The 144,179-nt window shown below is 36.1% G+C and overlaps 3 protein-coding genes across 3 annotated transcripts; all 3 read right to left on the reverse strand.

Annotated features, from left to right (window-relative positions):
• Positions 1-1,489: 1,489 nt before the first annotated feature.
• On the reverse strand, positions 1,490-22,845 carry shtd (anaphase promoting complex subunit 1). The gene is made up of 25 exons (XM_073092488.1): positions 22,649-22,845; positions 21,816-22,017; positions 21,079-21,393; positions 19,402-20,747; positions 18,717-18,903; positions 18,210-18,370; positions 17,340-18,074; positions 16,672-16,825; positions 15,951-16,142; positions 15,479-15,635; positions 15,089-15,241; positions 14,463-14,694; positions 13,797-13,959; positions 12,426-12,605; positions 11,770-11,946; positions 11,202-11,420; positions 9,834-9,957; positions 9,347-9,542; positions 8,481-8,591; positions 7,837-7,970; positions 7,332-7,437; positions 6,154-6,296; positions 5,269-5,692; positions 4,091-4,341; positions 1,490-1,760 (listed from the first exon to the last, which is right to left on the reverse strand). Exons 1-25 carry the CDS (start codon positions 22,670-22,672, stop codon positions 1,592-1,594), a joined length of 6,255 nt encoding a protein of 2,084 aa, XP_072948589.1. The 5' UTR covers positions 22,673-22,845; the 3' UTR covers positions 1,490-1,591.
• Positions 22,846-24,495: 1,650 nt separating this feature from the next.
• bbx (bobby sox) lies at positions 24,496-57,336 on the reverse strand. Its single transcript, XM_073092643.1, has 4 exons — positions 57,074-57,336; positions 29,790-29,924; positions 28,845-28,926; positions 24,496-28,769 (listed from the first exon to the last, which is right to left on the reverse strand). The coding sequence occupies exons 2-4, from the start codon at positions 29,912-29,914 to the stop codon at positions 27,348-27,350; spliced, it is 1,629 nt and encodes a 542-aa protein (XP_072948744.1). The 5' UTR covers positions 29,915-29,924; positions 57,074-57,336; the 3' UTR covers positions 24,496-27,347.
• A 6,888-nt stretch (positions 57,337-64,224) lies between these two features.
• LOC140757625 (dopamine D2-like receptor) lies at positions 64,225-112,736 on the reverse strand. Its single transcript, XM_073093472.1, has 8 exons — positions 112,217-112,736; positions 88,578-88,687; positions 84,842-85,094; positions 74,340-74,524; positions 73,531-73,617; positions 72,582-72,755; positions 65,195-65,373; positions 64,225-64,649 (listed from the first exon to the last, which is right to left on the reverse strand). Exons 1-8 carry the CDS (start codon positions 112,661-112,663, stop codon positions 64,435-64,437), a joined length of 1,650 nt encoding a protein of 549 aa, XP_072949573.1. The 5' UTR covers positions 112,664-112,736; the 3' UTR covers positions 64,225-64,434.
• Between the last annotated feature and the right edge of the window lie 31,443 nt (positions 112,737-144,179).

The following is a 144,179-nucleotide window of genomic DNA, read 5'->3' on the forward strand; positions in this document are numbered from 1 at the left end:
TTATAATATTAGTTAGGGTTTCACCATGTAGGCTAAAATACTATTTAGGGTTGATAGTAGTATCCATGGGTGGCAGTAACCATTTACCATCAACCAAACCTCCAACCATCAATCATCATCATCATCAACCCATTACTGTCCCACTGCTGGGCACGGGTCTCCTCGCAGAATGAGAAGGATAAGGCCATAGTCCCCCTCTCTGGCCAAGTGCATATTGGTAGACTTCACATACGTTTGAGATTTTTTTTATAAATCTCTCAGGTTACGTTGTTTTCCTTGACCGCTTAAGCAAGTGATAAATACTTTCTAATACGCACATATTTTTAAAAATTACAGGTGCGTGCCTGGGATTTGAACCTCGGACCCCTCGATCGAGAGGCCGAATTTCTTAACCACTAGGCTATCACTGCAAGCCATCAATCATTGACTATCTTCCGTCAACTGACGAAGGCATGGGGCATAATCCACCACGCTGCTCCATTACAGACATGAAAATCCTACATAAAATCGCTAAATTACAAAAGAAAGGCGGTTCCTTTATATGTAATACAAAAGGCACATTATATCAAATCAAACACATTTTAGAATAATGTAGTCATTTAATAATAAGGCAATTATTATATTTACAATGTATTCAATAGAAAACAAACGGTAAAGAGTAACTTACAGTAATACAATATTTAATTAATACTTAGTTTTTTTTTTTTATTTTTTACAAAGATGCCTTATCAATTTATTTATTGATGTCTCTTACTGAGATTAATATTTTTCAGGCGTATAATGTGTATTGTCTCATTATTTGAAACGCAGAAGTGCTTTACGCTTAACATGTGTATGGTATTTCTATTTTTGAAAATTCTGATGATAAAAATGATATCCTTCTTTTTTCTTGAATATAGCGAGCATGTAGTCCATTTCAGTCCATGCAATAATCACTAGATTGATTTAACGTTTGATCACAGGTTCGTTGCTACGCCTGAGGATTTCGTCCGAACGAATAAGTATATAATTTCTTACCGCATCCTTTAAAGCTGTAAACATAGATGTGACGGTGGTGCCTCTACAGTGGAATTACGAAGGGTTCTACCCAGGTATGACCCCCTATGACCTCGCGACCCAGGGGCCTCGCGTCTCTAGCGGTCAACGAAACACAAAAGAACGGAATGAACCCATCACTGAAATACGCATTTGTCGAACAAGTTTATGTAACACTATCTATGCCCCGCGGTTTCAACCGCGTTAAAAAGACACGCGGGGCACAGCTAGTTCTAAAATATAAGTAGTCTAAGTTACTCCTTGTCACGTCGGCTACCTGCCAATAAAATTCCCGTCAAAAACGGTTTAGCCATTTCAGAGATTAGCTAGTACAAACAGACATACAGACAAAACATTTTATAAATGTTATTTTGGTGTATGTGTATTCATATGCATGGAGTAAAAAGCGGTTATTTCGATGTTATTTATAATCTATACAAGATTTGTAATTTTTTGTAAAATTGATAACTTTTTAGACGAGGGGCTTCCATTCCACGTTTCGCCGCGGGTCTCCGACGAGCTTACTGCCACTGGTTCTCAAAGTTCAAAGTTCGTGTTATCGTGTAACAGCGGCGATAGCAGCGGCCCGCGCTCTCAAGCTGCTGGTAAGCGCCGCGGCGGCGACGTCGCCCGAAGCATCCTTCAGCGCACCGCGCGGCAACTCGTTGTATATCACGAACGCCGCTAGCATCCGCTTCAGGTCGTCATCCGCTGAACTTATTTTCCTGCAAACACAATCAAATCAGTCAAAGTCAAATCAAATCAAATAACGGTTCTTTGCAAGTAAAAATGGCAATTTTCCAGGAGAGCCAGTTTAAAATTAAACAATGTTTTTGTTTCGAAATATTTTATTTAAATGAGAATTAAAAATGATAAATACAATTATAAATAGTTATGTATATAACCACAGTACTGTTAGGACACATTAAAATAGGAAATATTTGGGATTAAATTGTATCTTTAACAGAAAAATGAATTTTGAGTTGTATCATTCTTCTTGCAATGAAGCGATATATTTTATTCTTTTTATTTATAATATAGGAGTAGCAGACAAGCGTGCTGACCATCTGATTGTAAATGGCTACTGCACATGGACACCTGTAATCAACTCAAGATAGGATTAGATATTCCTGGCTGAGGTCGGCCACAGAGGCACCACTACCCCTGAGGACTAAGCTAAAACGCCTCGGAAAAGTATGTCTCCCTTACCTCACCCTTCAAAACAGAACACAGCAACTCTTAACACTGCTGTTATGAGGCAGAAATAGGTGTGGCGGTGGTGCCGCCGGAGTCGTACCACAAAGAGTTCTACCACCTTCAAAGTAACTTGAAGGTAGGAATATCTCAGGTAGGAATATCTAATCCTATCTGGGGTTGATTACAAATGTCCATGGGCGGCAGTAGCCACTTACCATCAGGTGGACTGCGTGCTCGTCTGCTACTCCTATATTATAAAAAGAAAAAAAAAACTGTACAAAACTCATTTCGAACGTCAATAAATTTTAATAATAACTAGCTGGCCCGGCAAACGTAGTGTTGCCATGTAAATAAAAAAATGTTAAGGGTGTACAACCCTTATCACTTAGGGATATGAAAAATAGATAGCCGATTCTCAGACGTACCGAATATGCATATAAAATTTGGTGAAAATCGGTAAAGCCGTTTCGGAGGAGTACGGTAACTAACATTGTGACACGAGAATTTTATATATAAGATAGATCTATCCAATGTTTTATCAACCAAACATCGTAACCAAATTATGGATAATTGAATATTAATATAGACTTAATTTTTCGGAATAGCACCGTATCGTTGTCGACTTCAGATAGGAATCTAATCTTATCTGGAATTGATTACAGATGTCTGTGAGCGTCAGTGGTCACTTAACATCAAGTGGACATACAAGGTTTCCTACTTCATTAATTAAAAAAGCATTTAATGATTCATTACTAAACATTATTCATATTAATATAGTTAAATATAACTAAATATTTTAAAACATAAATCACAATAAATTTATCTCTATTAAAATTAATTCCATTTTTGTCCACATTATTATGTCAATAACTTGAATATGTTAATTATATTAAAAACCTTACTATTATATAGATTTAGGTAAAAGCAATGGTATGTAATTCTGTTTCATGGTCGAAGGATCCGAGATTCAAATCCTAGGCACGCATCACTAATTTTCCAAAGTTATATGCGTATTACAAATTAACTATCATTTGCTTAAACGGTGAAGGAAAATGTCATGAGGAAACCTGAACACTTGTGAAATCTAAAAAAAAATATACAAAGATATATGAAGTATTGGTAGACAATACGCACTTAGCCGATTGCGATGGACTATGGCCTAATCCTTCTCATTCAGAGAGGAGACCCGTACTCAGCAGTGAAACAGTAATGGGTTGATGACGATTGTTAACGATATTAGAGTCCGCGCCAAACTTCTAGTCCGCTCTGAACATAGAAACAAGTCGCGTCGCAACAGCAAATTGTAGATATTAGCGGGACGAAGACAGCGCGGTACCCCCCGGCACCCCCCGCTGCCCGCTCTCGCCCGCGGGGACACCGCAGTTAGTGTGCCCTTACGCTGCTACGGAGTATATGCTTGTAGTTGTGTTCGACCGCATTGGCTCTCTGACTACATATGCGCGCAACAACTACATAGCGGACTAGAAGTTTGGCGCGGACCATACCTCTGCGTCTATCATTTGTCATAACATCACAAGCATGTAAAGGTGGTAGAACACTTTGTGGTTCGACTTCGGCGGCACCACCGCCACACCTATTTCTGCCCCGTAACAGGAGTGTTAAGCGCTGCTGACTTTGGTTTTGAAGGGTGTGGTAAGAGAGACATACTTTTCCGAGGCGTTTCAGCTTAGTCCTCAGGGGTAGCGGCGCATCTGTAGCCGACCTCAGGTAGGAATATCTAATCCTATCTGATTACAGATGTCTATGCGCGGCAGTAGCCACTTACCATCAGGTCTGCATGCTCGTCTGCTACTCATAGGAGTATAGGAATAGTCTTATATTATAAAAAAAATCATACCTAGCCCCCGTCACTCCGAGATACCGCTTCAAGTACGGCATGATGTTCGTCGCCCAGCCGTCGAACACCGCGGCCACACGTTGGTTGACGGCGAGCGCGAACTCAGTGGACAGCAGCGGCTCGGGCGGCGAGTCACCGTCCACACGCATGGCGGACCGCGCGCGGAGCTCGCGGGCTTCGGTGTGCGCGAGGAGGAGGCGGGTTTGCCACGCGTGATACGATGTTGGTGTACGGGACATTGTTTTTATTATCTGGAATAAAATTTAAAAGTAGAACCAGTATAATTCGACCGATATGTAAAGTCTACAATTTCCACTTGACCAGTGCCGTTTATGGCCTAAGCCCTAAGTTTTAGGCCTAACATTCTGAGATGAGACCCGTGCCCTGCAGTGGGAGAGTAATGGGTTGATGATGATGATGATGATGAAGATAATGATGAATACAAAAATCCAATAGCTCGCACTATGATTAAATTATTTATAATTTCTTTTTTATATATTACAATAATAGTTACAATGCTATATGTTTAAACAATGTCAAATGTTTAATTTACTGCGTGGTCGAGATACATTTAAATCAAATCAAATCAAATAACTTTAGTGTGGAACATAGTTTTAAAAACAGGTGTGGATTGGGTTATTGTCCACCATATTCCGGCCTCATGGGCATACAATATTATTATTATATATTATACTAACATTATTACAGAAAATTATAACTATTATTAATATTAACATTAAACATTACCGGACTCACTCATTTAAAGTCAATATGTATATTAATTAATCATTTATCAGTAATTTTATCATTCAAAAATTCGTCAATTATATAATAGCATTTATCTACAAGAAACTTATGAAGTGTATTTTTGAAAAAGTTTATATCAGTAATGGTACGTATCGATCTAGGCAAACTATTGTATATGATTGGAGCTTTTCCGACAACGCTTTGTTTGAATAGATGGGTTTTGCATGCTACAGTATAGAGTTTATCTTCATGCCGAGCTCTAGTATGGAATTCAAATAACTCTTTATTCAACATTTAATCTACATTTCATTCGGTTAAGACCAAGACTTATTTACAAAATATATTTATTTTAAGAAATCTAAATCCTTGCGCCACCTAATTGATGTGGCAGAACTAACAAAACAAGCTAGTAATTTTGTAAAATAACTCACATTCAAAAATGAGGTCCAAATGGGCAACGCGCACAATATATCCTTAACCACACATTCGTACGTGACCATACTCAAGCTCTGCACATATTCTTGCTCCTCCTTACTATATCGCCTACACACGCAGGTCTTCGGCACCAAAACTTCGTTCTTCACACCTTTCCGCTTCTTCGATATGTGTAGACAGTCCGCGCAAATGTTTGGACCAACATTTGTGTCGATGGCCAAGTAATGTTTGACGAAGTTTTTCACTTTGTCGTCGTTAGTGAATAGCTGGATGTTTTCTGGGGTGACGGACCAAATGTTGGCCTTGTCGAGAGTCAATGTTTGAGCCAATATTGTGAGGAAGCCCAACGGGTCATCGAGGTAAGATAGGCAGCCAGCGCGTTGCTTTATGTCGATGCACCAAGTGTAATCCAGGAATGTTCTGAAAATTGGAAAGATATCAGTATACTTAAGTTTCAATTTTATGTATTAAGACTGAAAATGACAAGGTGTGTACAATCTACAAATTCACGAGTTGAGTTGAGTTGATTAGCAGTAAAGCAAAACTAGAGACAGACTGGCAAGCTCATGTTGGTAGATAAAACCCCTTATGGTTCATCAACTTCTGCCTTACAATGGCAGTGCTAGGGAACTGATTTGGGGTGCGTTATAGCCGAAGACAATTGTACAAATTAAAACCAGATTTCTATTTTTTTTTTATAATATACGAGTAGCACACGCGTATGCAATCCACTCATGGTATGTGTCTACTGCCGCTCATAGACACCTGTTACTTACTTCAGGTAGGAGTCCAATTTTATTAAATATCGATTACATATCCATAAACGACAAGACCACCAAACTACTTCATTTCTATAAAAAATGTATTATATATTGACTGACTTGAGTTGATCCCAGTTGTGGTCCCGATGGAAGGTGATGGGCCAATAACGTGGATCGGCGATGCGCACCTCGCGCAGCGTGCTCAGCTCCGGGATCATACAGGGCGCCTTTAGCTCCTTCACTACGCCAGACAGGTCGATCACCTAGAATATTCAATGAAATGAAAAAAAAATTAACAAAAAATACAACCGACTTCTATGTCACTACAAAGTAAACAATAATTCAAATAAATGTTGGTTTAGTACATATTTCTGAAGTCGGCGCCCAATATATTTCGTTGGATAACGGTGTAAACATCGTGTCTGATCCTCATCATATTTACATGGGACAACTTGTAGCAACTGTCCACACACGAAATTAAAGGCATTAGAATAGGTTCGTAAACGGCGAAGTTATGGCTGTTATATTTACATGGGTGGAGGAGTTGCCCTCATTTTCTCCAGAACCCATCGATGGATCCTAACCATATTTAAGTGGGACCAACTTCCAGCTTGTATCTACACAATAAGAAAGAATTATTAAAATCGGTACACTAACGGCGGAGTAATTCGTGTACATACATAAAAAAAAAGATACCGGCCGAATTGATAACCACCTCCTTTTTGAAGTCGGTTAATGAAATATATTTTTTTTTTGTATAGGCCAACGGCGGCACTTACTTACAAATTGTCAGTTACATAATTTTTCTCAAACTACTACCGGATCGGAACGAATTAACATCGTTTCCAAAAGGTTTATTATCCGCAATTTTATCTTTCAGCTAGTAAGTAGTACACGGGTAGTTTAATTACACTTTTCTTACTAGTTATTAATTAGTTGTTTAGAACTTTAGTTATCAGTAATAACACAGGAGATAATAACCTTTAAAAAAAACCAAGTATCATCCAAATGTAGTGTGCGTAAGACTCATACTTATAAGTTAGGTTAAGTTCGATATTAAACAGTAATAATAAAGACATCAAACTATAAACACGCCTCTTCAATACCACTCGAGCTTGCCTTCACTACACAAATTGGCTCAGTAGTTTATGAGAAAATCACGGACATAAAAGCTAACATACATATCGGTCGAATACAGAACCTCCTTTTTGAAGTCGGTTAAAAAGAAATACCCGTGTGATCCAGGATTAACATGATTATAAATACAGACAGGCAACACACACAATATTTTTAAGTACCTGAATATGAGCGTAGCACAATTTCCCCGTATCCAAGTCTCGTGGCAAAATAAGTCTGGATTCAACAGCAAGAACATACAAATGCCGGAACGCTTGCAGGTGATATCTGTAAGGGGAATAATGATATGAAAGGTTATACAAAAGATAACAGGTTATGTCTACTTTTACTGAAATTAACATGAAATGTATAGATGGCGCTTTAGTTTATAAATATATACATAATATTATGTACTTATATGACTTTAGACTAATACTCTAGTGGAATTGTAAAATTTTAATATGCAACGTGTATTCACGATAGGCAGTTTTAATTTCTTTACTATTGTAAGGTAAGCGCGATGTCGCCATAGCTTCGACCGAAAAGTGATTATATGATATTTCGCTAAAATAAACTAAATTACTTCACCAAATTTAATTGTTATAGCGTCATCTAGTTTAAAGTCTATAACAAAATTCCATTCAATTATACTTTTCGTATGTCAGCTGTTTCGTATATAAATGTTACCTATTATCTTCGCTATGAGTAGGGAACTTTGGGAAGAATGCCGCGAGTAGGGCTGCCACCGCTGTTGGAGTGGAAGCTAACGTGGATCGACCTCCTCCGAGGAACAACAGCCCTATTGTGCAGTGGACCGCCATCTTTAATAGTTTAATAAGTAAACATGAGTAATATATTCATTTCTAGGGTATCTTTGTGAATTATTTTTACCTTGTGTAAATGAAAAAAACTATGTATTGTGTGTGAATTTTACTAATTGCACTAGGTTGCTGTGCCAGCATAGCATGCTCACAATTAATGCGAGCGATGCCTAAATAGAGATGCACTCCATTCAAACTGCTTTCGATTCTTTATTCTGGAATATTCATTGAATCAAATTGCACATTTTTTATTTAAATATATCATCCTAAATGAGAGTAGTGTGACCTCTAAAATATGTAAAGGGATTATAAATTCTTTAAGAAAATGCTTTCTACACTCACATTCCCACACTAGGATTCTCTGTATCGTGGGTGTCATGTACACACACACAGACAAATACAGAAACACAAAACTTAAATTAGTCATTTAGAATTTTATCTGGCCGGGATCGAACCCGGGACCCTCTGCGCATCAGTTTTGTATTGGTGACCGTTAATATTAAACGTTACCTGTCCGCCGTGCGTGAGCGCGGGCGGCGACGAGCGCGGCGGCGTGGGGATGCGCGCGCGCAGCCGCCTGCATATCCGCATCACCGACACATCACCGCGACCCGCCATTATCTGAAACATTTACGATTTCTCCTTACATATTGTATAATAAGAAGTTAAGTAAATGTATATATGTAAAGAATATTAAATAAATCTAAACGGCGTATTAATTAATGTCATTTTTATTTTAATATCAGTGGACACACCCCAACATTTACATTACATATGGGGATCCCTTATGAAGTTTTTGATTGTGTTTGTATTTCTCCGTAGTTGACGATCCTTGCCAAGCGTATGTGAATGTGTGTGTGTGTGTGTGTGTGTGAGTGTCTCTATATGACAGAAAAAGTGTGATTGCTCTTATGCGTACATACGTATCAGCGTTCTCGGATACAAGCTTGCTCGTGTATTTTTCTACATATGTACTAGTGCAATGTATAGATAGACCCACCATGCCGGCAGCCAGCAAACACACGCCCAGACACGTCTCCAAAGTAGCCCCACCAGCCAACTCCGCTAGCGCTCACCTCGTCAGCAATAATCGCACGAAATGTAGCGCCACGTCGCGAACGTCCTCGTCCCCGAAGCCGACGATGCTTGCTGAGCTTTTGTGAATATTTGTGTGTGTGTGTAAGTGTGTGTAAGACAGAGTGAGTGTATGTGAAAGAAAGAGAACATGTGTGTAAGTGCTCGTACGCATGCATACATATGTGCGTGATTACGTGCAAGCGTGCTCATATAAGTATATTATATACTTATTTATATGGGTTACACAGTAAAATAGTAAATAGGTTATTAATCAATAGTCTTTTTATTAATATACTCACCATACCGGCAGCGAGCAGACACACGCACAAACACGTCTCGAGCGTAGCCCCACCAGCTAACTCCGCGAGCGCTCGCCTCGTCAGCAATAAGCGCACGAAGTGTAGCGCCGCGTCGCGAGCGTCTTCGTCGCCGGAGCCCGCGAACCGGAGCCCTAAGGCGAACGTCGCGCCCGCTATTATGTTGCAATACGCCTGGCTGGAGAGAAAAGGGGAGAGTTATTTGCGAATTTGAACTACGATTAATTAACAGAAGACCAGATTCATTACAGTACGAAAATATTTTCTTATTTTTACATAAACGTACTTGCTTTTAGGTAAACGCTTTATGAAGGCATGTCCTTTTTTAGATGCTTCATGGATTTTTACACATAAGGTGTTATTGGATCTGTCTTAACCGTTGGAGAAGCTATAATTTTTCTTTAATAAAGCAGACGGATTTTTTCCTTTATAATAATTAAAAGTGATATAATATTCCTTATGTACTTACTTCATAGCTTCGTAATCAATATTATCTTCTGTCGGTTTAACGAAACAATAAGGTTTTATCGTGTCAGGCACTTGATCTTCGATCCATTCTTCACTCGCCTCTATACTGTCCCATAACACTAGCCCTGAAAATAAAATGATATAATAAATATTTAAATGCTTTAACGAGACTGTAGAAAACACCGTAACAGAATTGAAACTGCTAATATTTTCTCATAACGTTTTCAAAGGTATCTGAAAGGTGACTGCAACATATGTTTAATTTTTCTTGTTTGGCACTGGTCTCTCACTTTGGCACTGGCACGTCAGTCCCCGTTCAGTCAGCATGTGCCCAACACATGCGGCTGCGGCGCATGCGGCAAGGGTGGGGCGTGACGTCACGTACCTCGCGCGATGATCCGCAGCATGAGCAGGTCGGGGCGCACGAAGTCCAGCAGGTAGGCGGTGCGCGGCGTGACGTCACGTACCTCGCGCGATGATCCGCAGCATGAGCAGGTCGGGGCGCACGAAGTCCAGCAGGTAGGCGGTGCGCGGCGTGACGTCACGTACCTCGCGCGATGATCCGCAGCATGAGCAGGTCGGGGCGCACGAAGTCCAGCAGGTAGGCGGTGCGCGGCGTGACGTCACGTACCTCGCGCGATGATCCGCAGCATGAGCAGGTCGGGGCGCACGAAGTCCAGCAGGTAGGCGGTGCGCGGCGTGACGTCACGTACCTCGCGCGATGATCCGCAGCATGAGCAGGTCGGGGCGCACGAAGTCCAGCAGGTAGGCGGTGCGCGGCGTGACGTCACGTACCTCGCGCGATGATCCGCAGCATGAGCAGGTCGGGGCGCACGAAGTCCAGCAGGTAGGCGGTGCGCGGCGTGACGTCACGTACCTCGCGCGATGATCCGCAGCATGAGCAGGTCGGGGCGCACGAAGTCCAGCAGGTAGGCGGTGCGCGGCGTGACGTCACGTACCTCGCGCGATGATCCGCAGCATGAGCAGGTCGGGGCGCACGAAGTCCAGCAGGTAGGCGGTGCGCGGCGTGACGTCACGTACCTCGCGCGATGATCCGCAGCATGAGCAGGTCGGGGCGCACGAAGTCCAGCAGGTAGGCGGTGCGCGGCGTGACGTCACGTACCTCGCGCGATGATCCGCAGCATGAGCAGGTCGGGGCGCACGAAGTCCAGCAGGTAGGCGGTGCGCGGCGTGACGTCACGTACCTCGCGCGATGATCCGCAGCATGAGCAGGTCGGGGCGCACGAAGTCCAGCAGGTAGGCGGTGCGCGGCGTGACGTCACGTACCTCGCGCGATGATCCGCAGCATGAGCAGGTCGGGGCGCACGAAGTCCAGCAGGTAGGCGGTGCGCGGCGTGACGTCACGTACCTCGCGCGATGATCCGCAGCATGAGCAGGTCGGGGCGCACGAAGTCCAGCAGGTAGGCGGTGCGCGGCGGCTGCAGCCAGTCGGCGAGCGCGGCGCTGTTGGAGCGCATGTAGATGAGGCCGAGCGCGACGGTGGCGCCCGGTGACGTCACGTCCAGGTTCACGGTGGCGCCCTCGCGGATCGCGAACGAGCCCTGCTTGTACTTCTCCTTCTGGCTACCTGTTGAGTCACAAATCAAAACATTTTCCTGTTAAATCCCGTAAGCGGTCCTGTCTTCTATTGTCCCTCTAGGCATTTCTGATTTTTTTTCAAACACTATTTGTAAATATATTAAATTTGTTTTTTAAGAAGCGTCCCAGTACTTATATAACATTTAAGAAAGTTTATCCATCCAAATAAATTATAACAGAGACCAAATAAAATATGTATTACATCCGCTCGTAACTTCGTCGCACGCTATAAGAACACACAAATCTGTTTTAGGAAAAAGTGTAAGTTCAATAAGCCGCAACCTTACGTAACACATATCTGTTTTAAAATACAACTCCAATGAACTCTCCCAACGTACCGGTAAGTCCCCTACGGTCGCCCCCCAGCATGTAGGTGCGCAGACGGGGCGCCAGGTGCTCCAGGTGCGGCGTGCCGGGCTCCGTGCGCAGGCACACCATGCCCAGCGCCAGCCCCGCCGCTAGGGCGTAGCCCTCGCGCTCCACGCAGTTCTCCATCTCCGGACCGGGGGGCTTGCCTGACGACAGAGGAAATTATGGGTATTATGTTATTAGTTCGTCGTCAAATTATTACTGTGCCACTATTGGACACGGGTGTCCTCTCAATGTGAAAGACGAGAGTAGCGCCCATTTTGGAATTGGAAGATATTTTTTTAGGACTCTCCAAAATTTTCAAAAGGACAATTACAGAGCAATCGGGTAGGAATAAGATGGAAAGTAAATAATAGCGTTAAGAAAGTAAATTTATAAAACTAGAAAAACCCAGATCAGGCATTATCCCTCAAACGGCTTTTGCACAAATTTTCGCGGGGCACTTTACAACCCACTACGAGAAAGACTAATAGTACTATAAGCAAGTCAAAAAATTAGAAATCATTTCATTTTTTACATATACTTTGATACATCGGCACGCACAACTTCCTGTCTACACTTAAAACACTGATCTGTATCTCTAAACATCCCTAAAAATATAATTTCAGTCAATCATAATTCTCACCGATCTCATTGAGCAACACCTGCGCATAGTGCGCGTGTCCGGTGCCCTGGTAGAGCAGGCCCAGCGCCAGCAGCGCCGCCACGAGGATGCCTTGCTGGATGTCCAGCTCGATGGACGTGGGCGGCAGCAGCGGCTCCAGGTGGATGCTCATTATCTTCGTCGCTTGCACGTCCATTGTGCCTGGATTACAAGATTAAGTTTATCTTTGATTAGTAATTAATTATCACTTGCTTATTCGGTGAAGAAAGACATCATGAAAAAACCTGAATACCTGAGAAATCTTAAAAAAAAATTCAGAGGTACGTGAAGTCTAACAATTCGTACTTGGTCAGCGCGGTGGACTATGACCTAATCCTTCTCATTCTGAGAGGAGATACGTGTCCAACAGTCGGACAGTATTGAGTTGATGATGATTTATCTTTGAATTTTAAAATTAAGATACATCCAATCCTCATGTAGTATAGATGGAATCACATACACGTAGTTCCAAATTACGTAGGGTGAATTTTTCAATTGGGTGGTGAAAAGCTAAATTGATACGTATAAAAAGTAGCGAAAATTCCGAAAGAAACAAAAGAGATTTCAATAATAATTATTCATACAACACAATAATATAAAAAAAGACTACCCAGGAATCAAACCAATGAAAAAACACATCCTAAGAGATCACATAAAAAAAATTTTTAACAAAAAATACAACCGACTTCTATGTCACTATAAAGTAAAAAAATAATTGAAATAAATGTTGGTTTAGTACATATTTGTGAAGTCGGCGCTTAATATATTTAGTTGGATAACGATGTAAACAGCGTGTCTAATATGAGCGCCGACTTCAGAAATATATTAGAACCCACTCTGATCCTCATCATATTTAAATGGGACCAACTGGTAGCAATTGTCCACACACGAAATTAAAGGCATTAAAATAGGTTCATAAACGGCGAAGTTATGGCTGTTATATTTACATGGGTGGAGGAGTTCCCCTCATTTTCTCCAGAACCCATCGATGGATTCTAACCATATTTAAATGGGACCAATTTCCAGCTCATCCCTACACAATAAAAAAAGAATTATTAAAATCGGTCCACTAACGGCGGAGTAATTCGTGTACATACATAAAAAAAAGAAGATACCGGCCGAATTGATAACCACCTCCTTTTTGAAGTCGGTTAATAAAATATAAGGATCAAGTTCTCGAAAAAAGTGACAAATGCAATTTATAGGAAAACGCAAAATTTTAGAAAAATACAATTTCCTTCCTTAAATTAACATATTAGGCCTTAACTAACCAATTTATCTACTGTGTATTCATTTAAAACTAATGGATAGATGGACGTACGGAGTAATATGACCGTAATTGTCAATACTTACCTCTATAAGCCGCAGCGAGCCCTAACAACAGTCCTACGCTGATCATCTCATTACACTTGACGAGGTACTCGTACATATTCATGAAAGGCATGTCACGTAAGTGCCCGTTGAGGCCCAGCGCCAGCAGGAACCCGGCGTGCTCCGTCGACATGTCTTGAGTACCCTGGGGTAAGGGTTATGTGTTACATCTCTTTGTTTATTTAATTGAAATAGTTAACAAATATGTAGTGTATCTGATAGTTTGTAGTCCTAGCCAGGTAAGATATCTTAGGTTTATGTAATTAGCGAACAAAAATGCAGTAGACCAAATGCTAAGTGACCACCCATGCTTGTATTCAACTCAGATGTGATTACAATTTTGCCGAATCATCACGGATGCGTTCCTACTCATTTAGACAAATTTGACGCCATTTTAAAGTATCGCTCTTCCAAAATATAGCACTTACATTTATTTAGCATTGAACTTTTTAGGCAAAAAATAGGTGTGACAGTGGTATCACCAAAGTGGAACCAAAACGGGTTCTACTACCTTAATAAATGCTATCGAAGCATGAATAATGAATTTTCCTTTAACACACCTCAAAGCAGAACACATTTAAGGCTCTTGTTATAAAGCAGAACTATAAAATATTGTAATAAACCAAAGTGGTTGTACCCTCAACATACCCTAGGCTTGTTATATATAATCCAGCTGGAATCAATACTCCCTCCGGTCATGGGCACGAGCGCGAGCCCCGCCGCCACGCCGCAGTGGAAGCTCGGCCACTGCAGGCAGTGGGCATCTCCCAATGCGATGCTACTACAGCGGGGCGGCGGCCCGCGGCCCGCTACGCACAGCTTGGCCAGCTGCAGCGGCTCCGTGGGGGAGCAGGGGAGGCTGCGGAGTGTCACCATGCCCCTGGAAACAAATTGATGTATGTTATTGAAGGGAAAGCTCTGGATTTTTTTACGAGAAACAAAAGCTCCAAGGACATCCACTATGGATAAAGGTTTAGAAAACCAGCGTTTTAGTAAAACAAATAGATGAACACAGTCATCCCTTCTAGAATCAAAAATTACATCCTATTGATATATTAAAAAAATCATGTAGCTAAAATGCAGGATTCGAAAAATTGAGAATTTCATTATGTCTTTACTTCTCTAATGTGTCTACTTACATACATGTCTGAAATATCTTCTCTTAAATTATCACTTACATAATTTAGTAACACTTCATTATAAGTTCTTAACCAATAAAAATGTAACTCATAAAAGTAAAGAAACGTCATTCAAATGTATAGACAATTACTAACCTTGCTACAGGCAACGCCATTGTCCTAGTGCTGATAGCGTACAGATGCTTCTCCTGCTCCTCAATGAAGTCGTGGTCAGACACTTCTGGTCGTTGTGTTAGGTTGATAGTCACCGGTATTGATGACTGGAGAAGGTTGAACACCTCTGTCATTCTGTCACATAAAAAAAACATTTTTTCGTCACCAGTTAATGTTACGGTTGTCATGTTTTAGAGACCCTGAAATCAGCTCCAAAAATATTTTTTTGAGTTCAAGATGTTCAAAAAAATTATCAAAAAATAATACATTCTTAAACTATTTCTTTGTCATTTTATCATTTTTCAGATTAAAAAAACAACTAAAAATTCAAACAAATTTTATAATTTTCAATGTTAAAGAAATTTAAGTCACCTATGATCCCTTGGATAGAGTAGCCGGAGTAACTTGGTCTTAAGATGCTCCATCCCGGTATGGGCTTCTCCATCCTCATTCTTCTGAGTGGGGTCAGCTAGCGGCTTATTGACCAACGTGTAGACTGTCTCTTTCTCTAATACTTCTAATGCTAATGCTGGAAGATGAAATTTTGTTTATTGTTAGCTTGGAAACAAAACCGCAAGAATGTCTTCAGGATCTAAACCTATCACGAAGGTATATGAGAAAAACGGGCTGAGGAGATAAATTGTTAAGCCCGCTCCACATTCTCGCGAGAATGCGAAAAAAGCACGAGAAACGAGAAGGTGGAGCCGATATAAATCGGGTTTAGGCGGCAGAAAAGAATGACTATGAATACTAAATTCTTATTTTATAATTAAAACATCGCCCTAAATATTGCTGCAGGTCCAGCTTGCAATAGCATCTGGTGAAGAAAAAAAAAATCACTCACACTCCATATACTCCGAGGTGGTTTTGATCTTGTCCGCGGTATCCGCCTGCAACGCCAGGTCCTCGCGCATCGCTAGAGCGTAGGCCTCGCGGGGCCACCGCGGCGGGGGCTCCGCTTTGCACCGCGCGAACACTGTTAGCAGCGCGAGGCCGAGCGCGGGAGGGAGTTGCTCGATGTCGCGGGGAGTTATACCTGGTAAGTTGAGAAGTTTTTATTGAGGTCGTGTTCTGATCAGGAAAAGAAGATGATATTGGTAATTGTGAGAAAATGATTTTAAAGACATGTTAAATGTGTCAAATTTCAAAAATATTGGTGTTATAAAGCAAAAATTGTAACGAGTTGTACTAGATCCTTTAAATTGGCTTTATTTATAACTTACTCAAACAATTTTGCAGCAGATGCGTTGCTACCCCCAAGGACTAAGCTGGAACGCCTGAGAAAAGTATGTCTCCCTTACCACACCCTTCAAACCAGAACACAGTAGCTCTGAACACTGTTGTTAATTACACGGATATTGATGTTGCGGTGGCGTCTTTTAATTCGAGCTACAGTGGCTAATACCGTCATTAAATATTTTCAAACCTTATTAGGTTCTTAAGGTTTATAAGGGTGACTTTTATTTATTATTTTGATTTTCTTTAGCTCCTTACAATACCGGGATTATCGCGGAATCCCGGTATTACGAGAGAACCGGGATTACATTTTCCTAGTTGCAGCGTACCTCTCTCGCAGGCGGTGAGCACGGCCTGCGCGGCCAGGGCGGGCGCGTGCGGGCGCGGCGCGGGCCGGGCGCGCGGCGTGCTGGCCGCCAGCGCGTCCCGCCCGCTGATCGTCTGCACGCCCGCCGACACACCGAAACCCGCCGTTGTCAGGATCTGGGGACGAGTGCGTTTTTGTAAATAGAGCCACGACAAAGTGCCTTATAGGTCCCAAAACACTATTGTGACGTGGATTCGTCGGAGAAAGTATAAGTGAAAACACGTACTCGTATTCTAATATTTTATCTTAAAGACTCATGCACTTAAGGGTGAGAGGGGATCTAGTTAAAATCTAAAATTTATCAGCAAAGAAAAAAACAGTACTCCTAATTAATAATTATTTCATATTTCTTTGCTGTGCAAATATTGTATACTATACAATATATACTAATAATATAATATTTATCTAAAAAAAAACCATCCCCATGTAATACAACTTACAGAAGAAATATGCCCAAGAAATATTTTAATTCAATCTGTAGACAAAAAGGGATAACACTTCAACAACTAACTATTCATACAGAACTTCTATTGTATAAGAAACTGAAAACAGATGTAGATTGATTCAAGAGGACTGCACAATCATTCGTTCCTTCAATACATGCCTTATTTATATAAATAAAACACATACCTCGATAATATCCCGCGACATAGTATTCACATCAGACAAATACGGATAGAAGCCGACATCGACATCCATCAACACCGAGTTCAAGTAACTGAACACATTCGGTGGTTCCGCACAGAAGTAGTTCGGTTGTACCAACTTCTTCAGCACATTCTCCGACATCTGAGAATCTTCCTCGTCGAACTCTAACGCGTACTCCGTAGGGAAGTCCAGCCAGTAGTGGTTGACATACTTCTCCAAACGCAAGTCCTTCGCTATTTGATACAAAAATGAGGAAAGAGGCTTTGAGTCTGTGTGTAAAAGTGTGTTAAGTTTTATGTCTTCGTATACTAGATGGAAGGAGTAGAACACTTGTAAGGTGTATGGGAATAGTAGTGCATTGGTGTTGAATTGTACTGGCTTTTCTACGTCATCAGAGTCAATAGTCTTCCCCGTCCTACAAGTTTTGGACTCAGATGGGATCGGATTCAAATTCAACATATTCGCAAGAGAATTCCCGATAGTTTTATGCAGTTTTGAGTTCAGCAAGTATTCCCAATCGTCCGGAGTCCCATCGCTTGATGCTCTCTGTTTCTTCGTGACAACTTCTCCGTGTTCCTCGTCCGTGATCTGATTCAGTTTCTCCAGGTCGTAGCCGAGTAGGGAAAGGAGTAGATTGGAGAACATCGACCACTCTTGCTCAGGTGTTAAGTCTTGTGTACCTGGCGCGTTGCGGACTCCGTACCATTTTATGATCACCTAAAATGTGAAGAAAAATAAAGACATAGTATAAAGAAACGTTGATGTTTTTGCTTTTGTTCGAGTCATAGTATTTATCCAAAACTAACAGTGATCTTAAAAGGGTTGTTTGTAACATTTAATTCTCTTTCTTACCTGCATTGTAACATCTTTGGGTAATGTGGCTCCGAGGGCGGAGCAGCATCGATTTATAAGCGATGAGCATGTGACTGTTGGAAGCTCTATACGGTAGAGCTGACCAGCTTCAAAAGAAAGAGTCATTCGGTTGCCAGTCGCATCGCAGAGACCACGCAAACCTAAAAATAATAAAATTCGGTGTTAATTATTGATACCGTGAAATTTAATAAAAAATATTTTTTTTAAAATAGGTGCAGTTTATTACTCGTGGGGCGCGTACGGTGACGCTAGGAATCGCCCCAGCACGCCGCCGTGCACTAAGTGTATGTGGACAGTGCCGATTGTATCGTATACTCACACTAGCCGTCCCGGCCGAGCGTCCTCGCGTGGGTATAACGGGGTACGGGCACCAATAGATGCAGAGTGGGTTCGCCGGGCGCCTACAGCGACGCCCGCAGTCGCGCCTGCATACCACTTACATCGACTACGTGCGGGGATATCGTGCCGGTCGCCCTGTGCACTCACCCAGGCTGTCCCGGTCGGGCGCGCGCGCGGGGGGATGGTGCGGCACGGGGGACAGCAGGTGCAGCGCGGGGTCGTCGGGCGCGTCGCGGCGCGCGGGCAGCAGCGAGCTGCGCCGCGGGAAGGGCGAGGGGAAGGCGCGCGCGTACGGCGACGCCAGCAGCCGCGCCAGCACGCCGCCCACGTGCACCTGGGGGCATGTGGTGTAACTTGGGCTCACTGCAGTACTTTTAGTTATAGTCCGCGCCAGAGTGCTAGTCTCCTCTGAATATAGAAATGAATCGCGTCGACACATCAAACTGTATGACTACATCTGCTAGCAACAACTTCAGAGCAGACTAGCAGTATGGCGGGGACTATACTTAATTTATTAAAAAAAAAAAATAACATACAAATTAAATTATGAACTTTTTCCTGACAGAATTATAGTGGCAAACGGGCATACAGTCAACCAGTTGATAAGCAGCTATTACTCATGGATATCTATAATCAACCTCAGATTTAATTGGAATCCTAATCAAGATCTGCCAATGATGTCTTGCAAGCCCTTATGTTGGTCTGGTTAGAAAAGTATGCTAACCACATCTTTCAAACCAGAACAGCAGTGCTTACCTCTGATGTACAGAAATATGTGAGAATGGTGCCCCAAAAGTAAAATCACAAATGGGTACATATGGGTAAACCTTACCTTACCAACCACAGAGTTCCCAGACTGCAAAATAATGTTCCCAGATTCATCAATCAAGGCAATCATTTTCAAATGATCCAATACCACCGCGTCTTTCGCTAACACTGTCGAAACTGAACCCACAATCAAATTGGTTTTTGTAGACTGTCCATGAGCGTGTGACTTCTGCAGTCTCATAATCTGTAGCTTATTCACACCAGCTACTTTCACCATGAAGCACAGAAAATCGTGTCCCACTAAGTCTGTATGTAGAAACGTCTTCATTTCATTTGGACTTTCTAGAGGATCTCGCCGAATAACTTGGCTGTCGGTCCAGATGTGATCCAAGCATATATCTGGGTAAAGAGGGAGTGATGGTGGCGCTGCAACCGTCGTGTTACCCATCATTGAGGTAGAAGACGTTTGTCCTATCGACGCGTGAGGAGATAACCCTTGTTGATGGAATATATTCGCCATTGGACTGTTTTGTCGTGACCGAGTCGGTGTTGAGAGACCCTTTTTGGACTGTAAAGGACTGCCTCCGATCCAACTTGTCGCGTTTCTGCCAGCACTGTGCATTGGACTGCCTACAAAGTCATAGGATTGGCTGAACATTGTGGAACAGTTGTTCATATTAGGGCACATGGTTAGACACTCATCTCGAACCGCTTTACGGATTTTCCATAACGAATGTGTACCCAGCTTCCAGTCGTAAATTAATATTATGCTAGGGTCAGTGCTAACGAAAATTATTTGGAGGTCACCGTCATTGTAGTATTGCAAGCCTTGAGCGGACGATTTCATTAAAATGGGCGTGACTTCGTCTAATGGATGTGACAAGGAGAAGCACGTTGGCAGCGGGCATTCTTGGTCATATCCATACAAAGATTCCGCTCGTAACTTCGCGCTCATGTTTGCAGGGAAAGTTCTGGACTTTGAAAAAGTACTATTATGAGATTCATTCAGCTTATGAAAGGATGTTGGGAAGACCGAATTGTGAAAGGCAGGTGTTGCATCTTTTTCCAAAAATACACCATATTTCATCGGCCATACTTTCTTCACTTGAAAGGGTATATTTGTTATGTACTCTCTGCCGTCAGTAGCAAACACTCTCATGCACTTGTTATCAATTAGGATTATCGATGGCATTACTTTACTCTCTATATGTTCTGTAGTATCTTCGATTTTGATATTTTTCTTGACATCGCCTATTTGTGAGTTTAGGGCATCAATAAGCATGGTGTTGTTAATGGAGACATGGAAGTCTGCAAAGGCTGCATGTTTGATGGGATTTTCGATAGTATAACAAGCAATAGTTTCCCTATGCTCTGCACCTGACAATTTTGTAGCTGGTGTTGAAATCAGACCTGGAAATAAGCCATAAGTAAAATGTTATTGACTTTTAAAGTATCACGCATACAAAAGAAGCCAATTTCAATTTGAAAAGATTTTCTCAAGAATTTTCAGAATCAAAAAATTTTATGAGTATGGCAATAATACAAAATATGTAATAACAATGAGTTTACGAATATAATTAATATTGACCTATATAAAAATGTATAGTTCATAAAGAATATTCAATTTCTATTTCTATTGCTCAAGTATATATTACTAATTCTTTACTGAATGTTATGGCTGTCTGAAAAGATCTGTAATACCCTTAATCACACCTAAAGTACGTTTGCTTAAATTTCTCACCTTTTGACCAAACAGCAGTACATCCCTTCACATACAGCTCCTCTTCATACGAACAGTCTGTTTTTGGATTCAACGGTTTCGTCTTCGAACCTTTACTCTGTGCCGAGGACAAGTTAAACTTCTTAGACATATTGCTGGAACTGTTAGCACTACCACCCTGGGAGGTACCGGCTGACCCTGGGTCATCTTTCTTGCTACCCATGAGCTCTGACTTAATGGATATGTTGAAGTCGTTCTTCAAACGGCTTGGTGGTCTGAAGGAGTCGCAGTACTCAAACTTTGACTCTTTTGGAGATTCAGGTCGGTCGGTGACATCTAAAAGAATACATAAATGTTTTATGCATATTGTAATAATTAACTTTAAGGAACATTAGTAATAAATAATTTTCTTTTCTTTTTATTTAGATGGCATAGGTGACAAAGACTATTTCTTAAAAAGTTTAACACTTGCTTGCATGGTACATGGTTACACAGGCTTCACTTACAAGAGAGAGTAGGTGTGCATGTTTGCGCTAAGTATTATAAGCTATTATTGTAAACAAAGTTTTAAGGATGTAAGAAGATGGAACCATTTTTTTTCCCATAAACAACCTCAGATAGAACTCTTATTTTGGATTAATTATAGATGGCCATGGGCAGTAGCTACTTACAATCAGGTGAACTGGATGCTCATTTGTAAGTTTAATATTACGAAGAAAAGAAGTTTTATACTGATACTAAAGACAAATTAATCATACCATCGCTCCTGTAATACACCTCCCGGATGCACCACCACTCTGCCTCATCACTCTCCTTGGTCTCCAAGAGGCTCTCGTCCTTGATGGCGAAGTTGGTCAGCTTGTAGAGCAAGGAGTTCTCTGAGGCAGACGTGTTGTGCCCCTTGCTGTAGATCTGACCCGGATGCTTAGCCAACACTGTCCTGCCGTGAGGCACAAACTCCTGGAAAGTCAGTACTTTATATTTAGATTTTTTATTAGGTACGAGCAACTAACTTGGAGTCCCTCTGATGGCCAACTGGTTAGTACCGCTCAGGGACTGTATCTAGGATGTATAAGCAACTTCAGGTGGTATTACACTATTACTTGAAGTTGATTAAAGAATTCTGCTGTACAATAGTCATTGAAATAGGAAATTGATGTTTGAAGATCTATAGTTGGTAGAACCCTTGGTGATTTTACTTCAGTGGCAACTACTAATCCTATTTCTGCCTTATATCAACAGTGTTGAGCATTATTATGTTCTAGTTTAAAAGTGGTCATAAGAAAACACAAACAACATTCCAACTTAGTCCTCGTGTACAAACGCATCTGAGATTTATCTCAGACTGGGTTCCAATTTTGTTTCTGTTTAATTGCAGATATTCATGAGGCAGTGACCATTAACCACAAGGTGATTTGTTAACTCAATTGGTAGATTTATTAACTCAACTTCATAAGATATAAAATCTTGACAATGCAACTATTGAACTGTTGTGGTAACAAAACAGGTAAATTTCAAGTTTTAAATGTTGTATTGCATCCAATAAACACAGACGTGAGTATAAGACATAATAAACAAAACGTTTGTTTACCAAAGGTTCAGAGGCGGCGATCATTGTTTCTTCATCCAGATTTGAAGCTATATATTATCAACGTCCAATCATAAGCATATAAAAGTGTTGTATAGTAAAATGTTGGTGAAATCTGCTTAAAATAAAATAAGAAGAGCTTCGCGGAGAAACAGAAAATTCAAACGCCGTTTCCCGCACTGACAATCAGTGTCATTCAGTGTCATGTCATTGTAATCGCATTTGACAATTGCTACATGAAGATGGTTTTTAGTTTTTGTGCTACTTGATGATATCTTTACACAGCCATGTAATATTATATAAATACAAAACTTTAATATTGTTGCCAAAAATAATATTTAAATTGCAATAATTGAAGTTAAATAAAATTAAAATAATTTATATAATTAATAATGATTATGATTATATTTATTAAACTACTGTCAATACTTAGTACTAGGGGAAATCCCATAATCCATAACTTATTACTTAATGACTAATGTGTACTATGGAAACTTCTGTTACACCTAATCTAAACACTAAAGTAGCATATTGCATAAGTATATCGCGATATGCAAACAATAATATGATATAGTAAACTGTGTATTAGTTTTGGTAGTTCCCCGTTGGACACAATACACATAGCTTTTTAGTAAAATATTGTAATAAGTATTTATAATTAGTACCTACTGTTATCGTCGTTAATAAGAAGCTTGGATATTAACGATATCACATTTTTATAACGTTACATTAAAGTAATAAGTGACACATTTGATACTACAGTTTAAAAACAGATGCGGGTAGGTGAAGTGGAGACGACTCCTTGGCGGCGCTCGAATTAACAGAGAGCGACATTCTGGTTGGAGACTTCAGCAAGAGCAGTCGAATAACGGAGATATTTGTGTAGTTATAATACTTCTAATCACTAATGTGAACTTACTTACGTATAATTGTTATATCGTTACTCTGTACCGTTTATGTGACTATATTATTACATGATTTCAAGACCTTCAAGATGACTTTGATTTCACTACCTATTGATTTCAAACCGTTTGCCCCTCCGTTTTTGATTTTCGCTTCTTTCTGCTTTATAATACTGCAGTTGTTGTATGAACAATTAAAAAACACGAAACTTTTTAATTTAGTCCTCGTGGGTGTTTCTACACACCTGAGATCGACCTCAAGTAGTAGCTCAACAATTCTATTCGGGGTTAATTAATGCTCAATACTTGAATTAGGTAGGTACTTAAAAAATAACCAATAAGCAGCCAGGCAATTACGTCATATTTATTATCAGACAAGTAGGTATGTTGAATATTAATAGAGATTGCCTTATCAAAACTATTTATACTATGCTCTTCACAAAGTAATTATAGTAACTAATTATTAGTAATGGGAAAAATTAATTGCATGATATACATAAGTAGGCAGTGTAAGTACCAAATTTTTATAGAGCTGCCTGTTATAATATACTATCGTACCAATATAATGTTGTCTATAATAGTTATATATACATACTATATAATTAAACCGCCAGGGATTATACTCATATTTAGAAGTATTGTGCAATTTGATGAAATCTTAAATCCTATGTAATTAATATTCTTAGATCGATATGCTGAATTAATGATCGAACTTAACATATTTCATCATTTTCTTTATCCATAGGTACAAATAAAATTCAAGTACTGATTTTATTTTCTGTATTCTTCAATTCTAATGAATAGAACAATGAAATGACTAGATATTATTAATGTTAATAAATCAGATTTTTTTTTAGTAAGGAGCTCATTAAATAAATACTAGCACATAAAGAACCTTCCATTTTTGGAATTTACGTCATTAAGGTAAAACACAATAAAACCACGAAATCGTTAATATGAATAAACTTTATTACTACAATAAAAGGATAATAGATCAACCGCGCTGATACAACAAAACATTCAACAAATACTTTGGAGCCAAGTAAACGCTTTGGGTGCCGACTTATTATGCCCTAATTAACAATAAGACCAGTGTTTCTCAAACCAATAGGTATAATTTATCCACACCCTCTATATAAAAACGACATAGTTCTGCAAACAATACCTTTACATAACATCTGCATGAAGCTATCTATTTCAAAACATTAAAAAACAATTCGTTGTATACAAACATATAGGCTATCATGGATTAAAAAAAAAAACAACAAAAATTGTTTGCAGAACTAAAATAATCGCTGTTAATTCGTGCTGTAAAATTTTATTTTATGATTTAGCAACAAAAAAACGGAAAACAATTCATAAATTTGTGTAAAATGTATTGAAAAACTACTGTTTACAGCACAAAGTTACATGCGAAAGCTTAAAATTATTGATAAATATTTACGATAACTTGACTATCACTTCCGACGTTCCGCCATTGCACGGTAGGAGTAGATGCAATGGCCGACGACACTTAGAGTAACTTAATACAGATCTGCCAGCACCATTATTTATATAAAACCGCACTCTACAGGTTTATTGAGATATACTTTATTTTTTATAAATATATTATATATATATAAGCTCACCACAAATTTTATTCCTTTAAAGTACCGTTTAATGTACATAAGTACGTGTAAATGATAGTATACGCTCGATATAATTTATTTATTTATTTATTTATATATCCTGAAATCCTGTAATCCTTCTGCGCATACTGGCCCCATGTTTAAATTTACCTTATTACTAATTTCAAAATAGAACAAGGCTGCTATACACAAGGCAAAACAATTATTTATTCATAAGATGATCGGTAAACTATGTTTATTATATATATGTATATGTTGTTTAACTGTTTGCAACTTACCGAAAATCTCATCAAGGAACCATCATTTAGCTCATCGCTATCGATAACGTAACATTTGATAAAACTTTATACAAAAAACAACAACTAAATTTAAAAGCTCATTCATAAAACAAAAATGCAAAAATCTACAGTATGTATAAATAACAAATTCCATAATTCCGACATTCTGGAATGCCATAATATTTATTAAACCAGTTATTAAAATATATTTATAATATATATAACTTTATATATATATATCACTTATATGTTACATACAATAATATACAATACATCTACAGCCTAGCTTCTATATACTAAATACATTTGGTCTTTGGATGAGCATGTCACATTATGGCTTGTGTCATTGTTTTGTAACGTTAAATAATATAAGTGCACTTTTCGAATTTAGTAATTGATTATTTCAATAAAAATACTATTCTAGACTAGACCATCTAAATTTTCTATCATAAATCTTGCACCTTGGATTCATGGTTTACTTTAAAAAATGTAAATATAAGAGATAGAATAAAATCACAGAAGCCCTTTTAAAAAAACTTTACAAAATAAAACATGAACAAAATTTGAGAAACACTGTTCCACAAAATTAACAACTAAATGACGAATAGTGCGTGAAAGTAATCTTAATTGTTAAAAGTAGCTTAAATAAAAAGATGAAATGTTAATTCTTATAGTGAAATTCATGAAAATTTTCGATAATTTTCAGGTACCTAATTGGGACAAGATTACCATCATATTTAAATGACGAGTAATTACGATTTTTATATACTTTTAAGTTACTTTGACACATAATAACGAGTGATAGATTGCATAAAAAGATAAATAAAACGAAAAACGTAGATTTTTCAACTACAACTCTGTAACTCTATAATATATGTATAACATTTATCACAAGGTACTAATTTTCTGCGAGTTACACTCGCTAAACAAAACGATGATTTCTATATCACTGCAGACAAAATGTTGTTTTTTGACTCGCAAAATAAATTATTTACCCCGTTTAATATCATGACATGACACAATCAACCTACTATAGGGTATAATATTTTTTATACTTCTTTTTTACAAATTCATATAAGGACGAAATTTAAAATTCTAATGATAGAACATCTACCCCAAAGGATTGGTCAGGGCTAGTATATACAGGTGCGATTTACGCAAAGTTATTTTTTTTTTATTCCATTTTGGATATTTCATTTTTTTGACCTAGAAAACCACACAAGTGTCATATATCGCGAATATACAAAATATGTATAAATATATATATTGCACGTATGCAACGCTAAAAACAAAAACAATCACCTTAAAAATGCGATGCAGTCTATGCACGTGGTGTCTTACATTTGATTTAAAGTCTAGTATTAAGGCGATTTCCAGTAACCTAACTTTATACATAATGAGGTTAAACATTTTATAATTATGTATGACTTATTTTTGGCATTTTTTAAGTTAAATTGTGATGTATGACTCAAATACACATGACAGCATGGGTCTATATTAACTGATTTCCTTCACAGGAAATAGTTTAAGTCATCCTGCTTTCCCTTAATAATGTATCAAGAATTTATTTTGTATATTTAAACGTACACGTAAACATTATGCCTTCATTTTATTCTGTGATATTTATTACTCTAACTATCTATCACCTCATAGTTTTATATCTAAAAAGCGGATTCACGATTCGCATCCTACACGTCGAAACCAACCTAAGTATACATATAGTTCTCTATTCCATTATAAATAAATCTATAGCTACATTATAAAAACTACCATTAAAAGTATACAATAATATTAATCTTTATGCGTACAATGTAAAGTAGATCTATATAAATATTATCTGATTATAATGTAAATAATATTTGGAATATTTTTTAAGGCTAGTTGTGTTGGTATCTTATACCTTGGAAGCGTACTCCTCGTTCGCTTTGGCGGTCAGGTCGTCCGTGGTGTCTTCGATCTTGGATGTGTTGGACGCCACCTCGGCCAGCGTCGCGAGCGCTAGAAGGTCCACGTTGCCGTGGGGCGTCGGGTTGCAGATCTCCATGTTTTGGACGACTGTGCATGGCGCTTCGGTTGCGATTTTAATTTCTGGGCTGGTCTTATGCCCACCGTTCACTTCCATGCTGGATACCAGACTGTTGATCTCGAGTCTCGTTATGCTTATTTTCCTCGGTTTCCGTTTTTGACTTCCGATCACGGTCTCTCGCCAGCTCTCAGCCATGTCGTGTCTGTCGTCCAGAATGGGCCTCGGAACGGAATTTACAATTTGAGGAGTTTCCAATGCTTTGGGCTTCAGGTTGATCGTCTTCTTTTTCCGCTTATTTTCGCGTTTCTTCTGTTGGAACTTCTCTAGACTGAGTGAAGGTAAAGCTTTTATTTTAGCGTCTAAATCGAAGTCGGCAGCCTTGAATGTTTTGTTTGCATTATTGTCAGGTTCGGACGCGTCTACTGGTTCGGGTTTCATCTCGTTTTCGGCCGATGTGTCGTTCAAGGAGCTTTGTTTGGATTCGTCGGTGACTATGGATTCTTCATGCGAACTACCGAGATCCCAGCTACAGGAAGCGCTGTAGCTCTCGTCTGGCATTCTGTCGGTATAGTCTCTCCTCTGCCTCTTATTCACTATCAGTCCCCCAACAGCCATGAACTCCTGGTACCTCTTCCCTTTGCACGATCTCCCAGATCTCGAATTTTTTTCATCGTCTGACCAATTCCTCTGGTACCCATCATCGTCTTTAGAGTACCTCTTATCGACTATTTGGTCTATCACATCTTGATTAGTGAACTGGTCATTTGGCACACCGTAGCGGTACACTTGCCCCTTCTCGTCGAAGTCTTCTTCGAATAACCTTTTGGTTTCAGATAGAGCATTTTGAAGTTCACGTATGTTTTCTTCTCGGGAGCCTTTCATGGCCATCCGTTCTATGTTATGAGATCTGTATTCGATTGGGGTTGAGATCGCGTTGAACTTATAAGAAGGGGGTGAGTAATAAGGATTTGGAGTTTGTATTTCAGTCTTGGTAGCCAGGAGGCTGCTGAGGCCTCCCATTTGAGCTTCGTCTGCCAGTTTTCCCGGAGTGAACATTGACAGAGATTTGGTATCGCTCTCGAAAGCATGGTCATTGGGCTTTTTATTGAAGTCAACTTTCGTGGAATTGTTGTTAGTTTTCTCTAGTTCAGACTCATGGTATTCGCTCGTGGGGGACTCGCTTTGCTTGTCGATAGATTCCCGAGGCCTAGAGGAGAGGGTGCGGAGCGGCGGGGCGGGCAACTTGTACCATTTAAAGTCAGGGTTAGCGCTGAAGAATGCGTCTTTGTACTAAAAATAGAAAAAGGCAAGGTCAGTCAGGAATTTTTATCGCGAATGCAGTTCGAAGTATGCAAATCATATTACCTGTTTGGCAAGACCAGTGTAGCAAGCTTTCTCTTCTTTGTCCAAGTTTGCCCACCACTCGCCTAGAATCTTAGTTATGGATCTGTAATTAAACAATAAGTAAATCAGACATGAATTATTATTTCTTGGCTTCCAGTGCACCGGTGAGATATCGTATCAAAAATGAAAGTCACTTTAAGTTAAGATTAGATAAAACAGGAAACATTACATAGAATTAATAAAGTGCAGATAAACAAGATGCTACTGAATAATATCAGAAGGCAATTCGTCATGTTCAAGTCGGCCTGTTGACGTATTAAAGAGGATTCCTTTTGATAAATAGTAAAGGGCACTAACTGCTCACCAATGTTATATCAGTTAAGAAAAAAATGTTAAGACGTTTGAAAGTTTCTTGGATCGTGTTCAATGTTATCAGATAACAGTAGGTACATCCCATTATCAAACGAACATACTTAAGCATACTTCATAACAGGAGTACAATATCTTTTCTTGAAACAAGGTTCAACAAGGTATTGATTTCCCATAGAATGCGAACTAAGGTTTGTTCTAGTGAATTGTTGTTTTATGAGTTACAAGTTACAATGCAGACGAGTTAATGTTAAATGAAAGAAAGCTAATCCAGTCGATGTGATCAAAACTGCATTAGTTTCGAGTACCTAGTTCTAAAATTAATAACAGCTGCTTGAACATTAACTAGCTATCACTACTATTGGGTAAAGTGTTCAGATAGAGACCAACTTAAATGTTCATCGTGACAGAAAACATTGCCAGGAAGGAGGTGGGTGAAGTCTACCAATTCGCATTTGATCGGCGTGGTGGAGTATGGCTTAGTCTTTTACTGACTCTTTCACGCCCGGCGGCGCAACATTGGTTGCAGCCTAAACCGCATTAGGGAAGTATCACTAGCATATACACAAATCGGTGACAGAAATATGAAATGCAAACCTGTTCTCAAGGTTCGGGTACTTGTCGCGTACGACGCTGCGGTGTCGTTTGCAGAATATCAGGAAGGCGTTCATGGGCCGGCGCGCGTGGTGCGCCGGCTCGCCGTCGCCGTCCTGCTCGTGCATGCTTGTCTACCTGTTGGCAAGAGAGAGACAGGTGATAATTGGATTGCAATTTAATAAAAATATTAGTCAGAAAGACGCATCGTTCTATCTATTATCTATTAACAATGAATGTCAGTTCCTAATACCTAAGAATTTAACTAACGTACCTATGTCAATCGGTTGTCTAGCCTAGACTCTGTCTGCCTAGACCAAAATAAAAAAATATATATCACTCATAATAATAATTATTAATCATACACAATTCCCTCTTCTAGGTTCTATTTCCAACACCTAGCACAAATTATCCTTGTAAATTAGATATCTACTGGGAATTGAACCCGAAAGTGCGTGACTTGTCGTCATAATACTTAGACTACTGTGTGACCTAAAATAAATTGATGTAAATTTATTACCACTGAATTAATGTCATACTCGCATAATAATTATAACATATGATCTTTAAAAGCTTTATATAATGAGCCTATGTTGTAATAATAACCAAGCAAAAATATTTAAGATAATGTGAGAAAAGGTTTAGAAACGCTGTATATTTTTACAAAGTTTAGTTTTTACTGAGTTTATTAATTTACGTGTATTTTCGACTAACCATGATAAATTTCTGTATTATATTGACTTCAAAATCATAATATTATTACGGTTCATTTACATGTACAGAAAGACCATGTCAGACACCTGTCGTGGCAGACAAAATAGAATATCACAATGTGTGTCATATTTATATTTACCACATAGATATAGGATGTTATTAGGGCCGGATTTAGAGGTCTAGAGGCCTTGGGGCAACAAAGGAGTGGAGGCCCCTGGCCCCAAATTATTTTCCGAATAAAATAAACATTTTTTTCAGTTGAGTTTTGCAATAAATATTTTATTGTGAAACGCAGGTAGATTCTTTTAGTATTCATGTTTGTACAAAGTACTGTAGATAAAGGTAAAACAGCTAAAAAAAATATCGAAGGAAAAGATATATATATATTTTTACTAGTGTTTACTAGTCGGAATTAAATTAAAAAAATCCGACGTCTACTGTGGGGGCCCCTCTTTTGTGGAGGCCCCGGGGCTGCCGCCCCGGTTGCCCTCACTTAAATCCGGCCCTGGATGTCATAGAGAAAAAAATCTATGTCTATGGTCTACCATAACACAGCTGCGTACACAACTGACAAAATAATGTAAAGAAACTATAATTTTGTCTGTCTCGGGCCGTGTCTGACACGTCCAATGTCTGTCGGTATAGATATAGGATTATTAATAATCAATCTATCCAATTTTGGCCTACCATAGATCAAATTGACAATTACTTCATACAAGACATTGTCGAATTTAGATTTTTGGTAAGTAAAAAAATTGACAAATTGACAAAAATTGACGTTTTGTTAATGGCCAATAAACGGGATCCTAATTGGACTATTGTGTATTTAATGAATATATGACAATATTTAAATTTTGAGTGACAAATACCAATATTTATATTCATGAAACCCCGTATACAACTTAAATAGGTACATTATCACGTATAGAGAAACGAAATGAATTATGTTATTTCGTATTGCGCAATTTGAATGCAATAAGCTCTGCCCTTTGGTAATAATAAATGCAACATGTACATAGATAAGGGTATTCGAAATGTTTCCACACGCCACACAATCAATGTTGCTAAATATGTTTAAAAATAGAATATGTGTGGCGCCGTTAATTGGTAGTAGGTACTTCATATTATTCCTATTTTGAAGAGTATATTATATTTTTTGTAAAATTTAAGTGTTGCAAGGCGTCGCGCTGATGGTAAGAGGATACTGCTGTCACTGAACACTTAAATCTTGTCTTGTCTTTGGTCGTAGAACGTAGGTATAAATGTGATAGAATCGTTTGTGGTTTGATCCCGGCGGCACCACCGATACACCAATTTCTTATTAATAACAGCAGTGTTAAGCGCGACCGTGCCTTGGTTTGAAAGGTATGGTAAGGAAGACATATTTTTCGAGGCGTTCTAACTTAGTCCTCAGGGGTAGCAAGTAGCAACACATATGGTAGACCTCAGGTTTTATAACCATGGGCTTAGGTGGACTGCATGCCCGTTTGCCATTTCTATATTATAAAAAATGGATCACCGCCGCGTGACGGGCATTAAGTGGAATTTACGAATTTATTCTTTCAGTCTACGTGCACCTTTCAAACCAAAATGCATCTTTAAGTTGTAATATTAATTAGGCACTATTAATATATAAGTAATTATGAGTTTGGCTAAACAATAAATCATTATCTATTCTATTTAAACATATGAGAATGTCGGTTACTAAACAATTAGTTTTAAAATACCACGTTACGTTTAAAACTGCGTTTGTACTTACGTACTTAATTATTAATTAATATAATATCGCAAAATAAAATATTACGTACTAATGACTTTTATATAATTTGCTATTGTATTTCATGCTAACATTCAAAACAATAAGTATTTAGATTGTTAATCGTATAGATTTTATTATTTCACACCCACGAATATAGGCGAGGAGTTAAAACATTTCAATCAATAACACACGTCGTTTACTTACGTGGATTAGTTTGGCAAACATTTGAGAGTATTTGGACCAATAGCGAGAGATTATGACGAATTCTCAGGCACGTAGGTTTCACGATGTTTTAGAAAGTGCTCTCAGTCCAAAAAATCTTAGCCACTCGAACTAAATATAGCAGTATACCAAAATCTGTCGAATGCAATACGCGAATCACTCACACATAAAAATAGTTGATTGAGTTCCATACAAATAAATTCGGATGATTCGTCGCCCGATATCGAATGTTTGAAAAACTAATTAAAATGTCATAGTGTCCAGTTATTAAGTTTTGTAAATTTAATTGGATATGAAGTTATCAAGAAATGCGCTTCATTGCAATTTTCCATTTTTGATTTAATAAAGTGATAAGTTGATACATGATAACAAAATTGATCTTCGTCATCTTGTATTTACATTCAACGTGTTTATACAGTGAAACTATGACTGGAATCTTAAAAGATTTAATTTTTGTCACTTTTAGTAGGCAGAAATTGTTAAAACTGGGTTTTGGGTAGGCAAAACATTGTACAGATAATCAATAACGGGCTTAACCCAGTTTCCAAAATCGGCAAGTTAGAAATAGCAGGTTAAGACACCCACCCTACATAGAGGTTTTCTTACATACCACACCTTACTATAAAATAAATATGTATCGAATGTCATACAATATTTTCGTAGATATAAAAATCTATGACCCGCTTCATAACAAAACGCGATAGCAATCAGAGCTCAAGTTGTTAGTTACAATATGAACGACGAGTCATCGACCTCTCTTATCAGCGGTTATCACGTGACGAAAAGTTGCTCTTGGCAAAGAAATTTGCTATCATATTTCATAGATAACGCTTATGATGACAATGATAATACATACATACTTTTAGAATTTAGTATAATTATATGTTATCTATCCTTTGCCGCTATTGATGTTTGTCTATGGCCTTGAATTAATAATATATATAGACAATCATAGATAATAAAATAAGATCCATTCTACTTTGTTTTTGTTGATGGTTAGAACGCTGAGGATCAAAATTGCAATCTACCTATAGTTAAAATGTTTTACTAGAAATTTTGAAAAATATAACAAAGACCAAATTATCATTATTATCTATTGATAGATTGATTGATGGAAATTGATAGGATAGTGTATTAACTATCCTCAATTAATGAAGAAAATGTCAATGTAAATCCTAAAATTAATTAATTTTTTCGTCTTCTATTGAGCTATACTGTTAATTTTGAATAATTTATCAAAATTTATATGCAAATTCTAATAACAAGTGTTTGTTAACTTTCTTCACAAATATGTGAGACTGAATCTACAAATGGTAATTTCAAAATTAGAAATAAATGTGTTGAGGTGTAATTAATTTCTTATTTGACGTTTTCTATCAAATTCGTTTCTGAGATTACTGGGCGCACTTCTAAAGTATAATTAATGTGAACATGATTAATTACTAATAAATTAATGTCTCTGCTAGTGTAAAAAAAAGTTAATAATTACTAATTGGAAACGAGGCTAATTATTAATTAGCCTCATTTCCCAAAATGTTCAGTAGACAATTATATCATTTTTCATTCATGAAACGACCAATAACTTAAGTATTATATTAATTTATAAAATATTGAAATGGGAGGTATTTAACCTCATTTCTCATACAATTTTGGATTTTTGCTATTTATATTAATGTGTGTCGAAATAAAAAAAACATATTTCCTATTGCGGCGCGCCAACAATGGCAGGGTTTGGTGGACATTGTCGTGTTTTCGGCAAAGCAGGAAACATTGCTTTCATTCCCTGTTTATTATTAGACTGTAAAAATGCTCGCATTTGTAGTTTTTGGAACGTAGCTCATGTTGCTGAAGTATTTGAAGCTTATTATAAGAACATTAAGTGCGGGTTATTCACCCAAAAATTTTTTTTTCCTAATGTTTTCGAACGTATTCTTTCTTCTTAACATAACAGTTATATTTTTTAAGAAATAAATTTAAGAAGCACAGAGTGCGTTACCAAATTCTGGAAACGCACGCTGTAATGTATACAATTTTACGTGATGTTCTACAGTGTCCTGTACCTATGTATTTCTTATAATATACCATAACCAACCCTTTTCGTATATTGCCGACGTATAAGCCATTAGCAAAATTGCTTATTTTTATGAGACCGATAAACAGAATCTTCTCAGTGAATTTACCTAATACTGGCACAGATGGTGTGTAGTTTAGTCCTATGGGTGTAGATTTCTAGAAGCAAGAAATTTTGCATAGGGGTTCAAATAACGTAGAAGAGTCTTATTAAAGGATTTTTGGAAATTGACTTTGTAAACTTACAGGCTAAACAGGCCTTATGGTCTGTGTAGATTTCCCCATATGACTATACCAGTTTTTCCCTCACTATGAAATATCAATGCAGTAATATCTTGCAGGCATCGGTCTGCTATACAATGAGAACAGCTTAGACTATAGATACCAGCCGAGCGTGTGTCATTGGTACACTTGCCACACATTAATGGAAATTGCTATCAAGAATTTTCAGACACATATCTATCTATCTTTCCATACGATGTTTAATGTTCATTGACTGTTAAAGCAAGTGACAATAAATTCTAATAGCCACACTATCTTTCTTTTTATAATAGGAATAGCAGACGAACATGCAGTCTACCTGATGGTAGGATCACCTGAGGACTAAGCTGGAATGCCTCGGATAAGTATGTCTCCCTTACCACACCCATCAAACCAGAACACAGCAGCGCTTAACACTGAGGTAGAAATAGGTGTAGCGGTGTTGCCACCGGAGTCGAACCACAAAGGGTTCTGCACCTTCAATCTGGTAAACCGAAATTGAAAATCAACCTTCTTATTCGGTACACCTTTAACAATAAAAAGTGCCACAGTAAACCAACAAACAGGTGCCAATCAACCAGTACTGCTCCACAAACCGGTGTCCGCCTAACGAAAGCTCCGCGGCGGTGCCGGTGCGCGCGAGTTTTCACTTTCGCCGGCCGATGCCCGCTCGGCCAGCCTCGGCACACTTCGGCTGTGGGTCAAGGTCGTTGGGAAAGGTGGATTCCAATTTTGAAATGGAGATGGCGAATTCTTGTTGGCCATCACGTTTTTACACGTATTTTATTTATAAAGGAAGAATGGAGGTTAAGTTTTTAAATTCGATTTTGACATCGAATATGTTGCTGCAAATGTATGGATTTGATTGTTACTGATTTGTAACGCGAGACGCAGTCAGGAGTTGGATGGGTGAGCGCTCATGACAATTTTCATGCGCGCTTCCGTTCTACGGATCGTTGTCAGCTGCTTGCTTATGGAGTGCCTAAAATAAAGCTTAGCAATTAAGCTGTCTAAGCAAGTTGTTATCATTGAATGGCAGTCGTTTGGCCAGAGGTAGAGATTGTCCAATTTCTTTAGGTAACATTGAATAGATCGATTTTATTAATAAGGAGCTATTGTCGAAGGTTTTGAGGACGATTTGTAATCTATCGGGAGATAATCCTTCTCCAGTTACCTTAATTTTCTCAAGTTTCATTCGTTTTCCTAATTTATTTAGTGCATCATAGAATACGTTCTAGGGCTCAACCAAATATGCCATGCCCACAAGTGGGACACAAAAATTGTAGTCAGCCAACTCCCTTGGCATACTTAACTACTAGGTTAAGGTCATTTAGCATTTGGTATGCTACCATGACATAATAAGCTTATATTTCACATAAGGATATATTCCAGTCATACAAAGTAATTGAAATAATAAGTAAATAGCCAAAACCGATTATATTCACCTTCGGTCACCGTCAAAGTCGTTATGACTGTGACCGTGAATTTTAACACTGACCTTATAATCTATTCTATAAAATTATGACTCATGTCTATTTGGAATTATATTAATTATTATTAAAATATATTTAAATGTTGGTTAAATGCTTCGATCACTAATAAGAACTAGATACACAATCAGCGACAAAAAAATGGCGCGACGAAAAGAGCACCCAAATAGACATTTGGGTGCGCTTTTAGGTTAGTAGTGTTTGAACGTTCGGAGAATAAACATGCCTCAGTGCTCGTTCAAAACTGCAAAAATCACACGTCTAGTACGCTAACAAATGATGGAATATCGTATTTTCGGTAAGTATTATTATTATAAGTAGGTAATTGCTATCACTCAATTATAAATACTGCTATTTCGTTCGTAAATAATTTATTTTTAAGTTTTAAAAATTATCAACAAAAATCAACAGAATGTATAAACCATTTAAATTGTAAAGTCTGTTACTAAACGTACAATTCTTACTATGGCAAGCCCACTTGATTTGTTCGGGTTACACGGTGACTCTGTTCTAACTTGAATGGAGACGCTATTGTTTTATATTTTTTTCTTTAATTTAATTTTTTTTTCTTTTTTTTGTTATATAAAAATATTTGTTTTGTATAATAATTAAACATAGGCAATGAGTAAATAGTAAATGAGTGAAATGAAATTATTAAGTAAATTATTATTTAATATATTTTATGATGTCTTTTCATCCAACTGCCGCGACAATAGTCATAGAATTATTATAATAAAGTCTATTGTCGAAAGATACACTAAAATAAGATTGCTTAACATAGCCAAAAAAGATACGGAAAAAAAATAAAAATCCATCGAAAAGACTGTTTTCCAATAAACTCACTTTATTCAAGGGAATTAATGGCATCCTGTTGATTCCATATTTTTATTTTTACTCGACTGCCAAGGAAGGGTTATGTTTTTTGCACGTATCTTGTATGTATCTTTATAAGCGGACTTTAGCTGCACTGCATTTTATTCCCTCGGATCTAACATACGGCTGGGTGAATTTCGACAGTTAAGGTGTCATTATATTCGTCTCAAATATCCAAATGTCCTTAGATAGGTGTTGGAAAAAACTCTAAATTTAAGAAGAAATATACAACGGATTTCTGTCACTACAAAGTAAGCAAGTAATTTAATTAAAATAATCAAAAACCCGACTGCACTATAAAGGCTGAAGTAGAATTTTCAAAAACAGTGAAATAGGCGTTTCATCATTTTTTAGCAAGAAAGCCAAAAAAAGTTTTATAATAGGTATCTGCTTCAAAAACAAAAGATGTTCAAACAATATTATCCTATTTTATCTTCGTAGGATCGTAGGGCTCATTTACGCTATATAAAGAACCTATGTGTAAAATTCCAGCACGCTAAAGATCCGCGGTTTCCCTTTACGTTGGTGTCTGGCGCAGCAACTTACGCATTTAGTCAGACAGTCACCTCGATGTGTTATACACATGTATATATCATATAATATGTGTGTAATCACCTTTTAATTTCCTTTATTTTGATACCCCACTCCATAGTTTTGTTTTGAAAAACATCCACCATTTACGATTTATAGAATATATAACTTCAGTAATTCAAAGTTCTAGTAATTATTTTATATCGTTAGGGGTAGAATTTCATTATTTTTATCCAACAAGCCAGATACAAAATTTCATAGTGTTTGCGTCAAAATTGACGGTTGTTCAAATTAACTTTTAACCCTTATTTTGCCCTCTATGGGGTTGATTTTTCGGAAAGGGATAAATAGGTGTGTCTTTATTCCTATCCAGAAAGCCAAATATTAAATTTTACAGTAGTTGCTTCAAAATTAAAGGATTTGAAAAAAACTGTCATCCCCTGTTTTACCCTCTTAGGGGTAGAATTTCCAAAAGGCCTTTCTTAGTACTTATTTACGCTATATAGCGAACCCATGTGCAAAATTTCAGAACTCTAAATTAAGCGGTTTTGGCTGTACGTTGATTTCTGAAAAATGAAAAAATCATTTAGTCAGTCAATCAGTCAGTCACCTTGCTATTTTATATATATACAAATTATATGTTTTTATAATCTCCGTTTAATTTCCTTTCATTTGATATCATACTCGATAGGTTCGGTTAACTTTTTTTGAAATATTACTATTTCGCGCCAAAAATCCGCCATCTTGATTTTTTTTTTCTAACACCTAAGGACACTCGGGTCATTGAGACGAATATAATGACACCTTAATTGTCGACATTCATCCAGCCGTTTGTTAGATCCGATCAAATAAATAAAGACAAACATACAAGATACGCGCGAAAAACATAACCCTTCCTTGGCAGTCAGGTAAAAATAATTGAAATAAATGTTGGTTTACTACATATTTATTTAGTCGTGGGCAATATATTTCGTTGGATAACGGCGTAAACAGCTTGTTGAATTTTAAATTAAATTACTTGTATTTGGTTATATTTTAATTTTAAACTTATTATATTTTTATTATAATAAATTGTGACTGCATATTACTTACTTTCATTGATAAATTATTAATTACTTCGACCTAATAAAAATATTAAAAGTAATGACAGTTCGTCTCCACTAATTCCTTGTCCAAGTGACAAACCACGGTCGTCAATTTTTTTTTTCTTTGTTTTTAGCGTCAATTTGACGCCACTTTTTAAGTTCATTTTTGTATGGGATTGTGTATCTAGTTCTTATTAGTGATCGAAGGTTAAATGTAATAAAATGTTTACCTTTAAAATTATTAAAATATAATTTAAAACCTAAGTATCTTTGAAAATTAAAATAAAAAAGGAATTACGGTTTCTACGCTCTTAGCTTCACTTAAATTTTCTGTGACGTGGGTGCCATATAAAAAGAACGCAAACACTATACACAAACTATTTGTGCAATTTATTTGTGCAATATTTGGCCAGGAATCGAATCCGAAACACTTTTCATGTCAGACCAACATAGTGGACCATAAGTCCTCGTGGCCTGCGGTATTACTTAATTATTGAAACCAGCCACTTTGTACGTGTATAACATGCTTCCCTACAGATGGTTATCAAAAATAGCGACATATACCTACATATTATGCTCACACTCATTACGTGTAGAAATGGAGCGACAAATGTTTATTAACACACGTTATATACATATTATCATATCTCCAAATCAAAAACAAAAATAGGGAGCAGCACCTATTGTAATAAAAATAAATTAACACACCGAAGCAATAATTATTTATATATTAATACATTTGTTACAATTACATTCAAGCAATACAATTGTCACGATCTACATAATCTATGTAGGTGTATGACCGGTGTCTGTTAACCTCGAAACAGTCCTAGTTCAAGGTAAATGTCATGAGCCCGTAAACCGAAGATCATGGCAGCCGTCCAGAATGTGTTGAACCGAAGGGCGTGCACACCGCACAACAATAAGTTCAGTTGCGGAAGGTCAATTAGGTCGGTCGTTTGTTTGACTTGTTTGCCACGAAGCGATGGTTTTCGCATTGATCGCGGACATACATAAGTAATTGATGGTTGCGAGCGTGCGTGGGTTAGTGTGTGTGTTGTAAGTACGTCATCTTGACATCATCATTCATCATACAATGATACATGACACAACGTCACGAAAAACCGGTTTTCCGAAGCTATAAACGACGTCTATTTGATTTTGAGGAGTCATCGCCACCCACGGACTTTGGCATCCCTCCCAAATAGGACAGGAACCCTCCGTAAGGTTGAATGAAACATTTATACGATTCCTGATTTGTTACTCTGGCACTATGCAACATAAATAGGAGTTGGCATATTGGCGCGGCATTCGAAAAGCTTTCCTTATATTTGTGCTTTAAAAAACTTATCAAAAATAATGTTACAGGCATGTATATACTAATAATAAGCTTCTTCGTTAATAAATAAACGGTATTTTAATTATATCAATCTCCAAAATCTCCGAGTAACGAAACAGGTAACGAAGGTGTCTTTTGTGGTTGCTACCCTAGTAGGTACCTAATTACCTATCCATTTTCTAGATGTAATCCCTCATATTTCTTCGCGAGACTCAAGGAAAAGGAAGGAACCCTTTTTTATACAGATAATGTACCGTAAAATTTATCAATGAAAGCTAAGATAGGTTAATTGATTTCTCCTTTAAAGATGTGGTAAGTAAGACTTAGCATAAAACTGCCCAAAGTGAGGAAGAATACAAGAAGTTGCGTTGCAACGCTTACTGGGTCAACCTCGGCACACATTGGCTTCAGGCCAAGGCCTTTTGGGGTCAAGCTCAACAAAAGGTCATAAATATTTTCACATTACTAGTGTAATGATAACGTGATTTCTTGGCAAGGTCAAAAATAAAAATTAAAGAATTCTAAAAAGCTTTTAACTAAAGTGTGGAAGATGTATTGTAAATAAATGTTAAAGTAGATGTTTTTATTAACTACAGCAATGAGGTCCTTTTGTATATTAACAGATATTGTCCCACCGGGTCCTGGCCTCCTCTCAGAGTGAGAGGGGCTTAGGCCATAGTCCACCGCGCTAGCCTAGACTTCACAGAGTTGTGAAAGCTTTTTTAAAGAATGTCTAAGCACATAAATTTGAAAAAATTGAGGCGGCTGGAGAGAATTTCAATTTCAATCCCACTAGACTATCACTTCTGCTCTTTTATTTACCTGCGACCAAATTTTTACCCACATTGCTAAGATTTAAGCTCAAAGGTCCGTCATATTAATTTGGATCAAAGTTAAATAATTTTGATCATTCTTCTACATGATCCAGACTAATTTTGTAATGTGTGTAGGTCATTCGTCATCGGGTAGTATAGTCAATAGTGATGTACAGGTAATGCTGTAATAAATTAGTGGTCAATTGACACAGTGACATTAATGCCTACGCTTGTCATCCCGGGCATTAGTTACATTCATGTTCGGAATGAAATAGATCAGTTAATAAGGATTACGGATTAGGAGCGGAATTACTTTGCAAATACACAATATACATAATATACACGTTAACACTCCTTGAGGAAGTTTTAATTTTGATTTTAGCGCACCTGTGGCATACTTGAGGTCGGTTTCAGATGCGCCGCTACCCCTGAGGACATAGCTGGCAACACACAAAAATCATGTAAGGCATTCCAATAGTAGAATAGAATTCGTCTTGCAATTGGAAAACCTTTCGTAGAATTCGAGTCTTATTCGTGATTAGGTTGTCAGATCGTGATTGACGTCTGATCGTGAGATGTCTTTGCTTGAAGAGAAATGTTTAGTAAACAGGAGGTATTTCCCCGTTTTACCTCTTCTATCTTGTATACTAGTTTGTTAGAAACGTGGCCTTTTTCCTAAAAGATCAAGGTCCAGACAAACCGTTACCGCTGAAGGATGTCAGCTGTAACCAATTTTATTTAGAACAGAATCACCCCATTCAATGAATTTGATAAGACAGACTTTCATTTTCATTTTAACAACCTTGCATTGAAAGAAATGGTGATGTTATTGCAGTTGAACTATGTTATTTTACGGCTTTTAAAACATACGCACTTAGTGTGGTAAGGGAGACACACTTTTATAAAAGGCATTCCAGCAACTATGTAAAGTATCATTCATCATACAATGATATGAAAGTATCATTCATCACACAACTGCTATGAGGATTACCTCAGGGATAGCGGCGTGTCTGTGGCCGACCTCGGTTACGTATATAATTTGTTACGAGTTGATTACAGATGTCCATGCTCAACAGTAGTCACTCTTATCATCAGGTGCAGTGGATGCTTGTTTACAACTCGTATATTTTACATTAAAATAAACAAAGGTTAAAGGAGAAAAAAAGATTGCAACAGTGGAAGATTATGTACCTCTGATCATTAAACCAAATAGGATTAAATTGGTCAATTACTGCACAGTCAAGGTTACTGTACGGTCAAGGTTGTTGCAGGTGTTCATACGGGCTTCCGTTTGCGATTGCCATCAAATATACCGTATGGTATCAGCTCCATGCAAAATCTACTAATAGTTTCCTGTCTTTAAGATATTGCAGCAAGCAGGAAGAGATTTAAAGCAAAACGTTTCGCAGCCTTTGCCGCTAAGTTATCCATCTACTTCGGATATTGATGTCAGTCCATATAATGTACATATACAAAACTTTAGGTAATCCTTTTAACAATAATAATCTTATCTGAACATCCGATATTTCCTACAAACAGTAAAGAGAGTCTAGTTATTATAATTACATTATAACCGGAATCATCCCTTTGTAATAACAGTCCAGGGATCAGGAATAGGTACTTAAACCTTCCTTTTACTAACTCCCCAGGCATTACTAATTAAAATAAGATATAAGGATTAACACGAATATTCAGTTACGCCAATTCTATTTTATTTTGCACTACGTCTTACTTAAGAAATCTAACAATATTTGACTGACAATCCACAGCTTACATTCGTGATTGATAATCGATCTATCGATTTTTCCAGCCAAGAAAATATGAAAATTTTACTATGTTTAGTATAAAGAACGTGTCAAATGTAGATTTTGAACAGGCATATTAGAAATATTGATTATTATTAATAATAGACGTTAAAGTCTGGATGTCTGATGGATACAATTTTGATCAGAATAGCCATAATTAAGTGTATAATTAATCGGTAAATTTATTATCAAAATTAATATATTCTAAGATTAGTTACACAAATAGTTACCAAAATACGACCATATTGCCGACGACGTACGACCATATACAGAGTCTACATGTAGAACATGTCTGAAAAAATCTCAGGTGAATTTCCTAAACGGGATCGAACCCAGGACAGGTCCTTACCTGTCAAGAGCTACCACTGCGCCAACTGCCCTCATAGGCCTTTCATATGCACCTATTTGCATATAACGTTCAATCTACACCCGCTAAAAACAGTATTCAAGTACGTACCGCCGTTAAATAGTAAATTGATAAATGCCTAGCGCATCCGACGTGTATGGTCATTAACGTTGCTTGCTACAATGGGAATGGATGCAACTGCGCACATGAAATGGACCCGATTACTATTATCTAATCTGTGTTCATTTTGCTTGCCCTGGGTTTTAGAATTCGAGGGTGTGGGCTTTAGAATTTGTGGGTAACACTGCCATCACACCATCCTTTGCGGTATGAGAGCAGTTATTTAAATTATTGTTTTTCACTCTAGAAATCCAAGGTTTAAGTCCCAACTGTGATTTTTGTAAGTAATATGCGTATTATAAAGCAACTTAATTATTACTTTCTAAAACAGCAAAGGTTGTTAGGAAATCTACATGCCTGCGTTCTGAAAAAAAGTTCTGTCAGATATGTGTAATTTTGTTTAAAACATGAGCTACAAATTATATTTAATCTGCCACGCAGATTCCCGATTCGATCTTCGCCTAAGCAAATCTACATTTTGCCTACACAGTACCATGTAACCATTACAGAGTATTCTAGTCTGAGACTATGAGTGTAAAATCGTTATTATGAGAAAAAAAGTTCTGTCAGATATGTGTAATTTTGTTTAAAACATGAGCTACAAATTATATTTAATCTGCCACGCAGATTCCCGATTCGATCTTCGCCTAAGCAAATCTACATTTTGCCTACACAGTACCATGTAACCATTACAGAGTATTCTAGTCTGAGACTATGAGTGTAAAATCGTTATTATGAGAAAAAAAGTTCTGTCAGATATGTGTAATTTTGTTTAAAACATGAGCTACAAATTATATTTAATCTGCCACGCAGATTCCCGATTCGATCTTCGCCTAAGCAAATCTACATTTTGCCTACACAGTACCATGTAACCATTACAGAGTATTCTAGTCTGAGACTATGAGTGTAAAATCGTTATTATGAATACGTACACAATACGGCCTGGCTCCTGATAAGCATCCAACCGGCTTCCTCTATGATTCTGATAAGGTAAGAGGAAAAAAATCGTTGCCACAATAATAATATACTAACGGTTTAACCAAATTTTTAATAATAAATTGCCAATTCATGTAACTGTGACCAGTAGGTACGATTATAGAAATATAATTAATTTCGTGAACGAATATTATTATGTACGTACCAAAGAGAGCAGTTTTACACGCTTTTAAAATTTGTTCGCACGACCCCTTGATATTTTAGGGTACAAAGATTCCTTTGAAAACCAAACAGCTAGATATTCAAAATAAATGTATAAATATTTATTTTTATCAAGCTTGTTCGCATAGGGATGAAGTGCAGATAGTACTGGTGTAAAGTAAAGTAAACTGGGTCCCAATTGTTGTCCTTGGATAGCAGTTATTAAATCTTGCTGGAGGTCTTATCGCGAATCTTATAGCGAATTGAAAATATTTAACAAAAATTGGTCACTGATTCAAATGAGAATAGCTCTGTAAAAATGCTTCACTTTAAAGCCCACTTAAGTTGTGGTGAGGCGCGCCGCAGTACAGCTGTAGCAGAGACACAATCAAAATTCTTGCAGAGTTCGAACAAGTGGATTGCAGATTTGCAGTTCAAAAACTAGTGTTAAATACAATAAATAATCAACTGTTGCTTCACATTGTCACTGTGCAGGTGGAATCGATATTGATCGGTGAAACAGTTCAGATGAATCCCGGCCATACGCTTAGGTGCCTCAGTTTCGCGGAAACGCACCGAAGAAATTAGGTCATGCTATTCACTGTACCACCTATATATACGTTTACTACAGGCTTCTTTGTGATCCACTGATTTGTTGCCACTTTGTGATAAATAGAGCATAGGTGTGATGATGAGAGGATAAAGTTAGAAGTCATACGTTCAATGAACAGTTTGACCCACTGATAAAAGTAATTAAATCAAGATATTCAATCAAGGCAATGAAGAAAGAGTAAATCATAATAATTGTAAAGAAAAGATAAGAATGAACAATGAGAAATGCTAGCGGTATAAAAGATAGTCTTAAGAATAGAATGCTTTCAAACGTTCAATAAAGGTTAAGAGGATCAGAAGCAAGTTACTATTCAATGATCGGAACCTCTGAAGTAGTAATATAATCATCAAAAGGATCAGTCTTGAGCTAATAGAAATCTTAATAAAGAATCTTTGCAATAGAACGATGAGAATTCCATTTTATTTTGAAGAAGTATTTAAAAATACTGTTTATCGAGTAACAAAATACCTTAAGTCAATATGAATAATTTACAGATCATAAAAGAAGACGAAATGAAAGTGGATGGATCATAATTGTTTCAAAAATACTCTTCCGTCCAACTGCGCCAATATTGGACCAATGGCAAGTGCCCAATATTGGGGCAAATAACCAATACAATAATGATGTCCGAGACAATACGAGAAGTCTTGTTTACAACAACATGTTACTAGACAGGATGTTGTTTTTCACACAATCTCGTGAGATCTCGTGCTGCGTTATAATTAGAGTTATCGACGTTTTGACGAAAGATGCACTTTTGGATGTGGCTGGTGGATTTCTACATTATGTAACAGTATAAAATTTGGAATTTTATTAAACTTTTCCATAGATTTGTAATATATGCTATTTGCATAGTTGTTTGTAGATCATAAAAATTGGATCGTGAATTACCTTACTAAGGAAGAACATCAAAGTTATATGCGTCTTAGAAATTAATTGTCACTTGATATAAAGGTGAGGGAAAAAGTTGTTAGGAAACCTATATGCCTGAGGGTTCTTAAGAAAAAAAGTTCTTAAAGGTGTGTGTAGTCTACCCATTTGCACTTGGTTAGCGTGGTGAAGGACTATCACAAACTGAGAGGAGACCCAGCAGCTCAGCAGTGAGACCATAATGGCTTGAAATATCAATAATGAAATGACAAGGAAAAATGTTATTTTTAGTAAATATCTGCAACAGACTGAGACACCGACATCGACACTAATTAAAAAGTTATAGGTGCCTATACCTATAATTTTTAATTTTGCCACATTTTACGATCGTTTTCGATGTGTTTACAAGATGCGGAGGCTCGAAAAAAACATGACCGGTTGAAGGTGAAGAAAATAATAAGCGAAACGTGATTTCGTTTATTACATCGAGCATAATAGCCGATATCTATTTGTGTTGAATTATAAGAAACGAATGGTGATAATGGCCTAAAAAATATGATGTTTATAATGCAATGTTTCTCATTTTATCCATTTACCTTTCGTTGAAATGTATGGATAACTATATTATTTGGATTTTTTTTTATTTTTTATAATATAAGAGTAGCAGACGAGCATGCAGTCCACCTGATGGTAAGTGGTTACTGCCACCCATGGACATCTGTAATCAGCCCCAGATAAGATAAGATATTCCTACCTGAGGTCGGCCACAGATGCGCCGCTACCCCTGAGGACTAAGCTGGAACGCCTCGGAAAAGTCTGTCTCCCTTACCACACCCTTCAAAACGGAACACAGCAGCGCCAAACACTGCTGTTATTAGGTAGAAATAGGTGCGGCGGTGGTGCCGCCGGAGTCAAACCACAAAGGGTTCTACCACCTTCAAAAACTTGGATAGTGAAAGTTAGTAAATGAAAAGTACTCACTTATTCTTCGGTGACTTTGTGGTATTCGTTTCCAACCGCCCACATTACTAAGGTTCAATTTAAGGTCGATGATTCGAGTTCATGAACTACTGTAGGTGTTAGTAAACTACGAAACGACGTTTAGATGCTCCCATTGCTGTTTTATGACACGGTTCTAGATTCAAGAACGGCATCCGTCTGGTGTTTCACTGAGATAATACATATTTATTTAAATCTCTCCAAATATATTATTGCCGGATCACCGGCTTAAAAATCATTATTCCACACTTAAATATCTGATACAGATGTTGAACTACACAAACAAAATAACTGAAATATTACAGTAACTAAAGAGTAAACTACAGACAACATCATAAAAAAGCTTTTGCGATTGCGTCCCTACAAATAAACAAATACATCTGATTACAGCCTTTGTGATACAAACAAGAATAACACGTCACATTTGCTCGGTGCAAATAAAAGAGGTCGACGCGAAAGCAAGTAATTGGACGTGAAAAGAGTATCGGGCGACGCATCCTCTCGGTTCACGCGTACAAGCTGATCATTATGTGTGACGTTGATACCCTTCGTATACTTAATATAATAATGTATGTACGTAAACATTTTATATAAAGGAGGATGAAACCGTAAGGGAATATTTTAGAAGGACGATGTGATATAATGTTGAATTTGGTGTAGTAAGAGGAAAATAAGAAAATAAATCTATTGGAGACACTGAGTGATGGTTTATAAGTAAGACATACGAGAAGCTTACAAAAAAAGTATAGAAATGAGAAATATGAGGTTCTTATCGAGTGACGTAACCTTTCATTATTTGCATTAATGTTATTAAATATCTATACTAATATTATAAAAAGGGAAACCTTTGTCTGTTTGTTTGATTGTAATGAATAGGCTCAAAAACTACTGGACCGATTTAAAAAATTCTTTCACCATTTGAAAGCTATATTATCCACGAGTAACGTAGGCTATATTTTATATGAAATATATTTGATAAATAGATTTTGAGGCGGTACAAAGTTTGCCGGGTCAGCTAGTAGGAAATAAACAAGATCGTTATTCTAACAATTAAAGCATTAGCCATGTGTACCCTATCAGTGTTCACCTAAACATTTCATAAAAAGTGAAACAGAATTATTATAAAAGCAGAGTTTAATAAACCCTTCGGGCATAATATTTTTGTAGCTATAAGATTAAGCATTTATTTGTACTGACACAAGTAGAATTAAGTTCTAAAGTAACTTATTCTCATCCAATTTTTTAGTTCGTATAGAAGATGTCATTTATATTTTGTGATTTACCTAATTTAAAATGTGTATTATATCATACAGCTATCTACATATTCAGATTTAAACTTGATTACTCCTCTTATAGCGGTAGGATTCGGATCAAGCTGCCCATGACTAGGTCAATCCCTTTAACTCGTACAATAATATGCCATAACCTTCCTCAAGTTTAACCATTTAGTTAGGAAAAGTACAATCATAGTGACTGGATGAGCGGCATGACTTGCAGACTTCCATTTCATGAATAAGCTTCTTTTGTTGATATTGCTACATATGGGAAAACGTAATTCACAATAGGAAAATGAGCTTCTAATACTATGACTATAAATTCATAACGGTGGTTTTTACATGTTTCTCTTTTTAAACTATAGAGAGCAAGTAAGATATATACGAGTATGTTATCTATACTAATATTATAAAGAGGAAAACTTTGTTTGTTTTATTGTAATGAATAGGCTCAAAAACTACTGGACCGATTTTATTCTTTCACCATTCGAAAACTACATTATCCACGAGTAACATAGGCTATATTTTATATGAAATTATTTGATAAATAGATTTTGAGGCGGTACAAAGTTTGCGAGCTAGTTAAAAATAAATTTAAATTAAAATAAGTTGTATTTACTTATATTTTTGGTATTGCATAACGATTGATTCCTGATGGATAAACGTTAAAGCAAAGTTTTCTTGCGGTAAAAGCGATACCACGAGAGACGTAGTTTATAAGAGCAGTCTTTCTTTGCACTTACTGGATCCAGAAAAAACTTTTATATAGTTTATAAGCTTGTGTTGTGGCTTTAGTCGTCTACTTGGTTTATCAATAACGGTAAGAGAAATCTATAGATCTTCCGAGGAAGTATCTTATGACACTCTCCACATATCCTTTCCTTTTGCATGAAATTCAGGCCCATCAAAATGTACATAGTCCCAAGCTTACTCGTAGACTCAAATTTCCAATTTAATAGACATCAACGTTTGAAATGGGTTTTTTAAATTAGAAAATTTTAGCATCCGAGTTCCTTTAGGGACAACTTGCGAAAAGTGCCCCGATTTTGAAATCAAAGAGTCAAACGCATCAATTGTGTACATAAATGTTAACTTTGCTTCATTCATCACATGCATTAGAATATTACTACGGTAATAATTAATATTAATTCGTAACATGGTAATATTGCACATTGACTTCTTATTTACACAACCGTGCTTATTGGACAAGTAAGGACAATAAGCCTTAATTTACAGATGCGGGTACGATCGGCAGAATATATATTTTTTTATAAATGTTATGACCATGTTATGACGTATGTATTTAATTTTCAATATTTCTATTCCTTGCCCGTAAAATTAAACGAAGAAGTCATTGAAAATTTGAGAAATTGTTAGTAATATGTATTTCAAAATTTGAGGTTGCATTGATTTTGATAAAATTTGTGCTGAGATGAAAGATGGTATTTAGAAGAGTGAAATTGAATCATTTTTAAGAAACATATAAATTCCTGTTTAACAAATAAAAAAGTGTGCGCGCCGATTCGTGTATGTTTATATGTTTTTTAAAGATTTATTCTATAAACAGAAGTAAAGAAGTGGTCTCTTTCTTTAGCATTTCCAAGGGAACTGCCTTTTCTACCTTTGTCAAGGAATTTCCTTAGCCCACATAAACATGACACAAGCAAAGGAGCAATATTAAGAACTGAAATTAACACAGAGGTTATAAAACATGCCACAAAATGGCGGAAGAGCACGCAATGCGGCACTCTGTTATTTCTTATTGATGATTAATGCCTCAGTGTTTATTTTAAGAGGAGTGTAATCTATTAGTAATGAAAGTTTAGTGGTGTGAACTTCACCTTATGTACTCTAATGTTTACGTAATTGAATACTTAAGGTACGTGCCGCGAGGAATCCTCTAGAAACTTCCAGTGTTAAAGGTAATGTGAAGTCGATTTTAGCATTTAGCGTGATGGTTCAGGCTTAAATCCATCACAGTTTGATAGAAACTTATGCCACCTAGCTGGGTAATAAGAGGTAGATGATAATTCTTTTATGGCGATTGAAAGAACGAGTGTTCATGACTTTAGATTCAACAGAATTACACCCTTTATAAATTAAGAAGCAAGTGTGGCGATGATGCCGCTGGAACCATAAATAGTTCGATTCCTTCTGTATTTGTATGTTACACAGAAATACACACTCACTCACAAATAAGCACGTAAAAAGGCACACGCACGCGAGCATGCATGCAAACACCTACAGTAATATGTCGGACGATCGATACATAGAAGTCTTCAAAGGAAGAGGATCTTTCGAATAATAAACAAATTAATGGATAACAAAATAATAGAAATTGAAGTGGCAATCTGTAATCTGTAATCCGTAATCTGTTATCAGCCCTGATTAGGATTGTTGTCCTGTTTGAGATTGACATAGATGTACTGCTACCCTTGAGGACTTACTCGTACTTCAGACATATCTATCAACGAACATACTGCAGAACGATGATTATCAAGCTTGTTTACCGTCCAAATATTAAGACAGACCTTTTATTGTATACATATATGTAGACAAAAAACAATTAAATACGTGAAAACCGACAACGACGGGACTACAGTACAAGTATGTGATGGGACTATCCTTATTCGCTTCACGAGACATTTTGCATACTAATACCATTACAAACTTTTTCCAATTATTCTCTTTGTGGACTGAATAAGGCCGTGAAACAATTTCACAACGTTTTTGGCCTTTCTTCAAGATTTTCTTTATAAAGCAAGCGTTTCCGCTTGCGACCCACTTTCTGAGTTATGAAAATGGAGTAGCTATGCATGAGCATTGGAACCTAACCGTATAATGTCATGAGCGTCGAAGCTTGATAACGATTGACAATTATAGTAGTCACAAAAATGTGACCAATGACTTACATATATACACTTGAAGGTGGTAGAACCCTTTGTGGTTCGACTCCGGCGGCACCACCGCCACACCTATTTCTACCTAATAACAGCAGTGTTAGGAGCTGCTGTGTTCCGGTTTGAAGGATGTGGTAAGGGAGACAGACTTTCCCGAGACGTTCCAGCTTAGTCCTCAGGGGTAGCGGCGCATCTGTGGCTGACTTCAGGTAGGAATATCTAATCCTATCTGGGGTAGATTACAGATGTTCATGGGCAGCAGTAGCCACTTACCATTAGGTGGACTGCATGCCCGTCTGCTACTCTTACATTATAAAAAAAATACAAAGCTATCATCTTAATCTTTAGGGGTTACGTGTATATGGTTGGCTTCAGTTCGAACCCCTGTTCTATATAAAGCTGGTTGCATGTGTTATTTTAGGCTAATATCTTCGCAGAATTGAAACATTTTACATATGTAACGGTTACTGATGTCCATGGGTGGTTAACTTCATTTGTTATAACTCCATATAAGATAATAAGAATAGATAGATTCTTGTATACAAAAAATACCTATAGTAGGGGATATTGTTTTTTTACGTTTACATAACATGTTTAAATTGAATTATTACGTTACATTTAAATGGTCATTATGGTTTTAACACTTTTATGCTTAAACATGGAATTACAAACATTTTATTGATTAATCTTATATTAGCTCTTATATTTAGCTTAGGATATAATATTTTAGTTTTAATTTTTATACAGCATTTTCACTCACAGCGTTGAAAGTTAAATAGATATTTAAAATGACATAAATAAAATCTTATGTGAGTAGGAAGATTATTATTAAAGTACGTATTTTTAATTTCATAATGATTAGTTTAGTATTTGCAGGTATAATTGCAGGCAGGTAAAAATAAATGGTAATTTCAATAAATTATAATTGCACACTACAAATAATAATCACCATCATAAATGTCATAACTCATAAGTATGTTTATTTTAATGAAATAAATGGCTTTTGTTTATAAAAAAGACAAACTACGAAACACGTGTCATTGATAAGATATCAGATAATGTACTGAAATATGTATGGCATGTAAATGAAAGTTTATGAAATAAAAATGTTTTATTTATGAAATAATAAACTGCCAAATAGTCTATTTTCCTAACTTAGTACGGTTCACAGTAATTCATCGATTTTTGGTTGCAGACAGTTGTTCTCAATTGGAAAAGACCAAGGCTACCTTTGTGGTCTGGATTTAGAAGCAATACTGTGTATTTCTTTTTAGAACTGATCTATTATTGAAAGCCGAGCCCACGTCTCGGCAATAGGAGTACAGGACGCCCCCCGACCAGGTGGACTGATGACCTGAAGCGGACGGTGGGTAACCGTTGGATTCAGACGGCTCAACACCGGTCGAAGTGGCGCAGATTAGGGAAGGCCTATGTCCAGCAGCGGACTCGTAAAGGATGACTATTGAAGGTGATAGTACCCTCTGTGGGTCGACTCCGTCGGCACCACAGTCACATGTTATTCTGCCTAATAACACCAGTGTTTAGCGCTGCTCCCAAAGGTCTTTAGGATACCTCAATTTGGCTACACTGTATACTTGAATGGGCTATCAATTTAGACATGACCAGCACAGTGACCTATTGCCCAAAGCCCTTTCACTTTGAGAGGAGACCCATGACTAGCGGTAACAACAACAATGAGTTGATGCCTATTAATATGCTGTATAATTGAGCTTTAACCTGGGGTATTAACACACATCGGTATCGATCTTCATGGAACGCTAAGTTGTTATTGTTATCTTGTGAGATAATAGTGCGGGTAAAACTAATTGCAAAATGACTAACTAAAGTAAACATCTTGGGTACGACGCGTCTTCCATGATGAAGGTCCGAGAACTTATTTTTACTCGACTGCGAAGGGTAATATTTATTGAGTGTATGAATATGTCTTATACGAGTGGCAAGTCCAGTAGTGCGAACGGCTTGACGGACATATGAGGTGTCGTTCGATTCGTCTAAAATATGGGAGTGACAGTTTAGAGGGTCGATATCTAACGGTAGATGCGGAAATTGAAATTCTTCAAACAGAAGGACCTTTTTTGTTTTTCGCCGACTTTCACAGAATATTTTATCACAGCATAGGTTGGTTTTCGTCATAATCGTCTTCGACTGCGCCACTGATTTTGAACTTCTGAAGATAACTGTATCTACGCCCGTGTATGGAAATGTATCTACCTAAAAATACCTAAGTACTACATAACATACAGCTTCTGGGGACTGAGAGAAAACGTGTTTCATGATAAATCTGTAAAATGTGATGATGATAATGCAACGGATAAGTGATAAGGATCAGAATACATTAAGATACATATATAATACAAAAGATATTTGAATTTTATCTGTTTGAGCACACATCATATAAAAGTTACTAAGTACGTATACTAGATCACTTGTGATAAATATTTATTTACCTGAGTAAACCATATTTAAAAGTAGCTTTTATTTAACATACACATTTTTATAAATACTGTCACTTTTGTTACACCTTTTTTACTATATGGTAATAGCAGACGAGCATGTCACCACAGATGAATCCATCTAATGGTAAGTGGCTACTGCCGCCTGTGGGCCTATACCTGAAGTCACAGATGAGTTGCTACCCTTGAGGACAAGTTAGAACGTCTCGGATAAATGTGTATGCCTCACCACAAGTTTCAAACCAGAACACCACTTAAAACACATTTAAACTTCCTACATACTCGTATGTCACATAAAAATAATTAACTTTAATGTTTGCTAAAAAATTGGATCCTTGATATTTCGTGAATCTTTACAATCTTTTGACTAGATACAATATTTTCTTTTAAAAGCCTCTTAGCTTATTGATAAGCCCGGAAGGAAGTCAAGTCGGATTTCCTCCACCCCTCGAGTTCTTATCCGTATATAAGTATCTTCCAGGTTAACAGGAAGATTTTATATTTATTAATTTTTGTATCTGCTTATTCTATAAATTAAGACGTTGGTTAATAAATATTCACTACATTCGCCGTTCGACACTTGTTCAATAATCATCGCAGCATATTACGGGATTCCCTCACGATAAGGATAAACACAAAATACATACACATCAGGAAAGCGCCCAGCAAAGCCGTTTTCAAAAAACTTGTCCGAGTGCATCTGAGCACCTCATCTGACAAATATAGCTTCTTTTTTTTCGTATCACTTATATGTATATTTATTTACTGTATTTTAAACATATTTATTTTACATCTCCATTCACCAGGGGTTGACTGGTAGAGAATGCCATTAGGCATTAAGTCTGCCCTGTTGTAATATAACTTAGCGTTACTGTTACAATAAATATATAAATAAAAAAATACACTAGCACCCAGACCCATAACAGGAATCTAAATTAATAATTTACATCTCAGCTTATTTATTACCGTTTTCCCACCCGAGAATTCGATTTTTTTGTAATGTTAAGCATTATAAGTTCTGATTTTAGAAATTACAAATAAATACATGTACAGTATTCTAATTTGTACATATCAGGTGTCCTACAAGTGTTGCCCAGCAGTGGGACGGCAATGCTTTATGCAAATGTCGATAACAATGATTGCGTTACTTCATAAATTCATTGCGCAATTGTTAGAGGATTAACCATAACCTTGTTCACTTATTTAGTAATCTCGTTGGCGAAACTCGTCATATAAAAACCCATGAGATCTTGACATACATACGGGTTTATTCGATCAAAATATTGTATGAAAGATAATAGTCGTTTCTGAACTAAAGGTGGTAGACATTTTGATCTCAACTCCGGTAGCACTAGCACTACATTTTTGCCCTATAACAGCAGTTTCTGGTGATGATGTGTTCTGATTTAAAGGGTTACACCCTTCAAGGGAGAGACATATAGGCATTCCAAAATAGTCGTCAAGAATAGCGACAACTATGGCTAATTTAACGTAGAAATTCAGTCATCTTTGGAGGTGGATTACAGAAGTCTTCTTATATGCAGTAGTGATTTTTTTTATTTAAATAGAAAAAAAGCCGGATAAATCCTGGCATAATACTTTATGGTGTTTACCATAAAGCTGTTGTCAATTGAGGCTTTGTGAATGTATACATGCTGGACTTTAAGTTAAAGGGATATTGCATAAGGTTATGAAGTTGCTGTTGCTGTTTTTGAAGCTGATGGAGACTTACTATAAGGTCTCCTAGCCCTCAAATCTCATATAATTTAATATCCTCTAAAGATTGTGCAATTTAAAAAGATATTCCTAAATGGGAAGGTTTGATTTTTCCTACAAGCCGATCTCTCTAGCAACCAATCAATTAATGTGTGAACTATCCGCTTTCGTGACTCAATGGTCACGAAAATCAATTTTAATTAATCAACGATCAAAAATCTGTTAGCATTTATGTAGGTACCTTTTTGTAATATAGAAGTGGTAAATGAGCACGCAGTTCACTTGTTAAGTGTCACTTTCGATTATGGACATCTATAATCAGCGACAGACAAGGTTAGAGTCCTATCTGAGGTCGGCCGCAGAAGCGTCGTTATCCCTTATGACTAAACTGGAACGTCTCGGATAAGTATGTCTCCCTAACCACACACTCCAAACCAGAACGCAGCAGCGCTAAACACTGCTGTTATTAGGCATAAATAAGTGTGGCACTACCACCTTAAGCTTACATAATACTTACCTAACTTATTTCGTACACAGTAAGAATAGGTACCTGCTTACAAAAATTCTAATTGGATTTCCCGTAACGACTCCATAAGCGATAAACGTTAAATTTCCATTACAGTATAGCTAATTTGGTTATTCGTGTTTTGAGCACGTTATCTACCTTCGACTCCGTTAATAGATTAACTATTAAATAAAATAAGCATAACAGTGTTGAGTAACACCGTTCAATCGAACACGGAATTATTGGTCAAAGTGTACTCTCGGCTTCCACAAGGGCGATAATTGCGTGAATAATATCGATAGACACTCAGAGCACCGCGTTTAGCAGCCATTTTAGAGCACGTGACCAATAACAAAAAAAGTAAAATGTTATAGGTGAGTACATTCAGCCAGCTAAATTAAATAGATGCAGAAACAGATTATAAGTAGATGATAGAATGGAATAAAAAAGCAAAAACTGTATCGCCCGTGTATAGATATTTTGTAAAACGAGTTTAATTATCGTTTACGTCTTTAGTAGACGAACAAAGAACTAATTAGGCACCCAACAATCAACAAGACATCGTTAACTCACGTAAAAATATGTATTAAGGTCACCGTTCATTTGTTGTAGTTATAATCTGTGATAGGAAGCTGAATTTATTAGGAACTTGTTTACATTGCAATAAAGGACGCCGTATAATTTTATAAGCGTATGTCAACGCAAATTCCGCCCACAAATAGACACACAACACAAGTGAACCGTATCGGCATATCATTAGCATCATTGGCCAGAAAACGAATAAAAACATCGTTCGTATTTTAAATCTATGTAACTGTGCCGATGCAGGAGCGTAAGCGTATGCGATCGGGCCCGACAAACATTCGGTTCGAAAGTTGATTATAAATTGTGCTACAAATAATACACGTAATACGCTTCGTGTATCTTCAGCGGCCATTTTCAGCAGCCGAGCAGTGCAAATATTAACACATTCATAAACCACTTTTAATGTTTCACACAGAACAATACTTTCTATGACTCGAGATCGTTCCATTTTTAGTGAAGTGCGCGCCTTCGTTTTTAATCGGTTGCCAAGCGAATTATGTGCAAGTATTTACGAACGGCCGACGGCTCGGGACCCATTGACTGAGTAGAAAGTGATGGTACTTCCTCAATCAGTCAATCGGCCAAGCGACTATGTGATTTTTGCTGCATAATTTTCAAGGGCACTGTAAACTGCCAACTTCTATACCAGTATGGACAGCTCGTACGCTCCGTAAGCGTTTTCCACATGAATCATGAATGAAACCCGCACTCACAAAATGGAAAAGAACTCTAATCGAGCATACGTTTATTAAAATTAATAGAGGAATAAAATCAAAATACTTACGAACTCGCCAGCAATACGTGTATCACACACATGACGTCATTTGACGCAACACAAACCCGAATTATTGAGCAAAATGTATAGTAACCGCCACGAAAACCGCACACAAATTAACTATACACTGTACTTTATTAGATACAGAGATATCGTTATGTCATTACGACCGATTTAGGACATTTTACAATATTTATTTGTTGTCACTGACTCCAGTTTTGACAAGATGGTCGCGCACCGACTGTTTTGCTTTGGTTGTCAGCTGATACGAACGAAACTCCTATGTGTTTCAAGCGGAACAGAAATATCTATTCGCTCGTTCTATTGCAGCGGTTTGACGTTATTGTAAGAAAGAGACAAATAGTGAACTCTCGTAATTAAAAAGATTAAACATAACAAACGTCATATTTTTGTTGCAATAACATTGCGAAGGTAAAAAGTCGCAAATATAAGTTTTTATCGAATGTGATGAATTGAAAACACTACGGGAATGATTGAAAATACCTTTCTATTTCAGAATATCGCGTAATCATGAGACAATTAGTTATATTTGGGCGTGACAGTATATACACGACCTCTACTTACAACGCCATCTATTATTGAGTAGTCAATTTACTTTGTGTACTGCTTTAGCATGTAGTTTGTTGTATTTACGACGGCGCTGATGGCTATATAAGGAAAGTATTATTTTTAAATACAGTTTGGGCTAATATTTCAGTTTAATTTACTTACAAATGAGTGGATAAAATTAGGTAATGTGTATGAAAAGAATCCATAGTTATTTTGATAAGCTATTACGGTAATTAATACGTATGTATCATTATTCATTTAATACGCACTATTTAATGTTACTCACAGATGGCGTTACAAGTCACAAATTTTAAACTGGGTTCAAATTGTAATTTAAATCAAATTATTAATGCTTTTGTGTTAAAATTAATTCATGTTTATTTTATTTTCTTTTAATTTTAGTGAATAGGTACCTACCTATTCATTATTAAGTTATCTGCGATATCCGGATAGGGAATTTATCTTTGTATAAGCTTGGCCTGAGACCGAACCCGAAACCTTCTTGGTGTCAGACCAGAACTCTGAGTGCTGCGCAACTTGTGTCAGGAAATATGTAGCCTATTTAAATAATATTAAAAGTCTTACTTTTTTATAATCTATCAAAATTTCACATCGCATCATCATCAACCCATTATTGTCCCACTGCTGGCCACGGGTCTCCTCTCAGAATGAGAAGGATTAGGCCATAGTCCACCGCGCTGGCCAAGTGCGTATTGGTAGACTTCACATACCTTTGAAATTTTTTTTTTTAAGAATTCTAAGGTATGCAGGTTTCCTCACGATGTTTTCCTTCACCGTTTTAGCAAGTGATAATTAACTTCATAATCACATCGCATAGTTCCTGTAAATTCATAGTGACCTATTTAATGTTCCGATAACAGTTCACTAAAGCGGCTTAACTATGGAGTTAAGGCTAAATGAAGCTCCGTTTCGTTCGAAATTGGATTTAAATCTGGTAACGTTGTAAACGTTCGACGATAGACCAATCTAGTTCCTGCAAAAAGTTTCCAACGCTCTCTTATTGGACAATAAGTCGCTCCGGAATGCACCCATTGTTAAAGTACCTCCTTTATAACTCCCTAACAATGGGAATGAATGGGAATTAAAACAAACTGCCCCCGCTTTGATTCCGTTCGGAATTGGATTAAACTGGAACGGATATCGAGCGCTTTGAGGATAGGCTCCGTTAAATGAGGACGTTAATTTGAAAGTTGGTCGTTTCGTTATAGAATTTTGATTTTTAACCAATTTCCCAAACAGAGGTTATTTATTCGTCGCATAGATAAGTATAGATGTCTCAACGCCTTGCAATTGAAGGAAGCCATTAAATGGCTTAAACGGCTGACAATACTGTCAGCCATTTAATGGCTGTCATGGTGTAGGTAAGTTACTCGGAACAATGCCGACATGCGCAGCTAAGACACGAAATCGAAGAAATGGTGCGGAGAAATATCGTTTTATTTCAAACACGAAAATAGATGACAGTGACAATTTCAATTGTCAAAACTAGTGACATGTTCTTGTTAGGAGTGAGTAATCTTTACTAATCTATGATTCGTCGCATGTTCGTCGCGTACATAATTTTTTAAATCTCATGTTGGACAGAAACTAATTTGAAATTTAAAACAAGTCTGTTAGGTACGAGTATATGCAACCCAAATAGCATTTATTATTAAAATATTAGGCGTTTCATTCATATGTTTATATAAAAAAATACCTTTTTACTTCAACATCCATTTAATTGTATTTCATCTAAACATTTATTCACATTATGTACACATCTGTTGATATTTATCAATAAATACATAATTTTCGCACATAATCAATATTATGCGTTTAATATACAACTAAATAGTTATAATTAAATATATTTAATTACAGTAATTTATAAGTACTTATGTTAACTGACATCCAGTTAAATTACTTATGTATGTATTATTTTACAAACTTACTATGATGATATTTTAGAAAAATAATACATCCCTACCTTAATATAGGTACATTTTATAGTCTAATAAAAATAGAATGCGATTCGGTGGGAAATGGAAGTGAGTGTCAGAAAAATGTATATATAGGATACAGTAAAGCGATGCATTTCAATGTATTAATAAACAATACAAGATTAATAAGACTGTAATAATAATATGATAATACTTTAATAAAATAGGAATTTTAATTTAAGATAAATAATAATTTGTACTAAAGCAGTTTACTACAAAATATGAGGTTTCTGAGATTCCGGACTTTATATTTTTTACATAACATTTTACTTAAATTCACTAAAGATCAAGAAATTTAGCACATTGCTTCATAATGCAGGACAACAATTGCCGCAATTTCACCAGTCGAGTTATAATTGCTGCAATTTTTTCTAGCTCCATGTGGTACTTGATTTCTGACTAGGAGTAATATTAGCTGGCCGTGTATAATAAATATTGCCAGGTAATATTATATACTTGCTGCAATCTTGTTCGGCTGTCCTAGAAAATTTAATTTAGCTAGAATATTGTGAAGGTGATTTGCCCGCCGCTTTACTTTTTTAATTTTTATGAAGGGATATTAAATGTGCTTGGATTAAAAAGACTTGGTAGTCCAGAAAATATTATATTTAAATCAGTGTAGAAGTTTTCACGATGTGCGCTTTGCAAAACGTGAAAAATATTTTAAAAGCTCCTGTTTCTCTTGTACCAATTGTACCCATGAATAAGAAAATACCTAAAGACTAAGTTGGAATGCCTCGAATCTGAACCATTACGTGTAATAAAAATAAAATTGAATTTAAAAGTAATATTAGAATCAGTAATTTAATTTTTACATAATGTACATTCAAAATAGAATGAAAATTATTTCAGCATAATTAAGTATCAAAAAGAAACTTACAATCAATTCACTTTCTTTTTCCAAAAAGAAAACAAAAAATGAAAGATACAAGTTAGATTGAAATACTTCTCCAACACCTGTATCTCCATGCATTTTATATAAGCATCTATTTCGTATGCATGCCCTTTCGCAGGGAAGGTGCTTTGAGTCCCTTGTCCCTCAATAAGATTGGATGAGATGCAGTCCTGCTTCTGAATAAATGAAGAGTTTTTGAAATTCTTTTGTCTTCGTATACTCGTAAACTGGATACTCTGCATTTGTTTCTTGCAAGTGTTTGTAAGGAGAATTTTAGGTTAGTATAGATGTGTACGATCTTAACCATGGACGGTCTTAAATATCTAGGTACGAAACCAAAACCCAACTGTTGTAGGTATATAAAGTATGTAAAATTTGGTATATAGGTGCTTGTTAACCCATTATTGTCTTTCTACAGTTCAAGAGTCCTACCACCATCTTTTAAAAACGTTCATAGTTCAGGAAACTTTTATTTCAATATTGAATCAACATTAATTTGTTTCGTAACAAACTTAAACCCTTATTCATTTTTCGCTTATCCATTGTATAAAACCAACTGAAAAATCAGATTTTGCTTGAAAAGTTAAATTTCCTGCAAAAAAAGAATGAATAATTTCGACCGACATAATACAAAACTGCTTATTGTAATGTTATAAAAACAATTTTACTTTAACGAGGTCGTGGTACGAAATTTCAATGTATGATTAAAATAATAATGTCTTAAGAGATGGTAGTAACCTGGCGTCACAGCCATCCGCATTGGTTATGTGCGGATTAATAAACTTCACGCAACTTTGAGAACTTTATTTTAAAGAACTCTCATGTAGGTTTCGTCACGATGTTTTCGTGCACCGTAGAACATGGAATAAGTATATTATATTAATTCATAATATATTTGAAAAATCAGTGGTGCCTGAGAATTAAACCAAGGACCTCCAGGTGAAAGAGTCGAGTTTCTATCACTGCCTTTTAAAGTAAATACATTTTCTAAAGTGTATTAAATTAGTTTACTAAATTACAGAGTTTTTTTCCCGTAAAGGTTTCCGATAAGAAAAGGTTATCCCTCAAACTGTATGTCGTGTTCAATAAAGCCTTCATATTTTCAACAATACGTTCCGGTTCCGGGTTGCGCCAATCTACAAATTGGTTAAGCGATAAACCATTAATAATATTATGGATCCATTGGTTATTTATAGAATGTGGATAAAAGTTGTTTTATAGCTGTAAGCCCTTGATATTCTTTGGCAAGGTTCTCCGTTTTCCATAACTGAGAAAGAGCTCTGGAGCATGCTTCACCACGTTGCTCCAATGCGAATTTATGATGTTATTATGAGTATATTATAATCGGTTAAAAAAAAACAAGTTTAAACATTTATAATGACCTTAAAATTTTGGATTATTGGTCGAACTACTATATATCTACACAGCTCAGTTTTTTTTGTTGGGTAGCTAATGATAAGCTTTCAATAAAAAAGTTCTCAAAATTTCTATAAAACTTATGGTAGACCTTAGAGCAACGGGCGAAAACTAGAATGCATTATTATTTACTTAGATGAATTTGCTTCTACCGTTTCAAAATGTTAATTCGTTTCCATTTTATAACTTCCATTAAAACGCAGGAGCTGCATTGTAGCCAGCTACTCAGCTAGCCAATCATAAAATAACCTTGAAACTAAAGCAATTCCTGGATTGAGCGTAATTTTAAGGTGTTTTGATCCCCTATGTATATATATAGTACCCCATGAATTTCTACCTTCTTTCCCTGAACCTGATAATTTATTTAACCTGACTACAACATTAATGTCATCCTAAAATTGGGTATACGCTAACAGTTTTTCATTGTTCCCTAGGGACCTGTTCAATTATACGGGATCAAGGTACCGTTCGTCTCCATGACACTGACATGTTGGCAATTTAATCGGTCGATTCGCTGGAAACACGAAACAAAGTGATACCTATTTTTGTATATAAGTACCTGCATATTTACAGTGTATATAAGTATCTATGGATTACGAAACCATTGATCAGTATTTACAAAAATATATGTATAATATTCGGTTATTAAATATCTTCTTTAAGTCTGTAGAGCCAGTATGGTTCGATGGGGGAAGTATAGTCCGCGCCAAACTGCTAGTCCGCTCTGAAGTTGTTGCGAGCAGGTGTAGTCATACAATTTGCTATGGCGACGCGATTCATTTCTATATTCAGAGCGGACTAGCAATTTTACGCGGACTATACCTACTTATAATGTTAAGCAGTTTTGCGTTTCGCTGGAAGGCGCGTGGATGCTGGCTGACTTATTTGGCAACCATCTTAGTTTTCAGGCTTGACAACGCAACTATTATCGGCTCAAGTTAGAACCTACTTCATGTAAAGTTGATGACAGATTGTATGCCCATTAAAATATTCTTGTTGGTAATTTAAAGACAATATTTTAATATGGTAATCTCCACACGTATTTTCTAATTTAACGAGGGACAGGGTACGCCATTTTTTGAAATTCGTTCATTTTGATTAGGTTAGTATGAACTGACTACTTGATCTTAAATTTCGCCTGGTTTAGCTATTTCCATAATTAGCTTGTGCATACAGAAATACAAACAAAGAACAACAAACAGTTATTCAGTATCGTGCATATACCTTTACACATTAAAATACACATAGATTTTGTCTGTTTATCTAGAATTACTATAATATTTTACTAAATTACACAAAACATAGTTGTATTATTGCTTCAATACACTTAAGGGGTTCACAACCACAAGGGAATTCTATAATACCCATAGATTAGTAAAGATTACTCACTCCTAATAAGAATATGTACCCAGTTTTGAGAATTGAAATAGTTGCGTAAAAAAGTTTTCCCACGTCTCCGCGCTAAAATGTCCCTAAAATAGTTGAAATTATTATTATAAATTATTTATTTATTATGTAAATTACGCAGTATTAGTTATTTATTCGTAAATTTTCTCTAAAAATGTTTTTATTTGTCAAGAATTCAAAAAAAGAACTTACTATAATAAGCTATTTACGGCTTCATTCAATTTCAAGGCGGCGAAGTATCTTTACTAATCTATGATAATACCTAAATAAATTATTTATAAAGCTTTTACAAAAGATAAGATTATACTATACATTATTCATAAATATTTCTATCATACATTAATTTGTTATGTGTGCTTAGTAATTACATTAATATTACAAATTAAATTATTTTACACATGGAATGACTATTAAAGTAAAGACTAATAAATAGTTAATAATTAAAGACAAAGTACATATTTAAAATAATATGAGGAACCATCGTAACTTAAAATTATGTAGTTAACAGATATAGGAACTTTTTGTATTTAGATTCAATTTCGAAATCAGGCAGAAATTGAGAAAACGTTGCATATTATATCAGGTAACAAATCATATTTACTTTTGATTATACTTTTGGTTAATTCTTTGGTATTTTATTATTCTAAAAATAAATAGTTTGCAGTAGTTTGTATACACTTAATTATGGTTCAGATCAAAAACAATATTGATTTATTGCAATCGTGTGCTTATAAACAAATTTTACTACGAATGGGTAAAAGAGGGCCTCGTGGGGGACTATATAATCGGGAGTTCCCCATTACATTATTTTATTTATACTATCAAGAATGTGTGAAATCTATCATTTTTTGCACGAGATCAATCAAATTTAAAACAAAGGATCAATTAGGGATCTATTCATAGGGTTATGTGCGCTTCAGTAAACATATACTAAGTATTCAATTAATCTAGGACAGATCTACGTATAGTACTTTAGTAAGTAGAAAAGTCTTAGGATCGTAAACAGTCTGTAGGAGCCACAAAGGAATAGGACACAACACCATGACTCGTAATCTAAGTAAACACTAAGTATAGTCGATGGGCTAAGAGCCACAATGGAGTATTTTTCGAAACGCCTTCCTGAACTCAGGGTTGAAGATCGTGTAGATGACAGGGTTGAGGAAGGAGTTGATGTACCCCAGCCAGGTGGTGAGGATGAAGACGGTGACCCCCGGGGAGTAGTCCCAGCCGAACTTCGTGCAGAATGCGTCCAGCACGGAGCATGTGAAGAACGGCGCCCAGCAGAAGAGGAACACACCTGTAACAAGTATAAGCATATAGAAAATGTATACAGTAAAATATATTTTAGTGTATAATTAATTAAAATGAGTAGAGACTTAGAATGAACATAAATATGAATGCGGCAGCGGTAAATAGCGGTCTTATCCCTAAACTAGCGAATTCTTCCAAACAAGCATCTTACAACATACTAATAATAAATAAAATAATAAATAATAAAATAAAATTGGTGGCTCGTAATAAGCTTGGTGTGCGTGTGTGTATCAATTAATTAATTTAAATGTGCTAGAACCTACTGTGATTCGACTTCGCGGCACCACCGCATCGCCTAATATCATCTATCAGTCGTCTCCTATTCCTATACTATACAAAAGAAACTTTTCTGCTATTGTTTTTTTTATGAAATTTAGTAGTATAGCTATTCTCATGTGTAATCAATCATAATTGAAGGTTCTCTGAAAATATTCTAACCTCACCGACAGGACCATTACTTTGTCTGTTTCGTGGCTTGCTTGCTTGTATTTTATGTTTAAGTCGTAATCCCAACTTGGCTTTACACCTTACCTAGCACTATAGCGAGTGTCTGCGTGGCCTTCTTCTCTTTCTTCGCAAAGGACTTGGCCCGCAGCTTGCCGGCGCGGTTCGCCCTGAAGATGGTGAACCGTGCCGCTGACGCTGCTGTCCGGAACCGTCTCCGGGGGGTCGAGATCATGGAGCTGTTGCTCAGTCGACTTAGCTTCTTTCTGTTGGAGAATACGAGACTTAAGTATAGACCGCGCCAAACTGCTAGTCCGCTTTGAAGTTGTTGCGAGCAGGTGTAGTCATACAATTTGCTACGGCGACGTGATTCATTTCAATATTCAGAGCGGACTAGCAGTTTTATGCAGACTATAATAAAATAAAACTATTTCTTGATCCAATTTACAACTTTTATTATTCCCGCGCAAAATACAAGTCAAATATCAAGAGCGGTCTTTTTCTTTATTTATGCTAATGCATACAATCGTGTAACGCACACAGCCAGTGACTATATAAATGTGCACTTATTATTATAAAAATAACACATCATGAAAATAACACAACATAATTAATTAAAATAATACTATAATTAAATAATTTGAATATATTAATAAATAGTTATGACGTAAATATGGCGCAATTTTTAAATATTCCGTACTTAAACACTTGTTGATTTTTGTTAATGAGATTTCTTCTTCCTGAGAACAATTACAGAATTCATTTTGCTGGTCAAAATCATAATATTTTATTCAAAGTTGTTTTTATACAGAATGCGTTCTGATTCTCAACCTACCATCGTTTTGTAAGTTTCCTTTACAGACAAGAAGGGGTGGCTCTATTTAGTAATAAAATGTGGTACAATATGCGGACTTAATGCTAAGTAGCATCAATAATGTTAAGTACCTATTACTATTTTCTGCATAAAAGTATCGTTTATAATATTAATGGTAGTGGTTACCATACCGGTCTGACGCGCAAAGGTTGCCGGGTTCGATCCCCCGCCAAACGATGCATTTGGATATCTTTGTGTGTGTCCATGGCACGCGCATGGGAACCCTAGTTTATGGCTGTGAGTGTAGAAAGATTTTTCTTTTCGTTCAATTAATGAGGTACTTACTTTATAATACGCTTTTTACCCATTTTGCCTGAAGAAGATGAGAATTTCTCGTTCTAATTTCTTTACATATCAAGACGATCGTTCGCCCGCGGCGCCTTCTGTGTTCATAGTTAATTGAATCTGTCGATTCGATGCGTCCAATTTCTAGATTTTACGCAGAAACCCTTGTCAGGTCGAACTAGGTTATTCAAATAGACTTACAAATTTAAAAGACGGGTCTGTCTTTTACTGGCTTGTGATTACGTGAGGTAAGATATTTTATGAAATTCTATAGATTTATTGCTAGGTATGTAAAAAAAAACCATTTTAAGACAACACAATATTGATTTCCTTACGTTCCCTATTTCTGTCTCATAATTGCATGCAAGTACTGTCCGATCTGTTTCGAAGCGTACGATAAGGGAGATACAAAGCGCTCTCTCTAACTGTACAACGTATTTGTCGCTGACCTAATATAGGAAGTTTTTGTTATTTTGTTTTCATTATACGGAGTCCATTGAAATAGTGGCTAACTAATAACTATAGTACATGATTTGATATATCCCGAGAATCTTGGAAAAACACAAGAGATTAGTAAAAGACAAAATAATTTCTTGACCCAACATAACTATTACCCAGAACAAAGGAATCCGAGATCGCTTCTGACACGTAAGAAAGAGGACAAAAAGTTTCTGTAATAAATGTTGTGATAAATCACGAGCTATCGTACATTATCCTAATGTAAAAAACTAAAAACTAATTATGTGTGATGAGAAGATGTGATAAATTTATTTCGTAACAGACCGCTTCCAACACAAATGGCTGTTTGTGTTGGAAGCGGTGTGTTTTTTTTATCCCTTTTAAGGTGATAAAACCCACTGTGGTTTTATCCCCTCCTAATAATTATAGTTTTAAGAGCTGTGTTTTGTTTGGACGGGTATGGTAGGGGAGACATATAGACATTATCTAAGGAGTGGCAACTATGGCCGACTTCAGGTAGGACTAATCTTTTGTGGGTTTCATATTTATTTATCTGTTTTCCAAATTGTAAATAATGTTTGCAAAACATTTAGAAAATATTTTGGTTATTTTCAAATTATCACTTGAATTTTATTTATTTGCATGAGTGTTTTCAAAATTGTCTGCGGGATTTTCATTTCGGTCAGCCCTTGTACAATATTGAATTCAATGTGCTTAATTGCGTGAAGTATTGATACAATTACGTACTTTGCATTTAATTTTATAAAATTGGGAATAATTGTTGAAACTTGACCACTTTTTATTTATTTTCATCGATAAATGTTAAAGTTATCATCCCTAAAAGGGTTATGATCCTGCGTGAGGTGAACCGTGGATATGTTGCTACTCATAGAAATGTCAATATGACAAGGTACATTCTCTACATAAGATCATGTTGTCTTATGTTATACCAAAAACACGTGTTGCATTAAAATTTAAATGTTATCTGTGAAAATTGTGGCATTATCTTTATAGATCAAGTAGCGATCGAACACGCAGTCCACATGATCGAAGTGGTGACTACCGCTCATGTAAATACATCTGAAACATCAATTCCATAGAACAGGGCTCTACCTAAAGTCGATACAGATGCATTGCCACTCGTGAGGCATAAATCCCTAATATAACCTTTATATGTACACTCTTCCATCGAAACGCAGAAAGCTACACGCTAGAAATATGTAGGTGCGGTGGCACCTCTACGAATCATATAAGTTCTATCATCCTCAAATCGGTATCCTCAGTATTTGGAATTTCGTGTAAATGTATTTGCAGTGTTCGGGCCAAACAGAGCAGTAAATTGGCCTCGGCGTTTTGTTGGCAAATAGTGCCTAGGGTTATGCGTGAATGGCTACACAAAGGGATTCGTAATTGATAAATTTTAGTCCATAATTGTAATTTTTTGTGGTTAAGGACACGGACTGAACAATTGCTCACTTGAGAATTAAATTTCGTGAGCATTTAAAGGACTTCTGCACTTTTTACAATGGAAACCTAGCAATCTATATATTTCTTATACTAGAATTTCTTATATTAGAATTTTATATATATATAAAATTCTCGTGTCACAATGTTACTTACCGTACTCCTCCGAAACGGCTTTACCGATTTTCACCAAATTTTATATGCATATTCTAGGTCTGAGAATCGGCTACTATCTATTTTTCACATCCTGAAGTGATAAGGGTTGTTCACCCTTTACATTTTTTTTATTTATATGGCAACACAACGTTTGCCCGGTCAGCAGTATTCATATAAAATACATTTGTCATTTATCGGTTAAGCCATGATGTCCAATTAATGGATAACCGTAAACCGATAATACTGACGGCTGTCAAAAACGTCGCGTGATCGCATTTGTATGACAGTTTTCGTAACATAATAATTTTGAGTGGTCAACAGTTTTAAATACTCGCTTAACGTTTTCATTTACGCTGAAGTATCGATTATATACTCGCGTCTTCTCGTCTGTACTCGGCAAATATGTAAACCTGTCGTTAAGATTATTGCCACCACGTCTCATTTCGTTCCAAAACGTTATCATTTTATTGTACTATATTTTTTCCATTTTGAAGAGCATTGACACGATTGTTTATTATAAATGGACACCAAAAATTTGAATCACGAATACACGAATTGATTTTGTAAACTGATGTACTTTGAAAGCGTACGGATAACAGCGTTAATTCCAATAAAAATACCTTTCGATTAGGGCGCAGAAAGGATAGGTGTTCAATGAGTTCGGGGTAGCATCAAATTCGGGAAATTTCTAAATACGGGCAAATTTGCTGCGAAATTTCGTCGACTTTATGCACGAGTTGCCATATAAAGGGTTCGGTTAATTTGTGAACGGTAGCGATTTCTGACGACGTACCAATTACGTTCAAATTTTGCACGAAATCATTCGTTTTGGGCGAGCAATTTGCATGCGTTCCCCTTACTTTGATATTAAATTCAAGCCTTTCGTCTGTATTTAAATTTTCATGCGCGATTACAATTGGTTTTTGGAAATCGTTTGATGTAGCGCAAAAAATTGGGTTATTTTTTTTATCTAATTCTTACAAAGAATAAGGATTCTACGAAAGGTCGGATTTATTGGAAAAGAATATAAGGGTAACCCAGTAAAATTGTGTTATTTCTTGTATATGGAAAGAAGAATTACTAATTACAACATACTTTAAAAGTGTTGAAAATTACTTGTTGTACCTACTATTTCTAGCGTGAATCCGTTTGTGTTTTGATGAAAGGTTGTGGTTGCGGGCTGATTTACATATGAGGCGACTTTCTAGTTCTCAGGAATGACAACGCACCTGTGATCAATCCAGGTAAAACTCCTATTATATATGGAGTTGGTTACAGATGTCCTTAGGCGGTAGTAACTAGGTACTTACCATCATATGGACTGCATGCTCCTACAATCGCATAAAAAGTAGTTACAAAAATTAACCCACTAACAGCAACTTACCTAATTAGAAGTGTGCTTTTAATTATACATTAAATATGAACAAAGCAGATATAATAGTAAACTCTAATATTGATTTGTTCATCACCCTAATGAAGGTAGATGAAAATAGGTCACATTGCGATCGCAGTCGTGATGCTCCCGATGTGGTTCTATTGTTCGATGAAATTTGAATTTAAATATACACGGAATGAAGCTATGGAGTCCTGTTTGAATTGTAATGGGAAATTAATAATAAACATGATGCGTTAATGGAAAAGCGCTTTGTTATTTGCCTAGTAGCAATTGCACGTCAAGCTCAGGATAAATTCACGAAAAATAAGTGCTAGTCGCATATTAGATAGTAAAAATATTTTTAAAATAGTGTTTTTACTAAAATAGTGCAATCTACTTACATGCATTGTAAACATTTTAAAGTGCCTGTTACAAATCACAAATTTATTTATTTATTTGAAAAATACTGATATCTTATTAAGATTGAAACATACGAGTAGATGTATAATTGAATTTAAATAAATATGCACTATTATATAAAAATGAAAAGCTGATTACAAGTTTTCACATACGGGTCACAAAAATACCGGTCTCTTTCATGAGGCCACGAAGTCTCTTACATAGTAACTAATATATACTCTGTAAAAATGTCAAGTGTCTGTCTTTTACGGTTCAAGAGATAGAGTCATGTGACAGTCGGAAGAGGGACGGACAGGCAGCAGGGCTTAGTTATATGGCCCGTTTTTATTTACCCTTTGGGTAATCCTAAAAATCCGAAAAATATTTTTTCGAAACAGGAGGTTGCTTGGCAACTCAACTGTTGTTAGACATCGCCCCACTAATGGGTATGGGTCTTTTCTCATAACTGGGAAAGGCCTGGAACGTACTCTACCACATTGCTCCAATTTGAAGCTATACGCTCTCCATTTCTATTAACAAGAAACAAATTTAAATAATTCCTCAATACTGTTATATACAAAAGTGAACATGAGAATAGAATTTCTAAGAATTTCTAGTTCTGCTTATTTAAAGATATTTATTTGGGATATATCTCGCATGCTTAAAGAGGTATTCTGTTGGGTGGGAAATTTATATCCTTAAAAGACGATACATTTGTGTAACGAGCGCATTTAGCATCTTGTAGATTTGTAGCGCACATATTTGTAGTAATGCGAGATATTGCGCATTTGTAGCAACTTGACAAATTAGAGAGGTTCGTGATTTAGATAAATTATTTATTTTAATAAAATTGTATTACACTTAGTAGTCTTGCTCTATAAATTAGAAAAACTAAAATGTTTGTTCCCGTTTGATCGACATAAATATAAATGAATATATAAAGATTTAATAAAATTTTAGTTCAATAAACTCTATTATTATTATTGAAGGGACAACTTCGGTATGAGATATTTATATGATAGCGTGCACGCCACAGACCTGTATTTGTTTTGTACCCAAGTGCGCGCATAAATATTACTAATACACCTCTGTCTTTAATTCATTATTGTCCCACTGTTAGGCATGTGTCTCGTCCCACATTGGGAGAAATTTAGGCCATAGTACACATCCCTGGCCAACTACGAATTGGTAGACTTCAAACCTTTGACAACTTTTTTTATAAAGAAGTCTTAAGCGTGTAGGTATTGTTATGTTGTTTATTTTCGCCGTAAATACCCAAATAACTTCGAAAAATCAGAGGTGCGTGCCTAGGATTTGAATCTCAAATCTAAAATTGATAGTCGACATTCTCGACAATCTCGAATCTCAAATTGACATAAAAAAGTTAATGTTGATAAGTTAGAAGCCTTCTTTGTAATACGAGTAACTATAAAAACATACTTCACTTTGTGCTGTGTGCACAGTGTCAGTACCTTAAACTGCACGTTTAATTTACTATGACAGAACATTTCTATATAACTTTTCAACGGAAAATGTTAGAGAGATGACTTCATTGTTCTCAAAGTTTATGGATATGAGTTTTGCTGTTTCATAATGAGTCTGACAAGTCGAGGAACTACGAAGAATGAGTATGAAGCGAAGATAGTTCTTTCGTATAATGAGTGTAACTTGCTATTGAGTTTAGTATGACTTTTATGTTGAAACATGAAATAAATATGGGTTATAACTTGTCTTGCTTCTCCTAATATACCATGATATATTAAACAATAGACGAACTCTTTGTTTTATAATTTGAGGATGTCTGGTTTGTTCAAATGATTATTGTAGGTATGTATTATGAAAATAGGTTGTCGGACCAAGTTTTAGTATTAGTAAGTATTAGTACTTGGTTACGATGGTCTATGAGAATACCTTTGTTTTCGTTTACTATAATTTTACAGCCAGACGAAATCGTTTTTTATCCGACTGTGTGTGATGAGATTTGTTGAGGATTGCACAGTACACTTTTTAGTAGGTCTCATTCATTAGGGGTCGTTGGAATTGTCAAAAGTGGGATTGACATATATTTTCAAGCAGTTGAAATTTTTGGTTTTGTAGTAATTCTCTCAATTTTATAATTGAGTGATAAGTGTGGCATTTTATAACAATTTGTATACCTCATATTTTGGAGTTATTGACACACGAAGAAAACACAAACTTCGACATGTGGAACAGAAACCTTAACCCGGTATTTACCTAAATGTTTGTTTGTTCTGAGATTGCATCCGAAACCTTTTGTACGTCAATCGGTACATAAATCAGTATTTTGTATTTGTATTTTATTTTGACGACGATCAAAAGATCAGATTCTGGGTCTGGGTGTTTGAGTATTTGTTTATGTGTGTGTCCATGGCACCCACGACACAGGGAATTCTAGTGTAGAGCTGTGAGTCAAGAAAGCATATATCACTAGTCCTACTTACTTTAATTCAGGTTTCCTCGGCAGTTCCTTCTCTGCTTTCCTCAACTCTATGGTCTTGGGCGAGGGTGGTGGACTGTGGTCCTTGTCGACGTCCATGTTGGAGGGTACGTACCCCGAGTCGTTGTTCGTGTTGGGGTCCATCATCGGGATGGGTGACGCCAGGTTCGCCATGATTCTGTTGAAATGTAAAGTCATTGTAATGGGTATATAAAACAATTATTTTTCAGCATTGCGACTGCATATTACTGGCAGCAAAATTAAAATGGGCAGAATATTATTATTTCTCGCTATAGAAGATCTGACAAATTATATCCAGCAGTTTCTACATTAGATGATATGGATAGATATAAAAAAAAAATATTTCGTTTCGTATAATATATTTCGTTGAATAACGATGTCTAATATGAGCGCTGACTTCAGAAATATGTACTAAACCAACATTTATTTGAATATTTTTTTACTTTGTAGAAACACAAGTCGGTTGTATTTTTTTGTTAAAAAAATTTTTTCACCCTTTTTAGTAATGACATATTAACTCCTTTTTGAAGTCGGTTAAAAAGTTAAAGGAATTGGTTATGTGGTATATGGGGTTATGTGGTATAAGGGGTTATGTTACAAATAGATTATGAGCTATGAGCTATGAGATTCAAGAGCAGTTGGTTGGACAACTTGCATTAATATGCTGATGCCCATTATCCAATACTGTCCCACTGCTTGGCACGGGTCTCCCCTCATAGTGAAAGGAGACCACTTCGCCCATTTGCCATTTGCCCAGTGTAAATTCGTAGACTTCACACGCCTTTGAGATTATTGGTTTAGGTGCGTGCAGATTTCCTCGCGATGTTTTTTTTACCGTCATAGGCAGAGATAATTAATCTTAAATTTATTTCCTAGTCGTCTTTTACGACAAGAGTGTGGTAGACAAACGTTTTGTTTTTTTTCATACTTACAGACCAGTCTCCTCAACGACAGCAGCGAGCATGAACCGAGCGGACCTCGTGTTGGCCAGCTCCTCAGCATACGCGCCCATTTCTGTTCTATCAAAGTTAGGTTATAAAGACAATAGAGTTCTTCGTTCTTTAAGAACATCTTTGGTATATAAGATCGGAACAAACAAAGGTTACAAAGGTAAAGTAAGAACTTTTATTAGATTGTTTTTTACGAACGTTTAATAAAACGTATTCTGTGTAGCTACACTAAAATCCTGATGGGATTGTGGACAAAATAAAAGGACAAACATACCCAGACTCATAAATGTTGTGTTTTATCCGTAATGAAGTTTTTATCAAAGTTCCATAACATTTCTAAATATTTTTGAAATCATGGCAAAGTTTTTTGTTTTTTTTTGTGCCGAGCAGTGAAACAGTATCTTGGTTGTTAATGTTTTCGATGTTGCAAATATCCATTAATTGCGCAAAAGTGTCTAAAAATTTCAATGTATCTGATTGAATGGCTAGGACTGATATGAGGCAGTTACCTGGTAAATATTTAATAATGAATACTTAAATCTGCTACTTAATTATGAATTGAAGTCCGGTCTTGTTAAGTGTCCGGTCTAGGAAAGTGGCAATCGTGATTGCTAACTAATTTACATTAGAGGCTATCTTTGTTTTCGGGAATGGCAACGCACCTGTCATAGTGTTCCTGTCATATGGAGTACCTTGTCCAATGGTAGCAATGACATTTGTTTGTCAGATGGACTGCATATTAAAAAGGTGCACATATATGTCATCAATTACAGGTCAAGATGACCACTTACTTTTCATCGTCTTCATCCTCGTTGCTCCCAGACGCTGTGTTCGTCGGCTCCTGGGCTTCAGGGAATCGGTTAGTGTTCGCCATGTTCTCTATAACCACCGCTGCAGTCCCGCTGGAGACAGCTGAGCTGACGGCTGAGGAAGTCTTCTTCGCGACACGTTGCTTCTTGGCTCTTTGACGGATTGCCTATTCGAAAATGAAAATTAGAGTTTATTTTATGAACTGTTTTATTTTTCTTAAGTGCAAAAGTCTTTCAAAATGTGTGTACATTGAAGGAAATAGTTAAGTATGTAAATAGTTAAGTAACGTCGCCGCTGTTAGAATTTGGATTGAACCGCTAGGGGCCAACATATATTTTTCAATTTAAGCTGTCAGTCCTGGTTGTTAAGTATCATTGGATATGATGTTATAATGTGGACTTTCTCCAAAAAATCTGGATTGAAATAAAAAAGTCTTATGCTCGTGTCAAGTGGCGGTAGATGTATTGACATGCAAAAAGTGCTCTGAAAAATGATTTGATTTGCTTCGGGAATATCTGCTACTATCAGATTCTATATTGTTTCTATTAACTAAAGGCACAACCATATAGTAAATTTTAATTTAGACACCTAATTAAACTTAATCGTACCAAATGTATAAAACGCGTAATTTTCCGAGTGCTCTGACACGTCACGCGCCACGTCACGTCACGTCTGACAAATATAAATCCGCCTTAAGATAAACAAACAAAACAATGTTTGCCAAAACCGCCGAGGTGCCGCGTTCAATTTCTGGGTAGCAAAAGCGATTTGCGGTTTCACTAATTATAAGTCTCTTTGAAATTCGGTAATTAACCAACTTTCCTTACACGACGCGAGGGCGAAATATTAAAAATTCATGTGGGTTTTGCTCATATTCATATTAAATGAACTTTTCAAAGGAAAATGGTAATGTCTTTTAGAACAGGTGGCATTAGGTAAATGAGTTATGTAGAATATGTTTCTGTAATTATATTATAATCGTTGGTATTCCTGTTAATTATCGTCTTACTTATTACGCTTTCAGCGATTAAGGTCGTATTTAATGTAATTATAAATTATATTTACAAGGCTTCGACGATTATTCGAAAAATACAAACAAATTCTTTAGATTCTTCTGTCTGTTTCTCTGGTTGCCTACTGCCTGCAGTCTATTTCATGGTAAGTTATTGCCGTCCATGGACATCTTTAATCAACTTCAGATAAGATCAAAGTCCTACCTGAAGTCGGATGCCTTGTTATCCCTTAACACTAAGCTGGAGCGTTTTGGAAAGGTATACCTCCCATATTTTACCCTTCAAGTCAGAACACGGTAGCGCTTAACACTGCTGTTATCCTTACTAATATTATAAATCCGAAAGTAACTCTGTCTGTCTGTCTGTCTGTCTGGTCTTTGCTTCACGCCTAAACCACTGAACCGATTTCAATGAAATTTTGTATAAAGATAGTCTAAAACCCGAGAAAGGACATAGGATAGTTTTTATCCCGGAAATTCCACGGGAACTAGTGATGGCGATCTAAAGTTGATTATTCGGAGAAGCGATCTTTTGGACCAAAAAGTCGATTATTTTAATCGATATTAGTAAGGATTGAATCGTAAACTATGCATTTGACCAAGTGATGATCTTTAGCAAAGTTGTTGTCCATGAGCCCACGAAGGTTTCAGAGTTGGTACGACCAATTTTCGCCAGATGGCGCCACTGTCATTCCAATGAAGGTACGAATTTTCAGTTTTATGTATGTTAGTATGTCATATTATTTTCTTTTCTTCAAAAACTAGTTAGAAATAAATAGGTGCACAGTGGTGTCACTGGAGTCGAACCACAAATAATTCTATTACCTTGTTCTACCTAAAATACTTTGTAACAGAGAACGTAGAGAAGTAATACTTACATTAGGGATGTAAAAGTGTATATTTTGACCATTTAACCATTCGAACAGCGATTAAAAATTAATTTCGGTTGCAGCAAGCAATTATTCCAAACAGTGCACATTAGCCAGTGAGAACAATACACAGTAAATGTATAGCTGAATTAAGCTTAACGACTCCATTGTCCTCTGTGTTTAGTTTGTAGTATTCTATACAATTTAACAAGATTCTACGCTAGAATTACGTTTGCTAATCGTGTAATTATTGTTTTGAAATGATTGATCCTTCCTATACAAATCTACATAAATAATGGGACATAAAACCTCATTAGAGCTCCATTAATCATGGGTGTCTCGAGTGACTACTAGAAGAACAACGTTCATATTTTTTGATTCACATAATGCCGATTTTCAAACTTGATTGATAACTAAAGAGGGTTATCCTCTTTCTAGAATTTAAGACTAAAGCACAACAGCTTCATACCGCTTTTATAAGGTAATACTGGTGTATTGCCTTATAAAAAGGCTCGACTTCATCAGAAGTGTCTAAACATCTACTGACAAAAAATCCACAAAGATGTCCTTAAATGGTTTTAAAGACACTTCTGATGAAGTCGAGCCTTAGAGTTCTGTGTTTGGTCTTTGTTTTGAGTCTGAAATGTAAATGTCCTTTGACAATAAACGGGCTCTCTCAATTTATTTTACACTTAGTGGATCATCATCCTCATCATCATCAGCTTAGTCATCATTAACCACCATACCGGTCTGACGCGCAAAGGGTCCCGGGTTCGATCCCCGGCCAGACAGAAATCTAAATGATGAATTTAGATTTCTGTTTCTGGGTCTGGGTGTTTGTGTATTTGTCTATGTGTGTGTCCATGGCACCCACGACACAGGGAATCCTAGTGTGGGGCTGTGAGTGTAGAAAGCGTTTTAAAGCGTTTATATATACTACTATTATATATACTATGCCCTTAAGTAATTGAAAATGAATTCGAACCTCGGACCTCACTATTAGTGGCCGCTTTTTCATAAAAATAGTCAGCTGCACTAGGATTTATCAACTAATCTAAACCGTCTAGACTTCCAAATTAATGTCATTATTCCTAAGTCTACGACATTGAAACTAATCTAATGTCTAGATAATTAGTCCTTTATTTGTAACTTGAAATCTTACTAGAATCAAAATTTGCTATTTTCTCTCTATTTAAAGATCTCTTCTTTATAATTGTATTTAAAAACCCATTTGGATGCATTGGATAGTCAGATAACTAGCCATGAAAACAAAGAACTCCAGTGCTTAAATATAGCCTATATTTAACCTCATACATATGTTAATATTCATATAGTAATTTGGGCTGTTGGGCGTACCAAATAAATAGACATACAAACATACATTGATGCTCTCCAAAAACGTAATTCTCCGCAGACGGCCAATAATTGGCCAAGTGAAAATCAAATTCGCACCCCACTTATTTTCAACTTTTTTTTAATATTTATTATTTGTTGTTATAGCGACCACCCTTGATTTTTTACAGAGTATGTATAAACATACTCTGTAAAAAATCAAGTATCTACCTATTATGGTTCAGGAAATAGAGCTCTGTGACAAACGGACAGACAGCGAAGTCTTGGTAATAGGGTTCCGTTCTTACTCTTTGGGTACGGCTAATCTCCTTTATACCCAAAATCATAAAATGGATAAATGTTTGTTAAGCCGAATATTGACCATAATCGTCACTCTTAGTGCTCGTACACAAAACTGCGATGCGACGTCGCATCGTAAAAATCTGCAAGCTCCCTCGACGCATCGCAAGAACTTGCGAATTAATTCGCATCTCACATTCCTGCGATGTTTCGTCACACTTGTTGACGCCATTTTTAGTTCGTTCTGAGACAGCGTGTGGGGAAGACCTGTATTTGTTGGGTGGGAAGACGTATACTTTAATGTAAAACTTTTTTATATTACTGATTGAGGAGCGCCCTGTTCTTTGGGAAACTAAATATAAAATAAATTATATATTATAAATGGATGAACTTTGTTACTCTTTCCTGTATCTCTTAAGCAATAACAAAAGTGCACCCTTCTTTTTACGATCCATGTCACGACCTAATTTTCAAAATACCGTTCCGTACGTTTGACGGTTGTCGAAAGAATGGTCACCCTGGAAGACGCTACATCGCACGATATCGCATCGCAGTAATTCGTGTCGCAATTTTTTGCGTTGCGAATTCCCATCGCGTCGCATCGCAGTTTTGTGTATGAGCCCTTATGTAGAGCTATTAGATGCGAGGTTCACAACTTAACGCATTTGTATGCGTGTCGACGGCCATTTATTGTATTAATGGACCTTTTCGATCACTATATTTATCGGAAAATAATATCTGAGCTCGATATTATTATCGTATCTTTAAGACGAAGGGCCGATAAAATGGGAAAAATCTCATTTTCTCTGTGTCTGTCTGTACATTTCTGTATAATCTATTTTCTTCAACATTAACGTACAAATTGCCTAAAGGTCATCAATTTAAGAACATTAAAAACTAAAAATATAACTTTTAATTATAATAGTAGTAGTCGCCTTTCTACAGGCAGTCCTTTAACCTTTAAACTAGCCCAAAGCCATTCGCGTATAACAAAACCTACTAATTCCTGCTATACTACCAATCCTTTGTTCTCTAGTAGGCGATCCCACCCGAATTTCGTACAAACTCGTTTGAAATACGCGGCGTGTGAACGAGACATCAATTGCCTCGTGTGTACACAGCCTTAGAAGTAACCCGCTAACCTCCGGCCGAGTGGAGCGATAGAACACGAACTGTATCGGTTAAGTGCTGCCATTTGTCTGTCTTGAATATTTCATATTTCTGCGTTAAAACATGTAGGTAGTTAATTGTAGTCTTGTGTCATGTCATTCATGGACTACTAACAGAAATAAAGCAAGAGTTTTATCTGAAGTGTATTAAAGACATGTTGTTACTTCTTAGGACTAAATCTAGTCCGTCTTAACAAAGTTACTTATTGCTAAGAGTTGTACAAGCCTATTTAATAGTAATTTGCACAGATGCAAACTAAGAGACGCGATAATTTCAAAGGCACTTTAACTTTTATATAGATAAGTGCGATGTCAACCAAATCGCATTTGACTAACTTGGTGGACTTCGATCTGATCTTTCTGAAAGGAGATTTGAGCCCAGCGGTGAGACTGCAATAAGGACGAAATGGCGATTCATTTACTAGATACCTAACACTAGGAATATATTCTCTGTTTGTATTCTATAGCGCTGACAAAAAATCCATAAAGACGTCTTTCTTCCATGAAAGTTCTGCAAAACTAAATTGATATGGAAGAAATGCATCTAGACAGCTGGATTAAGTTCCAGCTTAAGCAACCCAAACACGTAAGTTCTGAGAAACGACTAAACACCTGAACAAGACAGTAACGAATAGCGAGATTGGAACTTGATCGCACAGTGGGTAGCAGGAAGCAAAATGACTTAACCAAGATTTTATTTTTTTTGGTTTTAGTTATTTTTTACTCAATGACATTATATGTCTATTAAGTCGAAGTCGCAGAACTTTTTATTATATAAAAAATCGAAAGAGCTTGCAATCCATCTGGTCAATTTAATGGTAATTTACATGGTCACCAATAGTCGTGTATATCTGTATAGTTGTTGTTTACAGATACAATTGAAGTTATATTTGACATGGGCTACTCATGCGATCTTAGCACTAAGAAATAAGTTGAAAAACCTTTTTTAATTGTTTTTCCATTATCACCTGCTTTAAACAGCAAACACGGTAACAAACAAGTAACCAGGTAGCAAATACTTGTGTGGTTGAAACAATGAAATCCAATATTCTACACCATCTAGTTATCGATATTAATTATTATTTAACTCATTGCCAATTAGGAAGCACAGAGAAATTATCAATTACCGTATGATTTATTCTAATACAAAGTATTAAATGTTTAGTTACTTCATTATAAAATTACATTCATGGTAATATTATGGTATCATATCTACGTCTCTAAGTATTCGATAGCGATTTATATGCAACACGCACGCCGAATGATACTTATATTTCATATCGCGTGATATTTACGATATTTACTTATTCCCTATTTTTATTCGTCCCCATTCCTGGAGTTGCGTGTCAAAACTATTAATACGCGTCTCCTTTTCAAAACTTACTTTTTCTTCCCCTTTGTTCAACTTTTGTGGAAGTTTCGTCATGCGTCACGCTTGAACTATTAAGGAAAGTTATGGTTGACATTATGATGTCAGATAATTCCACCTCGATAGTTCTTTGATTTGTGACAAATAAATTTTCCTTAAATCACTTCCGAGGTATACGTAATACACGAGTATTATTTAGGAATTTCAAATAATATTCTGAGTAAACAATATTATATGCTAGGGTATTAATAGGTACGTAAAAATACAAGAAAGTCCAATAATTTTATCCTACAACATTATTGTCACTGTCACATATATTTTTTTCCTACTTACTTTGTATATGTCTCGTAAATGTATGAGTTAAAATATATATATATATATTAGTAATAAACGAGTTGATAATAATTATCACAATTTATTAATGTTGTATTACAATTATTACATGTGTAATATTGGAAACTGAAATGTAAAAATTATATTTACTTATTTTCAGTACTTAAATGTATTTTCATTTTTTACACTTGCGTGCTTTTTCTTTTGTCGTACTCAGGGAATATCTCGTCACGCGCCACCGTCATCTATATTATCGGAAAGTCCATTGTCCGTATTTATCTGCGTGGAATGAAACGAAAAATATTTAACATCATATTTAAATAATCATACTCGTAACGCACAAACATGTTGACGGCGTAATTAAATTTAGATTTGAAAAAGTAACATCCTGAATAAATTTGCTATCTGTAATTTGGTGTGTAAATTGTATTTTAATATATTTTGTAATAAGCGTAATATTAAAAAAATGTTTATACAGAATAATATTGACAAGGAACCCCAATTGAATAACATAGGATGTGAAATTGCTAAATAAAATATTTTTAGATTCGTTTAACAAAATATATTATAATTTTTATTTACTTGTGTAAGACTTATTCTGACTGATTCATTATCGCAAAACCTAATCTATTGTAGATAGAAGTACGAAATTTGGATAGTTGGTTACTATTATGATATAAGCTAGGAAGAATTGTTGATATTCCAGCCTTGAAGGTGTTGAAAGATTGTTTCAAAATCCACGTATTTGAAGCAAGTTCAATGAAATTTCAAGAAAAGTATTTGGTTTGGCTTTCTGCCTAGGAATAAACAAACGCCACTTTCACTGTTTTTGGAAATTCAACCCTAAGGATCTAAAATAGTGATTAAAACTTTACATTATGTTATGATTTACGCGTACAAAGTCACTGAGAAAAGCTAGTTATTAATGATTTTCCAATCCATTGATTTCCCGTTTTATAAGTTACGTGCCTTTTCTTTCGTCGCGTTCGGTGGGAATTTCGTCACGCGCCTGTCGAAGTATATACCTGGAAAGTTTTATTGTCGGCATTTATCTGCGCGGAATGGGAAAATATCAGATATTATATCCGCCTTGAAGCATAAATATAAGAAGGAGAATCGACTATCATGTAGCTTCCCGTGGGGAAATTCAATTCTTATGTTGTTTGTAAGGGATATGTAGCTGTAAGTGGATATTGGGAAGTGTAACTTCTATGTTAAGTGCTCGATTAATAGTAAAATATAATATTGTTATTAGCTGTTTAGCCTCTGAGATGACGAGTTGATTGAAGGTGAATTAGATGAACTTACAAACACTTAGATCCATACAATTCCATACATATATTTGAGCGGGAATCGAACGTGGAATCATCTCTTTAATATGGTGAACGCTATGTCACACTAGTCAAATTATATTTATTGTTTGTTGGTCTAATTCGTTTTTAGTGAGATTCTTACTTCTTTGTGTTAATTTTTCGTGTAAATATACGTAAAATTCAAAAATATTACGCACCCTTTTATACATAGTAAATTAGTTTACTTTCTAAATATTAAAAAAAAATCAGATATTTTAAAACATGTTTCTAGCCCATTCTAATTTTTAAAACCTTCTGCATAATGAATACGGCACTAACATTGTATAACGTTTGTCTAGTAAGAACATAGTTATAACCATAACTTTAGGTCTGTTGCTCCTAAAACTTATTGTCCACCTCCAGAGTTTCTCAGAAGCAAACTCCGAGATAATTACCGTCAAAGTTTCAGATAAACTAGTTTGTTGTTGAAACCGGTTTCTAAATCAATTTCAGCTATTAGTTAAACAAAAGAAGCTTATTTAGATTAATGTAAAGGTTCATTAAGGTAAGTAGTTGCTACGGAAAATGAAATAAGTATTTTTTAAAGTAAAAGATAGATTAGTAAAGATTAGTCACTCCTAACAAAAAATGTAACTAGAGAATTGAAATAGTTGCGGAAAAAGTGTTGCCACGTCTCCGTGCTACAATGTCCCTAAAATATTTGAAATACTTATTTATTTATTGTGTAAATAACGCAGTATTAGTTATTTATTCGTAAATTTTAGGTAAATTACAGGAGTAAATTGAGAAGGTGGTAGAACTCTTTGTGGTTCGACTCCGGTGGCACCACCGCCACACCTATTTCTGCCTAATAACAGCAATGTTACGCGCTGCTGTGTTCCGTTTTGAAGGGTGTGGTAAGGGAGACATACTTTTCCGAGGCGTTCAAGCTTAGTCCTCAGGAGGAGCGGCGCATCTATAGCCGACCTCTTATAAAATATGAAAAGATGTGGGGAAGGAGCTTTCAGACTCGAACCATGAAACGATGAAACGAATGGTAAATTACAGGAGTTGATAAGATGGTATATCTTACTAACTCTCTCAATTTGCCATTATTATAAACAATGATTACCCCTTATCGTCAGGCGCGATTTGTGGGTTTTATAAAGGAATCTGTTAGTCCTCACCATCTGTTACACGAATGCAAATAGATTCTTAAAGTTATGGCAAGACATTTATTTGGAGCGCTTGTTACAACATCAATTTTATGGAGGTTTTAAGTGTACTCAGCAGGTATCTTTTGCATTGCTCCATTATGCATTATATAGAGTATATAATAAGTTTATGTTGTACTTTGGGTAGGAGAATATTATAAAGTTCTCGCTTGAAACTTTATACCATAGCTTATTAGTACTTTTCTAGGGTTCCGTTCCCAAAGGGTAAAAAAGGGAACTCTATTATAAACGTCTGTCCGTCTGTTCGTCTGTCGGTATGTCACAGAGCTCTATCACTCGAATCGTAATAGATAGACAATTGCAATTTTTACAGATAACTAGCTGACCCGACAAACGTCGTGTTGCCATATAAATAAAAAAAATGTTAAGGGTGAACATCCCTTATCACTTAGGGGGATGAAAAATAGATGTTGGCCGATTCTCATAGATACTGGATAAGCACAAAAATTTTCATCAAAATCGGTCAAGCCGTTTCGGAGGAGTATGGCAACGAAAACTGTGACACGAGAATTTTATATATTAGAGAATGTATAACGGTGGCCGCTATAAGAACAAACACTAAAAATAAAAAGAAGTTGAATATAAAAGGGGATTCCCATACCACAAACCAGTAGTTTTCGGCACTTTTTAATATTTTTGGTTTATTTCAATTTATTTATACAATATCAAAAGCTTTCTTCATGTATATTCCTATAACTGTATTCAAAGCGTTGTGAATGCCACACACATACCTCAATATAAAAATAAAATATCAAAATTAATTACATACTTCGGTTATTGCACAACTTGGAATTGAACCCGAGACCGTCGTGTTAATCATGGCCCGCGGATCTGTTAATTTTTTTATGAAAATAAGTTAAATTTAGGGAAGTATTGTGATAATTTTCAGCCCCTTTGTGTATTCTAGTATTCTATAGTAAATGTTTATGAAGAGGGACGACTTGGCCTAATTAAACAATGGAGTTACGCGAAACGGAAAGGTTTTCTTTACATAAAATGGAAATACAAACTCAAGTAAAAAAACAATTTTTTCTTCATTAATGTAAAATTACACATTTTAAAACGAATTTCTTAAATAAATTGGCTAAAATAATCAGGACCCTCGACTAAACGTAACTTCTGAAGTACGGAAGTCTGTACCATTTCATAGTATGCCACTGGCATAGATAAGAGCAGTAGCTTTTGCTAGCATCTCTACCAGTGGGCCTCATTTACCACGGTAAAGGGTATCCTATATTTTTATCCAGGTTTTTTTTTTTTTTTTTATTTTTTTATTTGTTACTTAATTAAAATGAATAAATGGTTTTAAACTGTTTGTGTTTCAAAATTTTTAAATTTCCGATCTATAGATCTTGCGTGAAAAAATAACAAATTTACATCTGTCCGCAAATTGTCACAAATTTTGGCGGTTATAATATTAGTAAAATTAAGAAGTAATAATAGCAGTCAACCATCCAAATTTTGACTATTAATGGGATATACTGGTTTATTTTCTGTTGAAACATTTGACCTGCATATACTAAATAGGGATGCAAAGTAAATGTTTTTCAGAAGAATTAATCAAACACATACCTTGAATATATTATAGTAGAGGAACATCATGATGATGCAGGGTATGTAGAAGGAGGCTAGCGAGGAGAAGATGACGTAATCAGTGCTGTTAAAGAGGCAATGGTCGGGGCTCCGGTCCGGGGTGTTGTTGAGGCCCAGGACCACTGGAGAGCCGATGGCGCCGGAGACCAGCCACGCCACCGCTATCATCAGCCAGACTCGCGCGTTGCTTTTGTGCTTCGCGTATTTGATTGGCTGCGTCACTGCTATGTACCTGTTCGAGCAATGTGGAATTTGCATTAGAAGTTAATTCAACGTGGTAGTATTTTTTTTTCATATAGAATAGAATCAGTCCACCTGATAGTAAGTGGCTACCGCCGTCCATGTACTGTAATCAACCTCAGATAGGATTACATATGCCTGAGGTCGGCCACAGATGCGCCGCTATCCCTGAGAACTAAGTTGGAACGCCTCGGAAAAGTATATCTACCTTACCACACCCTTCAATCCAGAACACAGAACCGATGACCACTGCTGTTATCAGGCAGAAATAGGTGTGGCCTTAAATCTTACGTGCGTCCAGTTATATTGAGGCGCAAATTATTGCCGAAAATGTCGTATGAGACGTTTCAGAGCTGCCGCATGTCTAGATGACTTATATACCTAATATGTCTACTGTAATATAACCAAAATATCTAGATATTGTCTGTCACAACCAGTGTCTGACACTGTATATACATATAAACGCGATTATTAAGCTAACGGAAATGATTAATGGGGGTCACATGGTCCTAAAAAAAAGAACTTCCTTCGAAAATTTTCTTAGGATCTGTATACACTATACAGATGGGGTTATACAAAAACTACATAATAGTATTATTCGCAAGATAAGAGAAATAAAATAGAAGGTATTAAATCAGATAGGTATGAATACCTCTCAATAAGACGCCCGTCACTAATTTATCGAAAGAGGAAATCGTGCGTAAGGGCCCGGTTTTATATCGAGAGTACTTGTCGTAAATACAATATAAGGGAGGCTACACACTATATTGGATATCTAATCCATTGTAAGAATTCTTATTTTTTTTTAACAGCCATCAATACCCAAATTTTATTTTGTTTTTTACTTTAAACCACATTTTGTTAATTTTATTAAAAAGTATAATCTATGTTCGAAAACGTGAAGTCTACCAAGTCTTTTTTGTTCTTAGTGGTGCCTACTGGGTAATATAATATTAATAGTATTCATGATTAGAGTATGCTTATGTCTCGTATGTACGCTTAGGTAAGTCTAATTTGTGAACCATTATCAATTTTAAGGCTAACTGCCCATTGGCTGTTATCGTCTGAACAACTCATAGACTTAGCTACTAAGTAGCCTAGCGTCTAGGTAATATCTTAACAGTTGCTCGGCCTTTACGTAATAGGTTAGTCATATCGCATTGTTCATAAGTCACTTATAAATAAAGTCGACGTAGCTTAAGCATCTGATTGTAGCTTAAATGAAAAATGTAGCCAATGTGAATATCACGCGATGGGCGGCTAGCTTAATGAAAATAAACCGAAACAGTAAAGTGTGAGCCTACCTCAAAGTTCTGTATCGGGCGCACGGATTGAAGGATTTAATGAACCGTGCAGCGAACCACGCCGGCCCGCTGAGTCTCGCGACTGAACAGGATTCTACGTGGATTGAAATTGATATAGCTTTGATTGATATGTGTTTGGGGTATACTCGTGTTTATCTGTGGTATAGTATTGCCAAAGTGGACTCGTTATCAGGTTAGCTGGGCTTTTTATATAATATAGGAGAACGAGCATGCAGTTCACCTGACGGTAAGTGGCTACTGCCACATAATCAACCCCACATAAGATTAGATTCCTACCTGAGGACGGCCACATATGCGCCGCTACCTAGGCTAGGCTAGGCCGGAACACCTCGAAAAAGTATGTCTCCATTACCACATCCTTCAAACCAGAACACAGCAGCACTTAACAGTGCTGTTATGAGGTTGAAAAAGGTGTGGCGATGGTGCTGTTGGAGTCGAAGAACAAAGGGTTTTACCACCTTCAACTTTTTTAGGTTTCTCCGAGCGCTATGTTGTGGGCCTCTTAAAAAAAGGTGCAAAAAAAAGTCTTTTTTAACCCTATATTTGACATTGTGCACTTAAATGCACATTCTCATCAGATTTTTTTTTCTGAAAAACGAAACATCGAATCTTTTTAATAATAACTCAAAGCGACTTAGCAAACGTTTCCTTACGTCAGAAAATGAAATGTATATGTGTCTCGTTCACACATTGTCAGTGGTAAACAAAATAGTGAGCCGTCGGTCAGCGCCTGCGCAACGCTCTAAAAGTATCTAATTTTATCCGAATGAAATTAAGTTATATGTATGAAATTTATATAATTTTACTTTCTGCAAGCTTTATGCAATTTTTCCGTGATATTATTTTTGACATATAATGTTTTGAATATATAGTAATTCATGACTTTTGTTATGTGTGCATTAAAGTGCACACTGCCAACGACATACACTATTACTGTTTGTGAATATTGTGTCTTTAAATGCACATTGCCAACTTTGCTACTATATACTAAGGTTCTGCACCCAAGGTAGGGTAGGGTGAATAAGGTTCAGACAGACTTTTTTTTTATAATTCATAACTGCAATTCACATTTTCCCCCTTCCTCTAAATTCCCAGTCCTTAGCTTGCAATTTTTTTCTTTCATATGACTGGAGGCTGAAAAATTTTAGCTTTGGTGTGTAAATTGCGTAATTAAATCTGACGTAGAATCCAGCAAATCTTAGAAAGATGAATTCCAGATGTGTAGGTCTCATCAAGACGTCTCTGAACTCAAGTCCTGTCCAATCAATAGCGTCTTCTGTCAAAAATGTAAACATCTCCGATCATGATGATTCGAGAACATCTGCAGTATCAATCCCAGATAAGACCAAATTCCCACTTGAGGTCGGTCATAGATGCGCCACTAGCCCTGAAGACAAAGCTAGAATGCCTCAGAAAAGTATACCTGCTTACCACAACCTTCAAACAAGTGGAATAAGGTCCAGTCATATGCTCAAATTTAATACAGCATTGTAACGGAAACAAAGATTAAGGTTTAAACAGACAAGTCGCTTTATACCGTACAGATGTGATAAGCCATCGTTAGTATTGTCTTCACAGAATTTGGACATCTTTGTCTGTAATGCCTGGTTGCTGTTTCGCCATGAGAACAGTAGTAAACAAAAATTATTGCCACTCACAAAGTTTCGAGTCGCTTTATTTGGGAAACTGCGTTTTTTGGGAGGAAGTCTTCTAATGTCTCAACTCAACTAAAATATCTCAAAACTTGTCGATATGTCATAACTTCCCAGACTTTTATCTTTAGTATTTTCAAAATATATGATATTGTTTATGTTTTTTAATTATTTCTTAGTTTACTGAGTACTTGGCGGTGTGCATTTAAAGACACATTTTTTTTCTTCTGAACCTGGCAGTGTGCACTAAAATGCACATACTATATCCTGAAAACTGAATTTCAGAGATTTATTATTTTATTTTTCCTAATATCCTTATAACCCAATTAACGCAAGGAAGTAGCAAAAATATATATTTTTTAGGGTAAAATTCTCTGCCAAGTATAGGGTTAAAAAAGGCGATGCATTGCCGACTCCTCTGATGTTACAAATGTCTATAGGCAACAGTGACTACTTTCCATCAAGTCCTATATGGAGCAGCAATAAACGTGATGTTACCTGTCAACAGATATAGCGACAAGGTTGAAGATGCTGGAGGTGGAGCAGGTGACGTCCATGGCGATGTAACAGTCGCACACAACCGCTGGTAGACCCCAAACACCGTTTACCTGCAACACAAGATCAATATTACTAAAATGACAATTTTACAAAGGGTCCCGGTTTCGATCCCCGGCCAGATATACCCCTCAATGATGAATTTGGATATCTATTCGGGGCCTGGGTGTTTGTGTCTTCATCTTTGTCCATGGCACCGAAGACACTGGGAATCCTAGAATGCGTCTGTGAGCGTTGCAAACATTTTTTGAACAAAAATAAGTAGGGAAACACTGTTGCACAAGTTACTAGTAAGTATTAATCAAAAACTGCAGCCGAACAAAGTGTTCTTCATTTAATTAGACTTTAGATAACTACAATTTACCATAACTTTCAAAGGATCCACTAGCATTTATTTTTATACATATAATTTCAATATTCCTTATGCTAAAAAAACAATTATTTGATGTAGCGAAGCTTTAGTTGATACTTTGTGACTTTGTAGTTATATTGTAGGTAAATGTCACCATTATACTTTTCTTGAATTTGAAGCAAGATTTATAATTATACCGAAAAAATATGTTGTCGTTTTTTCCTCTCTTCAATTCTATTGTAAAAGCAATTACTTTCTCGAGAATGTCTTGAATCATTTCGAGTACCGCAGATGTTATTACGTTTTTATTTTTAAAACGAATATTCCATTAAGTTTCTTTTCTTCGAGGAATTAGAATTCATAACCGATGACATCTCAGCTAAGCCACGATTAATTAATTATTTCTGTATAATAGATTAGGATCCTACGGACTTTGTTGTTAGTTGTAACGTTGTATAAATGGTTCTTTTTAATCATATTATTTACACATGATCCTTATCGTTACTAATATTATAAATCCGAAAGTAACTCTGTCTGTCTGTCTGGTTGTCTCTTCTTCACGCCCAAACCACTGAACCGATTTTAAAGAAATTTTGCATAATGATAGTTTGAGACCCGAGAAAGGACATTGGATAGTTTTTATCCCGGAAATCCCACGGGAACTATGGATGGCGATCTAAGATCGATTAATCGGAGAATCGATCTTTTGGACCCAAAACATCGATTATTTTAATCGATATTAGTAAGGATTGAATCGTAAACTATGCATTTGATCAAGTGATGATCTTTAGCTAAGTTGAAGGTACGAATTTTCAGTTTTATGTATGTTAGTATGTTATATTATTTTCTTTTAAACGCGGGCGAAACCGCGGGCTAAAACTATATATATGTACATATGTTGGTGTGTTGTACTTGTATTTTGGATGTGTTGATGGCCTTCGCAAGAGGGAGGGCGGTGCTTACGTACACATGAATTGTTATGGGTGCGGAAGAAAAGGGCTCAGTGCTTTTCGTCCGCCTTTTGGAAAGATAACTATATTTACATTTTTTTTTATTTTACGCGTGAAAAAACGCCAAAACAAAACATATTATACGGCTTGCGCACGTGGCGGCGAAAGATAATGCTCTGTGCGTTCCGAGCCAATGTATCGTCATACTTGTCGAGTGTGCATTATTGTGAAGAACTCTTAACTTTACCTCAATTCTGAAGCTGTTATGTTCTGATGTATATTTTTTATTCAGGCAAAGTAATACCAGACGTGCCAACTTAGTCTCAGGGGTAGCAACTCATCTGCCGTTGTTGTGAATAACTAGAGCACAGCGGCTCTTAACACTGCTATTGTTAGGCAGAAGTAGGTGTGGCGGTGGTGCCCTGTTGTTGTGTTTTTGGATAGGATTCCAACTATTCGGGCTTGAGTTTCATTATCCATGAACCGCGGCAACTTACCATCGTTTTAGCATGAATGCCACATAAACTACATAACACAACGATTCCATAACACCTGATAAAGTTAACCAATTAAACTGTTTAATTTTAACACTAGCAACGCAATGTTTGCGATTTATTCGCGAGATAAACAACGTGCCATCTGCTGGGATGCCGTAAATCAGGCCTGTGGTTGGTGCAGCTGGCGGGGACAGAAATAAAATGGTAATAACAAACATTGCTTACGTTAAATGACTCCAATATAATTATGTTCTCTGAAGAACCATTTTTGGAATTTATTTGTTGTGTTTTTAAAAAAGGAAGCTGACAAATGAATTATTTCTCTTAAAATGGTGGTAGAACCCTTTGTGGTTCGACTCCGGCGGCACCACCGCCACACCTATTTCTACCTCATAACAGCAGTGTTAGGCGCTGCTGTGTTCCGTTTTGAAGGGTGTGGTAAGGGAGACAGATTTTTCCGAGGCGTTCCAGCTTTGTCCTCAGGAGTAGCGGCGCATCTGTGGCCGATCTCAGGTAGGAATATCTAATCCTATCTGGGGTTGATTACAGATGTCCATGGGCGGCAGTTGCGATTTGCCATCAGGTGGACTGCATGTTCGTCTGCTACTCCTATATTATAAAAAAAAAGCTAAAGGGAAGTGTATGTGTTTACTCCCGTGCGTGGAATCCAATTTTAATGCTGGAATTTAGTTTTTTCCAAATTATTAATAACGCGAGAGTTCTATCAAAATTGGTTCACTAGTTTTTCATGTTGGTTAATTTATATAAAACTTCGAATGGCAGAAAAATAAATAGTCGGAACAGACAGTTATAGACAAAGAAATGGAGAGATACGTAAAAAAATATAGAAACAGACATAAAGACAAACAGATAAATAGGCAAATTATGAACCGGTTAAAACTGGCTACAACACAAACTTAATCGTCCCGTATCAACAACAACAATACACTCCCTAGCTTAAATTAACTTTCGTTAAAACCCCAATATTTCGCCGTTAATACCCCTTTCACATGAGAAAGTATGTTAATTAGCCAAACCTTTGAGGTGTAAATGGAAATGCGTTTCCCATACCCGGGAAAGCCGTTTTCACATGACGCGGCATAACTCCGGCCTAACCAATATGGACACATTGGTACGCATTTACATATTTTTCATCAACGCTACAGCACATGTTGCATATTTGTTTTTGTGTAACAGAAGCTGAAAATGGGGACTATGCGTCCACTTTGACTAGTGAACTTAATTTATTTATGGACATGGTCCTTTTTGCAGGCAAGCAAATACCTGCAAAAAGGTCCATGTCCATAAAATAAATAATGGTTTGTATGGGTAGCTACCACCCTGGCCAAGTGCGTATTGGTAGACTTCACATATCTCTAAGATTTTTTAAATAAATCTCTCAGATGTGCAGCTTTCCTTTCGATGTATTCCTTTACCATTTAAGCAAATGATAATTCATTTCTAATACGCACTTAGCTTTGAAAAGTCAGAAGTGCGAGCCAGGTATTTGAACCTCGACCCCTCGATCGAGAGGCTGAGTTTCTTAACCACTATCACTGCTTAATGTTATTTGTACATAAATTAGCACCACCGAATATCCCCATATTTGGAAGCTTACAAATTGTTTTCCAATGCCGCCCTGTTACTCTCCGTGTGGCTAGGAGCACTTTAGACAGACACTAATTGTATTTTGTTATAAACTGAGCTCAGGTACACGGATCCTAGGCTATTAATTTGCATATGTTTCCCTTATTTACAACAATAAATTCAGATTGAGGCTATGTCATTTACATATTTTGTTGAAATTGAAATAGCAAAGCTACGTGCTTTGAACATTGCTACATTGCTACATGGTAAGTGGTACCGCCGATTACACATAGAATTTGTGTCATTGAATAAAAATTAAGATATTTAATGTCTTCAGTCAATCAAAAATTGCTGTATTATCCGAGATCAGTTGAAGATGCGTCAGTAGAGTCGAAGTTGGAATGCCTAGAATAAGTTATCTAGTCTATCTCCTTTCTACCACGCTGTAAACCAAAGTGCAGCGGTTGTTAACACTACTGTTTAAAAAATAGGTCGCAAATATTATTAGTAAAGTTCAAATTGAAATTATAAATAGGCGTCTCAATTTCATTTACAAGCTTAGAACATAGGAAGGTAATTAAGAAGAATTAATAATATGCCTAGTCAATAAATATCATACTATCGGAACTCGGATAAAAAATATAGACTAGTATAATAGTATCCTTTTGAACAAAACTTTAAACCATGAAAATGCCTTTGGATTTGCTTAGTTGCGTAGAATTAACAAATTATATCGATTTGCGATTATACATGAATCACACATATACAATGCAAACGTAACACTTGCGTTAAATAAATAAAAAATGATCGAATTGTTACTTCGTATGATACTCAATGCTTTAAACATATTTATGTTAATCTCAAATTACCTTATTACATTAAAACTTACAAAGACCATCACGTACACACATATACGATTCGTAGTCTTCATTTTTTGGTCCGAGTACAAGCCTCATAAAATTTTCGTAGCATTTTCCTACAAACACAATTCGTATTTTGTAAGGTAATTTATACCTTTTAGTGTACCACAAAGATACATTTGTCCCATAGGAAAACATTGTTTATGTTATCTTAGTTTACGTAGGAACGTGTTTAATAAGCATAAGTTTGGGGGAATTTATTACCTGCTACTAAATTATGTTACTTGTCTCATTGCTTCTAACGGAGTTGGAGTTTTCTATTTTAAAAAAAAAATGTAAGTATCAAGAAAAATAATTTGTAGATTTATGGTCGAATACCGCATCTGGTATTGTATCGAGGGTATTGGATTCGATTCTCTGTAATTATATTTTAAGTCAAAGTTTCGTTCGTTAGGTCGTTGGTGCGTTAAATTTTATTTGAAATTCGTTGAAAATTTACCACTATTGTATTCTGCAATAATACCTCCAAACTAAAAACGATTGTTTAGGAGGCCTCATCGGGGATAGAACCCAGAACTATCCGCAAGTGTCTTTACATGCCGTTCCATCAAAGTTGACATCCTTTTACTTGCCAAATCGTTTCAAACCCACTCGGACTAAATGCAATGGGTGTAAACTCGTTTCGATTACAGATCCTTAACTTGTACCACATAAACACTTAATTAATTTATGAAAGTTATCTGACAATATCACACATTCATCATACTAAAAGGACCGGCACGGTTTGATCAAATGTGTTAGTAGATATTTGGTTTACAGCGGTGACCATTATTGGTTTAAAAATAAAACTTGAAAACACTGTTGCATTTTCGTAATTAACAATTTTAAACAACTCTAATACATTAAATTTAGGAGATAAAATACTATTATACATAAACTACATTTTATTATCACCCCAGTTTTACCTTTGGTGTATTCAACCCCTGATTTTCCTGAAATCTTGTTTGGCTCGGAACCGATTCAGCAACACAATATCCCTGCTTCCTTGTAGTAAAATATGAAGGAAGTTATTTGGAGATTGCCAGTAACCCGTACGAAGGGAGTATAAATTCATAACATTACTCTGTAATATGGTTAAATTTCCACATAAATAATCTTTTACACCACGCCACCAGGCCTCACTTGACTGGCATATATTTTTTACGCGGTTTTGTATATAGAATATTTGTTATTATTATTATTTTTTAAGTCTTATTTTCCTGATGTTTTTGCGTAATCATTTCAGTTAGGACAGTTATTTTAAATTTTTTATAAGTTTATTTTTCCAATTATTTTTTTTCGTTTTTTGAAATTTATATAACCCTTCACACCACTGGTTACTTACTTATTAAAATTAATCTGCTCCTAAAATACACCGTGATAAAACATTGGTAAACAAAAAATCAATTCAAATTTGAACATATTAAAAATATCAATAAAACACCATTTTAAAAATATCAATATAACACCATTCCCGTCAAATATAGGTTTCATAAAAAACGGCGTTAAAATAAATGGAAGCGATATATTCGGCCATTTAAATATAGAAATGCATACAAGATAGAAATCCATATTGATATTGCCCGAACCCATCGTGCCGTGCGTTTTATCAACGCAATATCGCGCCGTTCACACGTATGTACCATGTCGTATATTTCAGTATGCACGTTCGGTATGTGCATATTGAAAGGATCAATCAAACTTTTAATCAATGTGCCTTGTTGTGAGCCCAAATTAGACATTGAGTTCAAAAATAGTTTTTCAGTCACAGTTTTTGAAGTTATATTTTAGTTAGAAAGATAGAAAAATAAAAAATAACCAACAAAATACGGAACTTGCTTAGTGGATAACCTACTGTTAAAGTCTTCTTTTAAAGAACTAATTTATGAAAAGAAAATTAAAAATTATATTTTTATTATAAAAATATTACTAAGAAAATTAGTACCATGTCAATATAACAAATACGGACAACTTCGAAAAGTACGTGCAACATATTTCATTAATTATCGCTCAAAATATATAAAAGCTTGTAACATATTCATAAGGGAGTGGTTTTAGGATAAGCAGTGAATATTTATAGCAACAAGTACTGTGATAGATTGAATAAGTAAATGAGGAACATCGTGGCAACATCGCTTCAAGCCACGCGGAGAATAATGGGGCGTCATCGGAAAACGCTTTGCATGCAATACTCGGATATGGTGCACGTGTCAATTTATGTGTCTAGAAATGGGGCAATTTTCAGTTTACGCGATATGGATATGAACAATTTCATTTTATACAGTGAAAATTGTGTTGAGGTCGTCACTTTTATCGTATGTTTTCATTATCGTTATTGTTAACAAGTTTTTGTTATGGCTCTCGTGTCCGTTTTTATATATACAGAATATACAAAGATGCAAGAAATATTTGTAATTGGTCTCAATAGAAATTGTAATGAAAGTCGATGCATTTCTATGACTTTTTGGATGTTTTTTAAATAGCTTTTTTGAAAACAATATTTTCAAGTTACATTTGATATCCGCTTTCATACAAACAGACAGAAACATTTTTAACAATACAGAATAAATTGAAACCAATATGTTTTATTATAGTTAAAGCAACACGTGCTGAATACTTGATTTGATATGTAAATGTTCTTTGTTCACAACATTTCTAGTCGCGTGGAGAATAATGGGGCGTCATCGGAAAACGCTTTGCATTCAATTCTCGGGTATGGGGCATAATTTATGTTTTTAGGAAAACCAATTTTCAGTTTAACCGATATGGGCGTATGTATGTGTCGTTTATCATTTTAGGTTTATAATTAAATTTTTGGTTTGGGAGTACATCAAAGTAATATTCCCTTATCGATGTTTATGTTAATATTTTAACTGAATAAATTAATATTCTTCAGTACATTCTTTTTGGTCGAGGATGGAACCTAAAATCTTGCTTAATAGGCTGATATGGTGACAAAATCTTTTATTAGCGTTAAGAAGACCAAACTCATAATGAATGATTACGGATCTAAGATCGATCACAGATGCGTTGCTACTAGAGAACTAAGAGAACTAACTTGAAATGCATCGTGTCGCCTTAGCTCACTCTTTAAGACAAAAGTAACATTAACACGATGTATTTTTACGGCAATTCATAAGATAGGTATAATTTATAATAGCAGTCTAAAGCGCTGCTCCTATCAACACATTTCTCTTCCCAGTTGGGGTTCGTCTTTCAGAGTGAAAATGGTTCAGGCAGAGTATAAAGTCTGTAAGCAAACCGTTAATATGCAGCAGTTAACAAACGGTATCGTACAATAGGACACGATCGGAAAACACTTTGCCATCGGCACTGGCATTCGCAATACCGTGATGGAAGACGCACGATATGCAATGTGGATGCTTGTTTTCGCATTTTAATTGGCTTGTTATTGGCGTCTGGTGAGTTTTAGAATTGTGTTGGTATTTGTAGAGGTTTTTCGTTTGTACATTGTTTTATCGCGATTTTAAGTATATTGAAGGTGGGTAAATCTAAAACGGTAGATTCATAAATTGACTTAGGAGGTATCATAGACACACCTGTTCCTAATTTTGTAACGATAGTGTGAAGCGTGGCTGTGTTCTGGTTTAAAGGATGCGGTAAGCGAGTTACACTTATTAATTAGTCTTCCAGGATAGCAATGCATCTATGAAAAGTTATACCTCAGCTTAAACTTAAATTTTATTTGCAGTTGATTACAAGTGTATATAAACAGTAGTGACCACTTAAATTCAGATAGATTGCATGTTCATTTGTTACTTCAATTTCATAAATAGGTGTAAAAGTAACTATAAAATTAAATAACACATACAGCAGTTAAAAAATGCTTTCGTACAATAGGACACGATCGGAAAACACTTTGCCATCGACACGGCAAGCGATGCGGTCCATTCGCAATACCGTGATGGAAGACGCTCGATATGCAATGTGGATGCTTGTTTTCGCATTTTAATTGGCTTGTTATTCGTGCCTGTGAGTTCTGGAATTGTGTTGGTGTTCTAGCGTTTGTAGTTGTTTTTCGTTTGCACATTGTGATATTGTGATTTTAAATTATGTATATTGAAGGTCCTAGAATCCTTCATAAATTGACTAAGGAGGTAACATAGCCACACCGATTTTTGTCTTATACAAGCAATGTTAAATAATGCTGTAATTCGTTGTGAGGGTGTGGTTAATTGGTAACACTTACATGAGACGTTTGAAGTCGCTCGCAGGGTTTAGAAATACATCTCTGATCAATCGATACCTCACAGCGATCTTCATTCTTATTTGCTATTGAATAGATATGTATATGGGTAAGAAAGTCGTGACCACTTAAATTCAGATAAACTGCATGTTCATTTGTTACTATAATATCACAGATATCATAGTTGTATAAGTAACAATAGTATTAATTAACACATGTAGCAGTTGACATTAAGAAACGCTATCGTACAATAGGACATGATCGGAAAACACTGCCATCGACACTAGCACGCGATGCGGTCCATTCGCAATACCGTGATGGAAGACGCTCGATATGCAATGTGGATGCTTGTTTTCGTATTTTAATTGGCTTGTTATTGGTTCCTGTGAGTTCTGGAATTGTGTTGGTGTTTTAGCGGTTGTAGGTGTTTTTGGTTTGTTATTGAAATTGAAAGTTAATCAAATAAGATTGTTTGCAAAACAGATTTATTGATTTACCTGTGAATTGGCGGACTTTATTAACCATACCTTTGAATTTTATTAAAGAACCCTTGTGTATGTTTTCCCTTATTGTTATAGTAAGTGATTCTTAATTTATAATAAGCAAAAATTCACTTTCACAAAATCGGAAAAGAGGTGCGTGCTTGGGATGCGAACCACGTCCGTCGATTTAAAGGCCAAGTTTTAATGACTACTCTGTCACCGACAAAATAATCCAATTTATATTTACGATAAATCCATTCTATATTCCATATCCTATTCTATACCTAAGCAAACCACTCATTTAAAATACATGTGACAGACTTATTTATTCAGAATTTAGTACGCATACATTAATTTATTATTTTCTACCATCTGAGACTGGTTCGAAGCCCCCAGTTGCGGCTGTCATTCACTTGGATTGACAGCGCTAAATGAGACTGAATCAGCTGATTCGATGACAGTTGGGGGCGGTTAGGACGAAGGTTCATTAAAATTATAAAACAGGGAGAAGTGTGTCTGTGTATTAAAATTTTGTATCTTTTTACTTGACTGAAATATCAAACGAGTATGCACTTCATCTGATGGTTAGTGATTTCTGTCCCCCATTTGGTAATTTGGTAATTAACCAGTTCCATGTAAGATGTATGTATGTACCATAGATTAGTAAAGATTACTCACTCCTAACAAGAAAATGTACCCAGTTTTGAGAAATGAAATAGTTGCGTAAAAAAGTTTTGCCACGTCTCCGTGCTAAAATGTCCCTAAAATATTTGAAATTATTATTATAAATTATTTAATTATCATGTAAATTACGCAGTATTAGTTATTTATTCGTAAAATTTCTCTAAAAATGTTTTTATTTGTCAAGAATTCAAAAAATAACTTACTATAATAAGCCATTTGCGGCTTTATTCAATTTCAAGGCGCCGAAGTATCTTTACTAATCTATGGTATGTACTACCTGAAATTAATCAAAGATGCGTTGACTTTTGTCACTCCCGAGGATTAAGATGGTCATCGTTATATAAATCAGCTTCCTTCCTTCCTCCAAATGCATGAATTCCAGAACTAGGACTTTTAGAACTAACTTAACTAACTTTTTTAATACTGTAACTGATTGTACATTTTTATTCACTTTTGTCTCACATATCATAACTGTATTGTTTTCGTTTAATTTTAGTGAATTGTAGTTTGTATCTGTAATTGAGGTGACACTCACCGAGATTGTAAATGTAAACTTATAAGATGTAAATAGTGTTAACCTTGTTGGTACAACTTATGAATAAATAAATAAATAAAGAACTAGAGCTGCTAGAACTTTGACGACCCTTGTGGCCGAGCAGTCTTAGTAGTGGTCTGACGCACAGAGGGTTCCCGGTTCGATCTCCGACCAGACATATATTTGAATTATGAAGATATCTGGATCTGAAATTACAGCAGGGTTTACATCTCCATTCTGGTGCCATGGACACGCACATGGCCAGGAAATCCTAGTGTGGGGCTGTAAGTGTAGAAAGCGTAATTTCTAATGTATTTTTGAGTATTTTACAGTACGATGCCAATACTAAATTAAAAGCTGCAACAGTTGAACTACTTTATTCACAGTTAGTGCCCCCAACTACAGTAAAATCAAAAACCAGGTCTCAAAGCACAAAGCAGGAACTTTAACCGCTCCGTTCCTTGAATTCGGTTCCGTACAAAGCAAAAGTTCAATGCATGGCGAACTATCGAACAGCTGATTGAAATCCTATGTACGGAGTTGGGTGGAAAAAAGTTCTTCCTGCATTTATACCCTGTGGGGCCGTTTATAGAGAATCGGTTTAGCGGTTTTCATTGAGCAGGTAAGTCAGATTTTTTATCATACAGGTTGTGTTACAAGGATACACACTAGCTGAGAGTTTTTTTATTACACTTTATTGACCAATAAAAAAAGTGGTACCATAGGCGGACTTAACGCTAGGAGTTGCGTATGTATATCATGTATACTAAACCAGTGATAGACTACTTACAGAAACTCAGCCTCTCAATAGGGGGATCTGAGTTTCAATTCCGAGGCACGCACCTCCGATTTTTCAAAGGCATGTGCATAACAAAACTCAATGGCAGTGATAGCCTAGTGGTTGAGAAACTCAGTCTCTCGATCGAGGGGTCCGAGGTTCAAATCACAGGCACGCATCTCTGATTTTTTCAAAGTTATGTGCGTATTAGAAATTAATTATCACTTGCTAAACGGTGAAGGAAAAACATCGTGAGGAAACCTGCATACCTGAGAAATTTATAAAAAAAAAAGCTCAAAGGTATGTGAAGTCTACCAATACGCACTTGGTAGACTTCACATACCTTTGGCCACCGCGGTGGACTATGGCCTAATCCTTCTCATTCTGAGAGGAGACCCGTGCCCAGCAGCGGGACGGTAATGGATTGCTGATGATGATGACAAAACTCTTGAGGTCTTTTTTAGAACTCTTTGGCGTCTAGATTTCTTCACTATTTTTCCTTTATGGCTTAACCAAGTGATCATTTATTTCTAATGAGCGTAGAGCACAGAGCACTTTGAAAAATAAAGAATCGTATCGGGATTCCAACTTGGCAACCCCTGATCGAGTTTCTAATCCGAGTTTCGAAACTCTTTCTCACTGCTTATTGAAAGTGCAATTTATCAGCTTCTATTAAAGCAGATATATGTTACTTATCTCAAGATATTTTATATCTAATGGACTCTTTATTGTGACGACACGGATACGGCACGACAACGGCACTGTCATCAATGGATTCTATTCTATAAAATTATAGTGTCCCTGTCTGGCCCGGCACGATACCAGCATGTCGTTGCCGACGCCGATTGTCGTTGACGGCAAAACAGCATCTCGGAGTCGTTCTGTCTTCTTTATTTATTTGTTGTGTATACACGTACGCTTCTATGTGTGAGCATTTTTAATAACATACTTTGTCGTTTACTTAATAAATTATATTGCACTTAATCAATAAGTTAAATAATTAAGATTAAGAAACTGTACCGTGTGGTGTCGTGTCGTTGTCGATCAAAAATGAAGTCGTGAGGGTATCGTCCTGTTGTCATATTTACCATGCTGCTACTGGTATGTCGTGTCGTCTCAATGAAAACGATCCCAATAGAAGTAACACCTTATTTTTTGTTGACGAGGGGGAACCTTCAAATGGTACTCGACGCCATGGGAGTGACGCTGGGTTATGTGGGACATTTACCGCACTAATACCCCCCCATGGCCGTCCTCGGCGTTTGGTGGAGAACTCTGGGATTTCCAACGGAACACAACCGGAGTCCTCCTAACGCGATGCCGTTCTACCGGGCTCTACCCATGGTTTACGCTCCTCACATTCCCTGGTGATTACAGCGATATACGACCACACAAGCATCTGTCCTTCCCGGGGTCGCTTGCTGGACGGTTTGAGCTCCCACTCTTGCTGCCCGCAACCCCGGAAGTCCCTTGTCGCCTCTTACGACAGGTAGGGGATACCGTAGCCCTATTCTGAATAGAAGTAACACCTACTAATTAAATATAGAAGTATACCTACATTTACATTATATGTTTCAACGTAGAATATTCAGTTCGATGATAGAAGGCTATGAATTGCTATTGAATGGCCATGAATAGCTTCTAAATGATGAATTGAGGTTTTTGTTCTAAGTTTAGGTGTGTGTGTCTTTGTGTTCAATAAAGGGAATCCTAGAATGCCCTACACTACACTATAGAAAGCGCTACTAAATACACACAATGAATTTTAGTATAATTAAACTTTGCGGCACTTAATATTAATTCGTAACTCATTTAAACATTGTTCAAATGAGTTTTAAACTAGCAAACAATAATTTATTGCAAATGAGTGTTTCGGTGTATGCGAAAACTTATTTGACTAACTATTGCTATTGTACTAAATGGATAAATTACTGAATTCTAGTAATTAGAAACGGCATTGGTAACCGCTAGTGGTTGTATAAAGGGCCTCTTTCTTGTCACACGGTCTTAGCTCCACGTCGGTGTCTCGCCCGTATCCTAATATTATAAACGCGAATATAAGTTTGTTTGTTTATTTGCTACATTTTCTAATAACTGCATAACCGTGTTTCTAATACATGCAATTTTGTATGCATGTTGTCAAGTTCAGAAAATGACATAGGTTTTAATCCCGAAAAAAGTACCGTTTCCAAGGGATAAATGAAAATCTCTGACCGTGCCGATGCCGTGTTAGATGACACGAAAAGTACCTATGACATGGTAGGATGTGAGTGGCATACGGAGTACGGACCAGAATTAAGCCCGCGTGATACGAATAAGCCCTTAGCAACTTATTGTTGTATGTTCTAGACGTCACTACACCAGACAGGGTAATGACCTTTACTCAAAAAAACATTACTGTCCCACTGGGCACAGGTCTCATTACAAAGTGAGAGGGGTAAGGCCATAGTTCATCGCGCTGGCCAAGTGCAAAATTTAGACTTTACACACCTTTCAGAACTGTTGTTTTACAAACCTCTCAGGTATGTACGATGTTTTCCTTTACGTTTATAACAAGAGACAATTAATTTCTATACAAACATAATTTTGGAAAATCATTGGTACGTGTCTAGGATTCAAACTTCAGATCCCCGTCTGAGACGCCGAGTTTAAACCACTAGGTTATCAGTTTGTTGGGCATCGCGCTGGTAGGAGTTCGATTGTGTTCCGTCGGAGATTCCGGAGTCCTCCAACAAGCGTTAAGGACGGCTACCGGGGCGGTTTTATTGCGGCAAGAGTCCCACATAACCCTGCGTCGCTCCCCCGGGGTACTTTTTAAGGTTTCCCCATCGTAAGCAAAAAAAGGCTATCTTTATATTCAGTAGCGAGACATACTAATTCTGAGCACTAATATTCAAAAAGAGTCAGGTACTAACACTGTTAACGCTAAATTGATATAACTGATAACGAAGAGGTGTGGCTGTCAGGAGGAATTCAACGTCGCACGTAGTAAAGTTTTGAGCCCACAAGATTGGCGGGAAGCTGGCGTGCTCGACAATTTGCATAAATACGTGACGGCGTGATAGGGTTGGCAATATCATATTAAATCATATCTTAATTAAATATTTAAAATTTTTGAATATGTATTTTATGAGGATTTTCATAAGCAAATTGCGTATTTTAATCAAAATCGGAAACTCGGATTCGCTAAGGTATGCAAATATGCTTATTATTTTTTAATTTTACCACAATGTATCACCATAGTTCCTTATTTTCGTATTATAATTAATAGCTAGAACGTAAAATCTTGTCTATGTTAAAAAAATATTAGTATTAGTTCAGAACTGTCACGAAAATCAATTAATACTGTTTATTTCTGGTATACGAGTAAGTATTACATTTTAAATTAAGTTACGAATTAAAATATATTTCAAGTCAAATTAAATTGAATACACGTAAAGAGCAAAAATTTAAAATGTTTTATTAAAATTTAAATATTTTTCAGTAGTGACAGCCCTATGATACGTGTTTGAGCGATGGCAACACGCTCAGATGATGTAGGGGTGCATATTTTAGCTGTTTACGTTCCCCCAACTTATTACTATGCACAGAAGATAGTTGATAATGTGATAATGTTCCACACAAATTCCTGTAATACATATATTCAACTTCTCTGAATTCAGTCGGTTGTTTCACATGTTTAATATTATCTTATATATAAAATTCTCGTGTCACAATTTTAGTTGCCGTACTTTTCTGAAACGGCTTTACCGATTTTCACAAAATGTTATATGCATATTCAGTAGGTCTGAGAATCGGCTACTATCTATTTTTCATACCCCTGAGTGATAAGGACTGTTCACCCTTAACATTTTTTTTATTTATATGGCAACACAACGTTACACATATACAAATACATATTACATTTTTTGCAAAATTTTGATGCAAATTTCTTGATACGTAGCCCCTGCAAAGTTATTTGTTTACGTTACAAGGAGTAGCAGACGAGAATGCAGTCTATTTAATGGTAAACGGTAACTGCTGCCCATTAATTTCTAATCAAATCCAAATAAGTGTTGACGTTTTACTTGTGGTAGACCACAGTTGCGTTGCTACCTCTGAAGACAAAGTTAGAACACCTCATATGAGCATTGAGCGTATTTTTCGTGCTTAGTTGAGAACATTGCAGTGTTTAACACTGTTGTTATTAAGTAGACATTATGTCTATGTTGAAACTTTTACGTCCCGAGCTGCTAACATGCCTCACCACTAAAAGAGGCTTGGAGCATCCCACAACTCTACTCCAATGTACCTTTATAGTAATATTCGTTATTCAATCTGTACGGGATATTTTGAAATCGTCCAAGAGACCCTATGCAATGATAATTATAGAGAGCGGGGCTTAACGTGCCCTGAAAAAAATGCAGGCGTGCATGTTTTCAGGGCAGGCGTTGTGGTCAGAAGATCATGGTCCAATGACAGCCATTAGCGGTCCGTGGACATGACATGCAATGGTCTTTCGACCATGATTACGGTTGCGACCAAACGACGCTGCGTGATTTCTATGTGGTTAGTCTTCTTCGTAATGATTGTATTACGTGTCGACTGTTGGTGTCATAAAATAAAATGCCCTAATAAGGATTGTTTTCGGTTTTACACAAAAACAATTTTTTCACGAAAATTTTGGGATGAAAACTTTGGAACTGAAGGGTGGGTGCATCCATTAAATTAAATGACGAGCATTTTACACAAGTAATAAATGAGTTATTATCGAAAGTGCTGTAACTTTGTACCAAGGGTACGATTTCGGTTTTTGGGCAAAATATTTGTGGCAAATCTTAAATGACCCCGATGTATTCTAACAGCTAACGAAAATGAGAGGTGTTATAAGGTCTTCGTATGTCCATCGCAGGTACGTCCCAGAAACATTAGAGGCACTTTTTATAAATCAAATTGATTATCTAGGGAAACATTTATTAAAATCTTTGGAAACTTTTCTTAAGAACTCCGAATAGAGTCCTTCACAATTTACTTATACGCGCACATAAACATACATCCAATTACACATAACTTCGTAAAATGACAGGTACCGACCATGGATGGTGGATGGATTGTGAGTTTCTAACTACAAAGCTAATGCTGGACTAATTAATCCAATTAAGGAGGATCATCATAACCCTCCAAGTGCATCACAGTTTCCAAGTGTTTCACTTGCAAGTTTTCTGACACCAACTGACACAAACAACACCACTCACCACGTGTTTATGCAAATCACGCCCAAGTTCGCAACCCGGGAAACTTGGCAACGTATGAGGCTTAATGAATTTAACTATTCCGGATTAGTAAGTTACGGATTTCGCTTCCAAATACCGTTAGTTATCGTTTACGGAACTATTTCTTATGGAATTTAGAAGTTTGTTAGTTCAGTGATAGGGTTACAGTTACTTACAGTTAAGGTTAATTAAAGTAATAAAACTTATTATTTTATTAGAGTACTATAATGTATGCAAATAAATAAAACTGAAGTTACTGTTTAAAATTTCTTAATACTTTAGTTTTTTTACTAAGCATTAGCATATGAAAGCATACATGGTACGGATGAAAAAAATATTTAAAAAATTGTTTGTCTTCAAAACGGCTGAACCGAATTTGACGGGATTTTACGGCCAGTTTTACATCCGGACACAAAATCTCTCCGTGAAAGCACAGCACAGCTTCTTATGTAGAGACACGACACAACATAATATTGTATCATATCTGTAATGTGATATCGATAAACTCGGTTCAAGGAATTTAATTTAATTTAAAGGTGGTAGAACCCTTTGTGGTTCGACTCCAGCGGCATCACCGTCACACCTGTTTCTGCCTAATAACAGCAGTGTTAGGCGCTGCTGTGTTTCGTTTTGAAGGGTGTGGTAAGGGAGACATACTTTTTCAAGGTTTCCAGCTTAGTCCGCAGGAGTAGCGCACATCTGTGGCCGACCTCAGGTAGGAATATTTAATACTATCTGGGGTTGATTACAGATGTCGATGGGCGGCAGTAACCACTTACCGTCAGGTGGACTGCATGCTCGTCTGCTACTCCTGTACTAGAAATATATATAAAAAAACAAGCAAAACTACTTAGTTCATAATGTTAATTAAGGATTCATTTGACACTATAAACTTGGCAATGTGTCAAGCTTAATGAATTTTGACCATTAAGTCACAATAAGTCATTTTCGTCTGTCTCAAGGGGTAATCTTGCGAGGGATGTCTTGAGATACGCTTATGATGTACAAGATGGAAGGGGTTTTGAAGTGTGAATTTATGTTCAGTTGTCTTAGTGGTCTATTACTTTATTATGTAACCAGCTTTCAACTCCTGGACCCTTAGGAGAGAAAGTTTTAAAAGTACATTCATAGTGCACATTTTCATTGTATAAGAAACTCGCACATTTTTACACTAACAAATTGGTTTAAGTTGTAGGTTATTTGTCAATAAGTCTTATTATTTTATTATTTAATGTGTAGTTTGTGATGTAGTGTGGAGTATTTGACGTTAAATATATGATTTTAGACTAAAATTATCGCGGAATTGAGACATTTTATTATGTAACGGGTACTCACGATATGCGTTTTTATTAGCGTTATTAAAATTAGAGTATTTCTCTTGCTACATTAAAGTAGGTAGTAATAGAGCATGCATTACAACTGGTAAGTGGGTCGCTGCCGCCCGTAGCATCAGTTGTCAACCCCAGATATGATTGGAGACATAACTGAGATCGTTACGAATATGTCACTAACTTACTACGCCTGAGGACTAAATTGGATAACAGTCAGAAAACTCTAATGTTATGAGGCAGAATAAAACATGCTCGAACCGTCGCAAAATACCAAGAAGAGGTGTACATTTTTAGAATTTATTTTTTATTATATGTGTGGCGGTGGTATCTCCCAAAATACAAAATAAAATTGCCTATACATGCCTACTTCAAGAAAGGCACTTCACAAAGTAATTAAGTGATTTAATTAACCCATTTTACTGTCTCCTTTGTGTTCTGTGGGTCGGATTCTCGGATAACACACAAGTTTAACGGGATCCCGGATTCAGTTTCCGGGCTGTCAAGCGTCTTAATAGAACGCCTTTGAACTATTGTAGGTATCTTGAGTATTATAGATCTGTATAATAAATTTTAGTCTGTCTGTGGTCTCGAATGTGATTTTGTATGTTTGTTTATCTACTTACATTATTAGCAATTTCATAAGTAAGACATTGGTACTCTAGTATGCTATTCTTTTCTATAATAATAGTCCTTTTCCAGGGTGCCAATAAAAGATACACAGCAACTAAATCTAGATGATAAAGGAGAGAAAAAAAACTATCCATTCTAAGAACTAGCGGTTAACTCAAGGGTGGCTGACCGTGTCGCTAGGAACCCCTAAGGGTTAAATCCCAGGCAGGCACCTCCAATTTTTCAAAGTGATGTGCGTATTAGAAGTTATTATTACTAACTTAAACGTTGAGGAAAACATCGTCAGGAAACCTGCACTTCAGAGATTTCGAAGAAAAAACAAAGTTCTTGAGAGTGTGAGAAGACTCTAAAGGGGAACCTACCCAGCATTGGGACGGAGTTGAAGACGACTTGAATCTACCCAAGTTTAAAGTAATCATCAATGTGAACTAGTGGAGATTTCAATTAGAACTATGTAATCCGGCTAACTGCGTAGCGGCCATATTACACGAATAAGCACTACAATAACCTATCGCTTGTCGGACTAATTAGTTGTAAGTGCATATTCGATGGTTATCAACTGTTAAACCTGGTTAAGCCTGGTGTGAAATTGAGGAAACGATGTTGAGTTACAAAGCTTATGTATTACAGCGTCGATATCTGCTGGAGGTTTTTATCGAGCACGCAGTCCACCTAAAAGTAAGTGGCTACCCAATCACATCTGTTATCCCTAGATAAAATAAGACATCCAACTGAGGTCTGCCACAGATGCATTGCTACCAATGATGAATAGGGTGGACCTCCAAGAATAAGTATGGTGCATTAATAAAGCGCTCGACTTAGCCCTATTCCCTATTTAAATTTAATTCACGTCGAATCCTCTATTGCCCTTAGTCAAATATATAGACACAAATCTGAAATAGAAACTCAACAATATACTCAACAATATCGACATGTCAAATCCTGGTCACTTATGACGGTTAACGCGTTGATTGTGGATGTTGAGTTAACTCACATGAGTTTGGTAGTTGATCTAATCACCCTTGTCATGTTCGTTCAGTGTAATTGCACACTAGCGCCGCCACGCGGTTGTTGTTGGAAGTATTTGTCTTTAGAAAATTGGTACATTGCGTTGTATAAACATATATAAAGTTATAATGTAGTAAGAGGATATTTTAATAAATAGTGAGGAAAAGGCTGCAACTATTCTGGTGCTCTGAAACACTGGTAGTTAAATTAAAGGTGCATTAGAAACATAGATGGGTATGAAGATGATCGCGAAGAAATAAATAATAGTATAAATGTAATTTACGCTTGTTATTATTAACTAGCTTACCCGGCAAACTTTGCACCGCCTCAAAATCTATTTATCAAATATATTTCATATAAAATGTAGCCTATGTTACTAGTGGATAATGTAGCTTTCGAATGGTGAAAGAATTTTTAAAATCGGTCCAGTAGTTTTTGAGCCTATTCATTACGGCCAAATAAACAAAATGTTCCTCTTTATAATATTAGTAAAGATAAATCTATTCATTTTTTGCTTACGAAATATTGAAATTGTGAAATTGAATTTGAACGTTGTTAAATGTCTATATTTGGCAAAACATTACATACATACATACAGATTGATTATTAATAACGGGCGTAAGTACGAATATTAAACAGAGTATCAACATGCCAAATCCTCTAGTACAGGATCCCTAGTATAGTTTTCATCATTTATTAATAACAAGCTGATTTTTCGTGAGTAGCTTCGTTTCGACAAGACGCCCAACATTTTTCCTTACAGCAATGTTGGTAAATGGTAGCTTGATGGGGCAGCAAGGATAAAATATGTTGACCGGACGAATTCTAAAAATGTATTACTAACCAAATTTTTCTTTGTTAATTATCAAGATAATTATTTAAATAATGTGAAAAAATATTTGTCCTACAAAATATAAGGTTTTTTTAAGGCGTCCCCCGTCTCCAACATTTATCATAAACAAGGTCATGAAAAATAATTACTAACCAGCTGATTTTTTTTTATTAGCTGTCTAACATTTACACAGCTTACTACCCACATTGTCATTCAATCTGTCCATTTGTTCTACCAAAAATCTATTTGGCAATTTCTAATATGCCGAAATTGTTAAATGTCTGTCTTTTGTAGACAGAAAACTGGATGGATTGATTAATAATAACGGGCGTAAGTACGAATATTAAACAGAGTATCAACATGTCAGATCTTCTTCACTTATGTCAGTTAACGCGTTGATTGTGGACGTTGAGCTAACTCACACGAGTTTAGTAGCTGATCTAATCACCCTTGTCATGTTCGTTCTGTGTAATTACACACTAGCGCCGCCACGCGGTTCTAGTTGAGAATCTTCTAGTTGTGCAAACACATATGAAGTTATAATATCGTAAGAGGCTTTCTTCGAAGGCCAGGAAAGACCTGCAGTTACTATTGTGGTGCACTGCAATTCCGATAGTTAGATTAAAGGTGCTTACAGACAAAGGTGGGTATAATGATGATCATGATAAACACATAAATGTATACTAGACATGTAATTTTATACGAATACGAAATTTGAGAAGTACATCTGAAATCCTCTTTACTTATGTCAGTTAACGGCGTTGACTGTGGATGTTGTTCTAACTCACACGAGTCTGATAGTTGATCTAAACAACCTTGTCTAGTTCGTTCAGTGTAATTGCACACTAGCGCCGCCACGCGTTTGTAGTTGGAATTTTCAATTCGATCTGATTGAATGAAACGTATGTAGTCTGCTGATTTTGTCTTTAGAAGGTTGATGGATCATGAGCTTTGTTCATATTATGAAACTATTACTGTTCCATTGTGAAATTTAATCTATAGTTCTCTACACACGCTCGCAAACACAATCAGAAAACCTCAGAATAAAACCTAATTAATTATTTCGATGTTTGCATGATCAGGAATCAAACCCTAAACCTACGTGCTACATCGGTATGGCGATAAATACTAAGTTCTAGATTCAGTGTGCAATGTTTATCTAAAATGGTAAATAAAATGTTAATGTCAAAGTTAAACCCCACATGGTAAAAATAATGTTTCAATTATATGCATAGATACGTATAGATATCTAACCGCCTTGTAATTGAAGGAAGCCATTAAATGACTGACACATGTAAAATGGCTGACTGTTTCCGCATTGCGTCTCCGACTGTTATGGTTTAATTTACGCGGAACAATGCCGACATGTGCAGTCAGGTGGTGCAAAAACAACACAAAATCGAAGAAAAGTGCGGGGAAATATCCTTTCATTCTTAAATGCTCTAAAAAAAATTACATTTTTTTATATTTTTAAAACACGAAATAAAAGACAGTGACAATTTCAGTTGTCAAAACTAGTTACATTTTCTTGTTAGGAGTGCGTAATCTTTAATAATCTAGGTATGGTTATATGGTACAATGAAAATATCAATAAACATCATGTCTTAAATTCGTGTACAGTGTATATATTATTGAAAAATGCAATAACAGTCACATTGATTTTTATATTACTTTTCGCTATCAATCTCTGGAAAATTCCATATAGTTACTACTAGTTTTTGCCCGCGGCTTCGCCCGCGTTTAAAAGAAAAACAAATAACATACAAACATACATAAAACTGAAAATTCGTACCTTCAACTTTGCTAAATCATCATCATCATCATCATCACTTGATCCAATGCATAGTTTACGATTCAATCCTTACTAATATCGATTAAAATAATCGATGTTTTGGGTCCAAAAGATCGATTCTCCAATTAATCGATCTAAGATTGCCATCCATAGTTCCCGTGGGATTTCCGAGATAAAAACTAATCTATGTCCTTTCTCAGGTCCCAGACTATCTTTGTACAAAATTTGATTAAAATCGTTTCAGTGGTTTGGGCGTGAAGAAGAGACAACCAGACAGACAGACAGACAGACAGAGTTACTTTCGGATTTATAATATTAGTAAGGATAAGGATTAGGGCCAATACACATATACATATAATCTTGTTGTGAATCATGTTCTAGTAGAGCTTGCGTTAGCCATAATCATATCAAAATTGATACCGACAGAAGTTTGTGAATGTAAAGGTTATACAGAAAGTCGTCGGTGATTGTACATACGGTGATTTGATTTGATTTAGTAGCTGTTGACCGCGACTAATCATGCGTAGACTGTTCTTCAATCCCGATTTTACCAATAAGGTAAAGATCTTAATTCCTAATCAACTTCAACTTGAACTTCTGATAACCAGAGATGGTATGCCAAAAAGTTCATTCATATTATCCTTACTCCTTACTAATATTATAAATCCGAAAGTAACTCTGTCTGTCTGTCTGTCTGTCTGGTTGTCTCTTCTTCACGCCCAAACCACTGAAACGATTTTAATCAAATTTTGTACAAAGATAGTCTGGGACCTAAGAAAGGACATAGATTAGTTTTTATCTCGGAAATCCCACGGGAACTATGGATGGCAATCTTAGATCGATTAATTGGAGAATCGATCTTTTGGACCCAAAACATCGATTATTTTAATCGATATTAGTAAGGATTGAATCGTAAACTATGCATTGGATCAAGTGATGATGATGATGATGATGATTTAGCAAAGTTGAAGGTACGAATTTTCAGTTTTATGTATGTTTGTATGTTATTTGTTTTTCTTTTAAACGCGGGCGAAGCCGCGGGCAAAAACTAGTCAGTCTATAATTGTTAAATTTTATGTTCCCGTAAGTTTTGAGAACAACATAAAACAATAAAGCCCACATATCGATCGCACTGTGGAACGCCGTATGTGCGTGTTGCATTGTACAGCACTTTCTTACTCCAATAATAGCATATTTAATGTCTTTCAGCCTTTGTTCGTGCTTTATGTAGCGTAAACGCAACCCAAAATAGAGCCTTATTCGATACATGAAAGCCTCCGAACTTACACTTCACTGCGTTCCGACCGTAGGAAACGCAATAATCATTTAAGGGCTGGGACACATTGATTCTTTTGTTGTCGTTTTACAATCAATCGTACAGTTAATTCGTTCGTGTGAAGTTGTCCAGCGGTCACGGTCTCACGAGTTTTATATCCAAATACATAACTACCCTCTATTTCATTTTTTAGGGATAAATTTCCGTAAATCGTTACTTAGTATTCATTTTTGTTAACGAGATTCTGTGTTAAATTTAAAAACGTCTGCGCATCAATACACGATTTTAGATCAAACATTTTAAAATATATTTTTATAAATCAGACCACCCCACAAAAATCCAGAAAGAAAATCTATACGTAGAGGTTGTCTTGCCAGGAATTGAACTTGGAATCGTTCGTATATATCTGATCCTGATATGCTACTATACCGATCAGGATTGTGCCTCGTGTCAATAATAATGTTTACTATTTAATGATCTAAGTACTCACCAAGTAATATACTCCGAACGGCATCACCACCACCGCCACTAAGAGATCGGCGACCGCCAAGCTCACTATGAAATAATTCGTTGCAGTCTGAAGGCTCCTCTCTCGCGCCACACTTAAAATAACTAGCACGTTACCGAATAACGTTAATAACGGGAACACTAGCAGCGATAACGCCCACAAGTTATAACTCACATCACTACACGTTCCATTTTTGAAAGTCACATTCGAGAATGTCTCGTTAAGCGTCCTGTCGAAATCGTAAAATTCATTTAGCGAGTCGTTTAAATTTAGAATGGAATCGTTTAAACCGTTCCGTTGATCTAGGAAAGTCCTGTTTATGAATTGGTCCGGTTGTTTCAGCGTAAATATGGTTATTTCGGTTGCGTTCTCGCATTGGTTGTCGCAACCGCGCGTATCCATCACTCTTCGGTTACGATTCGCATACATTGCGCGGATTTACGCCATTTACGTGATTTGCGCCATTTGCCTGATTTGATTGTGTGAATGTATTGCTTTTGGCGTGTTCTCGCCGCCAACTCGGTTATGCTCCATTGTGCGTTATTTCTGAAACAAAGAAATTTTTGTTTGTACGGAACGTGAAATTAACATACTGGATACAATACAATTAGTGTATGTTTTCACAAAGATTTCAAACTGTCAAGTGTGAGTCGAATTTACTTCAAAGGATTCAGTAGTCAGAGTGAGCATTAATGTTATCGCTAGCAAAGTAATTATTGCGGTACCAGAAATTCGCAGTATCGTGTTACAGAAAATATTCAATATTTAAATTAAATAGCATTAATATTATTATAAGTTGGTTTTGAGCGGTTTACTTTAAATCTTTTTGGGTTATACAAATTAACTTTTAAATGGAAATTTCAGAATTGCACGCAATATGGACGATATTAAAAGTACTCGTTGGCATCAAACTAAAAAATAATTATTTATTTATTGACTTAAACCGGGAAGTAATTATAAAACTTACCGTAATCTACAAATGAATAATAAAGGTTCTGTTTTTGTAATTTGGTTACGAAACCCTACAATGACTAAAGACAAACCAATGTTTTCATATACACTGATGGATGGATGGATGGGTGTAATTAAATACGTTCTGTCTTTCGCCACTAAAAATAAAATTTATTTGTAACAAATTAAATAAAAAATCCCGATTCAACTAAACGCAATTATATGTTATTCATGTGTTGTGGGATAGTCCAACTATAAAATTCTATAAACCTAATCTTTGTAAGCTACGTGTATTTACAGCATCTATTCAGAAATTTAATGAGAAAATAGAATCCTTATTTAGCGAACCTTTAACCGTATTTCTCTAAATCGATAGCGGTCTATTGAACGTTGAAATAGCTCAACGTGAATTGCAGCGGCCAACACTAGCTGAATTATTTGAACTGAAATAAACCTTTACGTTCGGTTAAATTCTAATCTTCGCTTCGTTTGAGACGATTCTGTTTCGGTTAAATAATTTGCATTTAATTATAAGATACCGTAGATGTATTTGCAGTTTCGGTTCTGTCTACTATAAGACACTTATTGGCAAATTTAATAATTGACATTACCAGTTTAACTGAAGAATTAATTGCGCATCGCTTACCTTTATTTCTATTTAAACAGGATGATTTTCGGATCGAAATTATTGTTAGTAACGGATATGTTTTTGTACTAAAAAGATTTTTTAAAATGGGAATGGGTTAACTTATAATTTGGAATAAAAAGATAGAAATTAAACTACATGAAAGGAAAAGTTATGGTAGGTATGTGGAACAATCTCTAAATATATATAACTCAAAGGTGACTGACTGACGTAGTGATCTATCAACGCACAGCCTAAACCACTGGACGGATCGGGCTGAAATTTGGCATGCAGGTAGATGTTATGACGTAGGCATCCGCTAAGAAAGGATTTTGATCAATTCTACCCCCGAGGGGATAAAATAGGGGATGAAAATATACTTCGTAACGTCAGCGAAGCCGCGGGTAAAAGCTCGTTTATCTATAAAATAACGCATACGTTAATTAAGAAAGTAGGAGAAGTTGGAAGAAGTTTGTGCCTTATAGTGATAACATAAAGCAGTGGTTAGCTTTACGTTGACATGCAGAATATTCGACAATCTATTGAATACTTATGTTCCGTTTTGGTATGAAATGTGCTTCAAATTAAAATCCTTTTAACATTGCTTAAAAGCTGAACTCTGAAATGACTGGATTCTAGCGTATAATTCAAGTTGCTACAGCGCACCGATCGGTAAATGCAATGTTCAAAGTTCTTTCAAAATGAACGGTTCTTTTAGTAACGTCTACTTTAACCTAATTATCAACTGAAACTCTCAAGGTGCACTCAATAGTGCAAGTTTTCTTTTTTAAATTTTGGGTTTTATTTTCTTTACTGTCAAAGTAACTTAATAGATCCCTTCAGTAGTAGTAGCTTAGTGTGGCTTAGTCTTGCTCTTTCAGCCTTGAAAGGTATAGGTTAGGTTAGGTTAGAGTCAAACTTCAAGTTTCAAACAAAACGTATTTCTATGACAAGAGTTAACGTCTGAACGGAAGAACTGCAGAATGAATGGGTCGCCACTAGCGGTCACCCATCCAATTTCTGACCGCGCATGACATTGCTTAACTGACGATTAGTTACAATTTACACAACACGTTACTTTTCCGAGGCGTTCCAGCTTAGTCCTCAGGGGTAGCGGCGCATCTGTGGCCGACCCCAGCTAGGAATTTCTAATCCTATCTGGGGTTGATTACAGATCTCCATGGGCGGCAGTAGCCATTTACCATCAGGCGGACAGCATGCTCGTCTGCTACTCCTGTATTAAAAACCTACTTACTGTCTTCAGAAGAATGGAAGCGCTTATATTTCGCCACTAGTGCTTATCTGTTGATTAGTTACAATTTAGACAAGTTGTGTATCGCTGTGCGCTTCACTTATATGTATATATGCTGTAACGAAACTAACATTAAAGTTGAGTAACAGCTTTAGTTAAAGCAAGACAAGTGCAGTGCTATTGGGAAATTAAGCGCATTCGAACTGAAAATGTTATTCGGAGTAAACTTTGTAAGCTTATACTTCAAAGCTTGAAATAAATATTATTACACGTTTCATTAAACAAGTAAAGCATAAACTGATGTAGAGTCACAAGAAATCAAAGAGATTAACTACATAGAGTTATGGAGCAGACATTGTCAAGATTATCATACTTGGATTGATTAAGTTTGACATATGTTGTAGAATAACTTATCACCAATTGGTAATAAGTGCCTATGCCCGGTCCATTGCTATTGAACAATTGAATGTCTTTGCGAAAAAAATATTTATAAAAACACTTTTATAACAATTTGCTTGTTAAAAGACTTCAGAACTATGTACTAAACCAACATTTAGGTATTTAAATTATTTTTTACTTTGTAGTGCCGTAGAAGTTCAATTTTTTTGTAAACTATTTTTTACATAGATTTTCTTTACATAATATATGTATATTTAGCATAGAATATATGTTTTTCCATTTTAATTAAAACTAAAGAGTAGGTAATATTATTTTGCATTCCAATGCTATTGTAATTTAACGTGAGATTAATTCAAAAACTTATTTCTGAAGCGGAATCATCAAAAGCTCCACGTGCTTTTAAGCTCGTCCTCGTTCCTTTCAGCAATAAGCAGCTTTAAGCGTTCGAGATTTTCAGCTTACTTTATGAGCTTTTCTATTTGAATTCTTTCCGGACTTTCATGCCATAGGAATCCTTGTGAACTGAGTGCTTTGGACTAGTACAAAGATTATCAATACGACAAAGAATAAAAATATGATTTTTTCATAAATCTGATATCGTTATACAATGAAAACAAAATGGTTTAATTTAGATGTTTCGGCACCTACAGAACTACCCTTTACACTGCTGTTATTAGCAGATATACTATTTCTGCTATGTCTCACCTGTGTTTGATAACAGGACAAAAAACCTTAGCCTGCCCGTTGGGCTAAGCTACATAACATTCCCATACGAAGCCACTAGCTCAAATGTTGTCAACCTCAAAATATTCCACTTCAAAAAATCCAATTCTTCGTACACTTTACAAAATACGGGGTCCGCCAGTTGTTTATGGGCGGTAGCAGCCACTATCAAGAATATTCGTTTTCTTCGTCTATATTAAAAAAAAACACCTTGACTTATTTTAAAAGATATATTATTTCTAAAATTTCAAAAGCACCTTTATTTTATTGACCGTGTAATTAAAGCTCTGATCAGAACGTCGACTCACGCTTGACAGTCTTCATTCCATCTAACCCTTTGCATTATGCATACCGCGTTCCTCAGTTCAACTGTCGTAGAATAGGAGCTAGTTAGTGCGAGAGGGTTAAATCTTGTCTGTCGTATTTTTAATTAAATTTCAAATTAGATCTTTTTTTAGTTTATTCTTAAACTGTAAGGAATATACTGTACGTGTTTTGTTTTTAAGGGAAAGGGTAAAATGGTGCTACATTGTAATTATAAAGTAGAAATAGGTGTGATCGAGTGCCTTTATTCGGATTATGATGACTTCTATATCTCTAATGTCCACCCGCCAAGTAATGTCATAGTAAATATAAAACAAAAAAAATGTGTAGTTCTACTGTAAATTCGAGAATTTTATTCTTAAGAAATTGTCATAACACTACGACCTTAAATATAATATTATTTTTTACATACTTATCTATATTTTTATCTCACAACACTACACTTCATATCTCAGGTTTAGTACGGTTCTGACCGGAAATTTACATGTTTCTATGAAAAGCCTTGCAAAACAAATAAGTAGAAATACAAAAGAAAATGAAACAAAACTCATTTATAATAATCGCTTTAGACTCGGAGAACGATTTATAAAATGATACCTATTTAAATCAAACATCAAATGACAGACGAAATAATTATTTCGCATTAATGTTCGCATTACAAACGACTGGGCTCTTTTTAATTGATACGACACGACACGACACAACTCGGCACTGACATTGACAGAGCTTCTGTCAATTCCGTCATTGCCGGCCATAGACACAAATCTAAATAGATCCCGTGTGTATTACCATTTGGATCAAACGAAGAATACTTTTCCGAGGCGTACCAGCTTAGTACTTAGGAGCACTGGCGTATATGTGGCCGACCCCAGGTAGGAATTTAACATTATCTGGGGTTGATTCCAGATCTCCATGGGTGCCAGTAGCCATTTCCCAACATGTGGACTGATTGCTCGTTTCCTACTTCTATATTAGGAGTATAAAAAACATGACAGTTTCTTACTATTGTAACGTTAAGAGAACCTCTTGCAAAAGCGATTCAAATAGGGATATCGATCTGTGATAAAGTTACTGAAGTATGTAAAAAACAAAATAACTAATTGTGCAATTCGTTATCAATAAATTAATATATGTTTAAGAACTTCTCTCTTTTGATACGCGAAGCATATACAATGCGACATCTATTTAGATATTATGTCTGTGGTGCCATGACGTGTCGTGTCGTCCTATTGAAAAGAGCCTATTGTTGACGACATAAATCTCCTCGACGCAGGCTTAATATCATTCCAATTTTACGGCTGGTATCAAGGCACGAATAAATGGGGAATCCAATTATTACGAGACTAGTAGGGCGAGGTGGTACACGGAAATGCAGCGAAGACGTTTCGATTTTGTGTCAATACGAAAATTTGATGTTGGCTAATGAGATGGCACGTGTAGCATATCTTAAGTATTGTAATGCTAATAAGCATATTCGTGTTTTTACAATAGGACATCGTGTTTGTGCAGAAAGTTTTGTACAAAAAATAATACGAATTAAAGAAGAGCTATAATCACGCGTCAGGTGTCATTTTACCGCCCAATCGCACAAATCAAATGTCCAAAATTATTTCATAATAATAGGATGTAAATTGATAACGTATAACATTTAATAATGTGACTAGCAGCGGTTCTTAATTAACGTTATATTTTGACACGAAAATATTTTATGTTCAACTACTTTTTCATCAAATTAATAATAATCCTGCCCACTTGTTACTAGCTCAACCCTATAATTATTTTCGGGTAAATAGTAGTCCGAATGCTGTCATGTGTGAAAATGTATTCAAACCGAGTCAGGTCTTCGCAAGAACACACATATAATAATATACCTTTTCGTAATTAAAGTTATTATCAAAATGTTATTTTTACAAGAAATGTAATAAAAATCCATTTCATAATAAAACTAAAATGACTTTACTATAAGTTATGTTTCATTAGAATGTATAATAAGAATATTAATAAGAGTAAACAGTAACGGTCATGGCATGTATTACAACCTTCGATACATATATCAAGAAAGATTACATAGGAATTTAGCCAATATTTATCTATGGGCCATATTTTTTGTCGTTGAGTAGATCTTTTTCGTGTATTTTTCCACGAAACGACAGAGCGTGCTAGCCCTACATCGGAGGTACGGAGGCGACTCATCAATCCAGGTTCCTCGTTTGTGTCTGAGGAGCCGGCTTTTTGTCAACCGAACCTTTATTGTGCGCGGTTTGAATGTACAAATTGTGTACGTAATATTTAATTGGGTGCTTATACAAATAATAATTCTATACAAATCTTTAAAAAAAAAAAAAAGAAATTATTGAAATGCCACATCAAACGAACATGCAGTTCATTTGGTAGTAAGAATGTCATTCATGAAAAAATTAATTAACCCTAAATAGGACTGGTTTACCTGAGGTAAGCTACAGATATATTCACTCGACTCAAAGTCGCTCAGCGAGCTATGGAGAGAGTTATGCTCGGTATTTCCTTACGAGACAGAATTCGTAACGAGGAAATCCGTAGGCGAACGAAACTTACCAACATAGCTCTCAAAATACGCAAGCTGAAGTGGCAATGGGCTGGCCACATAGTTCGTAGGACAGACAACGGATGGGGTAGAAAGGTTCTCAAATGGAGGCCACGTCTCGGCAAAAGGAGTACAGGACGCCCCCCGACCAGGTGGACTGATGATTGACCTGAGTGATGATTGACCTTGACTGATGATTACCCGGACGGCGGGTAACCGCTGAATTCAGACGGCTCAAGACCGGTCGGAGTGGCGTAGATAAGGGAAGACCTATGTCCAGCAGTGGACCAGTAAAGGCTGATGGATGGATAGATGGATGAACAAACTTGGAATTACTCTTAGTGTCTCTACCTTACTATACCTAGGTTAAATTAGGGCATTGTTTAGCCCTTTACACGGTTAGGAGACAGAAAAAGATTCGGTGAATTAAACCACAAAAAGGTTAATCTGATTGTTCAGTCTCTTTTTCCTTAAAAGTTAATCCATTTACTCGCGTATCCGTAGAATGTGGGCCTAAAGTAATTTAAAAGTAATAAACAAGTATTTGACTTCGTATTAGGCGATTCGAACAATTTTGTGCGACCGAACAATTTCTACATAAATTGTTTTAGTTTTCTGTTTGTTCTTACTTTTGGTTAAGGAATGCGTTAAGAGTATAACGTAACGGTAAGAAGTGGTAGAATCCATCGTGTTCCCATCTTGATGTCAGTTTTAATTCATTATTACTATTTTTTGATTAGACACATCTATAATAGAAGTATGTTAAAACTTCAATTGTTTATCATGTACAAGTAGAAAACAAGCATACGGCTACTGCCGTTCATGAATAATTGTAATCAAATCCTGATAATATACGATTCCTAAGTTAGGTCAACAGATGCGTGCGACCCCCGAGGACTAAGTTGGAATGCCTCAGATAACTAAGTCACCCTTACCACAGAGTACATTTATTTTTTATTTATTTATTTATTTATTTATTTATCGTTACATCTATCATTACAGGTATTCTTAACCTAAAGCGATAGAGTAGCCCAATTATAGCATTACATATAAGATATTAAATATACTGACACTTTTGCGAATTCACTCCAGTGACAACAAAAGACGTCTCTTCTATTGTGGACCTCATTAAGAATCCGAACAGCTCTGGTGAGGGGAGCCTTGGCCAGTAGCTTGGTCCTAGCTGCCGGAGGCGCCAACAGCGGCGGGCGATGCCGTCGCCACACATACCGATTTGGCACGCAAATATTTAAAGACTGCAACACTAACGGGTTGTAAGTCGCACCTCGAAGTAATTTTGCTATATACGCCACCAACGTAAATTCACGACGCACCCTCAGTTCGTTGTATCCCACCATACCTAACACGAATAGCGTGGGATACATCAAAGGATAAAACGGATATACGCCATATAATTTCATGTACAGGTGCCTTGTAAATTTATTCTGTACACGCTCCAACATTACCGCATACTTTTCTTCATATGGGGACCATATGACAGCACTGTGTTCCAGGTTACTCCTCACCAGTGCATCATATAGAACCTTAACTGCGGTAATATTGTTAAAACCTCGCGATTGCCTTAGAACAAAACCCAAGTTCCGATACGCCTTCCGACAGATTGTTTCTATATGGTTTCGAAACTTCAAATCCGCAGTGAAGCTAACACCTAAGTCCCGTACCTGTGCGACTCGCTGCAGCGATACCTCGTCCATCTCGTAGTCATACGGGATAGTACTTCGCGAGCGTGTGAACGTTATCACTGAACATTTAGGGATGTTAAAGTAGAGTTTATTCTCGCGGCTCCACTCCGCTATGCGATTTATGTCAACTTGAAGGCGTTCGCAATCCCTTTCTTCTTTGACCGTGAGCAGCAACTTGAGATCATCTGCAAATAATAAACAGGTGCCATGCCTGACGACTTCTGGCAAATCGTTTATCATCAGCGTGAATTCAAGAGGACCCAAATTGCTGCCTTGGCTCACGCCAGATTTAGTGAAATATGGCTCAGATTCTACCCCATTATAATCTACATATTGCTGCCTATCCCTCATATAATTTGCAAAGAATTGTAAAAGATGTGGCGTAAAGCCGAACTTCGCAAGCTTCCTCAACAAGATATCGTTATCGACCATGTCGAACGCTTTTTTAAAGTCAAAGTAAGCTGCGTCGTCTTGCACGCCAGCATCTACAGAGGGCACCACTATTGTCATAAAACTAAGAAGATTGGTGGCGGTACTGCGCCCCGGCCGGAACCCGTGTTGCGAGTCCGACAGCTGCGCACGCACCTGACTTTGCAAGCAGCGCTGTACAGCGGATTCGAACACCTTCGCCGGCGTCGAGAGTATCGCCACCGGTCTATAAGCCCCAATGTCAGGTCCCTCTTTGCCTTTAGGGACTGGTATAACCCTGGTCAGCTTCCATTGAGCTGGAAACTCTGCACGTCTCAGACAAATATTAAATACATGAAGCAGTGGTTCCGCGAGTACTCTACTGCAGTCTTTGAACAAAAATGTTGGTATACCATCTGGACCCGTCGAGTGTTTTGACTTAAGATGCTTAAGAGCCAGTTCAACATCTTCTAGATTAAAATGGTCTAAGTGTACGCGGGCACTGGTCGTCGCGCCCGCCGCCATCGCCGCGTGCACGTCAAGCTGAGGCGGCTCGCTACTGTAAACCGACTCAAAATACTTTGCGAATTCCCTAGCACTCTCCTCGTTTGTTAGATGCTGACCATCTTGTACTATAGTCTGCCTACCCCTCATCATTCTTTTTGTCCGGATATATTGCCAAAATGACTTGGGATCTTTGACAAATTGGCATTGAATACGTTTTTTATGTAGTTCATGTGCAATATTTATAGCTCTCTTAATACGCATCCTACACTTTGAAAATTCCATGTAATCATCATGAAGTTTTGTAATTTTATACTTTCTATGTAGCTCTCTCTTTGTTCTTAAATCTTTTATAATATCGATCGTATACCACTCCGGGTAACTGTACTTACGGCAGACATTTAAATGAGATTTTTTCCTCGGTATGCATGCGTCAAATAATTCATACACCCTATTATAGAACCAATTTAAAATTCTTTCTAACTCTTGCATCCTATACATGGGACTCCAATCTGTGGAACCCAACATCGCGTACAATTTTTGGTAGTCAGCTTTATAGAAATTCCACCGCGGTCTACGATTCTGCACTACTCCACTGATCGCGAACGCTTCGCGGTTGCCATCCGTCCCAACCGTGGGGCAGTCTTGCCCGAGTATGCGCAAGTTAACTGTAAGCGGCGGGTGTTGCGAGTCCACCGGCACGAGAGCGTCGTCCGCCGCCGTTACTAAGACCTCATTCCAGCTCCCCGCACTCAGTACTAGATCCAATTGGCGATCCATACAATTCGGAACATTATTACTTTGAGTGAATTCGCAAAATGAGAGAAAACACTGAAAATAATTATTAACATTACTAGAACACGAATACATATTAAAATCCCCGACCACCAGTACTTTGCTATATTTAGTACATAATTTTTCTATTATGCCAAACAAAACCATATAATCATTTTCAGAACTTCCCGGTGGGATGTAAATAACACAACATAAAAACAACAAAACTTTTTTTAAATATACTGTCGCACCGACAATTTCAAAAACGCAACTATCGACCGATATATCCGATATGCTTACACGCCGTAACTCCAACGTTTGCTTGGCCACCAGTAATGCACCACCCTGTTTCCGTCCATCCGTCCTGTCGCAACGGAGTATTTGATATCCTGGAGGGACGATTTCAGCATCCTGTATAGATTGGTTACAGCCCGATTCCGTGACGGCGTATAAGTCTGCATTGAGTGATTCAATATTGTTTCTAAATTGGTCTAATTTAGTCCGAAGACCTCGGACGTTTTGATAAAATAGTTCTATAGATTTATTGGGAGGCTGGTTTTTTTGTTGACCTCCGAAACCATATCCACTCAGTAAATTCTGCATTTAAAGGCCATATTTCAGGTTGGTTTAATTTATCAAATAACCGTTCGGGCATCCCAATAATAAAAGACGAATAATCCCGTTCCGTCTTATGTTTAATTTTCTCTACTTTTATGCTCACATCTCGACCGCAAATATTTTGGACGTGGTCAGTTAAAGCTTCTATAGTAGTTTCAGAGTGTAGTCGCCACACATGTAAGTATTTCTTGCGTTCCGTTCCTTGAATCGCTTTTAACTGTGTATTATTACCTAGCCCCACCTTGGACAACCTATGAGCTCTCCCCTTATTCTTTCCCTTATCCTGTGCTACCGAATCGCTGCCTTTTATACCCTCCCCTTGCCTGTTATTAAGTGATGCTGTTGTTATTACTGTTTTTTCTATCGTTTCTGGGGGGTACTTGATGGTATTAATTGTCGGCTGTGCCGGTGGCTTATTGACTTTTTTACCGAACGATTGTTGGTGATCTACATTTTTATGCCTCGTTATGCTTGGAATAGGTGGTAGACTAACTGGTTCAGACCTAGCACAAGAATTATTAGGTGACGTATCTTCGCCTAACTCCCGGTTTCGACTAATCCGCAGATTGACTTCTACTTTTTCCTCTAGAACTCTCATAACATTGAGCAGCTTATCAAGATCGCTTTTCGTTTCGCACAATTGATATTGCAATTGAGTTATTGCATTTGCCTGGCACTCTAAACGATCTACCAATTCCGCTCGTAATTGTCTGAACTCTTCTAATAATAGCGAGTTCGTATCAATTATTGTCGGTGAATAATTAATTTGACCACCGCGTTGAGAGTTTACGGCATCGACGGGAGAAGTGTATGTTTGAAACTCAGTCGGATTCGCTCTAATAGGAGTACCAGTGTTACCTTTTTTAGGATTAGAAGACACACACTCTGGGCATATCCATTTTTTCTTATAAGCTTGCGTATACGACTTAAAAGTATCTGTCTCAATATTCAGACATTTTATATCATATTTCTTGTGACATTTTAAATTCGAGCATTCCATGTAAAAATTGCTTACTATAACAGTACAACAAGCGCTGCACTTATTATTCGGCATCTCGCAATACGATGTATTCTTTAAAATAAAAACGTTTTAGATAATGCAAACGGCGCTCACGCAGTCCGGTAACCTCCCCACTGTAGCACGACGGAGATGAATTATGTAGTTTTTCGCAGCCCGTCTCGTTTACCCGAGGTGAGGCGGGGCCTACCTCAGTTACTGCGGAGATCGCACGGAGTAAATTGCACTATTTAAAGTTCACACCACTTTAGTACTTTACTCACTTATTGTCAATACACTTTTTAGTCCTAATCGTATGAATTAACTCTTTAGTAAAATCGGTGCAAAAACACAAGAACACGTCCACGCTTGACCACTTCCACGAGTCGAACAATTCAATTCAACACATACAATTCTATTGATTAAAAAATGGCTTAAGATGAAAATCTGTTTTCATCAGTGGGTTATAAAAATATACACGACGATTAGATAACATTTTCCTTTGGGAAGTCGGTTAAAAACAGTTGCAGCCATCAAGAACAACAAGTGCGTTAAACTTTTGTTACTGTTTATTCCGTAAAAGGGTGCAGTAAATTTTATTCCCTGCCAACTTTTCTCTTCAAAACAATGTAGTCTGACAAACGAATAAACTGCTTTAGTTGTTTGTGAACAGTTGAATCAATTTGCCGTCTCTAAATTGCAGCGCTTATTTAGCGCTAATGGCTGCTAAATAGGTTTCCGCCTCAGGAGTTGTATCGAGTATTTGTACCTCTAAGCAATGTTAGCTGAGAGAAAAAATCTTTGTGTTCTTTACAAGCAAAGTGTTTGAATTGGAATTAGATATAGGTTAAGTTTTATATAATATTAGAAACGATTACAAAACCCGACTGCTCCAAATTAATAAACTGAAATGGGAAGTGTAGCTTCACACTCATCTCACAATGTAGAGGAATCCAACAACACCCTTATTGTCCCTCATGTAAAATTCCTCGAAGCCGTCTAAACTGTTTTCTTTTTTTTACGAGGGGGAAACCTTCAAAAGGTACCCTATGCCGTGGGAGCGGCACAGGGTTATGTGGGATTCTTACCGCCCTAAAACCCCACCGGTGGCCGTCCTCGGCGCTGCGTAGAGGACTCCGGGATCTCCAAAGGAACGTAATTCCTCCAAGCCGTGTGATCTTTAGGTCGTGCCAAAGAATGAAATACACATACATACTCGTACGTACGCTCGAAAAACATTAAATGTAAAATTATTATATAAAATTTGATTTTTTAAATAATTTGTGATATTTTGCCTGATGCCATTTATTTCTTATTCAAATTGAAATTTCATATTCGAAATTGATTCATATAGAAGGTCAACAAACTGCCACCGCTTCGCAAGGAGAATCCCTATGAAGAAGCTTAATAACCTTAAAAATCTTAATTAGAAATATAATATCAGAATGATTTTATGACACAACCTTTAGCATTTCGAATCTCGATCACAATATCCGTATGATCCGTATTGACGTGACCTTTTATAATGGAGACCATAAATGAAATCACAAAGCATAAAGACGGACCCAGTCTGCGCGGAAAATTCTCAGAATTATGATGCAATGTTATATACTAGTATTATCGTCGTTAATACGAGGCTTGGATATTACCGATATCGCATTTTTATAAAAGTACTTTAAACTAATAAGTCACTCTTTCTATTACTACAGTTCAAACACAGATGCAGTGGGGATGTCAAGTGAGGATGATATCATGGCGGCGCTCGCGTTAACAGAGAGCGACATTCTAGTCGGAGACTTCAGCAAGAACAGTTTAATAACGGGGATATAGTTCTAATACCTCTAATCACTAGTGTGTACTTACTTACGTGTAATTGTAATGTCGTTCCGCCGTACCGTATATTTGACTAAATTTATACATACCTACCTTCAACAAGACGTTGACAATACTAGTTATGGTATTTTCTTTGAAAGTTAATTTATAAGGATTTGTATTTATTTTGTGTTAAATATATATTTTTAATAATATTGAAGTAGTAAAGGAGGATGAAGTCCTTCAAGATTTTGACGTATTTAGGACTAGCTTGCCTAGATTTAGGCGTTAAGCCGAAACTCGAAAACAAATTATATTATCAAAGTAGATTTTAAAGAATTAATCAAGTTTTCTATAATGTTTACTATCGTTAAAGATTTTTCGAAAAATAAAATGGAAAATACTACAAAAGTTTGAACGCTATAAAAGTTTCCTAAACAACGATGACTATCATTAAAGAAAGAAATTGGAAAATACTACAAAATTTCATAAAGACCGCTGTGTCACGCACCTTAACAATGATCCTACGCACTCAGAATAATATTAATATATTACACGGAAACGCTTCTTATTGATTCACAAACGGTCCAATTGATGACGGATTTATCACGACCTTAGAAGCAATAGACAATCCAGACTTGCTTATCGTTAATATAATGTGCGACAAGGATATTACTGGATAAATACAGGATAAGAATAGTATCGTTTTTAGGCAAAGTTTGTACAGAAAAATATGTATCATACAGAAATCTTATGGTTCAAAAGATACTTTAAGGCAGATTAATGATTGTCTGAAGACATGAGAACTGCCGTCAATAAACATCTGTCCATGTGCCCTTTCAGTACCCGTAGTATGAGTTTTTATGTTATTACAAAAATGACTGTTTTTGTATGTTTACGTATTTCCCATACACTTCCAATCAGTTCTGATACAGTCCGCTAGGGGCGCTGATTGGAAATATATGGGCAAATATGTAAACAAATACAAAAATAGAAATTTTTGTAAAAACGTAAAAGCTCATACTAAGGATACCGTGCAGGGAGGTCTGTCATCATCTTCATAACAAGTAGAACAGAAGCCACACCTAATGTCGATAATATTCGATTTTTTGCCGATAACACTGACTTGGAACGCGTTTCTATCTTACCACTGTTCCTAGTGCAATTCTACACACGTATATGATTCTTTTGTGTCTCAAACTTTTCCCACCAAAGAACAATCAAATAAAATTAAAAGCTGTCTACGCCATTTCTCTCCCTTACTCGCTCTGTGAATTCGACAATGGATGAAATATTTCCACGTTTTCCCTGCTCGTTCCATTTAATTGCAGATTTTCATTTCGTTTTACGGGCTTGTTATCGTTGAGCCCCGACGACCGAAGATTTTATTATTGGACCAACATTTGGAGATGTCTTTCTTGGCATACAAAAGAGTATTATTATTTAAATACTGGCACGACTAAGAAATTTTAATCGTATGTTTTGAGAAATGAAAATGAATAAAAAATGGATCTTGATAATAGCGTGTAGCGTATATTCAATATAACCAAACACTATGTAGATGACTTCATAAGCCCCAAAAACTTCATCAAAATCAAGCAAATTTAAATATTTTTAAAGGAGTTTTTTTATAATGAATTGTGAAATTGATTAATAAAAAAAAAGCTCTCTAGAGGACGAAAAAATTCTCATTTAAACAACAAATATATCGTAATAACAAAAAAAATAACGATATATTTCACCGGCATTGAAAAAAATTACCTTACCTTCGATATCGACATAACCCACAGTCTCATATTTAATTTACTATTCTACGATAATACCACTAAAACACATTTACATTATACACTACACTTAACACTTCACAACACTTTATTTACTACGCCCTGACCAACAATATGTAATACGACACGTACATCCATCATCCAATAAAACTAAATATAACTAAACTCTTCTTGACATTTTCTCTTACGATATCTTTTGTCTCACGTTACAAAGCAAAGTACATCACTACAAAGGACAATATTGCGTAGGAACAAAATGTACAGTGGAGCACGAAACGCCTTCAAGAGGTCTAGATTGAATTAAGTGTCGCGCGGAGCCCTAATGGACGTGAACAGTGGTACAGTGCAACACACAAGTGATTATGTATTTTAAAGTGGTAGAAATCTTCGAGACTTACTCAGCTTAATGCAGTATTGTAGCTTGTAGCACTGCTGTTTTTGTTTTCTGTAATATTGTACATTTATATGAAGCGTTTCAGCTAATACCATATGTAGGAATCATAACATACCTAAATTATATCACACTCTTTTGTAAATAATTAACATAATTTGTCGTTGTTATGTGTGTGTACAATGCATTACGTAATAAAGTTATTTCTTTCTTTCTTCTTCTTTCTAAATTACTACTATAAAAATAACGATAATATTTTTTACTCTTTTTCTGGAGTATTTATGTTATATGTGGTACGTGGTGGTTATATGATTGCAATTTCTGAGCGCAGGAGGTTTACGTGAAGGTTTCCAATGTATGAGAAAAATTAATCCTACAGAGAAGCAGTGCTGGGTTGATACCGAATAATAAATGATCTTACAAAACATACAAGATACTTATTTACCTTATCTGCGAAGATGTGTTATTTCTAAGCAAGGGTCTCTGAGAGCCCTTCTCTGAGTTCCCCTTAGAAATATCAAAAGTTGGGTTCTTAAGAGGCCCTTATCCTTTGTCTTATAAATACGGGTCCCACGGCTGCCATTCCAAGCACATTTGATTAGAACTTTGTGTAGGAATATACGTTGTATCCTCTACGATGATTGAGTCTGCTATCAACAGTGCTGAAGAATATGTGTAGTGTGTTGGTATACTTACTAAAAATTTTAAGTATAAGTTAGATATGGTAATGTCTTTAAATTTTACTAAGATAAATTTTACTAGCATAGGTTTTTAAATACAATGTAAATACTAACAAAACATGGACTATGTCTGAGTTAAATGGAAATAAATAAATAAAGGCGAATATATGTATTTGAAGACTCCTTTTTCATAAAATTGGAGTTGCAAAGGAGCATGCAGTCCCAGCCATTCATCTGGCACCAACTCCATATTCAGTATCTGTATATTCCCTTGAGAACTAAGATATGTAATAAAGTGCTTCACGCTACAAAATGGCGTGGCTATGGTACCTCCCTCATCTAACTATACTGGATTTACTAACTTTCATGTTATTATTTGTGTCATACCAAAATATAAAAGTTTTGATTAAAAATTTTAATATGTCCTAGTCTTTTTACATTTTAATTTTCGTGCAAGCTTGAAACAGCTGACTCTGCTTTGACGATAACTTTACTCAAAGGCTTCTAGAATTTACGGCGAACGACTTACTTTGCTCTACATAACTATGATGTAAGCCTTACGTAATAATTTTAAAAGCATCCACCATATAATCATCATAATCATAAAAAAGGATAAGAGAAAATGCAGCTTCTTGTAACAAACACCTGAAGATAATCTGTAATGTTAGTTGTATTCTATCTGTGCGTTGCGAAGGACTAAAATGGACTAATATGTACAATTTTATTGTACATGTCGATACCTTAACTTGTCAAATCAGCCAACGCCACGTTTTGTCAAAATGTTTTTTTTTTATTATTTTGATTTCGTTCAACGCCATTTACTATCAAAATGTATGTCAATTAACTTGAAAATAATAATCTCAGTGCCCAAGTGTTACTTTTGTTTTTCAATCGATATTCTCTATAGATATACATATAGTGGAGCATCATCTACGAAAGAAATTTAATATGAACTTATTTTAACTCAAAAAACACTACAGCAGCTTCGTTACCTTATAAAATATCACGAGAAATACGTTTGAAACTTTCGTGCACGACAGTATTTCTCAATTGCGAGACGCGATGAATGAGTGGAGATTCTGTCAGTCACATCGGCATCTAATAGCCATTTGCTGAGGAATTACTTTAAATATCTTGTATTTATATACGCTTGTTAAAGTTATTGAGAGGAAAATTAAAAATATTTAAGGGTAAATGAAATGGTATTTAAGGGTGAATGATAAAATTAGGGCATAATAAAGAAGTAAGACAAATGGATATAATTTGTAACAACGTGTATTATATAATTTCTGTGTACGTAGTTTTTTTTTTGTGTAAAAGAACAAAATATTCCGGCGTAGCGTTCTCGATATTGATTTGAATATTTTTAAACTGTAAATATTTTTAAACATAATATTTTTAAACTGTAAATATTTTATGTAAAAATTAATCCTTTTCGAATACATCTAAATTATCGTTAAACAAAATTAATTTTGAGAATAAATTATTGTGTATTTATTTTCATTTTATTTTGTTTTACCAAAATCATATACTTAGAACTTTATTCAATCAAGATTCTAACGCAAAATACCGGCTTCTAAATAATTTTGTTTCTCGCCCACACATTGAACGTACACAAGCAAATGCATAGAAAGAGAAGTTAAATAGCGGAACAAAAGAATTCCACCATATTCAATTACAATGTCTTTCGAATCAAGTTATATTTAAAATAAGACATTACGTAAAAAACAGAACGTTTCTCTAGATATAACTAATTAACTAATATCCTACACGTCAACGCAACATGTGTGGGAAAAACATTTATTGTGAAGAACAAAGGAACTACGGACATAAAACCTGTCAACATGTCACATGTCACATGTCGCATGTCGACATATCTACAGGACATAAATGGACGTAACAAGATCCCATGCTACTTCTACAGTTACCTGTGCAGATTCATCATTGTACAATAAAGGTAGAACTCCATAACACCCCACACATATTTTGTATTGAAATTGTCTATGTTACTTGATACTTACTCGTGCTTATTCATTACTTGCTTATTTACTATACTTGTGCGTATATATATTAAATATTTACTTACATAAATAATTATAGATTGAATAATACAAACAAAATCCTACATTTATATAATTTATACTTTTTTTTTATATTTACTTATTACTTTTTTTTATTTATACTTTAAATGCTACATGACGTGGAGTCCCTAGACATACTGGAAGAATATGAGAAACCTATTATACATTCATCATCCATTTAGATGTCTGTTTGGCCTGGGATAGAACCCAGAACTCTACCTCCCAAGCTGGTACTACGATCGCTGCGTTAGACGGATAAATAGTTCTTATCAGTCAGATAATCATGGAAGACTTTAACCGTATCGTAGTGGAGGTAGCAGGCAATTTAAATGTACGAGATCACAAGATGATATCGTTGTTATCAGCGGGATGAAAGCACTGATATTATCTGAGATTCACGTTAACATTTTTCTCGATAGAATTAAATCGACTACCAATTTTGATAATTGACTTTTCGGGTACATACTACAGGTATATGATCATAAAGCTGGTATGGAAAGGTCGGTTGGTATGGGAGAGTTCAGCGTGTATCGCCTACCTATGTACTGATTTTTGACTTATGTTTGTATTATTTAATAGGCTACTTAAATGTTATAAAAGACTGTCCTAATATTTTTGATTGTAAGTGGTCGCAAAACTGTGTTACAGACACATAAAAATCTATAAATGACAACGAAAGATTTTTCATTTTTTTCCCAAAATTTGTCCTTCAAGAAGAGGGATATATTTTGGAAAAAGCGCTACAATTTTTTACCTCTTCTCCTACTATTATAATGATAACGGACATTTTAAACATGTATCCTTAAATAATTAAATAAAGAATGTAAATTTAAATAATAAATCAAAGTAACAATAATACCTCAGCACACCACGTCCATTCACGAAGTTTTACGGTTTTTAATTGAGACGGATGAAGTGTAAATGGGTAGACAAAATGGCTGCCACACACACTTCTATACTTGCAGTGTTTGTACACGTTTCTCCCCACACACCACTACATACATGAAGATTGAACTGCTACATCGTACCAAGCACTAATTTACTAATACGAATGAAAGCTTTTATTTTTTTTAGTTTGACTGACATAATAATATCATTTATTTATAGGTGGTAGAACCCGTTGTGGTACGTCTCCGGGGATAATGACGTCTCATCTATATTTGTTTAATAAGGGTAGTCCAGCGTTGCTGTGGTTTGGTTTGAAGTATGTGGTAAGGTAACATACTTTTCCGAGGCGTTCCAGCTTCCAGGGGTAGCGGCACATCTGTGGCCGATCTCAGGTAGGAATATCTAATCCTATCTGGGGTTGATGTTCATGGGGGGCAGTAGCCACTTAATATCAGGTGCCTTGCATGTTCGTTTTTAAATTCAATTTTATAAAAAAAAAAAACATTTAACCAAATCTCACAAATTTACAATTAAATAAATATTTTAAGAAAATTTTATCGACGTTTTTGGGCAATTGATTTTTATGTCAACTTTTATGGATCTGACAATTTTTATAGTAGTGATTCATTGTTATAAGTCTATAAAAGTTTGAATACATTGTCGGTTACATTTTGCCTTTGTCTAAAAATTAAATTTTTGTTTTCACCCAAAATCCTTTACCATTTAGAATACAATTTGTTTTTAAATTGGAAACTGGGATTTAGTGTTTATGAAATACTTTACAACGAAAAACATTACATTGAATGTAGATTTTGGCTGAACCCGAATCAGATTTTTAATAAAATACCAGCTCCAGTCTATCTAAAATTTTCACAGAATAAAATTTAGTTAAAAATTTCAATTCAAATTAGAGCTATAAAGTTTTTCAGGCAGCCGTGCCTGACGGACTTTGTAGGTAATAAACATTGTTCGTGCTTTCATTTTTCAGGCCCGTGTTGTATAATGTGCTTTATGTATCTCTGAAATAATACACTGGGCACTGCAGGTAGACATCTGTAATAAACTCCACATAAAACGGGTTTTACGTAAAGCCGATGGTCGCCTCATAAGAGACACCGCTTCCACCAAAACATAAGAACTGCTTCACGCTAGAAATTGCTCCCATCAAAATTAGAAAATATATTAGAAATTGGTGCAGCAGTTGTACCTCTGCGGTCGGACCATATTGATTCTAATTTTCAGTAAGTATTTCTATGTTACCATTTTCTAAGTTTGTACAAAAACTGCCTTATATTCTATTTAAATACAGAACTTCGGCGATACTACCGCTATGGTAGTATCGCCGAAGTAGATCCATAAAGAAAAGAAAAAATATTTAAAGAAGAGGAGCATTTTTCGGTGACCAAGAGACTAGACGACCATTTTTTTTATCCTGGTTCTCCTAATGGTGCTTGCCTTTCCACCAGTAATGTGGAAGGTAGCTAAGCGGTGTGCGATACCGAGGTTAAGCTACGAAGCTACGTAAGCTAGGCTAAGATGTGCTATGAAAATGCTGTAGCTACACCGGTCGCGAATCTTAGCTCGCTCCGTAGCTTACATAGAGATAAGCTAAGCTAAGCTAAGCAATGGACACACATCTATAGCGTAGCTTAGCACACCTCTGGTGGAAATGTACCCTAATCTACGCCCATGCTTTATACCTACATTCTTAATTAAAACATGCATATAAAGAACGGGGTTACTTCTAACAGAGCGCTAGAAAATGCGCCGTGTAACAGCTCATAAATCCACGAATTTTAATTACCGGACAAACATTCGTATTCGTGTTGCATGAACTAGCTGCGAGTTATTTCGTTTTCGGAATTGCACTTTGAAAACTTGAGGAATTCAGCTTTATTAACATTGTGATTTAAATGTAGACTGTATAAGTGTATAGTCCACAGTATTCTTACAGTACGGTTAAAATATTGACTTCTTTATTCTTACTATTATATATTTTTTATAATATAGAAATATAGTATGTCTCCCTGATCACACCCTTCAAATTAGAATACGTAGCGCTGAACACTGTTGTTATTAGGTAGAAATATACGAGGCGGTGGTGCCACAATGGCTGTTAAGGGAAATTTCTAGGGAGTAAATCTATTGTAGCCGATTAACCTATAGGGAGACCATTTAAGTCTTTAAATATTGTGCCTATATAGATTTAGTTCCAGATGTCATCAGCTAGACTGCATACTAGTTTACTACATACAAATTATTTAAAAAATCGTCATTATTAAGTGTTCGCAAACATAATAACGATACACCAAATTATTTTGCAAAATAGCCTGAACAATATAAAAGTGATTTGTTTTTCCGTTTTCCGGAACGTAACGTTCAAAACCAAGGTTCTTCGTAAAACGTTTTTATGCTAATATTTTGGACTTTATAGCGTTAATTTATTTTGTACTTTTAGTAGATCCTGTAGTAACCTTTTGGAATAAGACGGCACCATTGTCACACACTTACAATCGCACGTTGTGTTTTGATTCAGCAGGGAAAGTAATATTAGTATTTTCTCCCCTTTGAGTCGTTCATATTAGCAGCACCTAAGCAGTGATAGCCTAGTGGTTAAGAAACTCGGCCTCTCGATCGAGGGGAAAAAGGAGGAGGAAAAGTGCAATTGAGTTAACAACTTTATAAATAAGCCAGAACCTTGGTTTCAATAAAAGTTGGAAACAAGATTCAAGTTGAATTTTAGTGGTATTTTTCTATACATCTTGGAGATAATTACCGGGCGAAGATAGAATAAGTTAAGTCGATTTAAAGGACTGTTTCTACTACCGAAGAAAAAATAATTAAGATGGATGGTTTTGTGTTATTCATTACTAAGGTAAAGTCACCTATTTCCGCGGTATTTTCACCAAAACTAGAAAGAGCGTCAGATATTAAGCATTTGCTACGGCTTAATAAGGAATTAGATAATTTTATCAGAAGCTTTATTATCTGTACTCTTGAAATAGACTCGACATTTTACGATTAAATATTAATTTAAATGTGTATTTAAAATAAATATGAACCAAGTCAGAAAACCCTAATTCCGATGTAAAAATTCTTATTCCGATGTATTTGGTTCCTAATTCCGAGTATACAAAATAAGGGAAGGAAAGAGATAGAACGACAGCTACATGGTGTGTAAAAATAAATGTTATTTATTGAATTTAGTTACAATTTCGATTTAATTTCTTTTTATTATTTAAAGAGTAGCTTTATCAAAAGTGTTCATAGCTATGATTAAAGGGAAGGTGCCGAAATAAAACTTTTTTACAGTATACATAGTTTCTTGACTGGTTAATTTAACATATGTAATTCTTGTTTTTTTTAAACTGCAGTCAATTCGTGTATCTGCAATACAATTTTGGACATTCTTCTTCGTGTACTTTATACTAGGGTTTATTATTGTACACCAGAAATATTGATAATATGGAATATCGTCATGCGGTTTCTAGAATTATTTCGTTTTGAGTAATTTAATCAAATGAAAACGTTGTAAAATGTTTTATTTCTTATTTAAATATCTATTAAAATCGTATAACAATGTTAATTCTTCATTAATTAGGATTAAGCGAATTACTGATACTAACAATAGAAATGTTCTTAAATACCGATGAAAACTTTAAACACCCTGTATAGTATTTTGCGTTTATGCCGCGGATTAACGTGCCCATATAACCTAATTCCGAGTTATATACATCGGAATAGCGTTTCATAACTAAAAAACACGTTTCCAAATTCCGATTATTAAATAATAAAATACTTTTACACAATTTAGAGGCAGAAAGATGCTTTATTGAAATATGTACATAATGATATACAATACTTGTTTAATATAACATCGACATCTGGATGAACTTCATTTTCCCTCCTCAGTTGTCCCATAGAAAAAATTAGGAAAGTACATAGTTAGGTCATCTTTGATATTATATAATTAGGTAATTCAGTATAATGCAGTACCTCGGAAAATGATTTCGATATTAATTGAGTATTAAATTTGTCAAATTTTAAGCAAGACGTGCTTATTCATAAAAACAACTACACAAATTGAAATTAAAAACAAGTCTATGAAATTGCTATTCCGTGGTATACCTCGGTTTAAGAGACAGCCCAAAATATTTGGCACCTAATGCCGCTGTATTTTTAAACTTATTTTTACTCTTATCTGTTAAGAAATAAGCACAATATTTAAATGTTATCGATTCCATATATAATCAATATAATGTTTTCATCGCAACTCTATCACACACATGCAATTTTTTTGAAAAATCACTATTTGAGAAATCGTGACATTCACGTGCAAAAGGCCCAAAATGTATGAAACATACGTTTGATGTAGGCACTAATGCAAAACTATGCGAATATTTAAAAAACCATACACATAATACTATTACAATAGCCATATGACAATAGAGTGATAAATTATTTATTAAATAACATACCTTTCAGTAAAAATGAGTTCGTGAATAGTTTTTAAAAGCCGTTTTTGTAAATACCACGGAATTTGGTGCCAATTTCAGAACCCCTCGGCATTAGGTGACTTTACCTTATATCGAATTTGTACCAAGTTTGTATCGAAGTAGTACAATGATTTATAAGTCATGGTCCGAGATTTTATATCGCACAATTAAATCGTAGGAATGGCCTATGACGTTGTAGTAATATTTGGAAGATGTTGGGAATCAGTCTGTTTCAACCGGGGAGATATCGTAGCCACATGCAAGTAGTGCCAAATAACTATATATTAGTTTACTGTATTTAATCTTTTTTTTATAATATAGGAGTAGCAGACGAGCATGCAGTCCACGTGATGGTAAGTGGCTACTGCCGGCCATGGACATCTGTAATCAACCCCAGATAGGATTAGATATTCCTACCCGAGGTCGGCCACAGATGCGCCGCTACCCCTGAGGTCCAAGCTGGAACGCCTCGGAAGAGTCTGTCTCCCTTACCACACCCTTCAAAACGGAACACAGCAGCGCCTAACACTGCTGTTATTAGGTAGAAATTGGTGTGGTAGTCTTGTTCGTTTCTTATTTTAATCTAAAAATATATTACGCTACTCTTTCTTTGCGAGCGGGGGAACCATACCTGTATACATTATGAAAGTGCTGAATCGCTTAATATTTCTCTAATGACGCTCATTTACTAAGAAATTGTTACGGAACGGAAACAATTATATATAGGTAACTAACTTTTGCTACTTACTTCGTAGAGCCAAATAATAAGCTTCGTAGATCTTGCTTTACAATTGGCGTATTAAAAAAAACTTTCAACATCATCGGGAGTTGATTTCGAAAAATTATTTCTTAGTGGGTGCCCGCGTCATAAAATGAACCTTTTGTTCAAATTTCAGGTTTCTATCTTGGATAGTTTAGGCTGTGCGATGTCAGTAAGTGAGGTAGATGGAAAATAGTCAACCTAGTTATACCCTAGTTATAGTTAGGGTAGTTTTTTATAGTTTAACTTAACGATTAGGCAGACGTGTTACCTGATGGAAAGTAGTCAACGCCGCCTATGGACATTTGCAACACCAGAGGAGTCGCCAATGCATCGGGGGCTTTGTATGAGAGCTCTTTTTGCACCTTTTTTGAAGAGCGCCCCGGGAATGGCTCAGGAGGAAGCTCATTTTATAAGTAAAGACAAATATCCCCGTATTGATAAGACTAAAATCGCGTCTCTAAATGATTAAATCTAAACTATAAGATATGCTGGACACATGATAGCCTGATTAGTCCAAAGCAATTCCCGTTACTTGAATTGTTTCCAGGTTTTATTCGGACTTTTTGCTTTCGTAACAGTTCTAGGCTTCTGGACGTCTTGCCAAATACTAAATAAGGTTTTGGCATGGACCGAGTGTCATCAGGGAATTTAATTTGCCTCCATTATAGGCACCTAGGATACCATATGGCCTATTTGTTTGGACACTAAGAAACAATAAAATAAAAGGGAGAAACTTAGGAGAATATAGTAGGTACAAAAAATAATAGATATTCGTACAGAGAAAATAAAGAGATTTCCCCGTCGGATAAGAATTGGTAGTAATAATTCAGAATACTCGTATTTACTACAGTTAAAAAGACATAAAATTTCGGTCCATACTTCACCACACTGGTCCAATGTGGATTAGTGGTAAGCCGCATCGGATTTTAAAGCGAAGGTAAGCCTTGTGACAAGGCATAACAATTGCTATGACAATATACGAGTACCAGTGAAATTCGGGAATAATGATTTAACATGTCCTATGACAGATAGGTATTACATATGCACTAATAACCTCGTTTTTGGACCTGCCCTAATTAGTGTTGGTACATAAACATTCGCTTTCACAAACTACGTATTTTTTTTATTTGTAATGTGTCATGTAATGTGTACTTTTTGAATATACACACTAATTACCTTGTTTTGACCCCCGTAATTAGTGTAGGTACGCAAATAATTGCTTACTTAAACTACATTTTATTGGTTTGTAAATAAGAATACCTTTTGACTATTCATTTCATTGCTTGTAATGTTGAATTTGAATCGAAATTGATAAACAAAGTTAAGTAGTCTTGGACACCCGATTACGTTTTAAGTGTGACTGCTAGTGGCTTTTCATATGCACGTTGGCATTATGAGCCCAGGGCTTGCCTAGAACGACATAGAGAGGGAATAAATTAAACTACTATCAAACATACAGTAATATATTAACTACATATTAACATACTAAATAGCGATGTAACCAGAAATCTGCGGTACGTTTAAACCTAGCGTACAAAGTAACGCGATTAGTTTGTCTATATGGCGACACTAACTCGGGCCGTCACATGGGCGGATTGGGCATGCATAATAGAGCGGCTACAGTGTGTACTGAGGTGTGGCCGCACTGTTAGCGGGGGATTTGAATAATTTAAAACTGCTGATATTTTTCGATTACCATTTTGTTTGAATCGCCTTAGTCGGTCGAAGTATCGTTGAATTGGTAACCATTTTTGTCTCGAGGGATAGCGATATCTGTGGCCGATCTCGGACAGGATGCTAATTCTATCAGCAGTTGTAGCAGTAGTGGCCAATTACTATCAGGTGTACTGTATGCCTCGTTGCTACTCCAATTTTATAAAAATATCCAAAGGATTTCTTTCAGAATATTCATCATTATATTTACACAGGTGTCATATTAAAATAAAGTAAATAAAAACCAAGGGTTTCAGAATACGGTAGTAGTTCAGACCCTTATTCTGTATATGACCGTGCATCTAAATTACAAGATTAGAATTATATTCTGGGTCAGACTACTTAATACATTGTATGTAGCAACCATTCGTGGTATTCGTGGCTCATGGCTATAATTGATGTTCATGAAATAAGTACCGCTTACACTGAGACCATACCCCAATCGTGTTTATCGTTTGTTTACGCCTGTTCGAGCTAGTTTTCCTTTATACTGGAGATGAACGAGAGCCGTAAAAACGATTTCATGGCAGTTTATTTTTATACATACTTTGGACTTAGGTTTTATTGTAGGTACAGTTTTCATTTCCATATGGAAATGGCAAATCACTTCATCAAATCATTACTGTCCCTCTGCTGGGCATAGTTCAACAAATATTTTAATTTATTTTTTATTTCTAGAATTTTTATTTTAAAGTAGCCGCAGAAGTAATCGCATTGTGAAATTTTGAACTGTGTACCTATTACGGTTCAATAGATAAAGCGAAAAACGCTTAAAAATAATGGTTTCTTGTAGGGCCATCGCTATTTATTTTTAAACTTTTTTATTTTTAGTAATTATTGTTATAACAGCCACCGTTATGCATAAGCTGTAAATTTCAAGTGCTTATCTATTACAACTTAAGAAATAGAGCCCTGTGATACACGGACAGACAGCGGAGGCTATTACTAAATAAGAAATAATTATTAATAAACGGAACTTTATTACTAAATAGGGTTCCGTTTTTACCCTTTAGGAACGGAAACCTAGAACCCACCTACTAATCATTAGAATTGTCATTTGCTACTTCAATAATATAAAAATTGGCAGCCGTTTTATCGAAGTATGTCAAATATTGTCAAATTCGCAACTTCATCCCCGGATATAGGATAAACGGCGCTAAAAGCTGACTAGTTTTATGGCAGTTTCGGTTCAACCTAATTTAAAACTTCTGTTATGGCTGGATGCAGGTGTGTTTTCGTCTCGTAAAACGTATAAGTAGTGAAGATACTTTGTAATTCTTATGGTCGCTGCTGCCTTGGAACTCGGATTATTTTAATAAAGTTTGCAACGTTTTAGCAAGGGTTTTAGGGTTTCGCTGTGGGTGCAATGGACACACACAAAGATAAACCCTCACAGGTAGAAACTTAATTCAAATAATATAGGTATACTCACACTAGGATTCTGTGCCCATTGGACACATGACCACATAGAGTCAAATGTATACAAAATCAAATTTGGAACTAAAATTTAATTTTATCATTTAGATGTTTGATTGGCCGAGATTCGGGCCCAGATTTGAATGTGTGTTAGATCGATATGTAATCAGTATGTATGTTAAACAAAGTAATTGCAAGAGCCTAATCCCCAAAAATATTTATAAATATTTACAGAAATTAATATCAAATTACTTTAGTGTTATTTTGTAATGAATAATTAGTTTGAACTAACTTTTATCCGTTAACTGTCTCTTAAGGAGCTTATTTTCCTAAATCCTTTATTAGTCAAGGTTCGACTTCAAGAAATCTGACTCGACATGGGTTTCGAACCCAAGACTCCTAAGTATAAAAGACGGACACTCACATACACACATACAAACTACAATTTCTCGTTACCACTACTGCATAGATATGCTTTGTTCGCACCAAGTCTAAGACTAAACCAGACGCTCAGGTCTTCAATTATTCAGTCTATATTGTTCTCATACGTGACCAGCAATTTCCAGAGGATTATGCCAAGCCTTGTATACCTGACAGCACCGGATAGGCTCTAGGCTATCTAACATGCTAATATTTCAAGGCATATTCATACCAAAATTTATTATACCTGAGAAATGTTTGCAATATTCTGAAGATGAATTTATCTACATATAAAATGTCTACTTTCTCTAATGTTACTTTTATTGCATAAAGCGTTACTATTATGCATATGTTGTTATATATTCAAACAATAACATAGATGGACCCAATTTTAGATTGAATACTGTGGTTTAGAATTTTTTTACTCTTTAAATTTATTTAGAGTATTTTTAACCGACTTCAAAAAGGAGGTGGTTATTAATTCGGCCGGTATTTTTTTTTTCTTTTTTATGTATGTACACGAATTACTCCGTCGTTAGTGAACCGATTTTAATAATTCTTTTTTTATTGTGTAGAGACGAGCTAGAAGTTGGTCCCATTTAAATATGGTTAGGATCCATCGATGGGTTCTGGAGAAAATGAGGGGAACTCCTCCGCCCATGTAAATATAACAGCCATAACTTCGCCGTTTATGAACCAATTTTAATGCCTTTAATTTAGTGTGTGGAGTATTGCTACAAGTTGGTCCCATTTAAATATGCTGAGGATCAGAATGGGTTCTGGAGACAAAATATGTAACTCCTCAACATTTACATCGTTATCCAACGAAATATATAGAGCGCCGACTTCAGAAATATGTACTAAACTAACATTTATTTCAATTATTTTTTACTTTATAGTGACATAGAAGTCGGTTGTATTTTTTTGTTAATTTTTTTTTAATTAAAGTATGTATAAATTGTAAGACCTAAAAACAAAAGTTAAGGGGTTAATACTATATTTTGGACATATTATTTTAGATGGCTTACAAAATCTTAATGAAAAAAATTTAAAAGAATCAGCTTCACAGAAAGACAACAAGAACAGAAGACACAAAGTATTTAAGGTTTTTAATTTGTCAGATTTACGACTTAGTATATTTCTTAGACAAAACTCAATTATCACAGTAACTTCACAAAGAAATTTGTTGGAACTTTTCGGAGCAAATTGGAGTTTTGGCTATTTTCAGTGTTGCCATTCTCATCACGTAGCTTCGAACAGATGGCTGACAGTTTACAATCGGGCCGGTGTTGCAAGCTGTCACCAATAAACCCAACGCGATATAAAATACCTTTCCCAATTTTAAAGGAATTTTATTGTCAGTTAAGCTAAAGTTGTTTTAATAGTTTTTTCTATTACAGTTTAAATAATAAATACGATAATTATTATTGTAACAGTAATGCAATAATTTATTTTAATACTAAACGAGCATGCAATCTATCTGATGGTAAGTGATTACTGCCGCTAATGGACGTCTGTAATCAACCTCAGATAATAAGATTATAAATCTCTTAGGAGTGAAATTTTTCTCACCATGTTTCCCATTACCGTTAAAGTAAGCGATAATTAATTTCTAATGCGCACATAACTTTGGAAAGCAGAGGTCTGATATACGAACCTCGGGCCCCTAAGAGGTTGAGTTTCAACTACTAGGCTATTTGCTCTTTAATTTTTTCTAAAGTTTACCGTACGGTACCCTAAAATACGCGGAAAAAATCCAAACAATACAGTACACGTTTCTATGGCGAAGTTTATTCTTTTTGTTGTCGATCCTTATTGTTACTGGCGACATTGACTGAAGCGAATTTCGATTATTTACGGTTTTCCTTTTAAAATATTCAGGGAGAGCGTAACCTTTACATTTTTATTCAGTAACTATAACTTGGTTTAATAGAGAATGTTATTTAAAATGACGGCTTTTCTGTAAATATGTTTCTCGGCGGTATATATCAGATATTTTGTTGTCAACTCATTACTATTTCATCGTTGGTATAGGTCTCCTAGGTGATTAAGTGTGATTTGATAGATTATACAAATCTATGAGACTTTCTTACAGAACTTTAACATATAAGGAGATTCATTAATTTTTCTATGATCATCATTAACCTATTCCTAATACGCGCGTTACTTGAAAAGTCAGAAGTATGGTCTTGGAGTCGAACTTGGAACCCCTAGATTAAAGCACTAAATTTAAAATTCTAATGGTTTGTAATATCTCTGCCTTTTAGTGTACGAGTGAGAGATACGAGTAAATAGAAATGTCATTTTGATTAACACTCGTTATTGGAGCAAATTATACAGTTTTCCTCGGTGCCCAATCTGTATTCATCGAGTACTAATGCGTGAACCTTGATGTAACAATCATTATGTTCAAGAGAGTGAAAAGGATTTTTTACAAAATACCATTGAAGAGAAATTTGTTTTGTAAAAAATCCTATTGTGCAATGAGCGCTTGTTTCACGATTTAAAATTATAAAAATACAGTTTTTTAGATAAAAAATACGTACGAAAGTAACTTGTTTCCTAACCTTTCACGAGTAAACTGGTAAGCTGATTTTAACGAAATTCTATAAACAGATAGTTTTTCCCCGAGGAAAGATAATAAGCTATATTTTTATAGATATATATAAATTAACTAACGAGATTTATAATGAAATATTGTAAGGAAATACCTTTTCTAGTTAGAAAAAATATATAATATAAAAAGAATTATTTGCCAAATCACTCAATGTGCTGTGGAGAGAGCTATCCTTGGTATTTCTGTACGTGACAGAATTCGTAATGAAATTCGTAAACGAATTAGGCTTCTTATAGTTCTCAGAAAGAAGAATAAAATGGCCATGGATTTTTATATGATTGGAGTACCAAACGAGACTGAAGCCCACTTGACGGTAAGTGATCGTCGCCCATGGACATCTGTAAACAACTCCATGGTGAACAGGAGTTCCTGAAGCCTACGTGCGTTACGTATGCGTGCGTATACTTGCATTCAGAGGACTAAGATGGTCGTATGTAAGTTTAGAATTCTATTCGACATGCACACCGTTCCACCGAAACGCAAGATCTGTACCCTAGTATGAGTTTTTACTTTTGCTCGAAAACGTTCAACGTTTACGAATTCGCTCATTCAGCACCCCCGTGGAGCGTATAGGAACTAAAATTCCACAGTATACGTTTCAAAAACGGAACTATAACGCTGTCAAAATTAAATTAAAAATATAAAAATTAATGTATCCTGTTTATATTTGTAAAATTAAATGACGTTACAACTGACTATTCAGGTTTTTTAATCATAATGCGAAATTTTAGTTCCGATATGGTCCACAGGGGAGCTGTATGAACGAATTCGTAAACGTTGAACGTTTTCGAGCAAACGTAAGAACTCATACTAAGGATACCGCTTTACACTACAAATACATAAGTGTAGCGACGGTGCCTACCAGGATGAACTATACTGCGTCTACCATGCTGCAGCATGTGCATGTAAAATGGTTCTATAGTAGTGTCACAGAGGCTGGGATGAACTTTAAAAAGTTCAAAAACTAAAACCCGACTACATGAAATAATTAAGTTCTAAAAAGTATGAAACAAATAAATATTCTTTAATGTTCAGAAAACAGA

Source organism: Epargyreus clarus, unplaced genomic scaffold, assembly GCF_041222505.1.
Source record: "Epargyreus clarus isolate Ecla_fem2 unplaced genomic scaffold, WU_Ecla_fem_2.2 ptg000001l, whole genome shotgun sequence".
Taxonomy (NCBI): Eukaryota; Metazoa; Arthropoda; class Insecta; order Lepidoptera; family Hesperiidae; genus Epargyreus; species Epargyreus clarus.

Bases quoted from the DNA above. Each gene is read 5' to 3' on its own strand.
- bbx (XM_073092643.1), bottom strand. From the start codon at position 29,914: ATGCACGAGCAGGACGGCGACGGCGAGCCGGCGCACCACGCGCGCCGG. The intron at 28,927-29,789 runs GTTTGCATTTCA...GTTTAATTACAG, and splicing joins TACCCGAACCTTGAGAACAG to ATCCATAACTAAGATTCTAG. The intron at 28,770-28,844 runs GTAATATGATTT...TTCTATTTTTAG, and splicing joins ACACTGGTCTTGCCAAACAG to TACAAAGACGCATTCTTCAG.
- shtd (XM_073092488.1), bottom strand. From the start codon at position 22,672: ATGATCGCCGCCTCTGAACCTTTG. The intron at 16,826-17,339 runs GTATGTGTTTTA...ACTCGTCCCCAG, and splicing joins TGTCGCGGGATATTATCGAG to ATCCTGACAACGGCGGGTTT. The intron at 15,636-15,950 runs GTGAGTGATTTT...TTCATCTTCCAG, and splicing joins CACCTCGGAGTATATGGAGT to CATTAGCATTAGAAGTATTA.
- LOC140757625 (XM_073093472.1), bottom strand. From the start codon at position 112,663: ATGTATGCGAATCGTAACCGAAGAGTGATGGATACGCGCGGTTGCGAC. The intron at 88,688-112,216 runs GTGAGTACTTAG...CTTGTGTTGCAG, and splicing joins CGTTCGGAGTATATTACTTG to GTAAACGGTGTTTGGGGTCT. The intron at 85,095-88,577 runs GTAACATCACGT...TTGCTCGAACAG, and splicing joins GTCGCTATATCTGTTGACAG to GTACATAGCAGTGACGCAGC.